The following is a 143632-nucleotide window of genomic DNA, read 5'->3' on the forward strand; positions in this document are numbered from 1 at the left end:
TCTCTTCTGCCAAAGAAACAAATCCCTCTTCCTTCCTGAACAAGTGTATGGAAAAGATAGAATTAAGCAACAAGTTCTGTGTTTTGTCCTCCAGTTATAAAGTGTTGTGTTTATTCTCTTTGACTCCCGATAGATCAATACCTTGGAGTACAAAAGAGGACACACAAACCCTTTTCCCCTGCACAGCTTCTGTCTCTCAGTGATGCTGTCATCAAACAGGCCTCTGAGACATGTGGGAGCAACAGCCCAGGAAAGGTTGGCTGTAGCATAAGCTGGAGGGCCCAGTCCAGCCCTGTTTAATTTAATGACAGTGTCATTTCGTGGCAGGGCTGCTGCCCAGCACCCCATGTTAGTGCCTCACTTGTACATCCCAGGCAATGCTCATGGAGTGAGGAATGCACTGTGGGAGTGTAAGAGAGCCCAGCACAGGGAATAGCTAAAAAGGAGATGCTAAAAAAGAGATGGGCTGAAGGAAAAGGAGACTGAGGTGTGTTGGTGGGAGGATGGAGAGGCTGCAGCACAGCACTTTGTGGCTTCAAGTAATGTTTTGGGAAGCCCTCCCTTATTCAGACAGAGCGCCTGGTGCCTCTACAATTTGGAAGCAGACAAAGGGGTAAGCAGGAGGAGAGATTTCAGGGCATTCCTGGAAATTCCTACATTGTGGAGTAGTACCGACGCTATGTCCTGACAGGAAACCAAATCATGGGTGAAAAGCCACCTTGTCTTCATGCGTGGCTACCAAAGGCAGTGTCCGCACCACCGCCCAACACGTGTCAGGAACTGGGCTGTTCTCGACAAACCGTCTCAGCTACTGCCACCCATCTCCCCTGGCGTAGCTCGGGACCGGGCTCAGTCTCTCAGCGGGCTCTTGGTCTGAGGGATGTTCCTGTTGCAGAGCCGAACACCGCGCCTTGGGCGGGCATCGGGAAAGCCAGGTTGCGTTTCTGGGACGTTGTGTGCTGGGGGATGTACTCTCCACCCCCACGTCTCCCCGCTCCCTTTAACAACCCCACACACATCCACCTAACGCCCCCCCCCCCCCCCCCGATACAGCGCGGGGGGTTCTGGCGGCAGCGACCGGCCGCGGCGGAGCGGGAAGAGCCGCCTCGCGCCGCGCCGCCCCGCAGCGCCGCCTGCCGGCCCCGCGCTGGCCCGTCCCGTCTCGGCCGCGGCGCTGCGAGCGGGGACGGGGGGGGTGGGTTAAGGCGGGCGGCGGTCCCGGCAGCCGGCGGGAAGGCTCGGAATAGGCCCCTCGCTCCGCCGCCGGGCTCGGCTCAAGCGAGGGGAGAGGGCGTGTTTCCGGGGGGAACCGCTGCCACCCTCCCGCCCCGCCAACAGCCGGTTCGGCGGCAAGGAGAGCTTGCGGCACGGGCGCTGACGGCGAGGAGAAGCGGTTCGGCCGCCCTGAAGGGACGGCGCTGAGGGGCAGAGCCACCGCCACGGGAACTGTCAGTGGCAGCTGTAATACCCAGTTCCTGCAAAGAGAGCCCGGCCGCGTAAAGTGCGCTGCTTGGGTGCCTAACAAGTGCCAGGCTGCTTATTGACATGCACGGGGCTGTAGGGCGAGCCGAGCAGACAGAGCGGGTAGCACAGACGCCCTCCTCCGCTCCGAAGCGGATTCCCTGCTCCCAGGGGCCAAAGACACACGTCCCCCTGTGCCAGGGTGAGAGCTGCTCCTCCTCTGCCGGCACCCTGCACCCATGCACCCGCCCAATTACACAAATTAACGTCATGGTGCATGTCTTAAGTGCCGGCATAGACTCTGTCTGCATTGATCCATGGTGGGGGGCGGGTGGGCGGGGGTGTGGGGGTGTGAATATAAAGAAAATAATAAAGAAATACCCGTCCTATCAAAATATAACAGAGATGAAAAGCTGGGGTGACCTTTTCTTGCCATCGCGGGTGTCTGGGTTAAAACCATATCAGTTCTCCAGGTAGTAACTGCAAGGTGCAGAACTGCACCGTTCAGCTGCAGATGCCATAACCCGTAATTCTTCTTGTCCAGCCAGAGCACACTCAGAAACCAGAGAGCAAAAAGCATGATGTGCGAGAAGAGCCAGAGATCCACCGAAACCCCTCTGTTCCCTGCAGGTGTTACTTGTCGGAAATGGCGGGGAGCACTTGGCAGACTGTGTTTTCACCCAGACCTGCCCTTGCTGGCTTTGCCAAACAGTTTTGCCAAATGTTTTGTTTCGGTGGCCCTCCAGCTTGCTGCAGCAATGCTTCTTGCTACAGCAGAAAAATCCCAGGCTTTGTTTATCTGTCCCTACACTTGTGGCCTCAGCTCTCAGGCCCATCAGGGCTGGGTCCAGAGCAACCCACTGGTGCTGGCAGCGCAAAACTTGGTGTGCTCAGCCTGCTTTTTACTTCAAGTTTAGCCTGAACTCCTGAGGAAAAGGGATGCCATAACCAGGATTTGTCAGCCCAAGCGGCCTTTGGAGCCGTCGACCAATTTCAGCTGAATGTGTCCCTGGCACTACGCACAGATTCTATGTTTTTGTGAGTTTTTGTGAAGACGAGGAGCAGGCAGCCCTCTCGACAGGCTGAGGGAGGCAGAAGCTAGCCCCCTGCCCATCCCAGGAGGTACGAGCTAGGCAGCGCCTCCCAAATTCCACCATGTCTTGCCTGTGGGCAAGAGCAGAGCACATGGGTGCCGGTGCCCACCATAACTAGCAAGGACCACTGCTCATTTCCCTTCCCCAGCTTCCTTGGCCCACAGCAACTAGAAAGAAAGGAATTGTGTAATTCTGTTTTCTCCTTCAATAAAGCGTGGGACAAGTTAAAAGTTTGCAGGGTGCTTTTCCAGATCCCCCTGTCAAACTTCACCGAAAGGTTTTACGACTACAAACATTCCTCAGAGACAGTTGATATACCACCGCTGTGGACTTAAGCACTGTTCTTGCCAGGACAAGCCAGGAGCCTAAACAGCTTAAATGCTTTTATTGCACCTAATTTTATCTGTGTGTGTGTGTGTGCATGTGTGTGTGTGCGCCTCGTTACTGTGTGGCAACTTGTTTCACTCGAGCGATAGCTGGTTTCCAGAAAAACAAGAGGACCTGTGGTGTCTGCACCGAAGCTATTCCTCAGAGGATGAGAAATCTCCAGTGGAGAGAGAGGTGGGTTCTTGTTAAGCACTGGAAATTGGCTGAAATGTAAATGTGTATTCCTTTCTGCAACGAGCCTAATTGCCCATAAATGTCATTAAGTCGAGAAATGTTTTCCACCAAATTAACTTTGACTCGTGATGTCTAATTAGCTGGAGATGCTGAAAGATAACAACTTATCAGTCACTGTTTAAGAAAACATGCTTAATGGCTGACTTTTTTGTTAGCAGCCATGTTGAGCCAGGTATTGCAGCTGTCAAAACGGAGCATTATCAGAGCAATTAAGGACAATACCTCGGTGCAGCTTCCTACCAGGATAATTTGACAGCTCGTTCACAGGCAAGTGCAGTTGAGCCTAAACTTTCTGTGAATTGATTTTTCATCGCACAGAAGCAACCATAAATTTTACCTTTTTTTTTTTTTTTTTTTTTTAACCTCCCCACAGAAAACTTCACTCATGTAGCTCTCTTTTCCTACTCACCAGTGGTAAGACTTCCAAAAGCAGAGGCTTTACCCTCAGAGTTTTCACCAGGGGGTGTTCAGCTCTAAAAAAGAAAGGAAGCGACGGGGAAGGGATGGTTAGATGGTTAGATCCTCGTCCTTTACTGCTTAAATCTATAGATCCTCGTCCTTTACTGCTTAAATCTATAGTTGTGTGCATCCTTTGATCTCTTACAGAAGGTAAGTTTAACCACTGACACAGAGGATGGAAAGCCTTAGCTCCTGGTACGTCGCCTAGAATATATTTAGCAAGGTTATACTGCAAAAAGAAAACCTCTCAGCCGAGTTTTTGCAAGGAAAAATATGACATCAGACTCTCAGAATTGCCTTCCCCTTAGATGCAATCTCTGCGAAGAGCTTCTGGGTTTCCCCCTGCTAGTGCTCTTGCACATAGCTATTTACTCGAATTCTTCACTGTAATAAGTGCCCCCTCCCATTCACTGCTGGTTTGTTATTTTTTCTTGCCAAATAACTTTCAAGCTTTCTGACGTATTGCTCAGACTTGGTGTAACTCAGCAGAGCTCCACTGCAGCCAATATATCTGCAATTATTTATGCACAATGAGCACCACCTTCTTACAGCATAGCGGTACTCTGAAGTGTCAATGAGATTATCATCTTTACAGTCTATTGGATTATTATCCATCAGGAGATTTTAACACTAAATTCTATCACTGGCTTTTCAGCCCATCATGCTGGTGGTACACACTTTGCTACTTGCCTTCCCTCTCTTTCCCTAAAACATGTTGGAGCCCATGCAGGTGCTAACAGCTCTACAGTAAAAAGAACTATCTAAATTTCCCTCCAAAAAGCTTTTTTACCCAAACCCCTGCTTTTCTCTTTAAATTGTGTGTGGCCTTGTTCTGTTTAATACTCTCAGCTAACAGGATGTGTTGGAGAAAGAATAGGAATAAAATCTATGCAAGCAGAGAGGGGAATGTGTTAATAATCTCCACAGTTAGGTAATAAATTAGAATTATATTTCTTCTAGCCTGGGAGGTTATTTTAATCTCAACACTATGAACATTTCTCATGGCCCATTGCACATATGCCACCCACCAAGGACATTGAATCTGTGTTGTAAAGAAGATGCTGACCTCCAGAAAAGGTTCCATAGTTCAAGCTTGGGATGTCAAAATAGGAACAGACCCTATCCGACAGAGGCAGGGCTATGACTTCCGACTATTCTTGTTTTATCCCAGTGGGTTGTACTGTAGGATATCAAAGGCCTGGGAATTGCAAAGTGGTCTATGGGATACAGATACTGGTCTGTTTGTGCAAACGGAAGGTGTGCAGCTAAAACCTCATAGGGGTGATTTGTAAACTCTGAATTGTTTGGGATGAAATTAAGCACAGGCATAGGCTCTTCAGTATATGATACTGTGTGTTATATTGCAATGTATTGCAATTATATGCTCCCTATTACCCGTTACAGGCTCCTTTACAGTGCTGGCATATGACATTACTTCATCCTGCATCAACTACTTGTGCCTGGCAAAGGATGTTGTTTAGTGGGTCATCTCCCTCTGGTCTTTTTTTCCTTGAGGAGAGGAGCTGGACTATGTGTCATGGCATGCCCTACACCCCCCTCCATGCAGCAAGCTTTTCCTCTGGGCAGCCTTCAGCAGAGCAGCCACCAGGCTTCATCAGCACCAAGTCGATGTCCCCAAGCTCCCGTGACAGCCCAGCACTGCTGCTCACATGGCACCTTTCAGGGCTTTCTTTCCCCACCTTTTTTTCTCCTTGCTTGACACCTGCTCACTCTGGAACCTGTTCTTTCTGTGTTACGGTATTTTTTAGCCTTTTTTTCCCCTTCCAGAGTCTTTCCCTTGCCCTGGTGCCTGTCCATATGTAACGCCCCCTGTTCTGCCAGCTGAGCGAGCTTTGTTCGAAGCCAGACAAAAGCCCTCCATCGCTGTCCTTGTTATGTGGGGGCCTACACAGTAGGTAGCTGCCACGCCACGTACGAACGTGTGATGAAGTTTCCATGGGGGAGTTTTCCCTTTCAGGGCCTTTTTCGTCTATTTCTCAAAAGCAACGGTCAGCAATGTGCTTTCCCACAGTTACTTCATTATTTTAATTTCACATTAAACCAAAATACTCTCTTTGGTCTTGGCTGAAAGGTAAGACAGGGCATATTGATTGATGAGCGTCGTTTTCTCCTAGAGTTACAGCCAAAGACGTTACTTTATATTGGCATAAACCTAAAACCTAGGAAGTCTTGAACCAGCTTTTTTATTTCAAATTCATTCTAAGTAACTTCATTGTCCAGAGAAAAAGCAAAATCTCTTATGATCTTTTGGCAACAGGTCCTACGGGTGGGTTGGAGAAATTAGCACTTCACCGTTTTTTTGTCCGCAGAAAGTAAAAAGCCTTTAAAGTGTTTCTCTCTCATGTCCTCATAGTAAGTTATCATTTACAAACCAGCTGCATATTCATATAGTTTTTACTGCACACAAGGTCCTCAGGTGTCCTGTGTTTTGTTTTAAGCAGGCACATGTTTACCCTACTGCTCGTACCACCCTGTGCAGAAGCAGGTCCAACAGAGCAGCTGCTCTGTCCAAAACCCACAGAACGGAAAAAAACCGAGGTACAATCAGTCTACTTCTCCAGTTCCATTTAGAATTATTAAATTCCATTAAAGTAAGTTGGTTACTTTAAAGACTACCCGGGACACTAACATCCCTATGAAACCCTCACACAAACAGTAGTGCTGAAGGACTTTTCAGCTTTTTCAGTGCAGAATCCCTTCAAGTCGTGAGGAAACACTTGGGTTTATAGCGAGTCAGCTCGCTACACAAGATGATTTAATGGCATGCCATGTCAAGAGTAACAGCTATTGACCCAGGGACATATGAGCTTTAACCATTCATCTCCCAGTAAGAAACTCCACATGCCGCTTGTCAGAGGACTGATTGAAGAAGCTGTTTGGCTCTCTGTAGCTCAACAAGCGTGAAGTATCTACATGGAGGCTGGGGAGATGGAAGTCAGAAACAAAGCATGGAAAATTTTGTTCGAAGCAACTTAACAGGCACTTACAACACTGATTCTTCCAGTGGTATGATGATAATAATCCCAACTTTCTTCTAGGGCTGGACGCTGTAGAAACCTGTGCAATATTTCCAAGGGGATACCCTTGCAATTGAGGCAAAACATACACTAGGAAAACTGGTGCACATTGTACCAACATGCAGTGTAAAATGTAGCCAAAATCAAGGCAGACCACCTGAGGAAAGTAAGGGTTTTTTAATTTTTATTTTTTTTTTTTACAAGTACTTGAAATGTGTAGAATTTTGTTACAACTTCCAGCATGGGAGCAACTTTTTCCCTTTTTTTTTTTCCTTGCTTTAGTGAAAGAGTTTAAAGAGAGGCTTTCTTCAAGCCTCCTCACATGGTGTCCTTTGAAGGCATGAAGTTAGAGAAACAGGTAACAACCTCCCACCTACTGAAGTACTGCCAAGGACTGCAGGGACATTCACAGTCTGGGCTGGGCTTCACCTCTTTGCTTCTGAGTATGGACTGCTACATTTTCCTGGGACTTCTGATCAGTCCATCACACTGGATCTGAAATGTCTGTGTGTTTGTCCTTGAGTTCATTCACATTACAGATACATTTTGAAAGCAAGTCGCTACACACTGCCCGTGGCACTCAAATGACAAAAGATGCCCTCTGCTTTTAAGCCATTTCTGGGGAAATCAAAAGCTTAGCAGAAAACTCTGTATTGCAGAATTACAGACATCATACAAAACATACATAATAATAGATCCCTTTGCAAACTGTCTTAAAATGAACAGTGATAAAGGAGGTGGAATTTGGAGACTTGGATTAGAAGGGGCGTCACGGTCACTCTTGACAGCTTCAGTCCAAAGAAAAATGCTGACTTATGACTTACTAAAATGAAAACTCCCACATGGGGATCAACTCTGCGTGACTCTTCTCTATCTGCAAACTGCTGCTTAACACAGAAAGATTAAAAAAAAAAAAAAAAGAAATATCTTGTAAAATGGCCAGGGGCTGGAGTAACACATCCCAAACACAACCTTTACTTTTAAAATTTTTTAATTTTAAATTATCTAACTTGAAAGCCAAGCAAACTATTTCTTTGACCTCCAAAGCTTTTCATATCAGTACCATGGCAGTGCAGGCAGGTGATATTTCAGCTCACATTGTACTGTAATCCTCGCCTCAGCTTTCGCAAGAGAGCAGGTTAATAGGAAGGACAGAGGGAAGAGAAAAGGCATCAGACAGTTATGAGATGGGGAAAATGAAATTCTTCCCAGCTCCCCAGCAAACAGCTCTCCCCTTCGCTGTCTTCCAGTGCGTGGAGTTAAGGGCATCACTTAATCTGACCACGGCAAGCCGGAAAGGCTCCTTTGCTGGGCGATGATACCTGTTGACCAGTTTGTCTCCCTCTCAGTTTCAAATCCTCTGTTGCTGTCAGCGACACATGCTTTCCTGCTCATCTGGGGTGGCCCAGCCTCATTAGCAAAGGATTTTGTGCATGTTAGTTAATTGAGCCCCATTCCCGCCACCTGCCACTCGCGAGCCTCATCTGCGCACTAACTGCTTCTAATTGTCATCATACGGCCGGCGCGCCGCAACAACTTGAGAACAGACCCGGAGCAGCACGCGCCGGGCAGGGCTCTCCCGTGATCTAGGGAGCGGCGGTGCGGCGAGAGGTGGCGAGTGTAACAATTTATCAGGGGATCAGATGTTTCGAGAGGAAAGGCACCTTGTGCTAACGTCAGGTGCTACAGCTTTCATGCTTATTATCACATCAGGCGCTAAGTCGAGCCGCGTCTCGCTGGTGAGGCGGCTTGGTAACCGGCCTGGCCCTAGCCTCTCCGCCGCCTTTACTGACAACGGAGATGTAAACGGGTAGGGGGAGCAAGTACGATGATTTAAACATATGTGAAGTTTTGCAGCTCATTAATCTGCGGCATAAATCCCACAGCAGAAGTACCATCACTTGCTAGGACTAGACAGGACAAAGGTATTCTGCAGGGACGAGGCTGTGGGAGGGAGAGGACAAATTGACCTGCTACGTTTTTGACATCTCCAACGTCTATGCATAAACTGGTGCCACTGGGCATTTCGTTCTGAGCAAGTACAAAACGGGTGCAGTCTTTAGTCTTGGAGCATCCGACAGCGTAAGAGGGAAATTCCCGGCTTCCGCAGACCTCTGAAGCATGCTGGCTGTCCACACCGTGGCAAAACAGGTCCCTGTCCTGAGGAGTGGTGGTCTTAAAAAAGCAGATAAATTACAATAGCAAGTAATGTCAAAAAATAAAAACAGGGCAAAATTAATCAGTTTTTCTGTGCATGGCTCACTAGTGTTCTCCTATACCACTTGGTGAGACATTTACAGATATACTCTGAATGTGTTCTGAGATTTATTTTTTTAAGAATACACAGATATTGTAAAACCCAGGCTATTTCTGAGCTATGTCTATAGATGCAAGGGACCATCTTCCAATGGTGTGAAAACCTGATTTAAACATCAATAAACTTTGCTGCCTAATACTCAGTTGAAGCCCAGCATCAGGCCTTGAGATCCATTCTGAATGTGCTGAAACTGGGACCACCCCACAAGGATTATGCAATGTCCCCCCCACCCGTCGAGATGGATTTCTTTCCACCAGCATCCTCTGGTGATTGGGCTCAGGGGTCTCCCTGGATCCACAGAGACCCTGCAGCTCAGAAAACAAGGGATTTCTCCTGCAAAACAGACATTACAGCAACAGTGAGACAATTGCTCTCTCAGGAATAACCTTCCCATGGCACCATACCCTGCGATACAATTTCCTCCTTCAAGCTCCTTCTCTCAAGCCTCTGCTCCCTATTGCTGACAGCTTCCAGGTGCTGCCCACAGACTTCAGGGCACACCATACACACACACCACCCCATCCATCCATCTTTGGATGGGTTCAGCCATTGGCCATTGAGGTTACGCATGGTCCATCCTTGGTTTTGAAGACCTACCAGACCAAAGCCCTGAGCAGCCCGGTCTGTCCCAGAGCTGGTCCTTGTTGGGGCAGGGGTTGGACCAGAGACCACTTGAAATCCTTCCAACCTAAGCTAAACCCTCTGATAACCTCATCCTCACCCCCGGGGCGTTACAAGCCAGGCAGGCCCCTGTATGCAAAATTTGGTGAAGGACTGAGGACAAAAAGCTATTGTAAGCCACCGATCTTCAGGGGGGCTTGGCAGTCCAGGAGATGGGGCATGTCACCATACTTAAGCCTCCTGAAGGTGCAGCATCAACACTGACTGCAGTTGTCCTCTACAGTCAGTGGAAGAACTGGGCACTACCAGAGCATGAACAGCCCCGTGTGGCTCAAGACCCTGCTTTAAGACAGGACAAATCCCTCTCTGGTAGAGCAGGCCTTTTCCCAAGAATGCATCAAGCCATCGATGCGAGCAGCTCGGGGTCAAATACAGCGGGGCAAAACTGCAAGGGGTCTTAGAAACGGTACTTGGGCGCTCTCACAAGTTTTACTTCTCGTCTTTTGCAGTGGAGAAGTGTAGACAAATTCTAAAAATCAATTCTGCTGGCTCATTTTACTAACGACCCCCCTCATTTCTTGGGTGATAATCTGGGACAGAGACAGCAATAGTCAGAGATATGACCTGCAGAGGAGGATGATGCTCTTAAGCCGTAACTCCAGTTGATGTGGTAGCTTAAAACACAGGAGTTAAGTGCGCATGAACTGTGCTGGTGATCTCAAACACTATCCCGATTTCCAGATGTGCTACATTAAGACACACCCACACACTCCCTGCACCTTGAAAAATCAGAGAGTTTTTATTTAGGCAGCAAAACATAAGCAACTTCAGTGCTTTGTTTTGCGTACCCAGAATTAAGAAGTAATCCCCATGACAGACCCCAGTTGTGCAGTCACAGCACCGGTTTCCCTGGCTCACACAAGCCCAAGTTTTCAGAAAAGGTCAGGGCTGAACGAGAACATCTCTTGCTGGACAGTCAATGAACATCATACCATATTAGCTTTTTTCTTTTCCCCCTTTTTCTTTTTTACATCTGTTTCTATAGACACCCACACCAGCAATGAAGCAATGCTGCTTCAAGCTTCAATTCATAGGGATTCACAAATGCCGGGCACTGATCCCTCGGTAAATAGAACCGCAGTCCCTTGAATGCAGAAGATCTAAAGAAATTGCCTTTTAAGTTGCAGACTTAAAGCTGGCCCATCACAATGCTTTTCCTTGATGCCTTGCCTAGGATTTCTCTTTATTTTCCTTTTGTGGTTTTGTTTACTCAGTTAAAGATTATCCTGACAAAGGAAAAGAAAGAGATTTTATTTTTAGAAACATTTTAATTTATTTTTTTTTTTGTAGGATCGGAATGGATGTGTCATCTTGTTCCTGAAGAGTGTACGCACAGTGTACTATCCTCTGGTGCAAATGCAGTGTCCAAAAGCCTCTACCAGGGTGTCTTTAAGCCTCTTGATTAACTTCTACAGAAGAAAATTTTGAAATGGTGAAGTCAAAACCTGTTTCTATAATTCCAAGACCTTCCTAAAATGTTTAACTCTTTGCAGTGTGGTGCTTAAGTACAGCAGTAAGCAACTAAAACATCGGAGTGTGTAATCTATATATCCTGCATGTCGCAACAGGAGAAGTATTGTGTCATAACAAATCCGAATTTTGCCGTGTTTCACTGCTAGCCACAAAGAGTTTTGGCTCAGTTCATCTTCTGCAGGCAACACCAATGTGAGAAAGGAATTTAACACCCTGAAGTGTCTTGCAGACTTGAGAGGGGTGCCGCTGGTTATCAGCATCACTCCACTGCTGAAATTCTGACAGGTTTTCCAGAACACTACCAGCTCTCTCTAAAATATTTTGACCGCCTTACAGAGTATAATCTTTTCAGAGAAATCAATAAACTGACGCACCAGGAGAGAGTGCTAGATGTAGAGGGCTTTAGTTCTCTCTGGTTTCTTTTCCGCTACATCGCAGAGCTCGTATCAGCAGTACTAAAAAGCTGTGCTTTGCATGCACTCACGCTGCAGTGGAATTTAAAAAAAAAAGAAAGATCTTTGAGGGAAGTCTTAAACTCCAAAAGCAGAACTCTCCTGTAACTGCAGAGCTTAGTGTAAATGCATAATCCTTGATATACGTGATCTTTTTGTCCCCTGGCCTGTGAACTGGAGGCTGGGGCTTTGCTGCTCGGGAGATGTGGCAGACTTCAGAAGAAGAATGGCAGTTTGACACCGTACTGTCACAGTGAAAGCGGGTCCTTCATGTGACCCAGGCTTGGAGGCTGATGCTCTGTACCCAATAACAGCTGAAGCTGCATCTGCCACGTTTCGTGGGCCCGCCACACCATGCTGTGTGACCAGCTGCCTCTGTTTACGCTCGGCCCCTCGCAGCCTTCTGGCCGGGCTGCAGCCAGCCACAGCCCCATGCTCCGGCGCGGGGCTTCAGATGTCGACGTGCTCCAGTCGCGGCACCGCAGGACGCCCAGCGCATCGGGAAGGCTGGGAAAAGGTCTGCCGGCTCCACGGGCTGCAAAGTGAAGCCGGTGAAGCATCTTAGTGAGCCAGCCTCTGCACGGGGGAGGCTCAGGCTGAAAACTCCCTAGCAGGTGAAAGGAGGGAGGCTCTGGGAGAGCCGCTGAAGACAACCACCTTAAAGCCTCTCTTTATTAAAAAATGAATCACCTGTGCTGCTCTGCAATGGCAGGCTTAATCAGATCAGGTGGGCTTCTGCATATCCTACAAACAGCAATAGCTAATGCCCCTTTCCTCGGGCCAGCTTGCCGCATAGCAGGTGCACACACAAGATGACACAGAAACCCTGGGGCAGTAAGTCTTTATCAAGAGCACGGCAATCACCTCCTCCCCGCCTTTTTGGAGAGGACAGGAAAGGGCCTGATCCTCCAGTTTCAATATTGCAAGAAGAATTTGTGGGATCAGGCCCAGGTATCTGTCCATCTACCAAGAAAACAAAGCGATCGCACCTCATCGATCCCCCTGACGATTGCTGCCATGACACAAGGCTGCCCACTCATCCCACAAAGACAGCACTGGGAACACAGGCAGGAATCCCTCCAACAGAAAAGATTTTCATCTTCAGCAAGGAGAGTTTCAAATAATTATAATAAAATCGGCACTGTAATAAGAGGGTGATAGACCTAAAGGCACGGGATGAGCCTCTCAGGAGGCAGGTCCCAGCACTGCCCAGCTCAGTGTGCTCTGAGTGCTCCCGGAGCATCAGTCAAAGAGCATCAGTCAGTGTGCAACTGGCACAGCTCTCCTGTGAGTGAACCACTGCTGCGCTTGTGTAACGCGCTCCCTGCAGCTTGGGTGCAGGCAGCGCTGACTCCTGAGCCTCTTTCTTTGAGAAAGATTTGATTAATCTTGATTACAGATTTTATCTAGATGGAAGCCAGGAAGAAAAAAAAATGAAAAAGAAGCACAAAACATAGCAGAGGTTCCTTCAGATCTTCCTGCACGCATGACAGCAAAATGCCTGTCCTCGTCACAGGTAGCTCTCTGAGTAAAACAGCATAGACAATTTGCAGATTCTTTCTCTGATAGTGATCTGAAAAGACTTCTTCACAATAAAAATACTACTTTCAGTATAAAGTAACTACTCCTGCAGACTTAGCTTCTCCTACTCCTTTAACTTCTTAGTCTAAAAATGATTCTGATGCTGAAGAACTATGGTTGAGAGAAGGCAGAATCAAGTATGCTGGTCATTTTTGCTCCTTTCTCCTGCTAGATTATTGAGGACGGCAGTCTAAGAATGATTCAGAGACACAGGACACTGAGCTAAATTCTCCATGGCTAGGGAAAGCGTATAAAGAAAAGGAAGCTTGGTAACTGCAGGCATAACAGATGTTATACAGCGTAACAGATGTTTAAGGTAAATGCAGCCACTCCTGCGCTGAAGATGCAATTAAGTAGGCTGTCAATAAGAGTGCAAACAGCAGTCAAGCACCTGAACAGTTTCAAACACGTTATGGAAAGACTTGTGTCTAGAAATCCTGTTCACAGCTCTAGAGTCAGCGAGTAGGACATCCTAAGGGAAGGCCTGGGATGTTAGCTCTGCTTCTCCCAGGCTGAGCGGTACCCACTGCCAGTCTGGAGAGAGGACAACTGCACCTCACAGAATCAGAGTTGCCTAAATTACAGCCCACCATTTCAGTTTAACCTGTCTGGCAGCTAAATCAACCACACAGACATTTCCTCACTTCCCACCCCCAGTGGGATGGGGGAGAGAATCAGAAATAAAAAAGGTAAAACTCATGGGTTGAGGTAGAGACAGTTTAACAGGACAGACTAAGAAGAAGAGAATAATAACAATAATGGTCAAAGATTATACAAAGCAAGTGATGCACAGCACAATTGCTCATCACCTGCAGGCCCCTGATGCCCACATAGATCCCAAGCCACAATCTAAATCCCTGGCTATCTTGTCCCAAGCTATATACTGACCGTGACATCACATGGTATGGAGTATCCCTTGGACCAGTTTGGGTCATCTGTCCTGTCTGTGTCCTATCCCAGCTTCTTGTGCACCCCCAGCCTCCTTGCTGGTGGGGCAGCATGAGAAGCTGAATAGTCCTTGACTTTGTGTAAAACCTGCCTAGTAACAGCAAGAACATCAGTGTGTTATCAATGTTATTCTCATCCTAAATCCAAAACACAGCACCATACCTGCTATTAGGAAGAAAGCTAACCCTATCCCAGCTGAAACCAGAACACCCACATGCGGATAAAGCCAAGGACAGCAGTGATGGTCCCTTATCCAGAACATCCTTCCGACCCAGGAAACCCCAAGACAGTTCCCTTTGCAAGTGAAAGATATAGGGACACACCACTTCTTTCTGCACTCAGTGTGGCAGGTGATGGCCTGCTCTGGGCAACACACACACTTACACATTGGCAGGGGGAAGAAAGGGTGTTTTCTCAAGGCAGTTATGACATTTGGGACAGAAGAAACTAGAATAACTCTGCCTTCTCTATTTTATCTTTAAATAGTTTGCATTCTTTATTTTACTCTCCAGAGTGCCTAACTCTGGTCTTTTAGAAGGTGCTGTAGATGCTATTATGCACCCGGGACCCCAGGTTACTGGATTCCCACTGAGAGGAATATACTCATGATGCTCATGCACAACTTGTCACAATATGAAACAGGGATTCAGGTATTTGTTTCCACCAGAATACAAATACATTAATGGCTACTTTTCCTTTCACAGCCTCAGAAGGCCTTAGAGTATAGCTCTGGAGCATTCATCACAGTGGTGGAAGACCCAGGTTCAAATTCCTTTGGGCACAAGTGGAAGTTAAACCAAATCGCTGGCCATTAGAAAAACAGCATTTGTGAGGAAAACAGTGGCTATGTTCTGAGGAAGCTGGGTGAATCATGGCTAGGAAGCAAGCCTGGTAGTGAATGGTGGATTCATGAGTCTCAGCTCAGCATGTAAGATTAAGCACAGAGATTTGGGGACAGCACCATCCGGATCAGAGATGTGCTAGGCATGCTTCTACGCAGACATCTAGGTAGCTCCAAGGTTAGGCGACACCATGATCATCTAAGCCTGTAAGTTTGGGAGCCTATGGGAGCAAAGGATGCCCAAGTCTTCAGGTGGCACTGACTGCCCATTCAGACTGGTCTCTAGCCTATTTAGTGAGACACTTCGGTGAGAATGGCAGGTACCCACAGTTATCTTATGTGGGTATGCTTATGTGCTTGTGGAAACAGAGAATCACAGAGAGACCTTGTGATGAAGAAAGCAGGCTGGATATATTAACAGGTTAATTAAAGACCTTGCCTCGCTTTCACCATTAACACCTCCTGAGAGAAAAATGTATCCAAGCTTTCTTCTAAGGGATGTGGTTTACCATTGGACTTGGCAGTGTTACGTTTACAGTTGCACTTGATGATCTTAAGGGCCTTTCCCAATCTAAATGATTCTGTGATTCTATAACTAAACACAGATGAAAGTTTTGATTGCGTTCTTTGCCTGATTACTGCAAAGTGTGATTCAAAAGTCTCCCCAAGGATAAACCCTCCAGTGGTGTAAGCTGGCACTATTCCCTCAAGAATATGGTTATGAGTATTAAAAAAATATGTAAAACTTTAAAAATATTTGCAAACTCTTGAAGTCATCCACTCATAATTGTAGCACTAAAGCCAAGCAGCGGCTTCTGACTGGAAGAAGTCAGACATTACTGTAGAGGTTGCTAGTATTTTCTTGACACCAATCCACATTTTCCAGGGACGCTACAGCTTCCAGATGGTGAGGGAAGGCTGAACTTTGGCAATTAAATTCAGCGCTCATTTCAAACACAGAAGGTCACCTTCAACCTTTCCTCCACCTAACCTTAAACTCTAATGAAGAAAAAGAATGGGGAAAGCAGTTCTGTCTGCTCAAATGCTTTGTTGGGGAAAAAGAAAATTATTCACTGCCTAAAATCCCAGCGAGGGCAGAGACGGTAGCTGCAGCACTGAAACTAGCAGAGATCCAGCTGGAGATTCACGTCCTACAGATGCAGGGACAGCAGGAGCGGAAAATCCTGAACACTTCCGCGGATCAGAGCTTAAACACGGCACGCTGGCAGAGCCTGCTTCTCTCTCACCATGTTTCTGACAACTGCTTTTTTTCCAGAGTCATATTCCACGTAGAGCAAAGAAGCATCAGGCCAAATGAGCCCATGCAGAGGTTTGCGTTTCCGGTGACTGCTGCTCGCCAGCCGTACGGCGCGAGGCAGCCTGAAGTTACCCATTATTCCCCTGTGAGAGTGGAAGCTGGGTCATACGGTATAGGCCATGAAGGAGTTTCCTAGAAGCAAATGCGCAGATGAACGGGTCTCTTGAAAACTGTGCCAGTAATTTGTAGGTGAGAGCTAAGTTTTAATATGCAAATTGGTTTTAGTACTTCTTTTCCACCTAACCGGGAAGTGGATCTTCTGTTCAGAGCGAGCACCGTTACGGGTGACGCGGCGTCACGGCTGTTCAGTCAGTTTATGCACCTTTTGGAGGACTTATGCTGATGGGTGCCTGGGCACCAAAGTCCCGCTTTACAGGAGTCAGGACACTGTTTGCTCTCAGACCAGCAGCTCGTTCATCCTCAGTAGTCACGTCATTCACACTTCCAGTGGAAAACCCACCTGAGCTTTCGGAGCAGTTGCTTTATGCTCTGTGCTGGGCTGATGCTTCCAGCCCCCCGCCAGCAGTTGGGATCATCTTGCTGGAGTTCATGCAGCTGTTGGCAACATGATTTGCAACACACAAAGCTTCCTGTGGGTCTGGTTTTCACAAATCAAATGTCTTTTGACCTCATATTGCTCCCTTTCAGATATTTTGTATTCAAACCATTCACACTCTGAGTTTCACTCCAGCCTTGCTGAACCCTTCCAGTTAGCACACTGTAATTCAGTGGCCTCTGTCTGTGGGTGGCAATGGTTGTCTGCCTGGTTTGTTTGGGATGGGTCTTCCATTTTCATTTCTTTGACCAAATCTCTACCTGGATTCTGAGCACCGATTTAGCATCTGAAGGCAACACTGTAGCATTATAGCAACAAAAACATTTTCGCTTTCTCTTTGCAATCAGATTTAACTTATGTTACAATTCACATTTAGATGGTGTGCAGAGCTCCTCTGACATGTCAAGCATTTCACAGTTGCTTCATTTCTCTCAAGTACCCATGGTTTGTAGATACAGAAGGAAGCACTATTATTTCAAACACTTCCTGTCAGATGTTTTGAAAAAATCTTCAGGTCTAAGAGGATTTTTAATTGCTCCAGCCTGCTGTTCCAGGTATTTCCTTATTTCATTTTCATATCTGACACCCTGCATTGAAAAAGAAAAATCTCACCCCTAAGGTCTGAGGGATGTGCACCATTCAGTGCTCAGACCATTGCAGAGCTCAAGAGCCATTCCAAACCACTAACACAACAACCTATTCAAAGCTGCAGTTTCCCATAGCAAGACTGGAATCCAACATCATCTAATCTCTCTTTTCTAAAAACAAGCTGGCACATCATCCACAAGAAAATACTGCTACAGAGAGGGTTTTTTTGAGAATGAAGCTTGTTTGTTTGCAGGAGGAAGGGAAGGATTGGATGCCCCATCCCTGGAGGTGTTCAAGGCCAGGTTGGATGGGACCCTGGGCAACCTTGTGTAGATCCAGGCCTGGAGGTTGGTGGCCCTGCCTGTGGCAGGGGGGTTGGAGCTCTATGATCCTTGGGGTCCCTTCCAACCCATGCCATTCTATGGTTCTATGATGATTCTATGATTATTTGTGGTGCAAGGTAACTTTCCATAGGAGTGGTTCCAACGTCTTCAAATTTGCACCTGCCAATGCCTGAGCACCCAGACAAAAATGAAAGCACTGAATTTCATCTGTAAGACCTTTTGTGGATCAGGACATTCCTCTTTTGAAGGACGGTATGTTTTACCTGGGCTGTGCTGGCCCACCAGCAGCAGGGCACGGCATTGTTTACATTGCAGCTACCAGGAAAGCGTAAGGGGCTCTCAGCTTTGCTGCCTGCTTCTCACGGGATCAGCCCCACAGCTTTCGATTCCGCATGTGGCAGATCCTATCTCAGTAAACTCAACTATAAGGAGAGAGGAACTAAGGCCTGCTGATGGTATGTTCTTCTGGAGGGTTAGCTGAAGGGCTGTGCTATGTTTTCTATGCACTCGTCGTTTCAGTTTTGCTTTCTTAATGGTGCGTAACTGTAATAAGCTGCCACGGAACTGGCATACCCAGAATCATTGCATACTATTTACTCTCCTGTCAGATTTATCCTGACAAGTGAGGTGTCCTGGTTTTGGCTGGAATAGAGTTCATTTTCTTCATAGTAACAAGTATGGGACTGGACTCTGGATTTGTGCTGAAAACAGTGTTGATAATACAGAGATGCTTTCGTTCTATAGAGATGTTTTTGTTGTTGTTGAGCAGGGCTTACACAGAGCCAAGGTCTTTTCTGCTTCTTACCCTGCCCCCCATCAGTGGGATGGCTGGGGGGGGCACAAGGATGGGACACAGCCAGGGCAGCTGACCCCAACTGACCAGAAGGATGTTCCATACCACATGATGTCATACTCAGCTTATAAGGGGCTGGGGGAAGAGGAAGGATGGGGGTAAGGGGCAGTGTTGGGAGTGATAGTGTTTGCCTTCCCAAGTCATCGTTGGGCATGCTGGATCCCTGCTTTCCTGGGGATGGCTGAACACCTGCCTGCCCATGAGCAGTGGGGAATGAATTCCTTGTCCTGCTTTGCTTGTGTGAGCAGCTTTTGCTTTCCCCGTTAACCTGCCTTTATCTCAGCCCATGAGTTTTCTCACTTTTACTCCTCTGATTCTCTCCCCCATCCCGTCAGGGGGGAGCGAGATAGCGGCTGTGTGGGGCTTGGCTGCCAGACAGGGTTAAACCACCACAGGAGGAAATGTCAAAAGGGACAGTAAAAACATATGTATCTCTTCAATCACTCTGCAAAATCCCAGCCCCATTGAATCCAGTAGCAAAATTACCTGTCTTCTTACTAACCAGCCACACGTCAGTAAATGAAAGTCTCCACGTGCTATATTCTATTTTAATTAATCAGAGATTTTAGGAATGACCTCTAAACTTCCTGAAAAATCAACCATGCTGTCCTCCAGTCCAGCAATGACTTTCATATGATGCTTCTCATCTCCTGTAATAAATTCACAGATGGACCATCCTTGTCCTTCCAACGCCTAAGAATAACTCCTAAGTACTGTTCCCAGGGGATTTGATTTAGTTTACACACATCTGCTGAGATACGTGTCTTTGAGCCCAGATTAAGTCTTTGTTTGACTATATTCGAGCATTTGTGAAACTACTTGGCAAGCATGTCCTTATTTTATTCATTCAAAACATGTGCTGATTGTTGCCAGTGTGATCTGAAAACCTCTGACAGAATTGTTGTCTTTCATTTCTAACCTATTCACAGGGGAAACGAAACCAACTACAGAAAATGGTGAACTACATTACCCCTAAAGCTGTGCTCCCCAAAACTCTCTCTACTTCAAAAAAAAAAAAACAACAACTGAAATGAAAAAATCCTACTGTTGAGAAAATGTATTTCAGACTCAAGTCTTTTCTTAACTGTAGGAGAAGTGTTCTGCTTTAGTAGGCCCCTGTCTGAGTGAAGTGAGGATGCCGAGACCATGGATGCAGCTCACAACAGCAAAACATGCCTTACAAAGAGAACACGATGCTGAGTGTAAACCACCCAGTCTGTTACACAGCAAGACCACAAAGCTGATGCCACCGAGCATTTGTGGTGAGAATTTGTGCAACTCAGCACCCTAGGAGGTACAGAAGCTCTCCACTTCATGTTACTTCCATAGATACTGTTTCAACACCATCAACCAGGACCACATTGCCCAGGAGAAGCAATACCTGCATCTTTCTACAGGAAATGCGGCACAAGGTACGTCACTGCCTTCTCCTGGTTGCTGATCAAGTTACCACAGGTCAGTCCCATTGACCTTCCTCATCCTTGGTTTGCAAATGGCAAGCCAGTCCTCACTACGACATAAAATGTGCCATTTCAGATTTCTCCTAGTGAGATTATTATTATTACTATTTTCACAAAGAAAAGGGGAGGAGACAAGGAGCCAGTTATTACCCACTCCTTCAGGAGCCAAATGTTGCATAGGCGGATACAAAAGGGTAATTTTGGGAAAGACAGAACCATATTCCTCCTCCCTGCTGTGCCCCAACCCACTCTTAAGGCAGGTGGCACGACAGATATGAGGCTGTAACAGCATTGGCGGGGTCAGCCTCAAAGCAGTGGCTCCACAGCTGTCCTGACAGGGCAGGGACAACCCTGGGGGCCAGGGCAGTAATCTCCACACTGATCCCTGCACTCTCCTACTGCGGCAACGAGCCTGCTTTGGGCGGATTTATCCCATAACTAAGGGGCTCCCCATCACACAAGTTTTATCAGCACCTCCAAGCACAGGCACAGACCTGCAGCACGCTGCACACAGTGCTGCAGGCTGCCTCTCCTCCCCACAGCGAGCAGAAGATACAAGGAAATGCAACCAGGGGTAGTTGCAGACCTTCTAGAAAGCTGCTGGATGTTTTGCTGAAACAAATAGCTTATGGTTTATAAGTCACGCTTTAAAATCCAGTGTAGCTGATGCCACAGGAAGCTCAGCCAAGGGAAGTATAAAGCCTTACGACCTACGTAATGTCTCACGCTTAACCACAAAGAGCAAGCCCGGGCTAGCTAGAGCTTGTTTCACCAGACACACTCTGCTTGCCACAACTGTGGAAATGCAGCTTTGTTCACTTTGTGAGAAGAGCTCTGCTTGGAGACAGAGTTATTCTGACACTTGGCCTGATGCTTCTAAATTCATGTGCAAAAAGACCTGCCCTGTTGAGGGCACAGTTCCAGAAGTTTTGGGAAACACTACCTATACAGGGATGGTTTCTTCTCAATGTTACTTGAAATTTTAGAATGGAGATGTTTTCTCTCTTTTGGCTATACAAGTGCAAATCTGCGTATTTTTACCTTCCATGCAATATCTGTGTTGCAATTTCCTCTGTTCACAGCACTCCCTACTTAGGAGTGTTAGTAAAGTTCTTCCAAATTTGCTCCTTTGATGTACTCAGTTTCTGAGAGGAACTTCTTATCTCCAGCTCAATCTGGGAACCAGCACATATTACCCCACCTTTTACTCAAAAGGAAAATCAATTCTAAAAATGAAAAATTACTAAAAGCTCTCCCGTTTCAGCAAATTCTTAAGCACTTTGGCCAGGAGCTGCTTTGCCAGTGGTAGGTTGAGTCCCAAGCAAGTCAGGGGATGAAATAAAGCTCACTTCTTTCAAAATGTTAAAACTTCTTTTATTTTGCTTACTCATTTCCTGGGGTGGCCATGCTCCCCTAGCACAGGGTAGCCATGCTGCAGCCATCCTCATCCTGGCACTCCCACCGTGCACTGGCGGAGAGAAGAGCAGCCAGTCCCCACAACTCCTGTCCAATTTCTGTATGACTTAGATTCCTCTTCTTAGTTCCTCCTTATTATTTTAGCTTAATTACTGCTGGAAAAAGCCCAAATATCTGGGTATGTATCATAAAGTCAATTTCTAAATAAGAACTTGTTGCACTGAAATAATTATTCAGCATCACCAAGTCCCTAAGCTGTTTCCCCATAACACCCCTCTTCTTCCCTGGGAAGTGCCACTAACAGTGGTCACAGCTGGGAGAGAAGGGGAAACATGGACATGCTGTGACCTTGCCAAGGCTCTCTTACAGTGCAGCTGACAAGTGCTTAGTTGTCTGTGGTGGTTACAATCTCCTCTGGTGTCCCCATCATGTGGGCAGAGCAACAGCAAAAGCATCTGGGGACCCAGGCATTTTTGAGGCTTTGGGAAGACTGGGGTCCCACACCACAGATTTGGGGTGAGCTGTAGGCTTGGTCCTCAGTTCCCAGCTCCTGGAGCAGAGGAAAGAGCAGTTCTTGACAAACCAGAGCGGATGCTGCAAAGATAAACCTGTAGTTCTTGTGTCAGCAGCGACCCATGCGTGAGTTTGTGTGACACTGAGCTCACTGTCGCACTTGCACACCAGGTAAATGTTTCCCTTCCCAAGTCCCTCTCTGCAGCACTAAACGAGACCTACAGCAGATGAGACACCAGGGTTATAATAAGGAGGTGCCCGCATAGCTGCAGCCAGATGAGACATCAAAGCAAGCAAAGGACACGGGAGCTTCCAGAAGCAGAGCAAGAGGAGCGGATGTTCTGCAAGCGTTCAGCGTGCAGCCATAGGGGAGGGTGTTACTCTGTCTTTTATACCAACACATGGCAGTCTCAGTGTGACTCCATGTTGGCTGTTGTGCCTCCAGGAAAGCAGAGAAGGAATGCAAACTCTGGCAACACGAGACTGCCCGTCCATCCTTTGGAAGAACTGATGGGGGAGCTTTTTGTACGCCTGCCAAAGGGAAAAAATAGCGACACAATTTACCTGGGAACAGATGGGCCTTCCTAGGCAGCCAGCCTTAATTAACCAACAAGACAACTTAACAGCCTCGGGCCGCGGCGCATCGCAGAGACCTCGCTGGAGAGGCGCAGGGCAGCAGCCCAGCCAGCGAAGAAGCACAGAGCCAGGCAAAGCCCCGGACTCGGCACAGCAGCGCAGGGGCAGCCGGCGAGTCAAAGATGTCACTTGTTCTCTGCTCTCCCCACCGCTTCCCCATATCACGCTGCTGACACTGCAGCCTGGGGCCAGCGCTCAGGAGGAGAGGCAGCAACCCAAAAAGCCAAGGACGTTTCCCTTTCAGGACAGGGAGGGGAGGAGGCACATCATGGCGCCGAACCTGAAAGCTTGCCAGGAAAATGCCCCCTCCTTGGCTGCTCGAAAGGGGTCACCTGCGGTGCTTTGTGCCATCTATTTTGTCAGTTTTATCAGAAGTTAAGCGCTGCAAAGTTAATTTGGAAGCGCTCAAAGGGGAGGGGTGAAGGAGCACAAAGGGACTACATTCACCACGCTGGAGGAAGGTTTCTCACTCAATGAATTAGCAGATTTCTCTTCATTTTCCAGCCCATACATGGCTCTTCCTCAGCAGCTGTTCCCACCGGGCACAAGAACTGCTAGTGAGTCCCCATGGGCCCCTTTCCTAATAGTACATCTTGCCAGCTATCAGACACGGCTGATACAGCACCTCTATTTCTGACAGTGCATCCGCTGGCTTTCCAACTCACACATCCACTTTCTTAATTTCCTCCTTAACCTTTTCCTCAGCTTAAAAAACAAATAAATAATTTTGAGGAGTCTCAAAAAATATCCCTTACACATCCGAATTCCTAGACAAGAAAACCAGCGTATTTTCACCTTTAAAATGATGGTACATACTCCTTTTCAACACACAACTTGAACCAGCTAGATTTAAATCTTTAAAGCTATATAAGTAAAGAAATATATGTGTGGGACCTGTTGACAGTTACACAGGGTTTTGTCGAATCCGCTGTTGGGAACTGCAGCCCAAGAGCAACTGTAGCTTAGGGATGCAAGACCATCAGTGGCTCCCAAATAAGACAGTTTGATCATTCATATGTATTTCTGTATATAGATGTGTCTATCTAGCCCTATATACCAAAACACAGAAGGAGGGTGAGGATCCTACTTTTTTCCCTTTATTTCCTTCCCCAAAAATTTCCATCTTTAAAGGCTGTCAGAAATATGCTGCAGATCAGACCTGGATTATTCTATATCTTCAGCCAGTGAATTGGTGACTGTGCAGCACAGGGCTATTGATAATTTAATTTATAGAAATGTAGAAAGCAAGTGCAGTTCTCCATCTCTCCCCTACCATGTGTTGCCATCCTGCTGGTGCCGTACACTTTTCTCAGTGGAGGCTATTTCTCTGCACCACGTCTGGTTATGTTTGAGGGGTCACGTTCCCTTCGATGTGGAACCTTTAAAAGCAGCAGGAAACCATTGTTTCCAGCACAGTAATTGTCAGAGTACATCTTTTCCTATAGACTCTGCTCAACAATACAAAATGCTCGCATCCATGCAGCCAAAGCAAAACCAAGTAGGCTAATTTCTGTGATTAGTCTCCATGATGTGTGAGTACAGAAATTTCAGACTCTCTTCCGTGTGGATGTCTCAGTTACAGCCACTTGCACAGTCATAAATTGGCAGCCATCTAGCCAAAGATTTTTTTTTTTCCCTACAGAACTCAGACTATTGGGTTTTGAGCTAATCCTTGTTTTGAAGAGAGTGTCCACTGCCTTCGAATGTCCGGGATTTTCTCTTAAGGAAAATGAGAAAATTTCGAATATGCTGAGTAAAAGTTCATTAGCTTCTAAGTTTTTATATCATTTAAAATATGATAAATATTTCCTCCTCTGTTAAAGGTAGCTGAGCAGAGCTCTCTTTTTACATGATGACCAGACAGCAGCACAACATGAAGATAGTCTCCCTCCAAATCTAAACAAGCCAAGCGCAGTACTTGTAGGCCAGACACATTCTGGTAGGTTGCAGTCAGCAAAAAACACAAAGAAAACATCATTAAAAGAGAACATATAATTTCTGTAACTCTTTCTTTTCCTCAGATATCTATTTTCGGACTTGCATTTCAAATAAGCTCATAGCTGAAGACTATGTTTGGAGCCTTTGGGCAGAGAGCTCTGGGTCTGGCAATGTCGCAGAGGAGTTTTAGGCCTCCCACTTACCTCCCTCAGGCAACTCTTAAAAAGCAACACACAACTCCTGATCATTAATGATTCATTATCTGTACCCCTCTCTTTCTTTCTTTTGTTCTAACTGTCACAGTGTAATTCTTTGTCTATTTACTGTGTATTATTGGCCAATAACACTTTGTAGAGTCTTTAAAAAGAACTGTTTACTCAGAGTCAATAACACATTCATCCACGAGGAGTTAATGCCCTCACATACACTAGGGGGGACAGTTCCAGAGGCCTGCACAAATCCCACAGCATTGTTCGTGGGGATTTGTGCACAAACTTCTGCTTACGCCTCCTTGGAAATCTACATTTAATTCCGTTGTGTATGGTAATGACAGTGCAGTGTGCTAACATTTCCATGGCTGGTAACCCAAACAACTTGACAGAATATACTTTTTATGTCATTGTCAGTCATTGGTCGGGTAGTTGGTTGGCTTTAGTCAATGGGACAAAGGTGAAAGTCTGTCTGCAGCTGAAGAATTCCTGATCAGAAGTACTGGGGGAGATATAATCCAGCTAGAACAATGTGCTGCAAACAGCCAAAGAACATGTGCAGCAACAGCAGCAGTCCCGTGCCCAGTAGGAAAGAGAAGCCCACAGGACTACTTGCACGCTACTTCTGCAAAGAATTCAAGACTTGCAATCTAATCACTGTGAATCTCCATCAAAATAGATCCTGCACAACAGCAAACCTGTAAAGTTTGGAAGGATTTTCAAGAACCACATCAAACAGCACAATACAAACCTGTATATCCTGGGCATGTGACATCTTCAAAGCACCGTGCAAATTTTACACCCACTGCAAAGCCCAGTACTTTTACTGCCCCTACTCAGTCATGAAGCAGTGGTGTTTTGCCTACTCACTTAACACTTCGTGAAGAACTGGACTGACTGAAGTTGCTCTCCCCCTTCAGTATCGTTACCACACAATGCATAAACCTACAAACTCACAAAAGGCTTCACAGGATAGGAGGGCAGATAAAGCTCAGTTACAGTTTGTCAGAATACAAAATCATTGAAATTGGGAGTGATAATTTTATTCAGCTCCCTCTTTTGTCAGACAGCATGTTTAAAACAGAATGACTTAATAAGTTCTCTCTAGCTCAGTATGTCCTTGCCCATTTTCGAATTTTTTTCCCCAAGTCCTTGCCACTAGCTGGTGGTCTCTGGGTTTGGATGAACCCATTTTACACAGCCTAGAAAAAGAACCCCAGAATCTTGCCCCTTTTGTGTATTCATGGACTTTCTCACAGTCCCTAATGACAGCTGAGACGGTTAGTGCTAACTGACCAAATGGACAAGAGGACAGCTGTTTGTTCTGCTGCTTTCTCAACCCCCTAGGTTGAACACCAAACCTGAGGCAGATCACATCACACTGGCTGAGTCAGTCAACAACGATTTTTCCACCTGCATAATCATCAGTTCTCTCTTATTCATAGAATCACAGGCTGGTTTGTGTTGGAAGGGACCTCAAAGACCACCTAGTTCCAACTTCACTTCCATGGGCAGAGACACCTTCTGCTAGACCAGGTTGCCCAAAGCCCCATCCAACCTGGTCTTGAACATTGCCGGGGAGGGGGCAGCCACAGCTTCTCTGGGCAGCCTGTGCCAGGGCCTCACTGCCCTTGCAGGGAAGAACTTTTTCATTATATATAATCTAAATCTACCCTCTTTTAGTTTAAAGCCATTACCCATTGTCCTGTCACTACTTGGCCTTGTAACCAGTCCCTCTCCAGCTTTCCTGTAGGCCCCTTCATGTACTTGGAGGCTGCTATAAGGTCTCCCTGGAGACCTAATTCTACCAACTTCATCATCACACACAAGCACTGTGAGCACAGCCAGCACCACCTTTGGGTTTTTTTCTTCCTACTTCTCTGCATTCCAGGTGATTGTAAAAGTTTGTAGGAGCATTCATGTGTGCCTGGGGCCAATGCTTGAGACACACTATGACCAGATTTCTTCTGACCCTGTACAAACCAGCCTAAATACATTATATATGTTATAGCAATGACATTTGCAATATCCCAGCTGAGCAAATAGGCATGTTCAATTTATATAACATGATTTGGAGGATGCTCCCCTTCTCTCTGTGTGTCTACAGATTCTCACATAGTCAGCTTACAAGAAGCTGCTCTTGCTGTCTCATTTCCTGGGTCTTCCTTTGTGTTCCAGCCTGTTTAAGAAACTAGAAGCTGCCAGTTCATTTAACAATTACTGAGTTCTTCCATGTTTCTCAAGATGACTCATTGAAACCTGTTTCAGATTAAAGCTACTGGATTTTTTTCATGAGTGACCTATATCCCGCTCATGCATGAAAGTCTTTCTTTCCACCTCAAAGATGCCTAGGAAAAAAAAGCCAATGTCACATGTCTATTTTCAGTGGCATAGAGAAATGTATTTAGTGAAGAAATACCCTGAAAGTCAAAATGTGGTGAACTTTGAGAAAACAACAAAAAAATTGTTTCAATCAAATTATTTCTAGCACAGTAAGGAAATCAGTATTTAATTTCCAACTTACAGTATAACATCCAATAAGTACCTCAATAAACTGTCATTTCACTTGAAAAGATGTCTATTTCCTATCTTCTACCTTGATCCAAGGAAGGCTAATATTAGAAATCTGGACTTCACCATGGGCAAGCTGGAGGCAGATTTTAGCAAAGGCTGTATAGGGGTTACTGTAAGATGATTTAGGACTTTTAGCCATAGTTTGCACCAGCAGTTTAGGTAGATCCCATTGGAAAGGTTTGCTAAAAAGGAAAACCAAGGAGAAATACATTCTCCGAAGAGATGTATCCTCAGAATCATATCCTCAGAATCAAATGTATCTAATATAAAGCATCATACACATAGATTGTCCTAACCACAGTCCCTAATGCCACAGTTAAATTAAACTAGTCAAGCCAAAAGCTTGAAATGAATGCTGTAGGAAAGAACTGCTAGAGGACTCAAGGTTAAATCGCAAATATGGGAGATTTATCATTAGGCATTTGAGATCAATCGCATCAAGTACCTCTGATAAATTCAGTGGATTAAAGTCAACTAAGAACTATTAGATTTGTTGATGGAAAACACAATGAAGGAACTGATAAGGGTTATTTCTAAAGAGTAGCCACATTTTAACATATCCCCAAGCTAAAGCCAGTGGTCCTTTTCAAGAAAACATAGATGTTGGGCATGATTTGTTCAGGTAGTTACAGCACAACAAGAGATAATAAAATTATTTCTTCCCGTACCTTCTGAATTAAAGTATATTTTTCTCCAGAAAAGAAACATAATCTCATAACAAAGAGCCACGAAAACAAAATGCAACTATTAAAATTAATATTTTCTTCCCCCACAAGAGCTTTTTCTCTTGAATCCTATGAAGTACCACAAGTAAAAAGACTGTAGCACATACATGTTCTCAAAAAAAAACCACATAGTTTTGAAACTACTATTTCACAACATGCAGCAATATTTTTTACTTTTGTTGTGGTTTTGCGTGCCGGGTTTTGGGGGGGACATGGAGTGCTGCAGGGTGGCTTCTGCAAGCAGCAGCCAGAAGCTCTCTGCAGGCCCCACAGAGCAAACACGAGCCGACTCAAAGCCAGACCCACCACTGACCAAGGCCGAGCCCATCAGTGACGGTCACAGCACCTCTGGGAATCACATTTAGGAGAAAAAAACCTGCAAGCAGCTGCTTTTTGCCACCAGAGAAGGGAGTGAGATGTAAGAAACTGTGCAGACACCAAGGCCAGGGAAAGGGGCATGGCAGGGGAGGTTGGGGAGCAGCAAGGAGGCACTTCAGGCATTGGAGAAATTCCCCTGTGGTGGAAGATGACAGGGAGCGGAGATCCCACCTGCAGCCTATGGAGAGGCCCCATGATGGTCCATCTGGAGACACTTGAAGGATACCGTAACCTAGTGGGAAGCCCATGTTGGAACAAGCCCCTGGCAGGACCTGCAGCCCATGGAGAAAGGGACCCACGCTGGAGCAAGTTTGCTAGGGGGGCTTGTGACTCCGTGGGGGACCAGGCTGGAGCAGTCTGGGCCTGAGGGACTGGATCCCATGGAAGGGACCCACACTGAAGCAGTTGGTGAAGAGCTAAGTCCTGTGGGGAAGGACATTGGAGAAGTTCATGGAGGATTGTCTCCAGTGGATGAGACCCCACACTGGAGAAGGGGAAGGGTGTGAGGAATGCTCCCTCAGCTAAGAAGAAAAACAATTTGTGAGGAACTGACCAAAACCCCCATTCCCATCCATCCCTGTGACACCCGAGGAATGAGAAGGGAGAGAAATCATGAATAATGTTAAATTTGCTAAGAAAGGAGGAGTGGGGGGAAATGTTTTAAGATTTGGTTGCACTTCTCATTATCTGACTCTGGTTTGAGTCTCTGTGTGTGTGTAATAAACTAGATGGTTATTTTTTTTATTCTGTGTTGAGTCTGTTGTCCCCATGAGGCTAATTGTGGGATGATCTCTCCCTGTCCTTATCTGACTCCTAAGCCTCTCAATATATATTTTCTCCCCTGTCCAGCTGAAAAGGGGAGTTATAGAGTGGCTTTGGTAGGCACCTGGCCTCCAGCCAGGCCCAAACCATCACAATATTCGATTATCAATAACCTACTAAATAATATGAGGTAAAGTTTCTTTGTTTTGAGCAACACAAGAGGACACATTTATGTGAACCACTTATGTTATGGATACAGAGAGGAGTAAAAGAAAATAGATCATAAAAAGAATGCCTCGATAATAAATACATAATTATGAGACAGGGTAACTCTCACACAGACATTGAGAAATACTTTTATCCTAAAGATATTTTGGTGGTGTTAACATATTTCTACCAAATTTTACCTTTTACAGGAGAACCTCATCTGACAGAATATTAGTAAAAATTACCTACAAATTATAAATGGGATCAAGCAGAGTTAAAGATAGAAAACTTATTTTTTGAAATTCGATATAATTATTTTCATTCCACAGAGATGCAACCGAGGCACATATAAGTGTAGATCAGTGACCAAGTTCAGAGAAAGGAACAGACCCAAGGGCTCCCAAGTCCAAGGACACAACACTGGGCTTATCATTACTATAGAAATTCAGCAAATACTGAATAACCACCTCACCTGTCTCTGAACCCTTTTACAACTTCAGGTTTTCAACAACTGTAATGCAAGGATAATTTGGACAACTTTACAAAGGGATTATCAGCACTCACTGCTTTGTGCTATCCAGCACCATGTTTGCAAATATAAATATAGATTAGGGTAAAAATGATTTTCAAAGCAAATAGCTGCTAAGGTTTCTCTAAAATAAAGTTTAAGAAATGTGGATAGTTCATTTTTTTTAACTCCAGGAGCTGTAAATCTTTAGCCTTTGAAAACGATCTGTTCATTTATTTTAATCTCCTCTGGATTTCCATCTATTATTTAGAAGTATAAGGTGAGTTGTTTATGCAAACAAGAAAAATGATAGTATTCTGATTTTATTTACAGGATAGTGACATTTGACTACAATGCATTATTAACATGATAATACTTTGCACTTTTATAGTGGCTTCCGTAGAAGGAATTCAAAATTCTCTGAAGAAATTGGCACTTTGGCTATTCAGGTTTACATTGCCAAAATGTCTAGGAAAACATGTTTCTGCCATCTTTTGACTGCTCCCAATTAAATAAACTGTATTTAACATAATGTGAAACTGGTTCAAAACTGTTGCTTTTGAGTAAATGCTACATGCAAATCAACATTTAATTACATAGTAGTCCCCTGCAGTTCCCTGCATGCTGCAACTTTACAGATGTTCTCAGTAGCTCAGTGGAGCATACAAAGAAAGATCCTGATTGAGGCTTGTCTTGCTAAAGCTCTAAATGCACCAGTGGGTCCTGCTAGCTTCCTGTGCACCTTTGGTCAAGTAGCAACTTGATAGACACCTGCTTCTACCGAGCCATCAATACACACACACACAAGCCCAACAGGACACTTACTTGTTTTTCTTGTTAGAATTAAGAAATACTAGGGAGGGGTTTTATACTCTTGACACTGTCCCATACTTGGGAACTAGCAGTTAACTGCAGCCTGTCTACACATGGGAGACAAATCTTCCGAGTTAGGTGACTGTGGGAAGCCGCATGGGAGCACTTCAGTTAGACTGCAGCTACCTGTCACTTGTCTGTGTGCTGTGGTTGGATGCTATTTTATTGGCAAGTTGCTGGCCATAGAGTTATTGTTGTTGTCTTTATGAAGTACCATGTACTTCATAAGGAAACAACAAAGCATTGTCAGTCATGATTATGTAGCCTTCCATCCCATATTTTAGAACAGAAGGAAGAAACAATGAGATTTTAAAATACGGTTGGGATTAATAGGTACCTGACTCCTATCTGACTATCACTGACTTCCACTGGGATCTGAATGCCCTCTGAGATCTACCCCATACAAAACACGTGAGAGTTACTTCAAAAAGGATTGTAACATTGACCCAAAGCTGATCACTTTGACACTGAAAAAAACCCCAGAACGAACAATGGTGACCCCAACTGACCACCACAAAAAGTAATGCTAGTACAAAGACTGACCAACTGTCATCCCAGTGATGTGGGTCTGCAGGTAATGGTCTGGCAAAGGAATACATTTCTTGAGAAAGTTTCCTCTGCATTCCTTCAGGTCCTGTATATATATGTGTGTGTGTGTGTATGCATGTGTATATACAAAGACCCATGATTTTATTAATTTTTAACCTGGGCTAATGAAGAAAAAAAAAAAAAAGCAGATGATGATTCCTCAGCCTTGCTAGCAGCAGCTTACTCTTGAGAAAAAGATGTGAAGGATGCCATGGTTTTGAGCAGCAAGATGCTACTCTGGGTACTTCTCTTAACAGCCTGTTTCTGCTGCTTTAGAAATCAGACAGCAACAAATCTCACCACTATAAAACTAAAATCCTTTGCCTTCCCTCCTATATATCCATCAGCTCTTCAGTCACTGCCACATGCCATCATTAATACTCTTCGGAGTCTTCTCAAATTCTTCCTGTCTTTTTGTGCTACAGTCCTCTCTCCATCCCTCTCTCTATCCATTATTGACATCTGTGACCCTTCTCTGTCCTTACCAACACACATAGAACTCAGCTACATTTATTTTCCTTTGTGTGTGTGTGTGTGTGTGGGGGGTGTTTTTTGTTTGTTTCTTTAAGACGAGAATATGACCCATACTCCAGATATGGGGGTCCCAGGTTTTTTTCCAATTTAGATAATGAGCTCTTTCAGTCTTATTTTCTTCTACAAGTGGAGTGGGATGCTTACTTTGAGATTCAGTCTATGGGACACTGCCTGCATTGCACAGGTTCAGTCCCAGCTAGATCTTCAAAGTACAGTTTACGAAGCTAATGAGAGACCTACCTCTGGTTCAAAAGTCTTCTGTTCTGAAAAGCTTCTGGGATTCAGGACTAGAGATTGATAGATGGAGTTTGTTAGCTTGTTTCTATTTTCAGTAAAGGCCAGACAGCCAGAACTATAACCATCCACAGGGAGAATGTGGAGATAAAGGACAGCACCTCAAATCCTGTCAGCAAGTACAAGAGTGACAGGAATTGCACACAACCCATCCCACAGGAGAGTGAGGGAGCACAGAGCCACATAGGAGCTTGTGACAGCCAGATCCTCACAAATAGAGCATTTGCTTTTGTCAGGTCTCCCAGGCAGATGTTGCTGTCATGTTCAGGTGGATTTGGGCAGCTCCTTCAGGAAGGAGGCCAGGAGAGGTGCAGCTGAGGGACAGCAGGCTGTTTTCCTGAAGATGATCCTTTTCCTCCCTCTGAGGTGTCCTGGGAGCCCATTGCCCAATGAGCTGCTTCCTCACACACTCACTGAGAATAAAGTAGGGAGTTTTCAAATATATACATCAAGCAGATTCTATGAAGCCCTTAAACGTATTTGAGTGGCTACTTCTAAAAGCAACACAAGTTTTTTGCCCCTGAGCTGATTTAAGGATCTGGGTTGCACAGTTACCTTTCCTTCTCTCCTGTTTTGTTTCCTCCTTCCTGAGCCCTGTGTCAGAAGTAGAATGATCAGTTCTCACACATATAAATCAAGGAAATTACCAGCAGGAAATGACTCACGCCCACCGTGCTGCTCACATGTATCTTGATGTTTCCTGTACCGTGATCGAAAGAGACAGAACTACCTCTGTTTAGTGCAAAGCAGATACCAAAAGTTAAAATAATTACCTACAAAGAGAGTACATGTTTCTTTCATCTAATTAGATAATATGCCCAGGTGTTTAGCACCAAGGCATCTACTCCCTAATTGGAAAAAGCCAAGGACAGAAACTAATTAGCAGCATTAATCAAAAGCACAGGTCTAATGATAATTAACAACACATCCCCACTATAAACCCAATGCCTTTATTATAAGATGTACCAAAGTGTAAAATTAAACCAATGCAGTTTTACAATAAGCATTTCCCATGGCCATCTTCTGGCAAAACTATACAATATTTCCCCAAAATAAATAACACTAATCAGGCTAAACAGTGTAATTTTTCACACAATGGCTGTAAATAGTTTGTCCTGTAGTTTGGAAGAAAAAAAAAGGAAAAAGAAAAATCAAATTCCTCAGTGTGTTGGATTTGACTGGAATAGAGTTAATTCCCTTTGTAGTCGCAAGTGCAGGGCTGTGGTTTGGGTCTGTGCTGAAACCAGTGCTGATAACTCAGGGATGATTTCATTACTGCTGAGCAGGGCTTACACACAGAGCCAAGGCCTTTGCTGCTCCTCACACCACCCCACCAGGGCTGGGCTTCACAAGAAGCTGAGAGGACCCAGCCAGGACAGTTAATACAGACCAGCCAAGTGGATATTCCATGACATACAATGTCATCCTTGGTGTATAACTTGGGGCAAGCTGGCTAGGGATTTAGACTGTGGCTTGGGATCAGAAGAACTTTTTCACAGTGAGGGTGACAGAGCACTGGGACAGGCTGCCCAGGGAGGTGGTGGAGTCTCCTTCACTGGACATACTCAAGACCCATCTGGACGCCTATCTGAGTGATATGTCCTAGGGAGCTGCTTTGGCAGGGGGGTTGGACCCGATGATCTCTCGAGGTCCCTTCCAACCCCTACGATTCTATGATTCTGTGATCAGGATATAAGGGGCTGGGGGAAGAAGCTTGCATGCACAGCTTATGCTTTCCCTGTTAAACTGTCTTAATCTCAACTCACAAGTTTTCTCACTTTTACTCTGTCAATTCTCTCCTCTCTCTCCTCAGGAGAGAGTGAGCAAGTGGCTGTGTGAGGCTTAGGTGCCAGCTGGGGTTAAACTACGACACTAGGTAACTCTCCACAGTATTGCAGACACGGAATGCCCAGGGCCCAGGCTGGCCTGTGCTCTGGCTGCGACAAAATCAAGGAAGTGCTCACACTAGCAAGAAAAGCCATATGAGGTGAAAGGAAACACGGAGTCTGGCTAAGATGATATTTTTCCTGCTCTCCACAAGCATGGGAGGCTGCAGGTCTTAAAGGTGTTGGCAAAGACCTCAAACTTGTGTGAAGTGAAGGACTAGTCAGCTGCAACCAGACCCACTGGAGAAGGTGGGGCCAGAGAGGAATTTCCCCCACTGGAGCTCTCCCATCCCCAGCCCTGACATTTAGGAAACCCTGCAGTTTTCCAAGAATGCTGACACATCTCAGCACACAATTTAAATTTGACTGCTCAGGGTTTTAAGTTCACTGGTGTTCAGTAAGCTGAGGCTGCACTGGACTTACAAGAGGGAGAAACCGTTGGGTCGTCACCTTAACTACCCTCCTCTCTTCTCTGCGACTCTTGAGGGTCACCTCTTCCAGCCTCCCTACACATTTCTGCCCAAACTCCTATTTTAACTCTGTTCTTGTCTGGGCTTTCCATTACAGAACTAATAGAAATGCATCTTCACGGTGAGCTAAAAATTATCATCCCACATAGAAGGGTAGTCTGCAGTTGGTTGCTGCCAGCTGAGCTGCAAATTATGTTATTATAATATTAACAATGATTTTCCTAGGCTCTGACATGCCATTAAGTGATTACTTACAAGAAGGAAAGCATCGAGGGAGGGGAAGCATTAAAACGGCGAGGCTCAATGGCTGAGACCTCAGGAGTTGTGTTCTCAAGAACAAGATGCGCACAGAAAGAGAACTCTGCCCCCATCTGTGAAGCCTGCTTCCCGCCACAGCATGCTTCACACATGGGGCCCTCAGCCTTTCAGTAGCTGGGTAATTCCTAACGCCATTCACTTGCTCTTTTCCCATCTACTCAAACATTCCTGCGAGGAACAAGTGAATTCTTCTCTGGTTTGAAACTTCAGAGGACTAAGTCAAAAACCAGGGGGAACTGAAGAAATCTTTGTGCCAGACTAACACGTAGGCCACTCATTTGCAAATGAAATGTTCAGATCCTGACTGCCAAAAATCCCACTGCTAGAAAAGGAAGATCTTACACTCTTTCTCTACACTTTTAAGGCTCTTTACTCACGTGCACTCCTGTAAGGATTTAATAATTTTATTTATTTCACTGAGCCAATTTGTATAAGACCAAGGACGTAGGTAAATGCTTGCAGGGCCACAGTAACACCAAAGTTTTGTCACCTCTTCTTTGAACCCTGCTGTGGTTTGTGTGCATTTCATGTTACATACAGTGCCTGCCAAGTACTGAGAAAAACTTTCCAGGGATCTAAGCCCCCAGCAATCCAGGTGAAGTTTACAGAAGGAAAACCAGAAATTAAACCCCAGAGGTACAATCTTCACCCGTCCCTCTGATCAAGGTTCTTGGGATTTTTCATTCTTTGCACCGAAGAGAGCTGCTGAACATCATCTTTCTCCCAAAGGACTAAGGCCACAGAGACTGTCACTGAACAACACCCGATGCAAAGTAAATCTCACTCCTCTGCCAGCCTGCTCCAGCTTCATAGCAAGCTTTTTTTATTATTTTGGTATTTCCATGTTACATTTCAGTGAAGGGACAGAGCAAAACCAGAAAAACATAAATGTTCGTTTCATTTGCTGTGTGGACTAAGAATAATTGCCAACAATATTGATTAACCCTTGGGGACACCACTGAATTTAAAACTTGCAGACAGTGAAATCCCAGCTGACGCATGCTCTGCTTTGAGTAACACTTATTACATGTTTCTATGTTTATATTTATCTGCGAAAACTGTGAAACTAATGGTCTCACACTGGGAATAATATGTTATCATATGCTCCGGGATTGTGCAGTTTCTGCAGCTCTCTACCCCTCCCAGGTGCTAATCAATGACAGATTGATTGCAGTTCTTCCAAAGATGAGTATTCTGGGGAAAAATACATAATTAAAAAAAACCCCGATATAAAATCAAAGCGTTTCTGAGTGTTTAGCAGCTCCAGAAAGCATTTGATAGTCTCCTAACTCAGTGCTGGTTTTTAATGAATATAAATCACCGAGACCAGATCCTGCACCACTCTACTGCAAGCCCTGCTAGGTTAACTGACTTCATTGAGGTGGCATGAGTTCATGCAGAATTTGGCTTAACAAGTCATACCTATATTGTTTTAGCTATTGCACTACAGGCAGGGAAAACTATGGGCCAGGTACCAAACTCCCTGTTAGCATGATACCAGATCAGATCCCAACTGTTATGACATACACCAAGGCATCAAAGGCTAGCAGAATAACTAAAAAAAAAAAAAGATAACAAGTTGTTAGTAATATTAGCCAGTCAAATTAATTCTCTGTAATCTGTCTTCCAATTAGTAAGAATCAAACCAGACTCTTTCTCACATGTCTTTTAGGTTTAAACTGCACAACAATTTCTTCCATGCTGTTTTCATTACACTCGGTGCCGTTATGTGATCACACAGTATTGTGTTAAGTTATTGGAAATACTTGTTATAGTAGATACTTTAAATGCAAGAAAATATTCAGTAAATGTCCTGATTTAGTTTTGTTTGGGTTTGTGGTTCATTTTGTTTGGGGTTTTTTTACTTAAGACTCTTTTGTATTATAACTACCTCACATACTAGAGAAAATATTTAATTGCTAGGGTGGGAAAGGGCAAGCTGTATTTGACCAAGTACAAAAGACTAACATGATTTTAAACTAAAGCTTCCACCATTGAAAAAGAAGAGATGTAAAGTACTGATCTGTGCACCTGGCTTGCAAACAGCCCCGTCCAAAGCACATGGAAAAGAGTTCATATCCAAACTTGTTTGTACAAAAACTGTCTAGTATTAGTAGAAGTACTAAAATAGATTTGGATTTGTTCTACACAATGCGCTCTGAGAAACTTGTAAAATATGCAGTAAGAGGTGAAAAAGACCTTTGTCATTACCCATAAGTAAAAGTGGCAACTTTTGGATTTTTTTTCCAAGTTTTGGACCTCAGAGAACCACCATCTTTAGGAAAAGAGCCATTTGCAAGGTGCTGGAGTATTACCAGAAACCTGCTTTGTTTCTCAGCTTTGCACAGTGAAATCTTTCAGAACAAATAAGCACATGCATCTTTCATGGGGATTTCCACAGAAACCACACCTCTCTCCCATCAATAAATGTGAAACGGTGTCAAAGCATATGACCAATGCAAGAAGACAGATTAAAGATACACTTGAATAATAGTTTATTTTTTTAAAGGTTACAATTTTTAGTGTGCTGGTCCATGATATGCTGAAAGGTTTAATAAAGTACATCTGAAAGTACAAGTTCTGCTATGAGAGGTCTCAGTCATCCAAAGTGTTGATGAAACCTTATTAACACAACGTCGTAGAGCATAAATAGGTTTATATCTAATTTTAATACAAATACTTTCTACAAGACTTCCGAAGTACTCCGATGTCTTTTCCAATACTTTTTCCTAGAGAAACAGCATCACCTTCAGGCCAAAAAGATCACATTCCCGTTTCTTCTGGCAGGAAAAACTAAAAAATTACTTCTCAAAAATCTTGCATGTCTTTTATTACTTTTTGATCCTAGATTGCAAAGCGTGATCATATAAGAATAAAATAATTATAGGGTTTTACACAAATAAAAAAAGTGGAGGGGGGGGAGGCAGTCTCTCCTAGTTTTGCATCCATTAAAGTTTTAGTACAGTCCACATAGTTGAGCTCAGAACAACATAAAGATAACAAAAACAGAAATAAGATTTAATATAAATCAGTGTGTCAAGAGTCAATAATCAGGGAAAATTATGTAAAGATCCCTACCCATTGAAACTGTAAATCAGTGTTCTCCTTAATACTATTGCTATATCAGGTGCACCTGTTCTAATGTTGACAGTAAGCATGGCAACTGGAAGACAGGCTCACAGTGCTTTCTACTACTTTTTCCTCATTCCCAGCATTTATACTCAGGGAAGCCCTGCCTGGAGAGGTTGTAAAGACAAGAAATGAAATAACACAGGACACAGAAAAGTTGATGACATCTCAATTGGACATGTGAGTTGAAATGTGTGCCCTGTGAATTGACAGAAAATAAGAGGACCTCAGTCCTTCCTGTCTTTCTACTTTCTTTTCTCATTCTTTGCAATGGGCCAGTTTTACCAACAAACATATCAGTAACCGAGTCCTATAGCACTTATTTTGCAAACTGAAATCCTCATGAACAATAATATAATCAGAAAGATCAACATGGTGTAGGAATGGCAGAAAACAGGATGTTTCAGGGTGTACAAGCAGAAGAAGCTACCAGCAGAAAGAAGGTCAAGCCAAACAAGATGTCCACGCTAGAAATTTCCTTCATACCAGGGAAAAAAAAAAAAAAAAAAAAAAAAAAAGATGTACTAGAACTTAACTTCAGGATAAATACCAGCTTGTTGAGATATTTTGAAACAATAATTTAAATTATTTTCTTGTTAATACTGCCTGTCCTGGGGTATGGCATACATTCATGATCATCTTTAGTACTAAAAACAACTGGAAGGAATTATTCCTGAGGAATAATTTTTACCATTAATTAAATCTGATTAATTGTAGATGAAGTGAATTCTCCAGGTTATGTTATGTAAATTTAAATTGCAACAAGAGAAAATGAGAAATAGAGGGCAGATGCCTTCATCAAACAGCAAATTTAATATCCCCATTACTTCCTCAAAATGTCTTCCTTTCTACCTTTCCTTCTCCCTCTCTCCCTCCTTGGCATGCTTCACGTGAAACAAGCTGCTCTTCATCCAGCACTGACCTTGTCTAAGTAAAGCATCAGAAGATCGCTCAGAGCAACTGGTAGACCACTTACATACACACAAATAGGTGTGCATGTATAAACATGCACATATTACAGCTAAGAAAATAATTTTCTGTAATAATCAGTTTATTTAGTCTGTACAATTGCCAGTTTTCTTTGAAGAGTAATGTCAGTGTTCACAATGCCAGAGCCAAGGCCAGGCTCCCCATTTCTAGAGGCAATTTTTCACGTGAAGTGCAACAGATGGAGCCATTCTCTACATTAAAAAACTCAAAACCAAACACACACTCTCCCCTGCCACCCCCAAAACAAAACAAAAACCCCAAACAATGACAACAACAATAATAATAGTAATAAGAAGAATTGTAATAATTACAACAACAACAATAACAGTACGACAAATACAGCTGCTGGAAGTGTCATTACAGGACCTTTTTCCTCATATAGCTGAGCACCCCTGTGGCTTCAGTGCAATTTTTCTTTCACAGGAAATGAAACTATCTGAACTGCCAAAACTTCATATTTTGCACTAGCCAAATCTTCATTATCCCTTGCTTGTACCCCTACTTTCCTTCCTATCTGCATTGGGTGGGTACCAGAGTGAGAATACTTTGCTGAGTGCTCCAGAATCAGGAACAGCTGGGAGTAGATATAATATTTCAGCGCCCAAGGCTGCATTTACTGCTAAGTCACAGGCCATCCCACCCCCCACAAGGGGCTTGGAAGCCCACAGAAGGACAACCCTACTTAAAAAGAAATAACAAGTATGATACTATGAAAAAAAAAAAAGTCTAAATAAGGAAAGAGTTCCCTTATTTAAAAAATAAACAAATGTGGGAAAGGAATAGTTTCCAGGAACAGAAAACAAAATGGAAGAAATACTCTGTGGCTAGTTAGAAAGAAAACATTGTGCATGGAGGAAGAAAGTAGAACATGAACAAATACCACATGTAAGCAAGAGGGATTTAAACTTAAGAAAAGGATCAAGTGCTCTTCAGGTAATTCAGTGACCTTGTAGCTCAAGGCTATGCTTGGGAATGACTTATGTAAAGATAAGCCAAAGGAAGGACTCAGCTCTGGGTACTCCCTGTTACTCTGAGCAAAAGGAATGAGCCAGCAGCCATGTAAAGCAAAAAGCAAAGGCAAAAAGAGACATATCCCAAAGTTAAAATATCCAGTGACACCAGAGATTGTGAAGCCGGGCTTTGAGCACAGGTAAAGGGTAACACAAATAATTCTCAATACTCCCAGCAAAATTCTTCTCCCTTTACCCCTGTAAATATTGGCAAATAGCACTCTCCCATAACACGGTCTCTTTTTTTGCTGGCTTCCTCATCACAAAGTGGGTAGGTAGGCAAGTAGGTGAAGGAGTCCCTGCAGCTGAAGAGTCCAAGTAGCTGATTCCTGCATGAGCCACAGTCACTGAAGTCTTTCCCCTCTTGCTGTCACTCACTTAAGCTCTTTTCCCCTCACCATCCTCTCTCCCTCATGCAAAGGAGACTGTGACTTTCATCCATCCTGTACTTAGGCCAAACAGTAGATTCACTGGATGACCAAGCACCAGCATTATCACTGAAGAAAATAAGGAAGGCTGGCAAGAAAGCTGAAGACCTCACTATTTGCTCTATAGTCTAAAGAAGTGGAGAAGCAAGGAAAGGTCAGGAAAAAGGGAGAAGGAAATGTAAAGAGAAAGAAGTGCAACTAAATTTCAGTGTCTTCAGCATGAAATGCAGAGAGATCACAAGAGCCAGTGTGATTCATCTGGCAGACAGGAAAGAACAGCTGAATGTGGAGAAACTTCTGCTGAGATGGCAGGAAACTAGAAAGAGGTTTCACGAAAGATAGCACTGGAAAAGCAGTTAAGAAGAAATAGAAAGGCTCACAGGTAAAACAATGTGTGCTCAAGCAAGTAAAGGAACAACAACAAAATAAAAATTAGAGTTCAGGAGGTCTTTATGTTTGGACAGGCAGAAAAACTGAGTGGGCCATGAGAAGGTAGTGTCAGAGGTATAAAGCAGAAGTAGGCATGCCAAAAGGCACAGTACTATCATGGCAAAACAGATCAAGGCAGTGTACCATTAAAATTTTGATTGTTGCTGCTGATTTTCATTCCTGTCTCTGCTTCCAGGTAAATTTTCTGCCCTTCAAAAAGTTAATTTGGTGCTGGAATCAAGAAACACAAATAAAGGTGCCACATAGAATACTCACTTATGAGACAAACTCATGCAAAGACATAAAGTGAATTTAGCTGGTTTGGAGCTTCTAATCAGAACTGTGAGTTCCTCCGATGGCATCTCAGGTCCAAGGTTATGTATGTCTTCATGAAGTAAAATGGAGAAAAACTATACTCACTGCTGCTGATCTATTAATAGGTTAAAGCAATACATGTTGCTTCTACAAACTTTCTGGTTAAATATATATACGGGTTAAAGCAACATATGTATAGATACGGATATTTAACCAGAAAGTTTGTAGAAGCCTAGAAGATGGTAACTGGAAATCTCAGGTTTTGCTTTGCCTTGTATGGCTTAATGAGATGCAGCATAACCAACCTCATGTCCGACCGAAAAACAAGTCCCAAAGGTACACGTCTGCATCAGTGAAGAAACAGAGGCCGACAGACGGGGAGGTTTAGTCAGCGAGGGCGCAGGTGCAGTGGGACCCAGCTACAAACCTGACCTAGTTTCTTAGCCCCTTCTCACCTCAGGTAGGTACCAAGACCTTCTCGTGAAGAGCCCTCACATGGCCTTACATGGGCTATATTTAATACTGCGCTATTGCCGTTTCCATCAGAAAATACTCGCAGCAAGCATTTGTGTGCCCCTAAGGGTAAATATTTATGACAAACCTATCAGCTGCACCAGGCTTCCTCTACACCGATTGAAAAAGGAGACCACCTGCGAGGAAGAGGATCAGCAAGCGCTTTCCAGGCTTCCCGCTGAGATTCCCTTCGGGACAGGGATCAGAGCCCCGAGAGGAAGGGAGGGACGGGGCTGGCGAGGCAGGTAAAAGAAAGCGAAACTAAGTGCGGAGGGAGGTCGTGCTCCGCCAGAGGAGCCTGAAGCCGCGGGCGAGGCGCAGACCCCGCTCCAGATAAAGCGGCGCCATAAGGCCGGGGCCCAACGGCCCTAACGGACACCGCTCCCCCACCCTCCTCCGAAAGGTAATATACCCCCCATCCCACCCCGCACCGGACCGGGCGGCGGGGGCGGGGCTAGCCGCGTCCCGCAGCGCCCCCTCCGCCATTTCCCGTTGGGCGCCGGTGCCTTGGTCTGACAGAGGAGCTATGGGGACCCGGCAGGGAGCGGAGCTCTCGGGAATGCCGTTCGCTTCGAGGTACGGCTGGGAAGGCGTCGTTGGCGTGTGTTTCCCCTCTCCCTTTCCCTCAGGGGGTCGTCGCTGTTGTGGGGCGGGCGCGGGAGCCGTTCCGTTAGCGCAGTCGGAGCGAGGGCTGTGGCGGCCCCCTCACCGCCTCAGGGCCCGGAGCCGGGCGGTGTGCTCTCCCCCACCTCCCTCTCGTCGGGGGAAGGCGCCGGGCCTGGCTTCCCGAGCTGCGGTCGGCTGCCGGCGTTTCCTGGCAATGTCGCCGTGTTCTGTTAGCGCTTTGCTGGGCGAGCTGTGGAGGCCACGGCTGGCCGAACGCCGAGTCCTTGCAGCGCGGTTTGGCGTAATACCCGTTGAATCGCACACAGAACCAGCGGTTTATTGGGGTTGTTCCCTCGGCAGTATGACCGAATGCAAAATTAGCCCTAGTGATAGTCTGTGGGATGCACTGTAGCTGGTTTTGATGCAGGTAAAACGTATAGCTCAAGGCCAGAAATTCGTAAGGAAACCTGCCTCTGACAGGCGTTGTTGTCTCAAGTGCTGTTTTGTTGCCCCCTCCCGCTATGCTGGGCAGGCCTGGGGCAGTGAAGGAGTCGACGTTTTAATACTACGTTCCCCACACTGGTTCCCCCAGGGCCATGTCCAGCTTGCCAGGAGTACTGCAGGCACTGTATGGAAAATGGACTTCCGGTTGATGGATTTTTAAGGTTGAGTGATTTCAGTATCATTGGAAGCAACTGTCACCCTCACAAAGCCAGGAATAGTGTGTGAATGTAACATCACAATCCACTGCATGATTCCCTGGTAGTTTGCATGTTTTCAGCAGTATAGCTGATCCATACATTGTATGATACTTGCGTAGATTTAGAACACTCCCTGACTTCTCTGTCTGAAACATCTCCTGTGGTATCTCAGTATGCAGATAAGTATGCCATCTGCTTGTTTCAAAGAGCAAGGTGTGTGGTCTACTTGATGTGGAGCTTTCCTGAAATACAAACCAGTGACTTTCAAAACTTAAAAGCCTATTTTTCTTTTTTTCCTGATTGGAAGAAAATACAAAACAAACCAGCCTGAACTCCAGTTCAAAATGAGCTGTCAAGTGAAGATGAGATGGAATTGTGAAGCTGAGTTTTCAATGTGCTGGGTTCTTCAGGCAGGAGAATTGTGAGTCTAGGCTGATGAGTTGAGGGCTAGATTGACTGGTGTTTCTGTGGCTTCTCTCCAGGGATTGCTGAGGCTCTGGTAAGGAAGAGTAATAAAAGCCAATCAGTCTTGACAGAAATGGTTTTCCCCTAGAATTTCATTGGCTTTCATAAATCTGCAGAGAAGATCTAAATTCAGACAACTGTACAAACTGTTTTTGTCATGGTTTTTTTTACACACTCTAAGGTGCTAAACACATAACTTGACTTTGAATACGTATCATGCAAGATACATGGTTTGTTCAGCTTACAGTGCCATACACAAGTCACTTCAGGTTCCAAGAGAGACGTAGTTGTTTGCAGCCTGATGTACAGCAAGGATCAAAGGTACGCAAATACATCTGTTGTATAATACAATATACACAGTGTTTTTAACATGCTTTGTGATTAATTACAAGGATTAAGACATAAAGGAAATATTTTGCTACATGAATTCAGGATCCTCCAAGTTTTCCCCTTAGGATAAAATCCTGAACAGCCTGAAGAATTGGATCCTGCAGGTGTAACTTGTTTAAAGTGACTGTGAAAGTAACATTGTTTGGCTTTAGGTTTCTGTGTGACTTCTGGGGTGGTGGGGCGGAAAGAAGCTAGTAACTTTGTTGAAGTAGAAAGATCAGAGGTTTTTTCCACTTGTGTAATATGTAAGCTTGATCTGAATACAGAAGTGTGTGGTGGGGTCACACTTCTGTATTTCTGTCACATTCAGTAGTGCCAAAACTAAATGGATTCTATAAATATGTGTGACTTAATTGCTTCTAGTTTGCTATCAGTGATGGACTTAAAGATTTTGTAACTAGTAAACCATATCTTCTTACCCATAATTTTTAATTTTGATTGAAAAGAGGAAGACTAGTATTATATCTCCTAACTATTCCTCATGTTTGCATGAGTCAAACCAAAATGAAAAGAGCATTTTCTTTGCCTGTGGAATTACAATTATCAGTTGCACAGGTAGAGGTTCTCAACATTTATGTGGTTACTTCCTGTCATCATGCTACAACTTTTGACATCTCAGATAAGGAGAGGGTTTTTTTAATTAATCTGATTTTAACATTGTATTGTTTTACCTTTGTATGCTTTGTCATTATTTTAAATTTTAAGATTTTGTTTTGTTTTGCAGAGAAAATAAGTTGTATTTTTAAACTAATTTAAAATGAAAGCCCAATATATTCGTATTAAACCTGAGGAGTAGATTCTTTGGAAATAGCTACATCCTTGCCCAGCCTTCTGTAGATTCACAGTTGTTACTTAGTACTTTGCCTGTAATTCAAAACCAGATCCTGTACATATTAATGCTATGCAGCAAAAAAATAACACTAAGAAGGATTATTTTAATATATTTTATGTATTAAAAATAGTATCAAACTTTCTTATCATTAATAATTTTATATTTTTTTCCCTAACCTTCCTCTCAATTTACCATTTTTCTGGAAACCTTTTTCACAGTAGCATTGAGTTCTTGTGATATTTCAAATAAAACCAGACAATGTTTATTTTCATTGTATTTCATAAGTTGGAGTGAGTGGCATAGAATTTTTAGATGCAATCTTCATGCAAAAATAGTACAAGTAATCATGCAGTACTTCCTGTATTTCTTTGAAATGGTAAGATCCTATGCTGGCTTTGGCTGGGTTAGAGTTTAAGTTCTTCATGGTAGCTGGTATGGGACTGTGTTTTGTTTTCAGCACAAATACAGTGTTGATAATACAAAGATATTTCTGTTCTCTCTGAGCAGGGGCTTACACAGAGCCAAAGCCTTTTCTGCTCCTCACACTGCCCCACCAGGAAGTAAGCTGGGGGTGCACAAGAAATTGAGGGGGGGGGAGGGGGCACAACAGCTGACCCCAACTGACCAAAGGGATATTCCATACTATATGATGTCATGCTCAACATGTAAAGCTGGGGGGGGGGGGGGGAGCTGACTGGGGGGATGCTTTCTGGGTACAGGCTGGGCATCAGTGGTGTTGAGCAATGTTTTTTCATTTTGCACTAGTACAGGTTAAGGGCTGACATACTGGAAAGCAGCTTTGTGGAAAAAAGACCTGGGAATAGACAACAGGTTTTGTTCTCACCTCTGGTGGTCTGGAACTTCACTTCCAAACAACTACAGGATCCTGATGAAGTGATAGAATGCATGTGCGTGTGTGTGTGTGTGTGTGTGTGTGTGAACAACAACAAAAATAGCCATAGCTACCCCATAGAGACACAATTTACCACACTGTCCTGGGCCCTACCAAACACTGCTCAGTACAGCACCTGCAGGGAAAAGAGGGAAACCAAACCAACAGGCAATCTGGCTAAATCAGACACTACGTCAGTCACCTCTCTAACTAGAAAGAAACAATGGAAGTGGAAGTCAGCTCATTTCATAAGGGATGGAGAAGCGTCTCCAAAGAGGGACCAGGCCAAAGAATCAGAAGAGACAGCCTGTTTTACAGCAAAGCTGTCACAAGAAAAGGAACAGACTGAAATCGTAAATGAGACAGAAACAAAACCACCCTATGCCTAAGTGAGATGTACAGAAAGACAAAATGCCCAGCACACAACTAGACAAAGCCGTAATGCGTTGGGTGCGCAGTTGGCTGAAGGGTTGGGCCCGGAAGGTGATAGTAAATGGGGTTACATCTGGCTGGTGGACAGTCACTAGTGGGGGTGCCCAGAGTTCCATTTTAGGTCCAGTGCTTTTTAACGTTTTCTTAAACGACCTGGAGATGTGGCTAGAGGGTGTCTTAAGTAAGTTTGCAGATGACACTAAATTTGGAGGAGCTGTAGATTCTGCTTAGGGTGGAGAAGCCTTGCAGAGAGACCTGGGCAGATGAGAGAGAGCTGGGCAGTCACCAACAGCATGAAGTTTAACAAGGGCAAGTGCTGGATTCTGCACCTGGGAAGGGAGAACCCTGGCTGCAGATACAGACTGGAGGATCAGATGCTGGAGGCCAGCCATGCTGAGAGGGATTTGGGGGTCTTGATTGACAGCAAGTTAAAGATGAGCCAGCAGCGTGCCCAGGCAGCCAGGAGAGCCAACCATGTCCTGGGGTGCATCAAGCACGGCATGGCCAGCCGGCCCAGGGAGGGGATTGTTCCGCTCTACACTGTGCTGGTGCAGCCTCACCTCGAGTGAACATAAAAATATTGGAGAGTGTCCAGAGGATGGCAGCAAGGATGGTGAAGGGTCTGGAGGGGAAGACTTACAAGGAGAGGCTGAAGTCCCTTGATTTGTACAGCCTGGAGAAGAGGAGGCTGAGGGGAGACCTCATCACGGTCTGTGGCTTCCTGATGAGGGGGAGCGAAGGGGCAGGTGCCGATCTCCTCTCTTTGGTGACCAGTAATGGAACCTGAGGGAACAGCGTGAAGCTGTGACAGGGGAGGTTTAGGCTGGACATTAGGAAGAGGCTCTGTACTGAGGGGATGGTTGGGCATTGGAACAGCCTCCCCAGGGAAGGGGTCACAGCACCCAGATTGACTGAGTTTAAGATGCATCTGGATGATGCACTCAGTCACGTGCTCTGATTTGGCTGGTCCTGTGTGGAGCCAGGAGTTGGACTCAATGATCCTGATGGGTCCTTCCAACTCTATGATTCTGTCTTCCAATTCTATGATTTTTAGCTGTCAGCCAGGTGAGCTAATTCTACACTTGTTATTCTCATGCTGGGATACTTGGGCCACTAGGCAGGAATTAGCAGGAAAGGAAGCCCAGCAGCTGGGATCCCTTGCTAAGGATAAGGCCATTGACAAAAGGATTGGAAAAAGGGTAGGAGTCCTCAGTCTTTGCTGGTGACAGCTGCCAAATGTGAAGGACAGGTATCCCTTCAAGGAAAAACTTGTAAATTCCTGAAGGAAATGTACCAACATTGAGGAAGGTATCCTACATCTGACTGAATTATCCGTGTTGGAGGTGATCTCTAATGACTTGGTATCCAAAGACTGGTAAAATCTGGATCATGCAGTTCATGCAGTGAGTTTGTACGAAATGCACCAACTTCATACACCCATATCCTTGTGATAATAAGCTGGACAGAGATGGAGGCACTGACTGTAGATGACACTTCCAAGAATACCAAGATAATCTTGCTCCTTCCATGGTGCCTGTGTCTTTGCTGTGGACAGAATGGTCTCATGCACTACAATGAAACTCTCAGCTATTAGGAGTCAGCCTGATTTGGTTCAAGGGAAAGGTTACTGGTGGCAGACATTGCATGCAATCCTGTGGCTCTTTCTGCATGACCAGGGGAGGACATGAGGATTTTGGATGGTGAACCTACCTGAAGACTAGAAGTTTGAGTACAGGAGTTGCAAGGAAAGACAACAGCCAAAAAGCACCCATCCAGGAAAATTACTGCTACAGTGTCTGTCAGGCAGAGTAGAAGAGCTGATTGTACTTTTGGCCCTGATGGAGGGACTTCTGTTTTGCAGTTACAAAAGTCAAGAAATGAAGACTCCAACCAGGAGTCCTCCTTTGGTCTTCCTTTGGTCAGGTGAAGGAAAGGGACCACTGGATTGACTGGACTCTGTGGATTCAATGGCCTTTTACTAAAGCTCTAGTGGGCACTGATGCAAAGTGTACCTTAGTACTATCAGATTACAAAGGGGCAGAATCCATCTGTATTTCTGGAGTGATGGAAGGATCCTGTTTTTGTCAGAGACTGAGGTATGTCTAAACTGGGAATGAGTGGCAAAATCATCCTGTTGTGACTGGTACAGAGGCTCCATGTATCCTCAGCATAAATTATCTCAGGAGAGGGTACTTCAAAGACCCCCCAAGGGTACTCAGCTTTGAGTACAGAGAAGATTAAACAGCTGTCAAGCTTGCAAGGTCTCTCGGAGCATCTGTCTTTGGTGGAGTTACTGTAGATTAAAGAACATCAGGTGCCAGTTGCTACCATGACAGTGCACCAGCAACAATACCACACCAGTTGACTACCTGGTTCCCATCCATAAGTTGGTCTGTCAATTGGAGGGTTAAGGGATTGATCAGTAAAACTCACTGACCCTTTAAAGGTCCCATATGGTTGGTGCAAAAATCTAACAGAGAGGAGGTTCACAGTGGTCTACCAAAGCCATGCCATGGCTGAGTGCTGCTGTGCCAGACATGCTAGAACTCCCAGTATGAACTGGAGTCAAAGGCCACCAAATGATACGACACAATTGAAATCACCAACATGTTTTTCTCAATCCCTCCGGCAGCAGAGTGCAGGCCATGGTTTGCTGTCTCTTGAAGGGATGTCCAGTACACCTGGAATTGACCACCCTGGGGGTGAAAACACAGCCCCACCATTTGCCATGGGCTGATCCAGACTGCACTGGGACAAGGTCCCATACATTTGCAGTATATTGATGGTGTCATTGTGTGGAGCGACACAGCAGAGGAAGTGCTTGAGAAGGGAAGAAGAATAAACCAGATTCTTTAAAAGTTGGTTTTGCTATAAAACAAAGTCAAGGGATTTGTATAGGAAATACTTCCTTTTTTTTCCAGAATAAAACAGTGAGAGGGATGCCACATCCATCACGTGATCAATAAAGTGACGACTGTGTCTCCACTACCGAAGAAAAAAGCACCACAAGCTTTTGTAGGTGTTGTGAGTTTTTAGAGGATGCGTATTCCAGATTATAGGCTGATTGCAAGCCCTCCCTATTAAGTGACCCAGAAGAAGCTTGTCAATGGGGTCCTGAGCAGCAGCAAGCCTTTGGACAAAATAAATGGAAGATACTTTGTGTAGTTGCACTTGGGCCAATCCAGACATGATAAGATGTGAAAAACATGCTTTACACTTAAGCTAGGGATGACCAACTCAAAGTCAGCCCTTAGGGTTTTGGAGCCACGGATACAGAGGACCTCAAGCAGTTACACTGCAACTGAAAAAGAAATATTAGCAGCATATGAGGGAGTTTGAGTCACTTCAGAAGTAGCTGGTACTGAAGCAAAGCTCCTTTTGGCAACTCAATTGCCTGTGCCGGGTTGGATGTTCAAAGGGAGGGTCCTCTCTATGCATCAAGCAACTGATGCTACATGGAGTAAGTGGGTTGTACTGGTAATGCAATGGGCTTGAATAGGAAACTCACTGCCCTGGAATCCTGGAGTTGATCACGGACTGACTAGAGTACAGGAACTTCAGACTGTTGCCAGAGGAGGTGATGCATGCTGATGTATTAGAAATTACCAGAAAATAAGAAACAATATGCTCTGTTTTGGAGGGATCCTATCACACTGTGGGAAAATATCTTGGGTAGAAAGCTGCTGTGTGGAGTCATACCCGGCAAGCTGCAGAAACTGCTGAAGGAGAGGTGTGAAAGCCATCCAGCTGGCTTTAGCTTCTCCTGAATGAGATAAATGGCTGATACTTTATACTGATTTGAGGATGGTGGCAAATGCTCTGCAGGGGTGGCTACAGCAGTGGAAGCAGAGAAGCTGGGAGCACAGAAGTAAACCCATCTGCGCTGCTGAATTATGGCAAGATGTTGCTACTCTGGTAGAGAACTTTGTTGTGAAGTATATCACGTAGATTCTTACCCAGGAGCCAGGCCACTGAAGAACAAGGAAACAATAAGCAGGTGGAGTGGGCTGCTAGAATTGAAGTGGTTTTGGTAGATAGGAACTGGGAACATAAGGGTGAGCTGTTTATAACGCAATGGGGCCATGACACATCAGGACATTTAGAAAGGGATGCAACATACAAATAGGCTCTTGATCAAGGGGTGGACTTGACTATTGATTCCATTGCACAGATTATCTGTGAACATCAAAAGATTGGCATAATCAAACAAGCTAAGTGGCTAAAGCCTTTTTGGTATAGAGGATGATGGCTGAAATACCAATGTGGGACACCTGGCAGATTAATTATATCAGCTGGTTGGTGGTGAGCAATACTTTTTTAACTTGTATTGCTTGTCCTCCTTGGATTGTATTTCCCTGCTATTATTTTCCTCTTTGTTTCATTATTATTGTTGTTGCTGTGATATTTCAATTATTAAACTGTTCTTATCTCAACCCTGGAGTTTTCTCACTTTTCTGATTCTCTCCCCCACACCACAGGGGGACAAGTGACCAAGCATCTGTATGGTGCTTAGTTGCTGGCTGGTGTTAAACCAAGACAGAGCCTTTGTGGTGTTAAAAAAGGAAAGTGCTATTGGCATAAAATTGTCTGCCTAATCTGAGGATCCTTGCCCCACACCACCAACCCCTCCTCAGTAGCAGTAACTGGTTCAGTACTATGCCCTCCTGCACCAAACATTGAAGAGGTTAAAATAACTCTTTGTATGTAGACCTCATTTTACTTGCAAATAATTTACTAAGTTGCTTTGTTGACTGTGATTGTTTTCAATGTATTTGCAGGTACAGAAGCAAAATGTTTATTTTACAATCGGTAGCTTATATTTCTTAACCACTATGGAAACACTGATGGGTGGAACAAGGCATTTCTATCAACTTGGTAAGTTGCCTGTACTTTCATATTGTAAATGGAGTACTGCTAATAATTTTCCACTAACTGTTCTTCTGAGTTACTGAAGTAAGATACCATCATGCTATTACAGAGCTCTCCCTGGAAGAATTTACAAAATCAAGAATTTAGTGTATTATGGCCTACATCCTCCATTCTATACAAAATCCATGATTTTCCCATAAGAAAGAAATTCTTTGAAACGGCCTCTTTAAATGTCCAGTGAACTCTTAGTTGCACGTGTTTGTTTTCTTCTCTTGTTCTTTTTTTTTTCAGGAGGATTGTCAGGCATAACAAACATATTTAGTTGGCTGGGCTGTAATTGTAGTGGGAAACTGTTCTAATAGGATCATTTAATTCAGTAAAAATGTAAGAAAAAGCTTGCAAAGAAGATTCCCCATGCTTTTTATAGACTGTCTTTTATTTCTCCCATCCTAATATTCCAAGTCATTTGGTCTAAGATTTTTTTTGGTCTTGTCTGTGTCTCTTACGTAAGAATGCAACCTACAAAATGTTGCAACTCTTTAACTATCTTTGCTCAGCATGTTTGTTGAAACAAAGTTCTGATGCAGTCTGAACTCTAGATGAATGGAATTTGATTTTGGTAGGGGAGAGGCATCATAACTGTACACAGAGTAGAAAAACATTTATGTCAGGAGGAAATACATCACCAAGACATCTGACACGTGAGGGGGCTGGCATTAAAGAGAAAGGCAAAAGATTATTTGCATTTCCTAATCTGAAGGGTTTGCTCCAAGGAAGTGTGTCATTACTAGAATCTGCATGTTTGAAATTAAATAATAAGTTATTTGGCCAACAGCATGGGAGTTGGCATCTCATCAGTAGTAGGATAAGTGACAAAATGCCATTAGAATGAGGACAGGAAGTTTGCATCTGTTTGTCCTGGTTGTGGCTAGGAGAGAGTTAATTTCCTTTCTCGCAGCGGGTGGAATGCCATGTTTGGGAGTTGGGATGGGAGCAGTGCTGGTAACACACTGGTGGTTGCCCAGCAGTCAGGGACTTTTCAGCCCTTCATATTGCCCTGCTACCGAGAACGCAGGGGGCACCCAGGAAGCTGGGAGGGGGCACAGCCAGGACAGATGACCCAAACTGGCCAAAGAGGGTATTACATGCCAATTACGTCATGCTCAGCATAAAGCGGGGAGGAGCACTCAGCTCCAGGATGCGTGGTTTTGGGGATGGCCTGGTTTCAGCACAGCTCTGAGCTGTACCCCCTGATTGTGCGGTTTGGTGAGAAGCTGCGTTGGGTATCACCAGTCTCTTATAGCGTGATATAAAGTCCTGTTATTATTATATCTATATTTCTGCCATCTCAGGAAACTATCCTTATCCCAAGCCACAAGGTTTTGGTTTCTCTGGTTTTCTTCTCCCTCCCTTTCCCCCTTCCTCAATTCTCCCCTCTACTCCCTCTTAAAGAGCGAGTGGCGGCGTGGTGCCCGGCTCGCGACTGGGGCAAAACCACAACATTGTTGCACTTAGAAAGTGGAAGGGAGCTAGAGGATCTTGAGAAAAAAAATTGGAAGGGTCAAAACAATAATTTCAAGAATATCTTGAATCACTGTGCTTGAAAAGATATGGATCTAAGACTAGGATGGCCAAGGAAAAGAATTCTTGATATGGTGACAATCTGGATGAACAGTCTCCTAAAGAGGTTATACAAGAAGATGTGCAAACCTCTAAATTATCAGGGTCTGCATGAAGGATGAGTTCAAGAGATTACTTGGACAGTAGGCCTGGCTGACAGGTTAAATGTGGCCTGTCCTGTGACAGGAGAAATTTTGCAGCATCTGTTGGTGGGGTTTTTCCTTCACTTTTGCAGGCACAGAATAGCATGTTGTAAACACCCACAGGGAAATGTTACAGAAATAGGCCACACAATAGAGAGGGAGTTAGGAAATAAAGACTGAAATAGGGACTTACAGGACTAAAGACAGTGAATTCTATACCAAAATTGTTAAACTACAGCCTTGAGAACTCCTCACATTTAGCAAAGGGCATCTGTGGAGATGATTCAGTAATGTTCTTCAAGTATCTTTTATCAGACCCATTTTAAGATGACTTAAAATGACTCTTGTGACTGCAAATGGTGTTTAAGAGAGTGAGCTACATGAAATATAGTCAGAATCCTCTAAGACAGTATTTGATAAGAAGACCTTAAGTACATTTATTCACACTGAGTTTTAAACCTCATCTGGCAAGAATCAGCATAAGCCTGAACCAGTGTAGTTACCAAAGAGCTAGCTCCTAGGAGCCTCAGATTAATGATGGGGGTTGGAATGTGACATCCCATACTCTCAGGAAGGAGGGAAGTACAGAGGAAAGGAGTAGGAAGATGTGGAGGGAATACTGAGTAGTGTCACTGTTGCAAATGAATATTGCCAACAGTTAGCTAATAATCATAGATATTGTAGGCATAAAAATGCATTAATACATGATTTCATTTTTCCAGTGTACATCAGCATTCTGTCTACAGCTTGTTGCAGCTTGTCTGGTAAGAGTTTTCTTGTCTCTTAATTGCTTTTCCTAACACACTTCAAAAAAACATGCTTATTCTCACCAAGCAGCATTTTACAACTTCATGCTTTTTGAGGAAAGAATTTAATAGAAATATAATAGAGAACAGTCCTTTACATTGTTTCTATTGTGCTGAACTCTGTCCTGTGGTTGGTTTATTTGGGGGCAAATATCAGACTGCTCTAATTTGGTTTGTTGATTAGAATTGTTGCAATCTCACATTTTTGCCATTTGCATTGGTGGATTGTTTTGGTTTTCTGCTTTCTAGAAAGAATTCTGGGAGGGCCACCTCAGAACCTACGTATAGAATCTTGCAATTTTCAGCACATTTTGTCCTGGCAGGCAAAACCTGATCCAACTGTGCCAACGTACTACCGTGTGCTATACACTGACCGCAGACAAGTCTTGTAAGACACAAATATTATTTTTAATATTTATGGACTCAAAATACTAAGTTTGGGGTTTTCTTGTTTGTCTTTTTTTTTTTTTTTCCTCCCAGAGATGCTTCCACCTCCTATGCTTTCTTGTATCAAAGAATCCAGATAGATTCTTTTGATCTTTTTTTAACTTGTTTTGACCTACAGGAACTGGCAGACTGCTAAGCAATGTTCAAATATTACACAACTCTCCTGTAATCTGACAGATGATTTTAAGGACATTTTCATTGAGTATTTCGTATTGATTCAGAGCTTCGTAGGAACTGAAGTTCAATTCAATTCTTCTGTATTACAGTTTGAGCCGTTTACTGACAGTAAGTTCCTGGTCTGTATTCACTTTAGTAGTCTTTACTCCTACCTGATGTTTAAATGACATTCTGCTAGCTTTGCAGCAACACACTCCAAACTAACTTGGTCAATAGCTTGTTCCTTTATGTAAGAGAATATGAATTTGTATGTAATCTATCGTGTACCAGTTGCTAAAGATAGCTTTCAAAAATCTGTGGCTACTGTGCTTCTGATAAATTAACAAGGCTCTGGTTTTGAATAAAATACATGTATGTAAATATAGAGGAAATAGCATCACATCAAGCATTGCCAAGCACAAAGTAAAAATCTCTTAAGTTATTAAGATAAATAACTTAAAAAACTCCAACATTGCTTTCATATCTTCAAGTAGTCACTGTTAAGAGTTAAAAGAAATACCATGTCTGCACTAGGTATAGGGAGAGAGATTTACTTGTTTCTTCATCAACCTGCTCTTTTCCCTTTCTTTGGTGAAAGATGATGTTTACTAGCTGTGACATCTTCTAATGCCAGAGGTGGTCTTCACCATTAGTTGTGCATAGTATCCAGTTTTGAAGTAACAGAGACGGAAAAGCACCTGTTTAGAGAGCTCAGGTAATTAAGGTGATGTGCTGTGACTAAAGTTACTTGACAGCATGGGTTTTTGTAACTTGATAAGAAGCCAGCTCACTTGTTCTGAAAATCTTTCCTTCACTCTCCTCAAAGGTAGTGTACCCTCCAACTGGAGGAATGTGGAGGAGAAACGTGCCACGCTAGCTCTGAGTTTAGCACAGAGGCGGTCACTGCTGTGTCCGCTTACAGTCTCAGACACGAGGGAAAATTGGAAGGGGAGAATGACCAAAGGGCTTGAGGACATCTCTCAGAGGGGGAGGCCTTCGTTCTTTCAGCAGTTAGTTTAATAACAAGAAGGATCAGAAGGTGCATTGACTGCTAGTTAATATGATGACAGTCACACTCAGTCTTGTAAGCAAAGTGTAAGAGCGTGCCCTGACCAGAAGCTGACACTAGGCAACTTTTAACAAGGAATAAGTGGCGTATTTTAAACTGATCACTGGAGCCACCCGAAAGGTGCTCTGACTGATATCGCTGGCAACTTGTAAATTGAAATTGGATGTTTTGTTAGTAGTTTTCTAGTTCAAACCATAAGCAATTGAGTGAAGTTGTGTTTTCCAGGGTGTGGGACTTAGATGAACCCTGCAGTCCTCTTTTGTTTTACGGTGTATTAATAGGAAAGAATGAGTATTCTGAGATATTTCCGTACTGGGTGTAGTTGATATTTACCTTCAAATACTTAAAGTGGAATTCACTCCTGTTGACAAGACAGATTGGAGCAGAGACAGAAAGACTTCCTAACAAAAAGCCAGGAGAACAAACACATTTGACTGTGATCATACTTAAGTTAATGTCTGTTGGTAACTTAAAAGATGAGAAAGGAGTAAGTGTTCAGCCATTTGACTAGGACATGCTTTCCTGTTTGAAAGTAGATGAAAGCTCACATTTGTTACAAGTATTTAACTTTTCTTTTTGTTGTTTTCTACACTACCCTATTGCAGTAACAGAAGTAGTTAGCAAATGTCTATTGCTTTTTTGAGTTTTGCAGAAGTTGAAAAAGCAGTCACCACCTTGACATGCTTCTGGAAAAAACAGAACTCACTAATTTATCATGTTTCCCACCACCACTGTACTATATGGAAATGGAGGATCATGCGGATAGTTTGGTCTCACACCATTTTCAAACATTCCTACTTCTTTCCTGTGTTGGGGGAAAAATAGATCTTATGTTTGACATATTCCAGAAGTTCTTCTGATCTTGATGGCTGTGTAGTTTTGGAGAGAGGAGACAATTAGCATGCATGGCTCTTCCAGCACATACATTTTCTGAGGATCTGAACATCAGAGATTCCTTTGAACTCAATGGAAGTCTCACAAAAGTGTAACTATGTTTCAGCAGGTCCTCTGTCCTCCTGTCAGTAGAATTTTAATCTTTGGAGTCAGCTGTTAATTTTAGAACTATAGCCTTCCTTGCAACCAGTATGAATACATGCAGGGCTACATGGCACTGAATTTTATAGAGGTTCCATCCAGAGAGTGAGTAGAAGATGATGAGGAGCAAGAAAGTAGTCAGCTTTTCCTAAACATTAATCTCAGCTTTCCTCTTAAATAGATAAAAAAAGTCTGAGGAGCTGAAGCAAAGCCTCTGTCACCTTTCTGCCTCTTCCCTCCACTGCTTCCTGTTTTTAAAATCTAGTCCTGTAAGAAAAGGTTATTTGACTGTGGATCTTACATGTTGCAAGGCCTTGTGGACTTAACATAGCAACATACCTGATTAGTGAACTATATATCTGTCACTAAAATAGAATCAGTACTGAATTCATATCGTATATTTTTTCCATCTTTTTTTTCCTTTCTTTCTTTTTTTCAACAGCATCTCTGGGACCACCAGAAGTTAATATCAGTTCCTGTCTAAACTGCATAAATGTCACCATAAAGCTGCCAACCACTTACTTCAGAAAAGATGGAAAGCTACTGTCTTTAATTGATATATATGAAGAGCTTTACTATGTTATAACACTGAAAACGTTTGATAGAGAGCATAAGGTAAAGAAATCTTTGTTTTATCTGTGCTTTGGGGGAGAAATAAGAAAGCAGAAAACGGCTGTGATGTGAAAATGAAGATGCTTAGAAAAAAACAAAGAGACTGTCCAACATGATCGCAGCTTCCTTTTACTGCAGAGTAGCAGGCCCAGAAGAGAAACACTAGTTGTCCTGTATCCTTACCTGAAATAAAGCACAAGGCACTGGCTCAAGTGATTATTCTCTGGGAAGATAAGGGAAAGCTGAGTAGACACTACTGGCAGGTGTATGCATGGTTAATGGGAAAATAGGTTCAGAAAGCAGTTCAGTCGTCGTCTGTCGACCTACTGAAACCGGGATATGTATCCAGTTAGTTTCTGAGGTCCGGTACTACAGAGAGGCAGATGGGCATGATTAGAACTTAAAATGATCCTCGCAAAATGGAGAAATAATCTTCAAATTATAGGACATAATTCAGCAAGGACCAATACAAGAAATAACATTGAAGAATAACTGTGTAATAACTAGAGTGGTAACAGCTCCACAGGCAGCAGTTTTGCTGGAGAGGATGATAGCATTTTATAATATTACAAGATAAACATGACTTGCACATTGCTGAGAGAGGAAAAAAAATTACTGTACTCAGTACCTGTAAAGCCCACCTATCCCACACCAGTCTGAGGTTCAAAAGAGGCACAGACCAGCTGAGCAGGATCCAAAAAGGAACAGTGAGGACTGGGGGATCCTGACACATGACCTGTGAGGAAGTGCTGAAATAATAGGGCACTGCTTAATCTGAGCAAGCAAAGCACAGTTAGAGACCAGAGTCTCTGAATATGTAAACATTTACTACAGAAAAGGAGGAAATAAACCATTCACAGTGCTTCTGACCAGAACCAGTGAGGTGACATTGGTAGTTGCGCAGATTTTAGGCCAAACATCAAGAGATACATTGATACCAGGGTTGGCAAAACAATGGGATGAGATGCCTAGGTAGAGCATGGGCTGCCTGTACTGGAAGCTCTGAACAGCATGTTAGACAGGTACATGTTGGGACTTTAAGCTAACTCATTCTGCTATGAGTCACAGAAGGACCACCATTTGCCTGCTTTTTTTCCTGACTTCTGAACTGGACCTTATCACTTGTAATTTCAAATCTGTAGTATCTATGTGAGGCCACTTCAAGGGAACATATAGTGACCAACAGTTGGAGATAAAAGGCAATTTATCTTTGATAACATGGTACTTCCCAAGCAGGTATAAGATAAGCATCCTGACATCAGCTAGAACTAAAGCTGAAGCAGTTAGGTAGATAAGCCACTGAGTTACTCTGCAGTTTTTGCAGTTTCACATGCTACTGCATTTCTCTGAAATAGCCATTATGTTTTATCAGTGGCCCAGGGTGACTTTTTAGGCAAACAACTAATTTTAAAACATGTCTTTCATGACAGAGGCCACAGGAGAGAAACACTGCAGAAATTTTTTCTACTGTCATTGAAGACTTGTATCCAAATAGGAATTACTGTGTGTCTGTTATGGTCACTGCATCTCTAAACAAACATTTCATCCCATCAGCCTGGAAATGTGTAACTGCAGAGTCTATAGCTCAACAAGGTAACTGTGCTGTGGTGCAGGAATGGATTGTCTGCCTTGATTATGTGCAAATGTTTTCTTTTTGCATAGGAGGGTTTACAAGTCAATCCTAAAACTAACGGGAGAAAGTACCTTCCAAGTCATAAACTTTATGGGGATTTACTAGTGAAATATAAAACCCCATTTATAGTTTGGGGCTACAAATCTATTGTTAACCCTGTAAGACATACAAATCCCCACAAACTGCACAAATAGTTATCAAAGGTGGTGTAATTTATTTTTTAATGCGTTGTCATATCACAGCCAAAAAAGAAGGGATGGTTGACTCAGATTTAACAATCCACTTCATTGAAATCAAAGTGAGACAACACTTAAGGTCTGTACACAAATGTTAACTTTATTCCTTCTGTGGAGATTTCTGATTATCCTTAGAATACTATCCTCTTGAAAATTACAATTAGCCAAGCAATAATGCTTTTGGTAAGAAGCAAGGTAAGCCTTGGATCGCCAGTCTTGGATCTAGTGTTGGTCTTGCCAACTAGGGTGTTTGGTGTGAAGGGCCCACCCCTAAGTCTGTGCCTTGTTCTTTTATGCTTCTTATACCTTTCTTCATTTCCACAAGCTCTGTTTCTTATGTAAATTAAGCAACACTTTGTATGTAAGTTGGCACACGTGCCACATCAAAAAAGGAAGTTTCAAATTGGTGGGTTTCTTGAGTCAGTGGTCCGTGAGCTGGTAGTCTTGTTCTTCCCCTGCTGCCTTTACATTTCACCCAAGTATCATGGGACTTGCTGAGGTAATGCTTAGGCAGTAACTTTTCTTCCAGTTTGCAGGTATTTAAAGCCATTTAATTCATTTTGGGGACCTTCATTTCCGTAAGCATGACTAAGTTCCTCTTTTAGCTTCTGCATATTTCGGGAATGCCTACCTAGTCAAGAATGAAGGCAGCAAAACAGACAAAAGGGAATAGGGGTCCAAACCACCTTGTCAGTTACCCATATGCCTTACTCTAATTTGAGATTTGGTCTTGTTTTGACTTTGGACCAGATGACCTCCAGAGGCCCCTTCTAACCAAAATTATTGTGTGATTCTAAATAGCTGTTCTGAATGTGAGATGTGGTCATTGGAAACTTCATTCATGTATGTTTGTTTGGTTTTTTCACTTGCAGATTATCATATGGCTACAGTTGCAGGTGCTGTATGTTTTTCACTGATCTTAGCTGGTATCCTGAAGTGTATGCATGCAGGAGGTTATCGTTTTCCAGAAAAATCATTTCCACGTACCTTGGTATGTAATAATTCTCCTGTTTAACCTTCCTGGTTGGGAGTAGGAAATTTACTATCTGAAATTTCTAATTCTGTGCATTAGGTACAAGTTATCTAAGTACACAATTTTTTTAGTTTGCGGTTTACCCAGGTGGAAAATAATCTATAGGCTGGTAAATATATTTTGTTCTGGAGGACCAATATTCAGCCTTTCTTGCTACTTCTGTTACAAGTTACTAACAGAGATAGAGATGTGATCATCCTGCCCTACTCAGCACTTGTCAGGCTGCATCTGAAGTACTGTGTCCAGCTCTGGTCCCCACAGTACAAGAACGATGCGGACTGAGTGGGGAGGGTCCAGAGGAGGGCCACAAAGATGAGCAAAAGGATGGAGAACCCACCCTGGAAGGAAAGACTGAAGGAATTAGGTCTTTTCTCTGTGGAGAAGGGAAGGCTCAAGACGTACCTCATCACACTATGCCGGTACTTGGAGACTGTCTACAAACCAGCCAGAGGCTATCAAGACAAAGGGGCCATGGGTACAAGTTGCACCATGAGAGGTTTCATATTGATATAAGAAGGACTTTAACAGTGAGAACAATTTGTCACTGGCACAGCCTCCTCCCCAGGGAAGGGGTAGAGTCCTCATCACTGGAGGTTTTCAGTATGTGATTGGACAGGGTGCTAAGGCTTGTGAGCTCTATCTCCCATGAAAGGTTGGACCAGACTGGTTTTTGAGGTCCCTTCTGGTTTGGGCTGTTCTGTGATTCTGTGAAGTTAGAGAGGGCAAGCATGCTCACCTTGCCCCCAAATTAACTTTAAATGAACTCAGAGCACCCAACCTAGGACAACCGCTTGCCCCTTGAAAGTTACCTTAGATGTAAATCCTTCCTGCAGCAGACAAATTTCTTTACTCTCTGAGCCAGGACAGTAACTTGAAAACATAGAAAACTACTCTAGTTCTGAGGTGAAGTGCAGAGGGAGAAGACCTGTTCTCCAAGAAGAAGGATACTCTGAAAACATTGAGGAGCAACATGTATCCATTGGTTCTTAGCAAAGCAGTTTCTGGCACATTTTGTCTGCATCATTCCACCCTGCAGCATTGGACTCCTCTCTAAGAACCAAAGCAATTACCTCATAATATTTTTCCACTTATTACACCAAAAATCAGAGCATTCCCTGAAGATCTGAGGAGAGAAAACAAAGGGCAACACGCAATTCAGTATGAACCAAGGTGAAGCCATTCATTGAGAAAAATCACCTGGATTTTGTAGGCTTTCTTATGGCAAAGATGGCATTTAGGTGATTGTTAATTGGTTACACACGCTGATCGCGCAGTACACACACTGTGTTCAGTAAGTGGATTGGTTAGTAAATATAGCAGGTTCTGGTAAACATATTATGTTATTCTATATATAACATATTATGTTATACTATATTTCTTTATTTGGTGCTTGCCTAAGCAGTATTGGTTCCTCTGTGATACCTAAAAATACCTGCATACGTGCTGTGCCGACCATTCATCAAGGCTGGTTCACATCATGTTCCTTTACTCCCCAGTACCTTCCTACAGCTCCTTCCTGGGCCAGGGTGGTCAGCACCCCCTGTCTTGAAGGCCACCGTGTTCTTTCAGCTTGAGTAACTTTCCTATGTGAGGATGTTGTCAAGGCCAATCTCTTCTGTGATGAGAGAGTCTGGCTGCTGGCAGGCCCGCTGCCTTCCCTGACAACTTTTGTCAGGTCCCTGGTTGCTAGAGTTTAAAGGCATTGTGAGAGATTCTACAACTGCAAGTAAATATTTTAAACTTGCCTTCAAGGTCTTTACCATGTTTCCATAAGAAAGTGATACAAAAAGACAAAATGCAGCTTTAACTCCCAGCTGGGTATAGGATTATTGTTCCTGTATTAATGCATAAAAATGGCCTAGAGTTGGGAGTCTTGGTTTCATTATCCCCCCAAAATGGGCCAGTTATTTACAGACACATCTGGAGAAGAAAAGAGTTGCCGTTGTTGGTCTCAGACTCTTTTTTTTCCCTAAAGTTATGCATCATGATTATTGCCAGCAAAGAGTCAAGGACAGCATGTGAGAAGTGCTAAAAGTAAAAATTCAGCAGCCTGGTAAGAGCAAGATCTGAATGGTTGTTGGAAATGATCTCACACACTACAAGTAAGAACTTAGTCTCAATTCACCTCAACAAGGAGACGAAGGACAGGCAATCAAAGCTCTTGCTAGAGACAAGACACTGCTTTGAGAAAGCAGTCTTTAAGGCATGTTGTTTCTCAGGAAACAACACAGGAGTCTGCTTTGTAACATCAGCAGTACCTTTTCAGTCAAAGGAAAAAACCTCTTTCCTGAAATCAGGTAATACTTGCAGGTTCTCAGCCTTCCAGTTTCACATGTATCTCATCCCATAGATGGGGATGCAATTGTGTGCAGAAAAGTATCCTAGTTGTTCCAGAACGGTTACTAGCAAGTTCAGGATCACTTCTCTAGATAGTTCGATGCCTCCCTTCCTTCTCCAGTCTCAGTAATGATTTATTACTGTATTCTGTTGTAAAAAAGGATAACTGAAAAGGATACTTGATAGTGGAACAGTTAGGAGGGAAAAAAGGATATTTATATGCAAGTTATAGTATCTTAAAAACCTAACTCCTGGAGCAGGCTTTCATAAATCTACCTAAAGAAGACTGGAGTTGAATGAAAACAAAAGGGACTAGAAAATAAACAATATGGCTCTGGAAGAAAACTTACTTGGGATGGGGTTAGGTGGGAGGATGGGCATGTTCACATGACAAGCAATACCTGCATCACCTTCCAAATGCTAAACTAGGCTCAGTTGGCACATACAGTGATTGGTAAAAATGTCCGTGTTTAAGGAAGAGTACTTAAGAAAGGAAGGTAATGATATATCATCACTCAAACTGTTCCACTATTTTGAATTAAAAAAATGTTTGACTTTTTCTGTGTCATGTTTTAGCTGAGTTCAGCCACTTTTTATTTTAATAGAAGAGACAGAACTGCCACTGAATTCCACGAAAAAGAAACAAGATTCCTGGACTTGATTCTATCCATCTTTGCTTGGGTTGGGGCAGTTAATAGTCTCTGACTTCTTGTACATGTTCTATGGGGTTTTCAGCATAAATATTTTCTATCTTCTACAAACATATCCAGAACACATTTGTGTCAGGAAAAACATCTTGGAAAACTTTGCTGTTTCTGTCCTTTGTTATGTCATTACCTCCATAACCCTAAGACTGCCAAACATGACTGTGCCAAGCCGTGGCTAAGGTGTTTTTCTTTAATTGTCAACATTTTCCCCCCACTGCTTCAAATATTCAGTAATCCTCAAAAATCCGAAATAAAATTGAGAAAATGGGACTTAGGATCTTATATAGTTCATAGCTTGATTATCCAAATAAGGCTGCTCTTTTGCATGGTAACTTACAGAGTTGCAAGACTCGCCTCAGGTTTAAGATGTATTTCTGAAATGATCTTTTAGTCTTAGCAAGAGATCGCAAAAATTAGACTTAAAACAATTTGTGCCTGACACTGCTTGGCACTAGTGTAATTTCTTTGAGGCCATCCAAGCTGTGTTTGTAGTGACAGCTGTCATATTTACAGGAATGGAGAAGAGGGAACAATCTCAGATGCTCTGAACTCTGCAGAAAGTGCCAATATGGTGGTGCAGAAATAATTGTTTGTTTGACAACCTCATAATTGTGGGTATTTATCTATGTATTTATTTATGTGTGTGTGCCCAAATTTGGCTGATTTTTTTTTTTTTTAATTCACTTTGTTCTTTCAGATATTTGTCAAGATGTTAACCTACCCATCTTGGACACTTGAACCAGAAGACATAGACTCTGTTGAGGTAATTTACAGAGAGGTGAAAAAAAGGGCAAATGAATCCGTTGGTGGTGTCGGTGACGAAGATGACAGTGACGCCAGTGACAGCGATGCTATAAGTAACCACGACTATACGAGGCGTGATATCATAAGTAGAGTACCTCATTCCCCTGACACACCAAGCGTATTCAAGCAGTACTCCCCAAATGATACATGTGATGACACAAGAAGTCAGGCAAGTGAAGATCCAGACACTGACCCAGAAGAGTCTGAAGAGCACAAGATGGACATTGAAGAAGACCAAGACACGAGTAGTGAGTTACTTAATCCTTTCTCTGAGGTAAATTGTAACTATTCTTCTAGGCGAAGGAACAGTGCTTGCTTTACCATCAACTTAAAAACTGTGCTGTTGGGAACCTCTGAAGAGAACAGGGTTAGTTCTGCAGCTCTTCTTTCTTCCCAAGAAGATGCAGTTGACTGCCATGCTTTTGAATCAGAACTCCTGGATGACACAGAAAGTGTGCAGAAGCCACTCTGTCATAGCGGCTCTTGTGAATGGCAAAATTCCTCTTGTTCTTCTGAAAGCGATGACTCAGATTCAGAGATGGACCAAAAAACTGAATACATTAGAAGATGAATAAGTGAGAATGACTATTATTTTCTAACATGCAAATCAATATTATCCAACTTTATTTCTAGACTCAACATACAGATCTTATCTTTTCTCTTTGTAACTTTCAGTGAGTATATACCTGAATACTGAAAATATGCATCGCTCATTAACAAATATTTCTCTCATCTCTCCAGATTGCTCTGAGCATGGGTTCAAGCTGGATCATTCACAGAGAAACAAAAATTACTGTTCAGATACAGCAGAAAGAGTAGTTAATTAATTTTGTGGTTTGGTAGTGAGTTATGTTCCCTACAGGGAGCTGTGAGTGGCTCCTTCCTGACCTCTGCTGAATTACTGTGAAATCTGTTTTACAGGAGGGATCGATGTGTTCAAGTCAGTGAACTGACATCTACATTTGTGCAGCAAAAGCTGGTAAAGTGAAATAATGGGGACAAAGATAAGAAAATTCAGCTTACAAAAAGAATTCTCCTTACTGTGAATCAAGGCATTAAATATACCTTTTTATAATTTTTATATCATTTTTTTCAGTTATACCACTTTTTTAAAAAAATAATGTTTAAAGATTACTGCAGTGTACAGTTATACTTTAACACTTGTGCTTCATAAAAAGAACACTTTTCATATCCCTGTCTGCATTTTTACTGTGTGTGGCTCCCACGTGCCTTCGAAAAGCTACAGGAATTTGCCTGCAAAGAACTTACTCCTTATGGGAAAGCTTTTGGGTATGGCATAGCTGAAAAAAACCCACCTTCTTTCACCCTGCAGAGATCCTAAGTACTACTTTCTGCCCATGAGCAGTTTCTGGCTGTTATGGCTGGCTGTTGTTCTTTTGGCCAGGATAATTTCTAAGGGTCTGGAATACATTCTGCAATTGCAGAAGGTATAAATGCCTGACAGCCTGGATCTTGACAACTTAATTATTTGCAGATTTACGCATCCCTAGAGCTAGCAGCTGAAACTTCCACTTACAGTGATGCTGCAACACTGCTATTTGTACAGTGCAGTTGATCTGGATCTCGAGCCAGTGAAGGCAGTGGGACTGTGCTGTCCCAGGGAAGGTCAAACCTGACTTGTAGCTTCATTTAATAACAGGACGTGACAAATGGGCCAGAAACAAACATATTAAACCCCCACAAAGAACTGTTCTGTTTGGGGGGTTTGTACTTGACAACAGTAATAGTTTGAGAAATTTATATGGGAAAAGGGTTCTGACAAAGCTGCTTCCCCTCCCTCCCTGCTTTTTTCCATCCCATGTTTATACTGGCTTTGATCAGGGACACTGAATGTTCTGGTACAAGTGGTGACATTGGCATCTTTAGTGCAGGTCAGATCCTGAAGTCAGAATGTAAACCTTTCCTGAGGTAACATTCCTATTGCCTGCAGTGGGAATTGCACTCAAGATCAGGTTTGATACTGTGCACCATCTGACATCTGTTTGTGTTACTGATTTATCCACCTTACATTGACCTCCCATACCGTCTTCCCAGCTGCCAGGCTCTATGCTGAAAGCGTGCTTTATGCTATGATTATCTTACCAGTATCCAAGCAGCCAGTTATCACTGGTATCATCAGGACTGCCTCTCAAGGAACATTGCCAACCAGGCTCCTAGACAGGCCAAAGTCTGCCCTCTGGAAGTCCAAGGTAACAGTTCTGATGACCAATCTCCTTCTCTGAGAATTAAAGACTGTAGTTTCATAATTGCTATGCCCAAAATGGCCTCTAACCATGACATTATCCACAGGTCCTTCCCTGTTTGCAAGTAACAGGTCCAGCAGAGCCCCTTCCCTAACTGGCTCACTCACCAGCCGTGTCAGGAAGTTACCTTCCCCACGCTCCAGGAATCTCATTCACTGTTTCCTCTTTGTTGTACTGCATTTCCAGCAAACATCTGTTAAACTGAAGTTTCCCACAAGAATGCGAACTAGCAATTTTGAGACTTCTCCCAGTTGCCTACAGGATATTTCATCTACCTCTTCATCCTGCTTGAGGGGTCTGTATCAAGTGCACCCTCAGCAAGTTTGCCAATGACACCAAGCTGTGGGGTGCAGTCGACACACTGGAGGGAAGGGATGCATCCAGAGGGACCTTGCCAGGCTTGAGAAGTGGGCTCATGAAAACCACATGAAGTTTAACAAGGCCAAATACAAGGTCCTGCGTGTGGGTTGGCACAATCCCAAGCACAACTACAGGCTGGGCAGAGAATGGATTGAGAGCAGTCCTGAGGAGAAGGACTTGGGGTGTTGATGGACAAGAAGATCAATATGAGCAGGCAACATGTGCTTGCAGCCCAGAAAGCCAGTAGGGTGACCAGCAGGTTGAGGGATGTGATTCTGCCCCTCTATGCTACTCTGATTAGACCCCACCTGGAGTGCTGCGTCCAGCTCAGAGGTCCCCAGTACAAGAAAGATATAGAGCTGTTGGAACAAGTCCAGAGGAGGGCCACAAAGATGATCTGGAAAAATCCAGGCTGGCGCACCTCTCCTGTGAAGACAGGCTGAGAGAGTTGGGCTTGTTCAGTTTGGGGAAGAGAAGGCTCTGGGAAGACCTAATTGTAACCTTCCAATACCTGAAGGGGCCTACAGGAAAGGTGAAGAGGGACTGGTTACAAGGCCAAGTAGTGACAGGACAATTGGTAATGGCTTTAAACTAAAAGAGGGTAGATTTAGATTATATATAAGGAAAAAGTTCTTCCCTGTAAGGGCGGTGAGGCGCTGGCACAGGCTGCCCAGAAAAGCTGTGGCTGGCCCCCCATCCCCTCAGCAGTGCTCAAGGCCAGGTTGGATGGGACTTTGAGCAACCTGGTCTAGTGGAGAGTGTCCCTGCCCATGGCAGGGGGTGGAACTAGATGGGCTTTGAGGTCCCTTCCAACCTTAACCCTTCTGTGATTCTATGATAACAGGCTGCTGCCATGATATCTTCCTTCTTGGCCTTCCCTCTGAATCTTGCCCATAAACAGTCAGCCTTATTGTCACCATCAAACTCCAGACAGTCAAAACACCTCCTAACACAAAGGGCTACCCCATCACCTTTCCTTCCTTGCCTCTTTCTCTAATGAAGAGCTTGCAGCCCTCCACTGCAGCCCTCCAGTTGTGCAAGTCATCCTGCCATGTTTCTGCGATGGCAACTATATCATCATTTTCTTGCTGCCCAGTGGCTTCCAGCTCCTCCTGTTTGTTGCCCGTGCTGCATGCATTGGTGTACATGCACTTCAGCTTGGCTACTGATCCCACCACTTTTTTGAGGTGAGAAGCCCAAATTCTTACCTGCCCATTCTCTGGCACTTCTGTGGTTTGTAACTGTCCTGGCTTCGGTCAGGATGGAGTTAACTTCTTTTGTAGCAGCGGATGGAATGCTGTGTTTGAGAGTTAAAATGGGAACAGTGTCTATAACACCCTGATGTATTTAGTTGTGGTCAAGCAGTCAAGGACTTTCTCAGTTCTTTATATTTCTCTATTAATGAGAAAGGAGTGGCGAAGCCAGGACAGGTGACCCAAACTGGCCAAAGAGAGTATTCCATGCCAATTACATCATGCTCAGTATAAAGGGGGGCTGATGGCAGGAGGAGCAGGCGGCTCCAGGATGCGTGGTTTTTGGGGGTCAGTTGGGTTCCAGGACAGCTCTGGGTGGCACGGCCTGAGTTGTGTGGTTCTGTGAGAAACCGCATTGTGTATCAACAGCTTCATATATTTTTGCTCTGAAGTCCTGTTAGCATTGTAATATTTTATCTTTCTGCTATTTTAGTAAACTATCCTTATCCCAACCCACGGGCCTTTGGTTTCCTGGTTTGGGGTTGTTATTTGCCCCTTCCTTTTCCCTTCCTTTGCCTCACACCCCCCACACTTCTCCCCCTCCTCTTTTCCTTTGAAGAGCAGGCAGCTGCGTGGATCTCGGCTCTCAGCCGGGGTAGAACCACGACAGTAACCCATCACTACCCTTGTGTCGGCTGCCTACCTCCACTGAGATGGAAGACTGAAGGGCCTTGCGAGCACATTGTCCCTCAAACATTGGCGTGCTGCCTCCAGGCTTACCTCTGTCCAATCTACTTTAAAGCTCTTTGGGCGAGCCCTGCTGACTCCTGTGCAGATTGCCTTTTCCCGCCTTGAGCCAGGCGCGCACCCTGTCTGCCATGGGCAGACGTCGCGCCGACTAACCCGTGACTGAAAACCCCCAAATCCTGCCGGTGACGTGTACGCTCCCCAACGCGGCCACCGGCGGCCGAACAGCTCTCCAGACCTGCGGGGAAGGTACGGTGCTGGGTTTGCCCCGACTGGAAAGGGGAAGGCAGCCGTGCGAAACGGGGGGAGCTCTGGAAAAGCTGGGGCGAGCCGACGGAGGCGCGGGTGACGTCCCGCCAGCGCTGGGCGGCTGCCGGCCGCCTCGGCAGCAGGTGAGCCCCCGGAACTCGGGGCGGCCGCCGCGCCCGCACGCCGCCGAGTCACGCCCCGCCCTGCCTCGCCCCGGGAAAGCGGAAGGGTTTGGGCGCCGCCTGCGAAGGTAGCGACCGGTGTCATGGCGCGACGGCGACGCCGGTACCCCCGCTGGTGAAGGAGAACCGAGCCGCCATGTCCGCCGCCCCCCGGTGCGCCCTCTGTAGCTGCCTCCTGCTCTGCGGTGAGTCCGCCCCGGGCCCGGCGGGGGTGGCGGGAGGGCGCGGGCAAGGGATCGTCCTCTCGGCGGGAAGAGGATAGGAGGGGGGGCGCTGCGGCAGCGGGAGTAAAGATCGCTGGAGGCGGCCGGCTTCTCTCTCCAGGGCTGCCCCGAGAGTCCGGCAGTGGCGGGATCGCGGGGAGCGGCCGGTGGAGTGGCCCCCGCGGTGCCGAACGGGGAGCGAGGAGAGGCCGGCGGCCGCCCGCCCTTGGTAGGGGGCCTTGGCGCTCCGGTGGTGGGGGCCCGGCTCCCGCTGCTCACGGGTAGAGTTGGGGTTTTTTTCCTTGCGTCTGTGCCGAGTAACTGGAAGTTGCCGCCTCGGGTTTGGGCGCTTGTGCGTGAAATGTGATGTGATGTGATGAAATGGGCGTGTGGGACCGAAACCACGTTCTTTCGGGCAGAGCAGCCGCGGGAGCGTGGGCCGCCCGAGCCGGCGGGCAGCCCGCCTGCGTGGGTCCCGGCTTTCCCCGAACGGGCTGTGCCCGCGGTGGGAGTCCCGCACGAGCCTGGCAGTTCGGAAACACAGCGCCACAGAAACCGTTCGCTCAGCGCTCCGGGTCCCGGCGCGGAGTGAAGAGCTACTGGGAGGCTCCTGAAGTTAGATCGAAAACCCCGTCTGGGAAGCGAGCCTTCAGAGGCGTGGTCACGCCTTTTGCCGGGAACTCACAGGCCTCCCTCGGGCCTCGGGGGGAGCTTCCTCACCGGGCCTACAGAGGCTCCTCCGTAGCCAGGGCAGCGTCGTGCGGGAGAGGAGAAATCGGGAGCCGTGTAGCAGCAGCCAGATACCTGGCTTTCAGCCGCGTTGTTCACGCGTCGCGGTCGTGTTACCCGCACCCCAGCTCTTCCTTCGCCTTCTGCCTGCCTGGGGGTTTTGTGGGAGGGAGGAGGTGTGGGAGCAGGAGGGCAGAGGTGCCCGCACCGGGCGCAGGCAGAGGCCTCTGAAGGCACCTGCCCGGGGTGGGTGCCGGTGAGGGCACCTGTGCGCGGGGATGGCCTCTCTCGGGGCGCGGGGTGGGGGGGTGTCTGGGTGCAGGGGAGCAACCAAGTTCTGCTTGGGTAATCCCAAGTGCTTTTGGGTTGATTTGCTGGGTGCGGGGGTGACGCACCCAGACTCTGGCGGACTCTGGGAGCAGAGTCCACAAAATCGCTTTTATTTAAGCAGGGTTTAGGTTTAAAGCTCTTGCCTGCTAAAGGTGGGTGACACTCACTTCGTGTATCCATGCCTCAACTATAGGCATGTAAAGCAGGGTGTTTCGTTTTTTCCTTAGATAAATGCCACAGGAGTAAAACCTATAGTAAGGTATGAAGTGCTAATCTGACCTGGCAGAGTCTGTTTGCATCAATCAGGCGTGTTTCAGTCATGGGCTAAAATCACTTCTGTTTTAGTTTCACTGCCAAAATTATTTTGAAATAATTAAACCATAATTGTAATGACCTGTTCATCAATATTACTTTAGGTTTCCTTTAATTCATTTTCAGTAAAGCAAAGCAATTGTGTTTCCTTCACTTGTGAGGAGTGCCAATAATGATTCGTTTACAGTGCGTTCAATAGCACACTCGCCTTCAGAGGTACTTCTTGTTTATCTCTGCTTTTCAAAAGGCTGATTTAGTAACTAGTGAAGCATTTAAAATGTTTTAAACAAGCTTATAGTGGATGGTTTTTTTCTTAATTATTTCAGCCTTGTGCCCAGGTCTATGTAGAAAGACTTCTCATGTTCCCCTTCAGAAAACAGAGCAACAAATCAATCCCATGTTGTTTCCAAGTGTTGCTGGAGCACTACTTTAAAAAAAAAAATCATTTTGATGATCCCAGTGAGAGTTTGTGCATGTAGCCTGATGGGCCCCAAGTCTTGACAAATCAGTCATGCGTGATAAATAAGGCTTGAGAAGTCAGTCATGCATAATACATGATGATATCATAAAGACTGTACTTACTGGAAATTGATGCTGGCTAATTTGGTTTTGTTGCATAAGCTCAGAAGGAACAGTAGGCGTCAGGATTTAAATTAATTATGTTAGAATGTGTTAAACAAAAAAAAGCCAGGTGAGAAAGAAGGCTGCATTAAGTTTTGGGTGACTGAGAAGTCACCTGAGGAACACATACTTAAATGTTTGTTTGTTTTTGATTGCTCCCACAGTGTCTGCAATAGTACCAAGACCCCAGAACGCAAGAATTTTTTCAGTTAACCTTCGTAGCATTTTACAGTGGGATGCACCTAGGTTTCACAAAGGGAACATAAGTTACACTGTCCGATCTAAGAGGTAAGTCTGGGCAAGTTCCGCTTTCTTTAATTCACATCTAACAGCTGCCTGTGTTTGTGATTTGTTTCCCCTTCTGTAGGAAGATCAGTAGCCACCCCTTTATTTTAGCCTAGGAGAGTCTTATCTTCTGAGTTTAGTAACAGGGCAGAGGCATTTTTCACATACTTGACACCCAGAGCAGCTTTGCCTGTTCTTTTTTTTTCTTTGAACTGGGCTTTTTTGGCTGTTACGAGCTACGTCTCTGTTTTGTAGCTGTTACCTGTGATTCAAGAGACTCAGCCCTGCTGAACACCAGAACTTTACCTGGTCTTTCACTTCAGCAGCATTTTGTGCTTGGCCACCAGTGCCCGCACCCTTAGCAGAAACGCCCCATGAGCTGCAGGCAGGTGGCATGTCTGTTCAGTGCTTTAAACTTAGGACATGTTTTCCAAGGTATTTTCTCAGTTTGTGTGGGTTGGTTCAGCTTCAGTTTGGTTTTGCCACCGTGTCCTCCTGGGTTGGTCTTTCCTGTTGGGAAAAGTGGAGGTGATGGCACCCACTCCTCAGCAGGTGCCCACTGAGGGAGGAGAAATCCCCAAACCGAAGGTACGGGGCCATCTTAGTCGAAAGAACATTTTTCTGGTTTCACTGCATTCCTAGCTGGGGTTTTGGTGCAAAACAGAAAGAATGTGGTATGTGAAATGGTTCCCAGTCAGTTGTCAGGCTCTGGTTCTCCTGACCTTTCTTTATGTGCCTCTCTTAAAGACAGCTCTAAACAAGGGCTGAGTTAGACAGCAAAGCTGCACGTAGCAACGTGGTGTGGTATTTGCAGATTTATCTGGTAGCTGCTGACTGTTGAATCAAGTCCTGTAAGTCAAGAAAAGGACATTTACTTAGCAATTAAAATTACCTATCAGTAACTTTATCGCAGATCTGTAGATGCACAGAAAATGCTTCATGTGTGTGTACACACTCCTAACGATGGTTCTTACACACTCGATCTAGTTTATTCTTGTTTGTGAGCCGGAATCGACCGGATTAACAAACAGATACGTCACTTTTCCAGTTAATTGAGAGGAAGGGCATTTAGTCACTTATAATTTACTCCTCATAGGCTTTTTCTTTCTCTTCCTTACAGCACCAATCTCCCTAGAGACACATACAAAAATATCAGCACAAACTTGACCGGCACAGAGTGTGATGTCTCTTTTCTGTCCGTGTACGGAGAGTACCTTTTACAGGTCAGAGCAGAGGCAGAAAATAACCACTCAGACTGGGTGACCATCAGATTTAAGCCAATGGATGACAGTAAGCCTTTTTTCTAACCTTCTGCAAACAAATATTGTCTACTATTTATGCACCTTTACAATGTGGCTTTGTAAAAACAAAAGGAAAAAAAAGCTATAGCATGTGGGTCATTTTAAAATTTAATTACATTGGACTGTAAAATCTTAGTTGTAACCCTTTCATTTTCTGAAGGCAGAAGTTGCTGTCAGAAAGCATAGTAGGTTTGCTGTTAGAGCTAGGTAGGTGATTGTATTGATAATTGAAACCTCTTTTTGAGGAGGTTTTAAAAACTATATTTTTCCCTTAAAATAAGGTTTGTTTATATTTTTCAGCCAGGGAGAGCTTTCCTATAAGGTTTCAGACTTCCTGTATACCTAAATAAGTTCAGTTGCTTTCTTCTTCGTTGCTATGGCAGGCAAAAAGCTTTTCTTTTTTCTTCCTTTTTTTTTATTTCCTTTTTTTTTTTCTCCTTATTTTCTTTCTTCTTTCATTCAAAACCAAAACAATTTCATGGAGAATAATTTTTAGTCAAGAAATCTCCATTGCATTATGTCTTGTGGTCCATTGTGAGATAAAGACATTGCCTTGCATTGGCTTGTACAGTAGAGGTGTTAATTATGTTGCTGACACCAGAGCCTGGGAATGAGGGAGTGGTTTTTTTCAACCAAAGAGCGTCCTTTATTTTGTATGTTCTTACACTAATCCTAAGCAAAAATGAAATTATTTTAGATCATGTTAACAAGACTGTGGTTTTTTTTTCTCCTCCAGTTGTTAATACAAAACCATGCAGGAAGTTTCTGTTACACCCCATTTTTAAGAAAAAACTTTTTTTTTTTTTTTCTTATTTTTACATTCATTTGCTAGAGTTTCACCACTCTCTTCCTTGGAGTGTAAATTTACAATCTACAGCCTTATTTTTCAAAATGCTTTTATTGGTTACCTCTCTTCAAATGCATGGTGATGATACAATTTGATCTGCCTAGAATAGAAGCACTCAAACATAGCATGGTAAAAAAAAATACAACGTTGCAAGTATAAATTACAGTGAAAGTAAACTGTAAAACAAAAAAATGGATGTATTTTTCAGAGAAGAGAAGAGAACAAACTTGTAAATCATTAAGAGTTGTAGTTTGACATATATTTGAAAGAGCATGTGGCCTACACGGCAGGCTTGGCTTTGGAAAGCTCACTCCAGCTTATTACTGGACACAGAAAATCTGAGTGTCAAACTACCTGGAAAGAAAGACAGACTTGGGAATACTGGCCAACCACCCAAATCTCTGAGGAGATTTTTGCAAGTACACCACTATGTTCATCAGCATTACGTGAATGCATGACCCAGCAAACAGATTTTTAACTACTATTTTTAATTTAACATTTAATTTACGTGAATGCATGGCCCAGCAAACAGATTTTTAATTACTATTTTTAATTTAACAAAACATGTAGTTCTAGAGGAACGTGAAGTCGTCTGTGTGTTGAGCTCTGCCTTTCTCAGGCGCTTGGTAGTGGAACAGTAGAGACAGGCACAGCCACAGGCCAGGCAGCCACGGCAGAGTCGTTTGCTGCAATTACAGGATGCTGTAATGGAGAGCTGGTTGCCAACACGACCTGGTTGATAATGAAGCTGCTCATGAAATCATGTAGGCAGTTGGCACAGAGGAGTAATAAGGAGAAGGCATTTTCAGCATACGAGAACATGACCCTCGGTCTGAGCCCCTCGGCCTTTCGGACGCGCAGGAAGAATTCACGTTTCCGTTTTCCAAAGTGACCACAATCAAAGCCAGGCTGAAGCACTGCCTGAGGTGGTCTCCTCAGAAAAGACAGGTGTTGCAAAGGGTTGGCCCAGAAAGAGAAGCGAGTAAGAATCTATAGAAATAGTCCTTCCTCTCCCTAGTGTCGCCACAGCTGGCGAAAGAGGACCGAGTTAGTTCAGACTGGGAGATGTGGTCCGCAAGGGTATCTGCTATTTAACGGCAAAAATAAATCCCTCTCAAGTCCCAATCTATGAGGAGAGGATTTATATATGCTGGGCCCATGAAAGGAAATCACTCTCTTCTAACAGATAAAATTACTTAAAGAGTGAATTGTTGTAGGTTGTGTAAAAATGTCAGCTTAAAAACAATCTGAATTCCGTTCTTCCTTCTCTTCAACCATTCTAATACACAGCAGTCATTGGGCCGCCTGATGTGAGAGTGAAGTCAGAGTCTGGGTCCCTGCATGTGGATTTCTCAGGCCCATTGGCTGAACAAGATCAGGACAAGTGGGCTCTCAAGCAGTACTACGGCTCGTGGAATTACCGAATACTGTACTGGAAGAAAGGCAGCAGCACAGAGGTAACTTCTGCTCCCTGCATGTTGTGACTCCGTGACTCTGATAGATGTTTTTCTTGGTAACGTACCCTACTGATGAAGTTCTGAAAGCTAACAGTACTGAAATAGAAATATGTCTCTACTAATTACAGTATAATAAAGCCTAGCCATTACAACTGGCATTCAGAGCAAATGCCAGATGGCTGTGTAGTTAAGCACTAGCACAGAGGTAGCTTACACTTTCCACAATTAGAAATGTCTCTGACGTTATGAGGCTTCATTCCCACATTTTAGTGACACATTTATTTGTGGTGCAGTCTTCCACACCAAATCTCTGTATTTCACACATACGAGCAAGGGTAGAATTGGAAGCTGTGACAGCCTCTTCCACAGACAGACATGTTACTTGGCTCAAAAGACTTTTCTGTACAGAATGCATGGTGAAAGAGCATAAATCATATGTTAATTACAGGGTGATGAGTTCTGTTACAGGAAAAAAGGAAGCCCTTTACTGGAACATAACCAGTCACAGTACAATTACTGTGCTGTACATCAGTACAATTTTCATATAATAGGATTTCTCTGCATATAATCCTGATTTGTATTTGTTACCCTGGAAAACTCTTTGGCATTCAGTTCCAGAAAATGAGAGACTTATCACTTCCCAAAAAACAGATTAGTTTTCAATTCCCGACTGCAGGTATTTTTATTGGGAACAGTGTGGCCATCAGGACTAGGGAAGGGATCATCACTTTGTACTCAGCACTGGTGAGACCACACCTTGAATATTGTGCTTAGTTTTGGGCCCCTCCCTACAAGAAGGACAATGAGGTTCTGGAGCATGTCCAGAGAAAGGCAGCAAAGCTGGGGAAGGGTCTAGAGCACAAGTCTTATGAGGAGTGGCTGAGGGAGCCAAGTTTATTTAGGCCAGGGAAGAAGAGGCTGAGGGGAGACCTTTGCTCTCTACAACTACCTCAGAGGAGGTCCTAATGGGGTGGGTGTCAGTCTCCTCTCCCAAGTAGCTAGTGATAGGACAAGAGGAAATGGCCTCAAGTTGCACCAGGGGAGGTTTAGATTGGTATTAGAAAATTTTTCACTCTAAGAGGTATGAGGCACTGGAACAGACTATCTGGGGAAGTGGTGGAATCACCATCCCTGGAGGTATTTGAAAGACATGTAGATGTGGCACTTAGGGACATGGTTTAGTGGTAGACTTGACAGTGACTCAATGATCTTAAGTCTTTTCCAACCTAAATTATTCTGTGATCTCGTTTCTGCATATGGCATGCAAATTTAGGCAGATTACCAGAGAAAGTGGGAACTTGAGATAGAATCTGTGGTTGTAATGCTTCAGATCAGAAGTCTGGGATCAAAGAAGCAAAAGGCTTAGATAGTGGAACTTCACAGGTTGTATTTTGAAGTGGATGCTTGTTCAGAACATTGAAACCCAGCTGTAGAGTCTTCTCACCCCTGAGAAAGAATGTTACCACATAATGGGGTGTTGTAGGGATTGCTGTACTCTGCAGAGACTGTATGGTTACAGGAATGTAACCAGCCATGCCTCTTAACAGGGTGTGTTGCATCCTATGCCAATCACCTATTGGTTTCCACAAGCCTCTTTCTTTCTCTTTTTCTTTCTTCTCTCTGGATTATTCACCCTAATTGCTCCATCTCAGATTAAATTCTGTTTGACTGTGTCAGCGCTTGTAGCTGATCTCATTTGGCCAGGCAAGAGTTTCTCTCTGCAAGCAGATCTCATTTGTCAGGTCTCTGTAGGGCTGCCTGTTGAGGCTGCTGGAAGCAGCCTGTGAGTCAGTTGTGTGAGTGGTCTCACACTCTCACCATAGGTGAGATCAGGGTAGCATTACCAGTTACATGACAGAGGCAGGGCACTTCATTCTGCCTTTAAAACCCACGTCCGCGTTGCGGCCGTAGTTGGTAGGATTTGTCCTACCCGCTGTAATCCGAATTACTTAGCGAGGCCACTCCCTGGGCTACCGCTTTTCACATTTATTTTGTCTTCTCTCTGTGATTAGGTAACTCACATAGATACTAAACACAACTCCGAAATACTGTCTCAGTTGGAGCCATGGACCACATACTGTGTTCAGGTGCAAGCAGTTATCCCCGAGTGGCACAAAGCAGGGCAGCTGAGCGAGGAGCTCTGTGAGCAGACAACCCACAACGGTAAGACCTGGTGCAGCACAACGGGACACCTGCTGTAGGGAACTAGGCAATGTGAAAAGCAATTAAACATGAAGATTGGCCTGAAGTGCATAAACCTTCCCCAAACGGGTGTGTTTTGTTACTTCAGTGTCATTTGGTGGCTAATACCTGCGTGCTTTTGGAGCAGAGGAGTCTGAAACTAAGTGAAAGTACAAGCAGTGTAGAACTGATGGCACCTGGCTGTCCATGGCAGAGGTGTGAAAATCAGAGATAAATGGAGCACAGGCTCCACTCTTCACCCTGCGTGCCTGAATTTCCTTTACCCTTAGCTGTAGTCACTATCCTGTGAAAGCCTGAGTCCCCTGTGTGTGCAGCTGAGAAAGGAATTGGGTTTTCTGCTGCTGTCTGCTTTGTCTGTGGAGATATTGGTGGTGTCTGTCACGAAGCTAGGTTGTGATGTGCTTTTTCTGTGACACACAGCAACTATTTTGTCTCATCTGCCCTCAGAATGAAAAGGAAAACATCAAGTACCACAAGGGTTTTCCTTTCCAGCCCAGCCACCTGAGCCGCTGCCTGCGGGCTCCAGGCATCACCACCATAACCACTATGTGGTCTGACCCTGTCATCTTAGCAGGGAGCTTGATGCCCCTAGTTAAAAGAAAGGATAAGGTCCTAGATACATGGTATGCCCACGAAAAGGGCAGTATTTCAGGTAACTTAAACTCTCGGTTAACTTGTGGAAAATCAGAGACAAGCAGCTGATGAGGAAGCCATTTGAGGGAAGGCTGGGGAAGCTAAGGGGATAACCTGTTTCTCTTAAGTTTTTCATTATCAAATGTTTCCTCATATGTTTTTCTTACATGTATGTTGTCTGCATGAACCGCAGTTAAATTGCAGGTGGGTTTTGGTGGTGGTGTTGCTTGTTAGTTTGTGACTAGAACAGTGCTTGGCAAGTGTAGGTTGGTTTAAAACATTTACAGTGGTGTGTGGATACATCTTCATTCCCACTGCTTGTTGTGAAATCCCCATGCATGATATAATTTTTTTTAAAGGCTCAGTAGTTTAGAATTCTACAGACTTTTAATTTAGCTGTCTTTACTTTGCTGCCATTTTTCCAGATGTCTGGAAGACAAAAAATGGAAGCCTATACTCTGGTAGGGCTATGGGTCAGCTTCTACGCTCCCGAAATCCCAAAGGGTGTGCAGTAGCTTTTCAGATGGTATCGCCTTGTGGGTGGGGTGGTTCTGATGGGTCTTTTTTTTTCCTTAATCATTTGCCTGGTATTGCATGTAGAATCATCAGTATGTGTAACTATAGGTGGCTAAATACAATGGCTTGTAAGCTTACGTTATTGAGAACTTCTTCAGTCTATCCAGACTAGAAATTTAAGAGCTAAGAGGTATTTTGCACCTGGAAACAGAGAGTTATGTTTGCAGTTACAGTTTTGTACATTGTTGGGGGGTTTGGTTTGGTTGCTTTTTTTTAAAATTCCATGGGGAAAGCGATCATTTGAAAATAATATATTCAGAAATTAATAATCACAGTTGTTTGGGTTGTTTTTTTTCCCCTTGTCTCTTGCAGGTGTACCTCCCGTGTGGATGATTGTGACCATTCTTATAGGATCAATGTTGGTCGTTGTAATAACAGTTCCTGTTTGTTTCTTCTCCATGTTGTATCTGTACCGACTCACCAGACACGTTTTCTGCCCTTCATATGTTTTCCCGCAACACTTGAAAGAGGTTTGTTGTCTACCTGACACAACTTTTCAAAGCCTCTCTGTGCCAAGACCTTTAGGGTTTCTTCTATTTTGCCTTCTTCCACCTGACTGTGAGCCACCTGTAAAGCACACACTCTTCTGAGGGGGATTCTAGGCTATACGGAGCGATGCAGGTTATCTCTTCTTAGGTAGTTGGGGGGTGGGGGGTGTGGATGTGTAAAACACACGCTTCTACCAGGTGTAAACAGCCACTGAAATAAAGTGGAAATGAAGTTGTGAACTTTGGGAAAAAGCTGACAGAGGAAAGTCTTTTTCAAGGTGGTAATGGTAGTGGGAGTGAGTTTGTTTGGTATTTATTTCCTGGCATTGTAAAGTCATAAATCAGGCATGAAAAACGCAAAAGTTTATCATCAAGTCCTGTGGCACTGCACTGCCATAAGGAAGGAGCAGTGAAATTAGATAGGACCTCCTTTAGAAGTACACCGATGTGCAGTTAACTCTGAAATACTGTCATTCTGACTTGTTCTGCACAGAATGGTCCAAAATATTTAAAAGCAGAACAACTTAAAGACTTGGCATGGATTCTGATGCGAAAAGCAACTGCCTCAGTTGTAATAAGAAGCTTTAGCTTAGAAACTGGATGTTTTCTTTTAATTTGAAGTGAAGGAAAAACAGGTGTTAACTTTCAATTCCTCTTCATAGATAGTGAACAACTGACCCTTCTGTCCTCACTACCTCATTTTAGACTTAGAATTTCTCATTTGTTCTCCTGAAAGAAAGTTCTTTCCCAAGCACAATGAGCTTGGGCCGAAGTACGGAAGGTAGCGAGGCCTGAAAATTCAAGCTGAGATGAGAGCAGTGGCTGCCAGCCATTACTCCTGGGGAGCGCCACCGGCCCTGTTGCATAAAAAGGCTGTATCAGAATCTTCTCCCAGAAACAAAGCCATGCAGAGCACTACATACACTACAGTTAGCAACCTCTGCTCCTCACAGCTTCCTGCAGCTTCTCTCGGGTCTCTCATTCTGACTGATTTCGAGATCAGCAGAGGAAGGCTTTGCAGCTGAGTTAGCAGTCTTGGCCTCCTGCTTTAGGCAGAGCGCGTGCTCGGCACGCAGGAGTTTGTTGCACCTGGAGCTCAGGCGCTGGGAAGGGAGCGGTGCTTTGATCCATACAGGACGTGGCCAAGGTTTCCTTTGGCTCACAGGTTGTGTGTGAGAGGGGGAGAGTTTTCTGTTTGTGATGGGGTACAGTGCTGCGTCACAGCAACCAAAGGTCAGGCGGCATTTATCAACGGCAGTGGTTTCACTACCTGAGCATTCGAGACTGCAGGTTGTGGGCAGAACATTTCAAAACACAGGTTCCTAGGAAAAGGTCAAATAGCAATAGTATTAGTGTATATTTTTGTAATTGCAGGGAACAGGACTCTGGATAGAACAGCTTGTTTCTTACATCACGTGCATTGAAAACAAAGGCAGTAGACAGAGCAAGATGCAGTTGTGCTCCTCTGGGCACTGCCAGTGAAATTAACTGCCACTTCAGCTGCCAAAACGAGCGGTTGACATGTTGTTACAGTGTTGAGTAGGTGTGCTGTTCTTGTGTTGACCTTCAAAACGCAGTCATGACATCCTGTGAAGCTCGTGGTGGTTCCTGAGGCAGGTTCCATCTTATCAATAGAACAGGGAGTGGGAGGAAGTTGTGATATTTAAGTCATCTTTCTCACTGTGCTGCATAGCCCCAGAAACCTCCCTCCCTCTCCTTTATTGGCCTAAATGGTTATGGTTTATGTTGACATTTAAAGCGTTGCTATTTGGTGTCTCAACAGACAGCTCTCTGAGATGGCAGGAACAATTCCCATCTCTGGCAGCTGTTCAACAAACCTCTCTGTGACCACTTTCACCTGCAGCCAAGTCACTGTTTTAGCTTTTGTTTCCAAACAAACACTAGGGGATTTTCTTTTGGGGGGGTGGGGTGTTGTTGGTGGTTTGGGTTGTTTTTTTAAAGAAAGCTCATCTCCCAGAGAAGTCATTAACCCCTGGGCCATCCTTGTGCAAATAAAGGCACTTCCGACATGCTTCCAAGCCTTGCACAGGATGTCAAAGCCAAGAGAGAGGTTATTAGATTGTCACCACTCTGGGACTTCTAAGGATTGAGCAAGCCAACCGATGGGTGGAGAACACTAGAAATCGTATTTCTAAGCAAACAGGGTGGTACAGCTGGCTCAGCCTAACTCTTGTTTCCTCTTTCCTGCACAGTTTTTGAGCAAGCCTCCCAGTGGTTCGCAGTTTTTTAATCCGCTCCCACAAGAAGAGCATCTTTGTTACGACAAGCTCACTGTTGTTTCAGAAGAGTCCCAAGATCACTGTGGTAAGACTGGGCGTGAGGCCAGCGAGGCACCAGAGCACCTGCAGGACTCTGGACAAGAAGATTCTGATTCAATAACAGCTCCAGCTTCCGAAAAGGTCTAAGAGCACTCCTTATGCTTCACTCAGACCAAAAGCAGAGCACGTGGGCTGTTGTTGAGTTTATTTTCTTACTGCCACATTCTTAGGACAGTAAAAAGTCACGTGGGAAGACGTGTGCACGGACTCCTGACAGGATCGTTTTATTTTCTTAAAGTACAAGAAACTTGATTATGAACGAGGAATCAAATAACACATATTTTTTGCCACTGTAGTGGCTCACTCTGAAGTTGTAGCAATGTCTAGGACTGTAGTATGACATTAATTTAAAAAGCAAGTATATATATATATATATAAAAAACTAGTTAATTTAACTTTCATGAAGTATTTATTGCAAAAGCTAATCAGAATGGTGTATTTTGTAAGGTTCATAAAAGATAATAATATTTTGGAAAGAAAGGCCTGATCTCACATTTTGTTTTTAATGAGGAAATAATTGTGTTTCTTAAGGACATCCCTGGTGGTATATGATTTCTAGTGAATATTTTTTTACCTGATGCAAAATTCAGAAGTTATGATGATGGTATGAATTTGGTATGAATAAACCACACACAAGCACTCAGTGTGTTTTGCATTGCAAGGTGTTACTCACACTTTGTCACTTTAAGATAACAGGACCATGCCAGTACACTGCCAGTTAGCTTTCTGTGTTCAGGTGTTGCTCAGTCCCCTGAGCCTCTGCCCTGCAGTTTCTGTGGCTAATTAAATTTTGCCTACTAAATCCAGGGTTTACCAAAGCCTGGATTACTTTGAAGCTGAAGTGGGAGTTAAAAGGTAGCTTCATTTTATTTATCTACTGATACATACCCTTAACTCAAAAAGAAAGAAGAAGGATAGATGCAGGTTGGTGTGACTCCCATGCTGCACAATACAGCCTCACCCTCTTCACCGAGTGATGCAATTTGTGTGGGGGTGGTTGGTTTTTTTTACATCAGAATGAGAGTAATAAAACTACATTCCATCAGCAAGAGTAACTTGCCAGGAGTGAAGTTGTGCATGAATCAGAACTTGGTTTGGGAATTGCAAAATTTGTTGCTCTGGCTTTGAGGTTTGTTAATTAATACTGAATGTTCACTTCGTGGGAACTGCTGGAGGAAGGAAAAAGAACCAGCGCTGATTCTTTGTACCCCACAGCTGTCTGCAATTCACATGGCTTTTCCTGCACTTTAAAAAATGTTCATCATATTTTGGTTTAATGAGGAACACAGAAAATAGGGGGAAGCTTTTTTTTTTTTTTTTAAGGCCTTTTGTTTCACTGGTGCTTTTTGCACCTCTCAGCAAAGCTGCTTGGTGAGTGCTCATCCTAAGGAAGGCTGATGTCCCGTGTCTGGCACATGCCTTTGCTGTAAAAATTGAGCTCCCTGTGTGTTCCTTACCCTCCTTCCACAGCAGCAGCTGCTTCTGTACTTTTTTTTTCCTATTTCTTTCTTTTTTAAAATTTGGCTTTCAGACAGATAAGAACCACAGAGCATTGCTCGTATCACCAGTGCGTGGTGCTAGTTGGCTGGACAGCTGCTCTCAGAAAAGGCTTGAGACTTCCTTGCCTTTTCTTCACTCTTTTAGTAGAGCTGCTTTCATCTATCCGGCGGATGATTTTCATGGAAGAGCAGGAAGGTACTGGCCATAAACCGTGCCTGAAATGAATCAGCTGGCTCAAAGGTTGTGATGAGGACAGGCACAGATAAAGCAGTCCCATGCGCTGTGCTGCTTCACTACAGGTTCATCGGTAAGCCAAACCTGGGGAGAGGAAATCTTGGCTGTTCAGAGACAGAGGCTGTTTTAGATTAAAGCAGGAAGAACATGTGGAGTAACATTGTCTGCAATGTTTTGAGAGGTTGGCTTCTCCCCCTTTTAAAAAGAGGAAGCGTTGCCCTTCATGTCTTTGCCAACACCAATTCTCGTACAGTCACATGAGGGGACAGGGAAAGAATCTGTTCTCAGAATACTGCTTCCTCTTTCAGTGCATCGAGACATGGGGGGAAAGGAAGGATTTGTCCTGGCTGCATTGTTTAACTTTTTTTTTTTAAAATACGGAACGTGGTGTCTTTAGAGAAACAGCTGGTTTAAGTTCATGTGAGCACATCTTTAACCTACTATCTGTATCATTGTCAAAAAGCCTTTGTATAGTGAATTCCATAATGAAAAACATACTGAGATTCCAGCCGTGCCATGACTAGCATGAAACAAATGCATTCCCCAACTCAGCATCTCAGTGGGTCACCAAAATTTCCAGAAAGTCCATGGGCCTGTATGATCCTAGCAAAGGTCAGCCCTCAGTCATACCGTGCTCCAGTTGCCTGAGGACACCAAGCTGACAGAGCTGTTAGATTATACCAGCACTAGATAACCCGGTGAGTAAAAGTTAGATTATTATGCCACACAGACCAGAAATGAAGGCTCCAGTGCAGAGAGCGTTTAACACCATGGAAGGGCCGAGAGACGTTCTGTGAAATCCTGGATCGATGACTGTTCAATTACTCGATTCATGCAGAGCTAACCCTGTACTCAGGGTGTCTTCTAACACCAGTGCCTGCTCTCCCTGCAGTCAGGTAAGCGTCCAGCATGTGCATTTGTGCAGCGTAGCAGCACATCGCTGGTATTCCCGTTTGTAAAGGAAGCTGAGGGTAATGCTGATGAATGCCCGGACCTTTGCAGAGGGCAGTGATTAATCCTTCATTGCTGACTTCTCACCTGAGGCTAAATGGCTTAGCTGCATTGTCCTTTCAACTCCCTCAGCTCTAAAATGAGGCCTGTGGTAGGCAGACAGTGCAGCGGTGGGAGAGACAGAAGCCCCCTTACTTAGGTAAGTGGAGGGCCACGGTGTGGGTAATGACAGAGCAGGCAGGGGAGGGGTACGGGCTGTGGCCAACGCGCACAGCGCCTGGGAAACCTCAGCAAGGCAGCCCAGCGCACCGTGAGCACAGGGGCAGCTGTCTGCTCAGTGACTGTCAGCAGACAGACTGAGCTCGCTGAACCAGACAAGGCATTTCTCAGATGACTCACGTTTTCTTAGCTGAATCTCACTCTTCTGACTTCAGGAGAGGGTTTACGACCAAGAAGAACTGCGATAAACTGTACTTCTGAGCTCCTACACGTGGTGTTGAGACCTGGCTTGTGGTACACAGGGAGTGTGTTCACCTCTGGGCTCCGTGACCCACAGACAAATGAAGTTCTGCCTCCACACACGGAAGGAGCTTCACATAACGTTTCAGGCACACGATGCCAAGTGCAAACACAGAGCAGTGTAACAAGGACAGGAAGAATTCACAGCGCTACGGAAAGGGAAAGCCCAGCTCATTTTTCACCGCTGACTTCTCACCTCTGACATGCTTTGTTCACTTGATTTCATATTAACCTGACTAAAACCCAGCTGAGCCATTAATGCCTACAGCTTTTACTCCTAAACAGCTATTCTTGGGGATTTTGGGGGGTTTCCAGTGTTTTGTTATATAATAGGCTAAGACCCAGTAAATCAGTTACTGTGAGGTAAAAGGACTAAGTGAGAAGGGATGATGCATTCAGAAATTCTAATTCTAGGCCTGTGAGGCCAATCCCTTAGGGTCTCCCAAGACAGTTGCTCTTTCAGAAGGCAACTGCCTGGGATCCTTCTCTGGCAGAGCATCTCTTGCCTTGATGACTACAGAAAGAAAAGTAGGCTGTGTTCTCTTCTTAGGCCAGCTTAGTCCATACAAAAACCTCTCAGACACCTTGTATTCCTTCTTTCTGCTCTGCATGGAAGTACCACTTGAGAAAAATTAAAGCTGCCTTCTACTTTAAAAGGTCAACTTTTCCTAAGAGTGTCTGCTAGCAGTCTAGATCTTTTTTCTTCAGACTGATCTGTGTTTTGGTTTCCTTCAGAAGTCTTCCTGTTTCAAACTGAGTCCTCACAGGAAAGCATTTGTAGGTGAGAGCCTTCTTTTTCAGCCACAAAAGCCACAGCTTCACTGGGATGCCCAAAATGAGCCAAGAAGCCCAAGACAAGGTTCAGCCTCTGGCTAACCCCAGGTGGGCTGCATGGCCTCACAGGAACCCCAGGCAGTACATGGCATCTAGTGAACCACTGATCTTGAGCAAAGCTTCTGGACAGTACAATGAAAATTAATCAATAGAACAGGTGAAATTCAGTGCTGGATTTGGCTGGGGTAGAGTTAAAGTTTTTCACAGGAGCTGGTATGGGGCTGTGGTTTGGGTTTGTGCTGAAACCAGTGCAGATAACACAGGGATGGTTTCGTTACTGCTGAGCAGGGGCTTACACAGAGCCAAGGGCTTTGCTGCTCCTCACACCACCCCACCAGTGAGCAGGCTGAAGGTGCACAAGGAGTTGGGAGGGCACACAGATGGGACAGCTGACCCCAACTGACCAAAGGGATGCTCCATACCACATGATATCATACTCAGCTTCTAAAGGGCTGGGGGAAAAGGAAGGATGGGGGTGGGGGGCAGTGTTGGGAGTGATGGAGTTTGCCTTCCCAAGTCATCGTTGGGCATGCTGGATCCCTGCTTTCCTGGGGATGGCTGAACACCTGCCTGCCCATGAGCAGTGGGGAATGAATTCCTTGTCCTGCTTTGCTTGCATGGGCAGCTTTTGCTTTCCCCGTTAACCCGCCTTTATCTCAGCCCATGAGTTTTCTCACTTTTACTCCTCTGATTCTCTCCCCCATCCCGTCAGGGGGGAGCGAGATAGCGGCTGTGTGGGGCTTGGCTGCCAGACAGGGTTAAACCACAATGATTTCGAACTGTTCTAATTCAAGCTGCAAAGTACAGGAGCGTGCTGCTAACTCTGGCACTGCATGCCGGGGATTTTGGCAAAGTGATGAGTAAACCAGACTACTCTGAAGGCCTGGGAGTTATTGAAAAAATATTTTAGACATGAAATGCAAAGCAGAGGAGAATGATTATGGAATGGAGAAGCGGGGACAACTGAGAGACAACAGTCTAGGCTTGTGGTGAACAAAATTTAAAGAATATGGAAGAGGTCAGTAAGACAGTAAGAGAAGGAAGAAGCGTTTAGCAGGTTCCCGTCAAGGGAATGAGCATTTTGGGGAGAAAAGGAACCCTGAAGCCTATGGCCAACCAAGGGACTGGGGATGTAATTACCCACCAGCTCCATGTTTTACTTTACCTCTCCATATCAGAAGCTTCTTCCCTCCCTGGCCCGTTGTGGAGGCATCAGGGAAGGCTGGCTGGCTGCAGAGTGCAAATTCACATCTTCTGGCTGGCCAGAAAGAGTCCCATTGGACAGCACACCCAGAGGGGCTTTCAGAAACTTTAATTCTACACCCATGACAAGCTATAGAAAAAGCTTGTAAAGAGATTCTTAACCAGAAATACAGCATAAAAAATTGTGAAACCATTACCATTTTTTTCTGGTGCAAACTGGGAAGTGGTAGGGAGTGTCTGTGCAAATCAAGGCTCCTTCCCTTCATAGTGCACTGTCATGAAAAAGAAAGGTGAAAATAGTCATTTTACGGAATGTCCTGTGAGTAACGAACAGGCTCAGCTCTCTGCACACAACACACTGGGAATTGCTCATCCCTGCTCCCTAATACAGAGTCCTTTCTTACTCCTACCTTCCAGATTGCATTTCCTTGAATTAACTGTGCATGCTTTCTAGCAATCGCTGTAAAAGCCAGAAGGCACAGAATGATTATAATGTCACACAGACAAATGAGAAACCACTGGGGCAATTTCCCAGAGTAAATCCTGACTCCAACAGGACTGATGGGCATTCACTCACGCTAGGATTTCACCATGGAAAACTCAACAGACCAAAGAATCGCTTGAATAACTTTCAGCTCGTCCTTTTTCCCAACAACTTTGACATGAACAAATACCATCTTTCATTTCTACTCCTTTGCTCTCGGTTCCTGTGGTTTACATCACACTTTTTATAACTAGATTGCCAGGTCCTCAGAGCAGGGACTTTTCTAATCTGTGTGAGTAACAGTCACAAAGATGATGTCAATTACAACTGGAGCTTTTCACGTGGGTTAGGTTTTCAGACATACTGACTGTAACTGTACAACCACACTGATACTCAGCTAAGCACAACTAGCTGATCATTATGAAATATTATCTACAAAGACAAAAGTTACGTATATATTATAGTTCAGCACTTTGATGGTACCAGATAGGTCTTCACGGGCTGTAAAAAGACAGGTTGACAGCAGGCTGTCCACATTCTTCCAGCCTGGATGATGCAAATTATGATCCCTCTGTCCTTCGAAACCTACTGCACTGTTCTGACCAGATCCCTGCATCTTATTTATCTGAGTAAAAGTGCTGGAAATACTCAGCTATCTCATGGCTGAAAGTATTTCTGAGATGCAGAATTACACCTGTCACAAACCCAACTTTGTCACTGCAGACCTTAGAGTTGGAAGGCCAAAAGAGCAAGAGCTGAACACAAGAGTCTTTCTAGAACTTCATGAATGTGAGGATAAAATACTAATGCAGAAAGTATCCTTTGAAATACAGTTAATAATAAAGCTCTGAGGTGTGGCACTACCACTTTTATCATTGCAGCTCTGAGCCTGGCTTCACTCCTTGTACCTTGCTCCTTTGGGGAACATGATAAACTGGTGCCTGCCGCACGTCCAGCATACAGCGAGTCAAGCCCAGAAGGGAGCATGGAGCAGGCAAAGGGTGTGTCATCCTGACATCAGTATGGGAGCAGCTCTGAGGAACAAACAACTTCAGCTCTTGTCTTTGCACTGGAACCTCTGCAGAAGCTGGCACTGAGGACTTTCAACTCCCAAGCAGCAAGAGCCGCTCTCAGAGCTCTGGAGTCTCTCCTAGAAGCAAGACCTTGCTCACAGTTTTCATAACGAGAAAGGGCAGTTTGCTAGACCAACTAATAACAAAGATTAAGACTGGTGTTAGGCATTGTCCTCCTTACCCTAGGGGACTCCTTTGTTTCTCTGCTGGGTGGCTGAAGCCTTTAACAGGAAATCTGGACCACATGGACAGGAAGTAGGGATTGCAGGGTAGAGGAGAAGCACCACATATAAGGCTTAAATTAGCTGATCATTTCTCATCTCAAATTACAGCCATGTCCTGGACAATACCAGCAAAAGTCAGGGCGAAATTCCCACTATGGCACAAACCTGCAAAGATGTGGAAGCCAGGAATGTAACACCCCATCACTGCACCTTTGGCACAATAAAAGCCACGGAGCAGCTGATCAGATTGAAGTGCAAGTTAGAATAAGAAGCTGCATTGAAATATTTTGGAAAGCTTGAATTGCTGTTATATTGGCTGCTGTTAAATCTCAAAAGCACATTGCATGCAACCCATGAAGAACTTGCTTCACACAGTGACGTGCCTGTTTACATTGACAAAAGAGTTTACTTGTGTGAGATTCCTCAACTGTAGCCTTGCTATTTGGAAGGGGTGGGGGAAGGCACACATCTACTTTTTTGAAGTGGTGTTTCACTTGAGCACAGCAGTCCAACCACACTTTGTCCAAGAAATGCAGGAATAGAGCCCAAATGTCCAAACGCAGTGCTGGGAAAGAAGCAGGCGAGTCTTATTTTTTGGTTTATGTTTTTAGCTTCCAAATCCTGTAGAAAAATGGTCATTCAGGTGCAGAATGAATGAAACATCAATGAACTTTCTATACAAGGCAGAAGTGGTTGCTTATAGTTTGACTTTAGTAAGACTTCACACTGTCACAGACAAGGAAAAATGGTCTAAGCAAAAGGAGAGAAATGTGGGGCTCACAGGGGGTCACAAACTGCGAGTCAGTGTCTCACTGTTGTGAAAGAGGCAAATGCCAGACAGAATACACAAACAGCACTGTAGTCCACAAAACACAAAAAATAATCCCTCCCACTATGTAGCACTAGTAAGGTCATGTAGAGAGCTATATCCCATGCTGGGAAAAGTCAGGAGGAGGACTAAAAGCATGCTTTGTGAAGGAAGATGTGGTCTGGTAATAGGAAATCTGATGGTAACATAATGACTGTCATCAAAAATGTGAAATGCAGCTGAAAACAGACCATGGCAGGCAAGAAAGCCGATACAAGACTGCAACAAGACAGACACAGAGTTTTCCAATGGTGAAAAAGTCTGGGCAATGTTACCTGAGAAGTAGCATATTTTTTAAAAACAAAACAAAACAAAACAAAACAAAACAAAACAAAACAAAACAAAACACAATCCCCACCCCCCCCCACCCCCCAAAAAAAAAAACCAAAAACCAACAAACCAAAAAAGACCCCACCAAACAAAAGTCAAACCCAGAAAACTCAGCACCAATCAGATACAACTGATCCTGCCTTGGGGCTGCACAATGCACCCCTGGACTCCCTGCAGTCCTTCCTTCCTGAACTTGTTTCTATGCTTTTCAAACAAAAGGAAATACTGCATTTGATTCTTTTATTCTGTTCCAGAGGTGACTTGAGAAGAAACAAGCAAATGATTTCTCCTTTGTCTGTCCGCCAACTGAAATAAATTCAGCGGAGCCTGCACGGCTTCGTTTCCTCCACCATACATACGTATGGCCTAGCACTGGCATCCATGACCTCAGGAGCAGGCATTGTCTTGCCTTCTGTTTGGCTGCCTGTGCACTGGAGATAGAGCTTCTCTTCTCACAGACTGTAGCAACACTGGGTTCTGTTCCTTTCTTCAGCAAGGAGATGGCATTCAAACTTACATTAGGTTTCTAAATATTTCTAACAACAATAAACAAGCAAGCTAGTGTTAGTTCACTATCTAGACTGCCATATGGCTGCTGTGAAGTGTGGTTTACACCAGTAACTTGCCATAAAAATGTTTCCCAATAAATTGTCCGAGCACAAGAGAGTAAATTACTATAGAGAAAGCAGGATTCGCGGTCGGAAGTGCCCTGCAGCAATGTAAGCCCCCTACGCATCATGTTACATCCATGCATTTGTCTTCTCCAGGCTCAGTGTAATGCATGGCTTCCCTCACTAACAGCTCACTCTTGACGTGCAGAATGGATTTTCATATTTTTTCCTGGCAAGGCTTTCAGAGCTGAGCAGAATTTACCATGATCGGCTCCGCCTTACAGAAGTTTTTAACCAAAGCCATCATTTTAGTATCACAGTACTCTATGTAGGGTGCAGGACACGAGGAGACGGTCGCAAGTTGTGTTTAGATTGGACATTAGGGAAAATTTCTTCACTGAAAGGGTGGTCAGGCATTGGAATGGGCTTCCCAAGGAAGTGGTGGAGTCACCATCCCTGGAGGTGTTCAAAAAACATGTAGCCGTGGCACTCCAAGACATGGTTTATTAGACATGGTGGTATTGGACAGAGGGTTGGACTTGATGATTTTCGAGGTCTTTTCCAACCTTAAAGATTCTACGATCCTATTCTCTACCTTGCAAAGTTGCATTCTGCATAATTCCTGCAGCCAACACCTCACTCTAAAGGGCATGCTTTTCCTCCCACTAAGACTGGAAAAAAACATACCAAGTAGATCTCTCAGCTTTTAGCACTTCATGACGGTGCAGGCCAAGAGCTGGCAGTCACATACTCTCAGTCACTGAAATTTTCACTTGTCCAAAACCTTCCCCTCCTCACATAGCTGTGTCACTGCCACAGTCTATAGCTGTGGGCTCCCTACCTTGGCTTCAAGAGTGCGTGGGAAGCTGAGAGAGGCCATGCAAACTGCTCTGGCAGCAGCAGTCTGCTCCTACTCACCCTCCTCCCAGGCGTTGCCCAGGTCTCTGCAGCAACAGGCTGCAAGCACAAGAAGCAGCATGCTTCTTCAAGGTGTCGGCGTGAGTGTGTTCCTGTAAGCGCGCCTGTGCCACGAGACAGGATGCTTCCAGGAAGCAATGAACCTCGTGTGAACATGTAGCACAGGTGCTCTGCACACGTACAGCAAACCCGGCTCTCTTGGGAAAGGGTGGAGCCACCCTTGTGGGAAAGCCTGCTGCTTCCAGGCAAGAATGCCCATCTGGGCAATGGGAAGGAGCTGCCTCCTATTGGCTCCACTCATCTGCTGGGGAAGGCAGCGGGCCTGCCAGCAGCCAGACTCTCTCATCACAGAAGAGATTGGCCTTGACAACATCCTCACATAGGAAAGTTACTCAAGCTGAAGGAACACGGTGGCCTTCAAGACAGGGGGTGCTGACCACCCTGGCCCAGGAAGGAGCTGTAGGAAGGTACTGGGGAGTAAAGGAACATGATGTGAACCAGCCTTGATGAATGGTCGGCACAGCACGTATGCAGGTATTTTTAGGTATCACAGAGGAACCAATACTGCTTAGGCAAGCACCAAATAAGGAAATATAGTAAAGAATAACACGATATGTTTACCAGAACCTGCTATATTTACTAACCAATCCACTTACTGAACACAGTGTGTGTACTGCGCGTGATCAGCGTGTGTAACCAATTAACAATCACCTAAATGCCACCTTTGCCGTAAGAAAGCCTACAAAATCCAGGTGATTTTTCTCAGTGAATGGCTTCACCTTGGTTCATATTGAATTGCGTGTTGCCCATTGTCTTCTCTCCTCACTCAGCGCTGTAGGATGTAGGGTCTCTTCCTCAGCTGGAGAAGCATGGCATCAGCAATGCAGAAAGCAAAGGACTGTTTGGTGTCCACACTGTGGACATATTGTTATGTCATTTGGGTTCCTTCTCAAGGAGGATGCCAACCTGGAGAGCCCCAGTTGCTGTTAGGAGTGTGGCCAGTCAAGATCAGTGTTAGACAATTCCCAAAGAACTCTTCAAGGCAGACTAGCAGGAACATGACTGCCATGTAAAGGCGTGTCAGCTACAAATGACCTTCCTAATATTTATCTGCTAATAAAAAACTGTCACTTCATTCCATTTATCAGGGAGCATAGACACTACAACAGCTGCGCTGGATGTGGCTCTGAAATCCTCTGGGTGAGACTTCACAGGTACTGCAGCAGTACTGATACACTGACTTGTTCGGGGGGTTTTACAGGTTCAGGAAAAGGATAAGCAACAGGCTTTGTCTTAAAGAGCAACCAGTTTACACAAAATCACACAGGAAGTTGTGGTGAAGCTGACAATATTTCACCGATTATGTCCTACTTTGTTACTTTGATCACAATACCCTTCCTCCTGGCTACTGACTACGTCATAGGATGATCATGACAGATAACACCCACACCAGGTGGTACTCAATACCCTATTATTCACTCTTTCCTGTTACACAATAGATGTACTATAAATAAATAAACAAACAGAAAACTGAAACTAAATTTACACTGATTCTTTAAATGCTCCATAAAGTATTTTTTCTCTGAAGAAACTGCCCTAGGTACAGGCACCTGGATTATACCAGATAGCATCAGCCACCTTGTGTTTCAAAGAACGTGGTTATCCACAACCCCTTGTCACCCAGCCTTCCCTGTAATGGCATCAGCCTCTTCTCAACCATCAGGCTTTCTATAGCTCTTATATTGTCACTGAGCTGACTAATGCTACATGTACATTCATTCATTTACAGGAAAAAACAGCATCTGCATTTCCTAAGCAGGGTTAGATACCAATGGTACTGGCTTTTAACAAGCAAAACTGACGTTGTGGCTACCTGTTAATGACCACCTCAGAAAAGGAAATAACTGAAATGTTACCACATAAACGAAGACGGTGCAAACCATAGAAATATTCTGTCTGCACCACATTTTGCCATGGAGTGGTACCATTTTGGTATGAGTGATTTGTCTGCCTCGTGAACTGGAGGATCCCTGCACTTCTAATAATGTTGATTTGTTATCTTGCCCTTCAGCAATTCTCAAACATTTCTTAAAACCTACAGGCTGAAAGAATTAAGGCTCCATTTACACATCTCAAAGAGAGCCCATGCTTAGTAGACATAGTCCAAGTATGTGTAGCACCTCATAGCAAAAGAGGCATCAAGCAGCTAGGAACATTTTTATCCAGAACTATGTCTGGAAGAATTGTCATGTCCTTAATCAATGAAAATGTAACATTTATAGCATCATCTCAGATGCTGAGGGCACAGACCTTTGTCTACTAGAGTTTCAAATCCTCATCTATGGATACATTGCTACAATCACTTCAGAGTTTGTTGCTTTGAGAGGGCAGGAACTGAAAGGTAAACCCTGACTTCTACCTTCCCCACCATTGCAGCTGGGTAATCTCATGAAAAACACGAAACAGAAAAAGAGAAGATAAGCTCTTCAGTCACAAACCCAGGATTTCTGCCTGCAAAATTAAGCTGGGTCCAAACCCCACTTTGAGGACTGCAGCATGCATGCTGCATTCAATCCTCACAGTCACATTCAAACATTGAAGAACTAGAGCAGACTGCGCCAGCACACAGATTTGCCCCTCTCCAGACAAGTGCCTTAACCACTGAATGAGAGCAATTTCGCTCCCACTCCCTCACTCCGTGGTTTTCTTACCTTCTGTTTTTTTAAACTTTGTTTTTCATTAAACTGAAAAGTGCACAGAGTTGGGGTCTTTTTTGCGTGCAGTGGGCGAATGGGCTCTATTGACATTTATTGGTGGGGATGGAGTAACAGCAATCATGTAACAAGAAGAGGCTCTGTACTGTGGGGATGGTGAGGCACTGGCACAGGCTCCCCAGGGAAAGGGGTCACAGCACCCAGCTTGGCTGAGGTCAAGAGGCGTCTGGACGATGCGCTCAGTCCCGTGCTCTGACCTGCCCGGCCCTGTGTGGAGCCAGGAGCTGGACTCCATGATCCTTACGGGTCCTTCCAACTCGGGATGTTCTGTGATGCTGTGAGCAAGGGGAGGAGGGGTGAGCGCTGGGAAAGCAGCAGGCCAGAGCCGTGTGACCACCACCCCGGCCCCGCAGGGCAGGGGTCCCGCTGGGCCTGCGAGAGCCGTGCCACCACGGCGCCCGCCAGCCCGTACGGACGGCAAAATTCACCCTGCGCTACTTGCTCCGCATCCGGCGGCGGGACGCGACGCGACGCGGCGGGCGCTGCGTGCGGTAAGAACGAGGAGTCACCCCGGCACCCGGTAAGGCCCCTTCGCGCCCGCTCGTGGGGGTGGGGCACCGGCTCGTCAGGCGCAGCCGGCGGCTCCCGCCCGCGCACCGGGGGGCTCGGCCGCCGCGCCGCCTCAGCTCCAGCCGGGCGCGAGGGGCGGGCTGCCCGCGTCGGGCGCGCGGCTAACGGCCGGGCGCCCCGCGACAGGCGGCGGGGCGAGCGCAGCCCCGGGGGCACGCGCAACAGGCGGGGCTTCCCGCACACTGGGCGGGGCGCGCCCGGCCGGCCCCTTTTCTCCTTCAGCCGCACCGCCCGGTGGTGCCGCCGCCGCTGGAGCGTGAGGCGCCTGCCGAGCGGCACGGGCCTCCCGCAGCAGAGCCGCTCCCCAGCCCTTCGGCACGCAGCGCGCCCACGCCGTGTGCCCGGCCCCGCCCTCGGCAGCGCCACGCGAAGGGGGCCTGCGCATGCGCAGCGGCCCGGGGTTTCCGGTAACGGTGCAGGACGGCGGCAAAGATCCCCGGGCGGGATGGACGGCGGAGAGGCGGCTGGCGCCGGGCGGGCGGCTCTGGCGGCGTTTCTGTCTTGCCTTCTGGCCGCCTTGTCTCTGCGCTGCGCAGGTGGGGCCCGGTGAGCGGGCATGGCGCTGCGCCGCGCCGTTCCGGGGTGGCGGCTGGGGTCGGGTGCGGTGCCCGCCGCTCTCAGCGGCGAGCGTGGGAAGCGGGTCGCGGCCTGTGCCGTTGCTGCCGCCGCTTTGCTGCCGGGGCCACGGCACGGCTGTCCCCGGCGGGTCCCGTGCACACAACCCCACCCCTGCCGGGGACGTGCGGCTGCGGGCGCTTCCACTTGGGTCCTGCGGCGGCTGCCCGGTGCCTCGGGCTGCGGCGCTGTGAGGCGGGGGGGGGGGGGGGGGGCAGGGTCCCGGAGCGGCTGCGGGGGTGCGAAAGCATCCCGGCCTGGGGTCTGGGGACAGGCTGTGTCGGCGTGGGTAAGCGGGATCGGTTTCCGCCGGGTGCCTGGGCTTAATTTTACTCCGTAGTTGCGGAGCCGTGTTCATCAGGTCGGCTTCAGGGCGGGTTGCTGCCTGCGGGATGCAGTGGCTGTAGTTTAAACGTGGGGCAAACTGGTTCGGAATCGTATTGATTTGCTTGAGAGACAACCCGGCGTAGCCTGATAGAGCCTGAAGTACAAACGAAGGAAGCAAGAGCGGTGAGATTGCAGCATGAGCGATTTATTTCCCGTGCCTGTCACCTTACAACCTTAAGCAGCAAGAAACGGTTATCGCGTGGAACGCTTTTCAAGGGGGAGGCATTATGCAGCCCAGACAAGCTGTAAATGACTTCCCTTCGTATTTACAGAATGTTGTGAGTTGTGACAGTTGTGATAAAGAGTGTATTAGCAGAGCCGGTTTGAATAACGGAGCTATTGTAGCTGTGGGCTAGTGTGCACATGCTGCTTCTGATGGCACCTAAAGCCTTCGTCTTGAATTCTGTATGGGATTGTATTGCTCTAGTTTGGCATATCCCAAAGAAGACTGGAGAGCAGAACTTTTCAGGGACACTTTGCATCCGTGGTAGGACTCAGACAGGGAAGCAGCTCTGGGACTTGTTGTCTAACTTTGTTTACTTTCAGCCGTTTGGTTTGTAGGTGAATTCTTTGTGCATCAGCCTCAAATTCCATCCCAAAACTGAAAGGGTTGCCATACATGCAGCTACTTTGATTAATCAAGACATATAGCAAATAACAAGAATGCTGCAAACTGCTTCTAGAGTTAGAAGTAATCGCTCTGCTGCCATGACCCCTCTTGTCTTCAACCTTGTCAAAACCAGCAGTTGTTCTCTGATGATAATGTATAAAAGCTCTTGCAGTAAGAGTTCTCCCTGGCTCTCTAGAGCCCATGGATCTAATAACAGTTGGGTCATTTTTGGTGTGTGGCTTTTTTTTTTTAAATATATATGTCACATAATAGGCCTCCTTTCCTTTCTGTGTTGAAAGGTTGAGTTGGTGTTTCCATTAGTTCTGCCACATTCTTAATATGATAAGCAGTGAGCCATTGTGTATGCTTAATGGGACTTCCACGCAGCTGTTTCCTGAGGGGCTGTATTTCTGTCTTGCTAAAACTGCGTTCTTAAATTGCTGAATGGCTTTTGTTACTCCATAATGTTACATAATCTGCATTGTTTTCAATTACTGTTTTTTGAAAATGTTAATTAAATTACTATAAATTAAGTAGTGATGTTTGTTTATTAGAATAGTTTTGTGTTTATTTAGCTTCTTAAAATTCGACAAGGGAAGGAAGGAAGGCAATTGTGCTGGAAGCATTTCCGGTTTTTGTCTTCCCATGACAGTAATCTCTTCTAATGTTGTCCACAGCACCAAAGTGTCATCATGCTCGAAGTGAAGGAAAACAAATTAATTTTAAGTGCTTTTAATCATTATTAAAATAAGCTGGGAAGAAGTGTTGATTTTTAGATACTACTTTGCGTATCTGGTTTCTAGCTAAATCACAAAATTTCTCTGGTAATTAAATGTTACCAAGTTTACTCTTTCATTCCTGCATTGCTGTTCAGTGACATCTAAGGATTAATTTAAGAAAGCAAACACAAAGCCTGTATTGGAAATAGGGGGCATTATGAGTGGATCACCTATGTGTGTCTGTATTATAAAGGACAAATCTCAAAATAAAAGGCTACGTGGCTAGAGGAGCTCCAAGTGCATGTATCTTCATTTAGTATTGTTTATTAATCTTATTTTGTGTACTAATCTCTTAAGCGAGTGTGCTAAACTGCTTCAGTGTGACTTTTCCAGCTTAGCCATTCTGTGATTCTATTGTGTAGATCCAGGCCTGGAGGTTGGTGTCCCTGCCTGTGGCAAGAGGTTGGAACTCTGTGGTCCTTGAGGTTCCTTCCAACCCAGACCATTCTATGGTTCTATGATTATCAGAATTACAGTTCCTTGCCAGGTGGGAAGGATGTGTTAAGTGGGGACCCGCTCTGTATGACAGTACAGTGTAAGCTTATTAAATCTGTATATAAATGAACGGGGGAGCTAACAGTTGTTTTGAAAACGAGCCGTAGAATCAAGAAATGTCCCAAGAGAATGGAAAAATACTTCAGAGAAAAGTACAGTGGTATTGAAACAGGATGTGGTGAGGACTCTGTGCATAGGCGAACGAAGGATGACACCTGATGGTCTAAATAGCAGTTCTGGAGGGGGAAAAAAAGAAGTTGCAGTGCCTTGTAATTTGTGTGCAGAAGTTTGTGCTGTGCTGTAGAAAGCCCCAAAAGTACTGGGGCTTAGCAGTGCTAAATAGAATGAAAAGGTGAATTCTCGTATGTTGTAAGGTAGATTTCCATTTATTAATCTCAGCTGGAGTATTGTGTTTTTCTGAAGCATACTGATTGGAGAGGATGGAAAAGTGTACAACTGAAAGTCATTCAGAAAGCCAGAAAATTTGGTTTAAAAACAAATCATTGCTGCCATTCAGTTTTCTCTTCATCGTTAGTCATGTTTAATTTAGTTTTCAAATAAGTAAGTGTGATGTAAAAAAAAGCCTGCTATGATATCTATAGACAAAAAGTACATGGGCTAGATGTGCTGAGAGGAGATGTAGGTTAAGGCTCTGGGGGTTGCAGTCTGTAAACCCTTTGTTGTCCATAGATCGTGAATGACAACTAAGCCCTTGCTGTAAGGAAACTTGGATCTGTTCTGCAAAGATCCCCACCTCCAGTAGACTCTACTAGGAAATCCAGTTTAAGAGCTCTTTACTTTTGGTTTGCAGAGAGCTTTCCCTAGTGCTTAATGGTAAGGATAGTGAAATATCAGGAGCTTGGTGGCCTGTAAAAATAGGCTGTGCAGTGGTGGAAACCACGGGACTTCTCTATGCAAACATCAGATGATGTATGAGGAATTGGCCACCTGCTTTCTCCAATGTGGAGTATCAGTGACTGCCCAAGGTTTTTTCCAGCTCAGATTCTGTGCTTCCCTTGTATGAATGGGTGATTAGTAAATGTTAAAATATAAACTGGTGATGGTTAACTTTTAACAAATTTCAAGTAAAGACATTCCTCAGAAAATTATAAAATTATAGTTGTCTCTCTGACCACATCCCTCTTTTTACCTGCAACAGGAGATGGAGTGAGCAAATGAGAGTGTCGTTGTGACCCAGAACCTTTAATAAGTAGTTATTTGAATTTGGATAAGAAATGTTGCTGCTTTGGTGAAGGAGGATAATTTGAATTATCAAGGCTGTCTCTCAGGACTAGGAGATCATTCTGAAGCAATAATTTGGTTTTTCTGGCCAGTGTCCAGGAGGAAGGTACCTAATGAAGCTCAAGATAGATCTATGAAGCATGTCACAGTTTTTCTTGGCGTTTTTGCAGTTGTGTTTTGTACTGGATGAAGGCAAAAAACCATCTAGTCCAGTGCTCATCTACATCAACGCTGGCAGTGGGGTAGGGAAGAATAAAAAAGCAAGTCTATGTTGACACTTCACAATGTAGCGTTACAGCAATCTATAGTGTCGAGACTTTGTACTTCTTCACTCTTGAATTAGTAAGCCGGGTAAGAGTTGAGCATTCAGAGAATTCTGGGGGAAGGAATTATACAGATTGAAACTGCTGCTTCATGAAATGATTAGTCATTTGTTTGCTTAGAGCCTGGTGGTGCTTGTTCTGATGTGTTTGGCTTTATGTTAAAGAGAAAATAATCTTTTGCCACTTGCATTTCCCGTGCCGCTTACTAGGTGTCTGTAGATCTGTCATATCCTCCCCTCAGGTCTCCTTTTCAAGTCATAGTCTGATTCCTCCCAGGACAGAAGCTGCCTCATACCTTGGATTGTACTTGTCATCCTTCTTAATCCCATATCAATTTCTAACTCTTTTCCCTTTTTGACTGCCGCTGAGTGCTGACTGCAAAGTGCTCAGAGTTGTGCATTGTTGTTGAACATGACATTGAACAACTTTCTCAAAAGTATAGGGTCTTCCTTGAGTAATTGGTACAAATTACTTTTAACTCGGTAGTGGATTTTAATTTTACAGGTGATATCTCTGAATAGCATGTTTCTGTTTATTAAAGTTCTGTAAAGGCCATGGTGAGCCGCTGAAAACCACTCTTGAATGCCTAGTTCCAGCAGTTTGTGGGGAGGATTAAAGATGGACAGATGTTAAGATGGAGTGGAGTCTGACCTTGTTCAAACTTGCATGAGGAAGTTCTCGGAGAAATAGGTAGTCATGTCTGAGGCTTGTGAGGGTCATCTTCTGGGCCTTTATCCAAAGCTGTTGTGGAATAAATTCCTTCTAATTCACTGTGCGCACTCTGACTTCAGGACTGGAATACTGTATCTCCTGCCAAATGTCAAAATTCAGAGCTGTATATTTTTGATAATTTTTTTATACAGAGGGAGGAAATGATTATTTGCTGTGGTATTTAGAAAAAAAAAATGGCCCAGATTAAAACATTAGTTGGATCACTTCCCTGAGCATGTATTTTTCTAACTTTAGGGAGAAAAAGTATGTCTGATTAGAACATGATTTTTCAACCAATTGTGTTTCTGCTTCCAGGCTTCCTATTTGCTCTGTGACCTCAGGGAAGCTCTAATAAGAATTATTCTAAAGCTTCATGCTATGTGTAAGATAAGGATTTGAAAGTGTGGGAAAGATACACTGGAATTACAGTGAATATCTGATTTTTATACCCAAGGTAAACAAAAGTAATAGTCTGAACATATGGTAGTTTTTGGTTTTGTTTTTTTTTTTAGTGTTGGAGCTCTATAGGTGCTATGTGGTCCTCGGCTAATGCTGTGTTATCTAATCTACCTTCTTAGGGTTTGCTTCAAGGTCCCATGTTATTCAGGGTAAAGAATCTACCTCGGGAATCTCCTGATGTAAAGACTTCTGTGTGTGCTGCTCGAGAGTTGAGGGAACTGTCTCACTCTGCTTTAGTAGGTTATTCAAATGTCAGCAGTTGAATTACATTCCAAAAAGATAGTTTAAAAGAGAACTTCTGTCATGCTGTGTATTAAGTTCTTTTACAAATAAATATTTACACTGAGATTGGGCGTATGAATTACAGTTTTAAAGTCTCTGTGTGTAAATACATGTGAGTACACATCTTTACAGGGCAAAGCACTACCCTGTGCTTTAAATGTGAAAGATGTGGATCTGTTAATGTTTCTTTAGAACTGAAATGTGAAGTGTCATGCTGTATCACAATGCTCAAATAATTTCCCACCAAGTCATAAAGCAATAAATGTTACTAAGCAAGATTATAACATTCAGTCTATCAGTAACCATAGATGATGGTACTCTTCAAACAAATTACTACTTACTTTTTTTTTTAATGTGGCTCTGACAGGCTTATACTTTTAATGTTAATAGCAGAGATGTGTGGGGTTTGTTTTGCAGTTGTTATTATTAGAAGCTAGTGGAACTTCTTTGTTCCTGGCTTTTTGATTCCTAAATTGAATGCAGACGTTCTCAAATAAAGTGGAAATAATGTTTTCCCATGAAGTGAGTGTTTTCTTTGTGAAGGGATGTAAGTGTTCAAAGTTGCTATTATTTACTGAAACCTGAAATGGCTGCTTTTGTTGTCATAAGCTTTTTGGCTGAACTGTAGCCATCTGTTGGACAAATAACTTACACACACACACACATATTTCCTTTGTTTTCTTATGTTCTGATGATCAAATGTAGTTTGGCATCTGCTGGGCTTATCTTAGTCCGTTGGTTTAGAAGAGTAACATTTATGCTTTGTAGAAATAAATTCTGTAGTGGGATCCATGAGTTTTTATTGAATTATTTTCTTCTCAAGTTTTGTGCTTTCAGGAGTTATTTCCAGGAGTTGGTAGTCTTTGAGTACCACTTGAACTCTATTCTCTAAAAGGACTTTGCAGACTTTGGTTTATAGATTGTTTTTCCACACCCGTTTCCTTTTCATAGAGAGAACTTGGTTGTTGTGTAAAAGATTAAATAATGTTTTGCAATGAAGAGTGAGCCGAAAATCAAACTGAGGGTAAGCTAGTTAGATGGGCAAACGGACTTGGATTGCTCGGGGACATAGGATGTATTTATTCTGATTTCTTCCTAATATAGTCAAAAGCAATTTCAGCAATTTTATTGTTATTGTGGTGATTTTATTCCTCCTCCCCCCCCGCCCCACCCTGCACCCATTGTCCCATTGTGTTAGAAGTGCATTCTTAGTCAGAGATCGAAGGTATGCACTGCCTCAATTGCAGGAGGTCTGGGTTGTCAAAGATACCTAGTTTAGGATACCAGACAGATGGACTAAAAATAAGGCTTAAATTCTGTGTAAATCTGGATATGGCTGCTTAGTTTACAGTTTTAGTGTAAGTTTAGTGACTTCTACTAGAGGTTTCTTCATTTCACACATATTCCCTGTGTCTTCACACGGTTTCCCTTTGCTCTGAAGCCACAGTCTGGCGTAGTTTCTAATAATAGAAAACTTTCAGAGCAAGCTGTCAACCGTGCCTGTCACTTTTTAGCCTAACTGGTTTGAAGCAGTGCCACAAGACTGGTATGAAATAATTCAAGGCAAAATGTACTTTATAAATAGCCAGATGAATTTAATTTTTCCTGTCAGAACAATTCCTTCTCCCACCGCATTGTTACTCTCGTTTATCCTCTGATACCTGAATTGCATGCCAAATGGGACACCTGGGACTCTGCGTTTCTCAAAGTTAGTGGTGAAGAAATCTTCTTTTTGAAGTGTAGTGTAGGGTAATTATGAGGCAGTTGAGTTTGGGTTTGGTTGGGGTATTATTTTTAGGTTTTAATAATTACTTTTGAAAGGTGGAAAATGCGTCCTGAGACTTAGGCCTTGCCCTCCGCGAGTGGTGTCATGCACTGCTCTGTGTGTGAAAGAAAGTGTGGGGTTAGCATGAGCAAGCAGCAAGATCCTGCTCTGTGGCGAAGTGTCACTGAAAGGGATTTGTGTTCAGTATGTTGAATTTGTGGTGGTAAGGCATGACACAAAACAAATCTGCTCTACTCTCTGTCCCGCAGCCGTGAAATGGCATCATTAGTTCAGCCTAGCACTTGGCAGCTGTGATCCAGATGCTGGATCCAACCAATAAAATACTGGTTTAAATGCATTCATTACACTGTTAATTCCAGTGATGGAGCTGGCATAAAGCTAATAGCCTGGCTGCTAAATGCAAGCAAACACTTCCCATTTGTATTGCATAAGCAACAAATGATATTGAGTCGTCTGTAGTGTCACAAACCCTTGGCAGTGAACACGGGCCTTGAATGTTATGACTGTGTATTTTTTTTTTTGAGAGGTGTGTGGGGAAAAAGACTAAGCACAGAGGAAAGAGAAGAGTTTGGGTAGTCAAATAGGCAAAGGAGCTACCTGAGGTACAGTTCTGAGCTGTATATTGAAGTGCTGTGTGAGTAGCATGGCGTTTTCTTAATTCCTATGTTTACTGTCATTATGTTTTGTTACACCTCTCTGCTACTTTAACAAAAGTTCTTCTGAAGTTATGTGCAAAATACTTATTTTTCATTTGTTATTTCCTTGTAGGTCAGACGAATCTGAAGAGTCCACAGGATCTTCAGGTCTATATTGTAAATACAAATTTCACTCTAAGGTGGAACTACACTGGGAACGATACCAATGTGACATTTTCAGCACAATACCAGTTGTAAGTAGCAACTTCTATCCTGAGCCAGAAATGTCTGATGCTTATTTGTGTAGAAGAGCGTATCAGTTAATAATTATGCTTTTTGGTACTGCCATGTAAAACTTGTAGAGACTTTCTGAAATCTAGAAAGGAGAGGCTGGGAGGATTAAATCTTGAAACAAAATGAAATCCTAGCATTGTCCTTTGTTTACCTGCTTCATATGTAAAATTAGAATGTTCACGGGTACCGATGTGCTACAAATGCAGAATGAAGTTAGTAGCAATGTGTACAACCAGAGTGGTTCTTTGAGAACATTAACTGGTGTGCTTAGAAGTGTAGTATTTTGATTTATTTATTCACAGTTTTGTTTTTTTAATGAAGCTATGTTGTGACTACATGCACAATTTTCAGCATAGCTTTTGAATAATTTGTCAGTGTTCATGAATCTAGATTGCAGATCTTAATTGCCAAATGAAACAATTTGATTTTTGTTCTTAAATGCGTAGTTTTCTTCAGTTGCTTCATATACCAATATTTATGCGTGCATATACACATATATTTGGTATTTTGTGTCACTTTCCTGACAATTTAATATTAAAAAACACTTTTAAGATAAAATCACTTAGGTTCTTGATTTTTAGAATTAACTAGTATAAGCATTTTGATTAAAAAAAAACCAAAGCTTGCCCCACCTTCAATGTATAGATTAGAGACAGCTGTTTTGAAAATAGTTTTATTTTTAAAATATAATACTGGCCTGAAAGGTAAGGTCTGTGCCTTTTTTGGTCAGCACAGTCTTAATCTTTGTAGTAAACATCATTCTGAAATAAGGTATGGATGACTCTTAACTCAAGAGGGAAACAGCCTCTGCAAAGCTCATTATTGCAACACTTACTGCTGAACTTCAGTTTTCTCCTTTGTGGTTTTCTTTAACCTTAATCAACATTCCTCATTACCATTAATTAATAGGAATTAATTAATTTATTAAATTGAGATATCCCAAGGTAACTAAGTAGATAACACTGATTACACTGGTGCTGGTGATAAAACAGCAGTAAATTGTGTGACATTTATTAGCGTAATGAAGAAAAAAGAATCTCAAGACTTAAGTTGCATATTGGGTTTTGTTTTGGGGACTTTTCTTCCAGGCTTGGAGATTTTGAGAGAAACAAAGCACAGTGGAAGGAGTTGACTGGGTGTCAAAATGTTACTGGCACAGAATGTGACTTTTCCTCAGCAATAACAGAATACTACGATAGACATAATGTGCGCATAAGGGCTGAAAGAAGGGAAGAAGTGTCTCCGTGGTCTAGCATTTTTGAAATGACTCCATATCTAATAGGTATGATGTAAAATTTTTAGTTAAATATCCTTCATCATGTTAGTGTGGAAAAAAAACCTGTGTGGATTTTGTTGCTCGTAACACGAGCTAGTTACTTCATATTATATTAAGGTTGAGAAAATATTTGCATACTATATGCATAATACATTCCTTCTTTTCTGGACAGGGAAAAGTGTTCTAAGTGATGCTTTGTTTTTCTGACAGAATCTTTTGTCACTCTAATTCTCTAGATTTCAAAGAACTGCTTATTGACTTTGTGACTTTCTGGTTATAGTATAAGACGCTACAGAAGCCTTTCCTCAGCGTTGGATTGATATGTTTGAGCTAGGTTTCTTGCTTTGTACGTCTTAGGGTAATGACACCAATTTTCACAGCAGATTCTGTAAAGCATTCACTAGTAATACTGCATTTTAATTCTACTGTTTTCAGAGCCAGGTAACAGTGGTTGGTTGTTAGATTAGATGGCTGTTAGATACTGCCCAAGATTCATGAAAAGTAAGATCTGATTGGCAGCTACTGTGATCTTGCTACTGCCTCAAAAGAATTAAAAATAAGATACTGTAGGTGGTTACTGTAGATTTATTAATGAAAATTGCATTTTGGTGCTTTTTCTTTAAATAGTCATGCTTGGCTTTTGGCTTTTTCTAATATTTGCAGCTCAGATTGGTCCCCCAGGAATAGAATTGCAGTCTACAAATGGTGTCATAAAAATTAAGGTTTCCCCTCCAGAAGCAAATCAGGTCCGAAAAATGTGGATAGCTCATCTGTGTTTTAAATACAATCTCGTTATCTGGGAAAATTCAACAAATGCAGAGGTATGATCACTATTTTTGTACTGTGGGGTTTTTTTTACTTTTTAACCTTAACATAACTTTAGTTGCTTAATGCTCTAAAATGGAATGAGGAAGAAGGTGAAACCATCTCAGCTAAAAAGAATGGGGAAAGGAAGGAGTTCATGGTGTTGGGAAGAAGCATTTATATTATAGTAAGGTATGGATATAGGAGAAGGGAGAGGTAAGAGGCTAACTTGACCTTGCTGAGACTGTACAGCATGAATAAAGCTGTCAGTATCCTGTCCTGTTATCATTAGCTAAGTTCTTTGGTTTTATATTGTAGGTCGGGGTGGTTTTTTTAGGGATACTTTTGAGGTCTTGTAATTGTGAACTGCTCACAAGCCATAATGTCTCGCACTGCAGGTACAGCTATTCTGTAAAGACCAAGGTAGAAACAGACTTGAACTTTTTACCCTTTGAGGGGAGCAGGTACCAGCTAGGTAAGGGTAGGAATTGAAGAGATACCTGTGTTCGATTGGAACACCTAATTGTAATCATTACACATCAAAGGGGGGATAAAGAACTTTAAGTACAAGCTGTGTACAAAGGTCAATCACTGCAAAGTCTGGTAAACCAGATGTGGGGAGGTAGCAGGAGGGGGAGGGTTCACACAGATAATTGTGGGACAGAAGTGTACTATTTCCCTTCTGAGCGTGTGCCCGAATATTTTTGTGGAGAGCTGTGGGTAGTGCAGAGCTGGACTGCAACCCCTCCCTGCTTTCATGGGTTAAAGGAGCAGGCGTGTTCCTTCCTCTCAATCACACGCCTACGCTGGAACGTTCCCTTTAGCACTTATTCAGCCTTCAGTATGTTGTCCCTCTTCCCCTACTTTAGCATTTTGGATGGCACGTTTTATAAATGGACTGAAACTTGAAGGAGAAAGATAATTAAAATCAGCTTATCAGGAAGAACTGTCATCTTCATATGCTGTTTGCATTTGTTTCTTGTAGTTCAGAAGTCAGAGTATTTTTCCTGTTGACATAATTGATGATCTTGCACCAGAAACTACTTATTGTTTGAAAGTTCAAGCCGTTCTTCCTTTGGATTTGCAAGAAGGCTTGTTCAGTCCCATTCATTGTGTAAAAACTACCCGTAAAGGTATGGAATAAAACTGTTTTACCTTAAAATGATTAGTTAAGTTTAAACTGTTGGAAAGTAAATTGTTCTAAAATAATATGCATTTGCAGAAACGCCAAGTTCCTGTTCACTTTGGTACCGTGGCAGTCTTGACAGTTATGGACACTTAAAGTGATAGAAAACATGTCACCTATCTAATATTAGAGTTGTAATAGTAGAAAAAGGGTTTTTGCAAATTCTGTTAATTACTTTGGATTGCAAAAACTACTTTCTGTATTTTTGAAAACTGGATATTTTTTAATTTCTGACTTCCAATCAGGAGGAAAAGGATGTGTATATAGGCAAAACAAAAGCCTTTTATGTGTTTGGCACTAAAGGAATGCATAAAAAGCAGAGCCAGGATAAAAAAAAATACTAGGTTTCTGCAATACTTGGTGAATTTATTATTGTAGCTTCTAAAGAACGACTTAGTGGCAGCTTGCCACCAGTTGCTTGTTTTGTGTGTCTAAATTTAAATTCTTTTGTGTGCTGTTCGGATGTCAGTTTAAGTACTCTTAAATGTTTATTTTGGGGGGAAGAAGACCCAGTTTGTAAATGTAGAATGTCAAACATTAGATTGAATGGATGGTACATCAAAATTACTTCATGCATGCATATTTTACTCATTTTTTTACATTTTTCTAATTGAGTTATTGCTGAAGGAGTTTATATCTACTAATACTATCTTTCTGTACTTACATTTTTCTGAACCGATTTTTAACTGTTTTGGGTTTTTTACTAAAGTTTTAATACGGTGTTTGTATCACTGATTTTTATTTGGCTGCTTTCTGATGAAAAAAAGACAATTTTTATTAACTATCGAAAGTGCACGGTGACCGTTTACACGAGAGATGCCCATTCAGTGAGAAATTGCTGTACATAACATAGAGTTCTACAGTAACTGTTGGTCTCCTTTTCATTTTGAGCAGTGAAAGACCTACTCTGTGCAACAAATGTGAGCGTTTTTGCGTTGAATATGGAATTTTATCTGCATTGGAGTAATCGGTATAAACAACACGTGAGCTATAATGTACAGTATCTCTTGTGAGTTAAACAATTTCCATCTCTTTGTTTAAACAGGTTATGTCATGCTAAATGTCATCCGTTGTATTTTACAAATATTTATTAGATGTTGAAGTGAAACATTTAGCAAAAGTGGCTTAATGCATTCATTGAAACATTAGGTACCTTATTTGGACATGGGGTGGGTTTAAAAAGGATTGCATTTAACATCATATCCTAGAATTTCAGGATACTAGACTTCTTTTAAGAATGTTAAATACCTGATGGAATCAACTGCTAAATATATGCTAAGTAACATTTTTAAAGATGTGAAGTTTGTGTTGCTTAGTATCTTTTTGAATATAAAGAAATTAGAGGACTAGAGGTAAGCAAAAATGCAGGTGCTCAGGGTGTAAATTGTCAGCATATTTGATTACTTCTGTCAGGTCAGAACATGGGGGAAAAAAACCCCATCATGTCTACAAGTCTGTATCTTAATAGCTAGTTGTCACACAAATATTGTGGCCAGCATCTAAAGGAAGAGGAGAGATAGTGCTAGCCTTCTTTTGGAATTCCTTTGGCGTGACTGAAAAATAATCAGTCTCACAGAGCTGTATGAAAAAATTTGTGTTTCCTGATGTTGTCAACTTCACTGTTTCAGTTAAGTTTAGAACACTTTCTTCATTTATGAAAAAATTCTGAGAGTCCCGTTCTTCCAAAAATAGAAAAGAACTATGTAGCACAAGTGAATGTGGGAGGTTTTTTGGGGGGGTTGGGGTTTTTTTGTTGGGTTGGTTTGGTTTGGTTTTTTGCATTCAAGGATCTCACATCAAAAACTGTTAAAATATTTCTTGCAGTGGGTATCAAAAGAAGCATGATGATTACTCGTCGAAGTGGCTGAACGTACCTGGGTGTGAAAACATCACCGATACCAAATGCAATTTCTCATCTTTCATCAGGGGTAGATACGGTTTTTATTACCTCCGTGTGGAGGCCATGAATGAATATAATAAATCATGTTTCTCTAATGATGTGAAAATCGATCCTCTGGTAACAAGTAAGCAAATTTATTTTCGTAGATTTTTATTTCTCAATGAACCTGTTTCTAATGCTACTATTTGCAAGAAAAAAATTCATAGTTTAGTGAAACTGAATACGCAGTTACTCTACAGAAACTGTTGAGAGTTCTAGTCTCATCAAGTTAAACAAGAGTTTTTCCATTCTTCCAGTACAGCCAGTATTTCACTATATTTAAAATCACATTATTTGCTTTAGAAACTGAAATCACAAAGTACTAAAGGGCATTTTAGATTCTTGCTGTATATTACATTAGTCACTATATGAGGTAGTACTAGAAATATCCTCAGTCTGACTTGCTATTAACAGGAAGCACTTCTTGATATCTCAGAAAAATTATGCCAAAGTAAAATATTTTTGGAATCCTCTCCCTCTATTTTCTTGTGTATCTACTCTCATCTCCTTCTCTTTAGCCATACACAGTGCACCTCTGAATTTTGTGCTGAAGCAGTAGTACATTGGCATACAGCCCTGAAGAACATCATGAAAGTGCAGTCTTAAATGATAGTGAATTCCAAGTCAAGAATATGTAACGCTCTCCAGAGTGAAATTGTAGTTATTTTTATCTTTACTTTTTTTTATTTGTGAGAAATGCGAGGTTATTAAAATATTAAAAAAAACCCCAAACCAGTCATAAACATCAAGAAATGTTGGCTTAATATGTAGGGTAATATTCCATTGCTGTTCATACTGAAGATGGAATAATTAGCTATTTTATATGTCATCTTTCCCTTGTCTGAGCTGTTGGTAATTAGATAATTCTCTAATATAGTAACGGTGACCTAGGTGAATAATTCAACAAAAGAATACAAAAACTGTAATGCTTCTCACTTCTCAAATATTTTGTAACTGTGAAAGAGGGCATATGTGAAAAAGAGGGCCTGTAACCTGATGACATCACTAAGCATTCAGTAGCTTCACTTTGACTTGCACAAAGTTAATCCAGCTGTTTAGATCACGTCACTGAACTTGCAGAAGCCAAATATGAATGTGTAAAGGGTAATAGTTGAAATATTTTTCTGGACTCAGGGTTCAGAGTAAAACTATTAGTCAAGTTAGACCTTTAAATGTATGTTTCTTTAAAATTGTCATAGATCTAAATTACAGAATTTTATGCAATATTTGTATTCTTTCGGTCTAACTTTTTTTTTTTTATGCCTTCAGATGAAATTGGGCCCCCTGGTATAAAGTTGGACATCAGTGATGTTTTGCTCCATATTCAGATTTTTCCTCCAGGAGGATCTGAAAGTGAAGTCATGAAGAGCAAGTATGGTTTGTCTTACCGGGTTGTATATTGGAGGAATTCAACGAATAACAAGGTATGAACTGGTTAAGTACTTGAAACTATATACAAAATTTATAGTGACTTACATATTGAGTTGGACTTCTCAAGCAGCTTGTTTTCAGGAGGCATGTGTATAGTGTATCAATCATGCAATCAATTTGTTGTGCTTTTTTTTTTTCTGAAGGGTTCTTTAAAAAAAAATCTGGTCAAGAAGACTTTTGTCATTGAGATTTTCTTCTTTTTCCTTGATGTGGCTCTGTGTAATGTTTTGCAGAATTACACTGAGTTTTGTACGAGCTGCTAAACAGCTTACTCTTCAGTAGAGATTGTATGGCTCCTATGAAGCCATCTTTCTTACAGTGTGACTGTATACTGTCTTCATTAATGTAACTTCAGCCCTTCAAATTCTTTTATTTCTGTATTTACAGTTCTATAGCTATATGAATCATCAAACAATGCAGTCTGGTATGCTTTTAGCTCACCTTTTAATGTGTCTTTCTATATTCTTTAAAGTAAAATATTTTATAGTAATCTGTAAATGTGCATGTGTAAATGTGTGGAAGAAGAGAAGAAAACTAACTGCAAGAGAGAGAAATTTAATTTGCACACAGCTTTGAATCGTAAAATTTCAGTGTAGTGAAAGCAGTTGGGTCTTGCAAAAAGTTTCCTGAACGCGCTTGCTTAGAAGAGTGTTGTGTGATTTCTTGTATTTTATTTAATCCAAGCAGAGAATGGTGTCTAACTTCTTACAGAATTACCTTCTCAGCAGAGGCCAAAATTCTGATCTGGCCATGTGACTCTTGTACTATTTATCTTATTCTTCCAATTTTTGTTTTCAGGAGGAAGTCAAAATGAAAGAGATAAAACAAACATTAGGGACCATCTCTGATCTAACACCCTCTACTTTGTATTGTGTAAAAGTACAAGCCTTCTCAGAAGCTTACAACAAAAGCAGTGATTTCAGCAAAGAGGAATGCATCAAAACACCTGGAGGTAGGACTTGGGAATTGTTACACCTGTGGAAGTAAAACCCTTAACCCTTTGTAGGGTTTTGTCTCACTAGTTAAAAAAATACTTGCAGCAGGACATAATGACCTGTTGTGAGAGTGGAATGTACCCGACTCAAAAGAGAGAAGCAGCAATATGCTTTATTGAAGTAAACCAGTAATTTGACAGAGTTCAGTAAATTTAATGGCATTCAACAAAGTTCAGATCACTTAAGGAACTGCTGTCAAAGGTATTAGTAAAAGTGGGTTTAATGTGGTGGTGTAAAACTGCAACTTGACAACATTTGAGGGCAAGGTTTGCTCAGTTACTGCATGGACGAAACATACCAAGAAGCATTGAGTCAGAGTTGAGTTAATGAGTCGCACAGAGACTGGAGACACAAAAGGGCAAGGAAGATCCTCTCTGAGTCATGAGGTTCAAAGTTGGACCCATTTATACAAAAGGAGAATACATTTGTCCCTTACTCAGGACATAAGAACAAGTTACCCGTTGAATTTAATTTGGTCAAGTAATTTCTTCTAACAGGCTGTAACACTAGAAAATTTACTAAATATCCAAACTGACTTAAAGCTAAGAAAATGTAATGATACTTTGCCACATCATGTGCTCTTAGGATTCATTTATCTTGTATGCCTTGCTGTTTTGTCTTTGTCAAGCCGAAAAAGAAGCAAATGTTAGGTTTTTTTAACTTCATAAGAAAAAAATGTTTAATCTATTTTGCTAGTTAGTGATTAGTCTTCTCATATCCTTCTATTACACTGAGCCTATTTAAGACCAAGCAGTACATTTAAGAGCCTATACTGAGAGGCACTGTTGTACAGATGACTTCCCTGTACTTCCCATACGTTGTTACAGTCCAGTAAGGAAACTTTTTGATCATTCATAATCACTGGAAATAGAGATATAAAGACTTGGTTGTCTCATCCTGGTTATTTTTAAAGTGTTTCCTGGCATATATTATTTTTAGTATGTTCAAACTCCCTTCGGCTTGCTAGAGATTGTGCCAGGAATATGTTGCAAGGGAGAAGAGAGGAGGAGGGGAGGAAGCTTGCAAGACTCTTGAACTTAAACACTGAAAAGCTTATGACTATACAGATAAAAAGGTTCTTTGACTACAATATTTTTACTATGAAAAGCTGGGTTCCATCCTGTAAACTTCTTCTAGCGTAAGGTCCCAACCTTAAGTTCTGGAACTGAGGTTGTTCACAGTTCCTGGGTTAATACAGGAATGCAGGACCATAGAATGGTTTGGGCTGGAAGAGACCTTCAAAGCTCATCTAGTCCAGACCCCTGCCATGGACAGGGACATCTTCCATTTGATCAGGTTGCCCAAAGCACCATCCAAACAGAACTTTTAACACTTTAAATGATGGGGCACCCACATTTTCTTTGGGCAGCCTGTTCCAGTGTCTCACCACCCTCATCATAAATAATTTCTTCCTTATGTCTAATCTAAACCGACCTTCCTTTAGCTTAAATCTGTTGCCCTTGTCCTGTCACTACAGATCTTGGTAAAAAATGTCTCTGCCTTTCTTATAAGACCCTTTTATATGTTTAAAGGCAGTAATAAGGCCTCCCCAGCATCTTCTCTTCTCCAGGGAAAACAGTGCCAACTGTCTCAGCCTTTCTTCCTAGTAGCAGCCTTTTTAAAGAGAATCCACCTCCCAGATCAACGCGAGACTCCTCCAGGAAAGATCCCAGAGTCTTTCTAGCAGGGACCTATATGCTGTGCATCAAGCATGGCATCACCAGCCAGCCCAGGGAGGTGATTGTCCCATGCTACACAGCACTGGAGTGGCCTCTCCTCGAGCACTGTGCCACAGTATAAGAGGGACATAAAAATACTGGAGAGTGTCCAGAGGAGGGCAACAAGGATGGCAAAGGGTCTGGAGGGGAAGACTTACAAGGAGAGGTCGAAGTCCCTTGGTCTGTTCAGCCTGGAGAAAAGGAGGGGGAGACCTCATCACGGTCTGTGGCTCCCTGATGAGGGGGAGCGAAGGGGCAGGTGCCGATCTCCTCTCTTTGGTGACCAGTAACGGAACCCGAGGGAACAGCATGAAGCTGTGACAGGGGAGGTTTAGGCTGGACATTAGGAAGAGGCTCTGTACTGAGTGAGTGGTTGGGCACTGGAACAGCCTCCCCAGGGAAGGGGTCACAGCACCCAGATTGGCTGAGATCAAGAAGTGTCTGGACGATGCGCTCAGTCCCGTGCTCTGACCTGGCTGGCCCCGTGCGGAGCCAGGAGTTCGGCTTGATGATCCTTATGGGTCCTTCCAACTCAGGAGACTCTGTGATTCTCTGATTTCTTGGGATTAGACCCTGTACACAAGCAGTAGCACAATAGATTCACAGGCATCAGGTGCTTCATGGTACTTGTCTATGTGCAACCTTTTTGTCCCACTGTCAAATAGTTGACATATAACTGGAATACAACTGGGAATAACTGCATCTTGGTTCTGATCTTGTCTGCAAATGCCCATATTTTTACATTGGCTAAACATTTTGTGCTGGTTTTTAGCTAAGATAGTGGAATGGCATAATTTTTGTAATTATCATTGTGCCTGTGCCTAGCATTATAGCAATGTGAAATTTATTATAAATACTGTAGCAGATTTGGAGGTAATCTGTTCTTTGATCTTTGTAGTTTATGAATATATAGACTGAATGGGTTTTGCTGCTTTTTTTTTTTAGATAAAATTTTACCTCTGATCATTTTAGCAACATTTGTAATTGCCCTGATCGCTGTCTTGCTTGTGGCTATGCCGCTCGTTTTCGCCCTGTATCAAGCCTACAGTAAAATCAAATACGTGTTCTTTCCATCATGCCAGCCTCCTTTGAACATAGAGGTAAGATGAGATTTATTTTTATCATTCATTAAGCAGATGTATTTTTAGAAAATAGAATATTTTTCCTGTAATATTTTATCTGTTATGCTTTGGTCTTAAGGAAATGCCAAGATTTAATTGCAAAGCTTTTAAAGAAATGCATTTCTCCTATGAAAAAAAAAAAAGTGGTATCAATTATGCAATTCTGCATTTAGCAAATATTTTAAGATTTTGGTTTTTCTTCTATCTGTGCAAAAGCCTTGTTAATGATGCTTCGTTTCGGAGAGTGCACTGTCTACCCAGTGTCATAATGTACTTTGCCCCACTTTGCAAGACTTGAAATGTTTCATGTTCTCTGGAAGAGCGTGCTCTTACCCTTTTTGCCAACCTTTAAAACTCAGGTCTGGTGAAAATACAAGCCCAGCCTTGAGAGGTAAATTTGGTGTAGCAGGCAGCAAATGCTTCTGTCACCTCCTGACCTAGTGGCCTGGCTGGTCTCCAAAAGGGCAGATGATGTCATATTTCCAGCCCAGCATGACACAAGTACTACTCAGTAGGGATCCTTTCTGGAACAAACAGGGCAACGTGTGTATGTGTGTGTGTGTGTCTGTGTATATACATGTATATACGCACCTGTAGATGTAACATATATATGTTTTTGGAAATGTAGCAAGAACTTATTTTTGTTGCACTTTCTGTGTCTCTCAGAACACAGGTTTTGAGCAGTGTATGGCCTTTCTGACACGTGTCCCCTCCTCACTGAAGCTTTTAGGATATGTAGCATACAAAGCTTTCTGAATAAAGTTGTAATTTAAAACCAGTCTCATAGTTCACAAGGGGTAATCTCAATCTGATTGGTTTGTAAGGCAGCATTTTAGCTGGTTTGTTCAGTAGCATGCTGGCAACATAATTAATGCAATGCACCTTTTGGGGTGGATTTGATATAAGTTTCCCATTCAGAGGAGAGACTCAAAGTGTGTAAGATGAACAGCAGCACACTTGAGAGCTGTTTAAGGCTTGATATCCTCCTGCAACAGCTCACTTTCTCTTTTATTTTGCACTTTGCTTTACAACAGACTATGATTTGTAGAATTTGCAAACACACACCTGTCATCTCTGTGCTACCACATGATCCTAGAAAGGGTTCTAAATTGGGGTTTTCTTTTAGCTCTTGCTCATGAGGCTATAATCAATGAAATATTGCAGTTAGTGATGACTGACAACTATGAGCATAGCAAAAGGGTTAATATTAATGTTAAGAGTCATTCTTTAGTGTTTTTATGATAGGAATGCAACTAAACTTCACCCTAACTTTGAGTTGTTGAATTTAGGGAAACAAATGGCCTGTTAGAGGTAGAAAACCTCATGGTGCTACTGCATACAATAACACCACAGCTGTACAAATCTGGTGTAAGTGGAATCATTATTTAGGTATTATGTATGAATGTTCATTGTCTTTTCTGCTTTGTTTTTCCTTGCAGGGTTTTGGAGAACAGCACTTCAGCAGCCCATATATATCAGCTACAGAAGAACTGATAGAAAACTGCTGTATACTTGAGTCTATCACCGCAGAAGAAGTAAATGAAACTGATTTTAAAGACTGTAAACAAAACAATCGAGATTCAGGGAACTATTCTAATGATGATGATACTTCAGGGAACAAAGCGTCTGAAGAAACACAAGAAAAGGAAATAGTGTAACTTCTAAGAAAAGCAAATCCATGTATGGGATTGGCAGCATAATAAGCACTTAAAACTTTCTATTATGAAAGTCGCAGCGTAAGGAAGACAGCATCATTTGGGGATCTACAGGTTTCCAAATCTGCACTTCTGTTAGTGGAAAGTTAGGTATTCTTTCTGCTGCAAGCTGACCAAAGTTACAACACATTTGGCTAACTGTACCTTACACTATTTCATCTCATTTCTTCACCATATTATAAAAAGAATACAGTATATGTGAAGAGGAGCAGATCTGTACAGTTTGTATACTTGAACCTGATAACCTCAGCAAAAGCCTACTCTGTTCCACAAGAACCTTTCTTGCTGTTGCTTAGAATGCCAGTGGGTACTGTGACAATAGCCTTAAATGTCAGTATTAAATCATGTGATGCTTACACGGGCAGAAGGAAATTGATGCTGGATACAGTTTGGAGATCTTTTCTGACATTCTGTTCCAGACCTCTCAGTGCTTTTTGGTTCAGCAGGTCCAGAGCAAAACTGCAGAGACACCAACAGTAGCCTCAGTGAGGTGACTCCTCTCAAAAGGAATCCTACAAGGAGGCTGGCCACGGCTGCTGGATGCTCCTAGTGCCTGCTTGCTTGTTCATGTAGCTGTGTCCTGCCTCAGGGTGCTCTCTTCCCACAACACTCGGCAATCCGAGCAAGTATGGGAAGGGGAAAAGGCAGGAAGGATATTCACTCACTCTATAGTAAAGAAAGCTCTTCTTTTTGAGTAGAGATTGGGTGAAATCGTTTTGCACTGCAGGTAGGATTAAAAGTAGTAACTGTCCAAGCCAAACATATATTGCAAGAAGGAACTAATTACAGCTGCTTCAGGCGTGCTGAGGGGCGGACTCCTGACTGCTGTGGCTAGAAGGCAACAAGCATAAAATGTTTACTTCTGTCGTGGTTTAACCTGGCCAGCAGCTAAAAGAGCCACTCTGCACCCCTTCCAGTGGGATGGGGGAGAGAATCAGAAAGCAAAAGGTAAAACTTGTGAGTTGAGGTACGGAGGGTTTAATAGGACAGAAAAGGAAGAGGAAGAGGGGGAAGATGATCATTCTAATACACAAAGCAAGTGAGGCACGGCACAGCTGCCTGCCACACAAAGCCGCCTCTCAGCCAGCTCCTGAGCCATGGTGCCTCCCAGCCAACCTCCTGTTACATACTGAGCATGACGTCCTATGGTATGGTATGTATGTCCCTGTGCCCAGCTGGGGTCAGCTGTCCCAGCTGTGTCCCCTCCCAGCTTCTCAGGCACCCCCAACCTCCTTGCTGGTGGGGTGAGAAGCTGAAAAGTCCTTGGCTTTTTGGCACGGTCTAAAATGTCCGTGTGTTATTGACATTGATGCAGAGCACAGCACTACACCAGCTGCTAGGAAGAAAACTAACTATCCCAGCTGAAATTAGGTAAACTTGTAATTAAATTGCATTTAGAAATGTGAAACTCTTTTAACAAGGAAGAAACTTATTTCTGTAATTAGAAGGACCCAGGAACTTAAAAAATGCCTTTCAACAGGAGGGTGAGGATGCTTGTAATTCAAAGCTTTTTCAGCTTAGTCTCTGCCAACAGACCTTTTCTGTGCACAAAAAAAGGATATGCTGCGATAATGTTTCAATTTGCATACCACTTTCTTGTTCCAGGGTAATTCTTAAAGGAGCTGATATCTTATGGAAAAAAAGAAAGTTTAGAGTAAACTGGTTTTGAGCTCCATGTGGACTGTTGCTTATTGTAACAAGCATCTGTTGGTGTTTACATACATATTTTTTTAATTTTGAAGACTTAATCTAGTTTGATACATTTTGTGTCCTCATGTTGATTGAAGTATGTAATAAATTTTGCACATTTTCTTTATTTCTTTCTTGGTTCTATATATTGGTGACATTGAAGCTATACTGTGGATACTTAAGCGGTGCCTACAAGTCCCCACTTACCATCCTTCCTAAAAAACTTGAAGTGTACCATGTAAATGTAATTAGGGTTTACATGGGAGTGTTGTGTGATTTAGACAAATTGGAAAGAGTGCTAATTCATTTTCTGTACTGGGGCTTAAAATGAGAATGCTGAACATGATCATTCCAGTCATTGTGGTCTTTGGTAAGTAGCTTCTGTCTGTAAGATGTCACAACATACTGAAAAGAAAGACAGTGTGACCTCTCCAGTATAATCTAACTTTGCTGTGACAATGCAGCTTGTTTATGTAGCTGTTCCTCTTAGTGGTTTATGCTGTAGCTGGCCTCCCTGGATGTTTTTGCTCCTAGACAACTTCAATTTCAGTCTGTTTTCCTTCTTTGTGATCTACTTCTACAGCAGGATTTGGGAAATATTTTGGGGATTTTCTAAACACGTTTACTGAAGTAATGCGTGGTGGGTTTTGCTTTTGTTTTGGTTTTCCCATCTGAGGAGAATGTTTAATCTGATATTTCAGCAGCTAACCGGGGGCTATTACATTAATAACCATTTCCTGTGACACAAGATTCTGTTTGCCTCTGAAGAGTTTCAGTACTCTGGAAGAAAGCCACTTCATGTGAAGGATTTCACTGACATTTCAAATGATGGGGAAAAAAAGTCTGTAGTGAACGTATCTGAAGAAGATCGGTTACAGAAAGCCTTGTATCAGTTCTTTTCAGTGTTGCCAGAAGCAGCAAACCCGGAACTGGAAGATGGAAATAATTCTGTTTATACAGTATCAAATACTTAAACTCGAAAAGTAAGTTCCTAAATGCCGAGGCCGTCCCATGCTCGTGTTTCTGATGTCTCCACAAATACCAGGAAATTAATTTGACAGAATTTCTACAGTTCACCTTCTAAGGGCAGTTTCTTACAGCACATAAAGGCGCTCTGTTTAAATGCCTCTCTTTAATATCCAAAGTCTGTCTGAAGAATAAGCCCCCTGAAGTGATTTTCTTTTTCCTTGTTCCAAATATTTCTAACAATAGAAAGCTGGCATGGAAGAAGTCTGAGGAAGAGCTATATAGGACTCTTCACGGAAGTTGCTCAGTGGGATGAGATACAGCTCCATTACTAATCAAATGCTTTCAGCTGGACAGTGAAGAATTGGATTTGTCAGTATTGATGGTAAAAACCACAAGCAAACTGATCAAACCCAGTGTTTCTGAAATTAGAAGCGCTTCACCAGTGTATTGTGCAATACATGTAATAGCTTTAAGGCTTGGTGTGGGGTGGAGCAATGAAGAAGTTTCCCATCAGGGGGCTGTTAGTGGAAAGGAAACCAGCATCTGGTAATGATTTTTGCATATTGGGTCACCCATGCTGTGATCTTCCCATGACTTCTGCTTTTGGAATGGATTTTGGTATTAGGATTGTCTTTTGTGTGCGCCATTTCAGAATCATACGCTTGATGTTGAAACCTGGGTAAGAAGGTACAGATAAAACCCCAGCCAGCAGAGAACAAACACCTTTGGTGATAGATGTTTATGGCGTATCAGATGGCTTTTGCAGGGATGCTCTCCTGAATGGTAACTGCACTGTGCTGTTACAAGCGCGTCACTGCACTTTGTGCTGAAGTAGTGGGCATGTCTGTAAGTGCTACACAGTGCTGGTTGGCACTGGGGCTTTAAACAGGACCTCTGAAGACGTGTGGCGGTAGGATTATTTCTCACCTTACTGGGATTTGGGCCTTTTGGGCAGGGGGAAACCGAGGAGATCTGCAGAGGAGGAATTGTGGTAGAGAACAGTGCCGTAGTACCTGCTCACAGAGCATTTGATGTAAATGATGTAGGTAAGTCTTGGGTCATGTATGTCTTTCATAGGGATCGATGTGCTGAGTACAGGTACATCATCAGGCTGCACCTGGAGCGCTGTGTCCAGTTTTGGGCTCCCCAGATATGGGCACACTGGAGCCCAACAAAGGGCTAAAATAGATTGCGAAGGGCCTGGAGCATCTCTCTTGTGAGGAAAGGCTGGGAGAGCTGGGACTCTTGGGCCTGGAGAAGAGAAGGCTCAGGGGGGATCCTATTCATATATAGGAATACCTGGAGGGAGGGTGCAAAGACAGAGCCAGGCTCTGTGCAGTGGCGCCCAGTGGCAGGACCAGAGGCGATGGGCACAAACTGAAACACCAGAGGCTCCCTCTGAACATCAGGAAACAGTTTCTCACTGTGAGGGTGGCTGAGCACTGGCACAGGTTGTCCAGAGAGCTTGCAGTCTCCATCCCTGCAGATAGCCAAAAGCCACCTGGGCAGCCAGCTCTGGGTGGCCCAGCTTCAGCCGCCAGTTGGACCAGATGGTAAATTTCTAAGGAAAAGATACTCTTGTTGCAGGCAGTTGGTCAGAATAAAATGAAATTTCTGACACTGGTAGTGGTCATCTTATTAAATTCTTCTTTTCATCACAGATGATCTTTATCCCGTTTAAAAAAAAAAAAAAAGGGTAACATCATTGGCAGTCAGGACAAATTATTTTATTTAGCTTCTTGGGAAATATTTTGGTGAGCTTTCCACTTGAAAAATTTGTATTGATTTCACAACAGAATCTGAAGGATGTTGAAATTGCTGACCAGCAGCTGTTGCCTTGCTTTCATTCCACAGGAAACAGCTGTTACCCTGGGAAACCCTGCTTTTAATATAGATAGGTGTGGACTGTGGGAATTTATTCAGTGCTGTTGAATTGTTAGTGCCCAAATGACCATCTAGGCACCTGTTGGCAAGTGCAAAATTACTGTAATTAGTAGAAGCTACCAATGGGATCCTGGGGTGCATCAAAAGGAATCTTGCCAGCAGGTCAAAGGAGGTGATCGTCCCCCTCTGCTCTGCCCTGGTCAGGCCCCACCTGGAGTATTATGTCCAGTTCTGGGCTCCCTGGTATAAAAAAGACAGGGATCTCCTGGAAAGAGTCCAGAGAAGGGCTATGAAGATGATTAAGGGCCTGGAGCATCTCCCCTATGAGGAAAGGCTGAGTGAGCTGGGGCTGTTCAGCCTTGAGAAAAGAAAGCTAAGAGGGGATATTATTAGTCTTTATAAATAGCTCAAGTGTGAGACGTGGGGAATTGGCCAGCCCCTTTTCAGTGGTCTGTGAGAACAGGACAAGGGGCAATGGCTGCAAATTGGAGCACAGGAAGTTCTACATCAACATGCGGAAGAACTTTTTCACAGTGAGGGTGACAGAGCCCTGGGACAGGCTGACCAGGGAGGTGGTGGAGTCTCTACCTCTGGCAATATTTAAGACCCGTCTGGACGCCTATCTGTGTGACCTGTCCTAGGGAGCTGCTTTGGCAGGGGGGTTGGACCTGATGATCTCTGGAGGTCCCTTCCAACCCCTATGATCCTGTGATTCTGTGATCTAGCTAAATGTCACAGTATTGAAGAAACGTCTGCTTGCCTGTGTGCCGGTGTTCTGTCGTGGGGGCACCAAACTTGAAAAATCCTGTTGTTTTAACTGGCTTTGTCGTTCTGTGCAGGTTCTGCCATCCTGGAAAGAATCTCATGATTAGTACCCAATCCAGTTCTGTTGCCTTGCTGGTGCCTTTTTCCTAAAACCAAAGGCAAAGCATATTCAAAAAGAAAGTGTTGTCAGCGGCAGTTTGGCCCAGCTTCCAGGAACCGCATTCCCTTTCCCTCGCCGAGCATCATTCCTTTACTAAACCCGCCAGGTAGCGTTACCCGCTCACGTGGAAAGTGAGATTTTCCCCCTGACGTACCTCGTGTTTGGAGCCCCCTCTGCTGGTTTTGCAACAGAGAATTAAGGATCCTCACCCAGGTGAGGTGAGGACAGGAGCAATATTCACACAGCCTTGTCAAAACATTTCTTTTGTGATTTTATTTCTTTTTTATCCCCCCCCCCCCGATTCATTAGACAGTCTCATCAGATGAGGTTGATTTCAAATTATAGCCAAACTATTTAGCCAGTAATCTGCCACTGTGACCTTATCTTTAGATACTCACCCGTGATCCATGTGTATTTGTAACTGTGTGGTAATGTGAAGCTGTTGATTTAAGGTATTATCAGAATACTGAATTCAGGTTTTTGATTGGGGTTTTTTTTTCCTCTTGTATTTTCAAATGAGATTCAAAGTCAGTGCATAAATGTACAGTTTTGTTTAAAATCTTTCTTTTTTTTTTTTAGCTGAAGACTTCTGAAAGCAACCTGTACTTTGTGTGGCAGTTGTCTCTCTGCTCTGCAGGTATGTATCAACAACAAAAAGGTTCTTATTTAATATATAATACTCAATGGAGAGAAGGTTGCAGCTGTTTGTCAATTGTTTGAGCATCATGGGGCTGCTTTAGGTGTGTGTTGCCAGTTTGTATACTGACTCATAAGGCTTCTGACTCATCAATGGCTCCTCCAGCATTGCTGCTTTGAAGATATCCACTGAGGACTCTGACATTAACTCTTCTGGAAATAAATGTCCAAACCCCATTCCTTCTAGTACAGAATCCTTGAGTCTTGCCCATTTAAGCTAGGTTAGACTGATATATATGGATATCCAGATTAGCTGATACTTACTTTCTGGCCCTTCTGTTTCAACATTGCCATGTCCTTGGGTTTGGGATGTGGGGCTGGGGATGTTCTGCTAAGCATTTCTACAGGAAACCTAGGGTAACGCTGTTTAATCCCTGCTGGCAACTAAGCCCCACACAGCAGCTCAATTACTTCCCCCACAGTGCAATGGGGAAGAGAATTGGAAGAGTAAAAATGAGAAAACTTGTGGGCTGAGATACTGGCAGGTTAATAGGGAAAGCAAAAGCTGCACATGCAAGCAAAGCAAGACAAGGAGTTTGTTCCTCACTGCCTGTGGGCAGGCAGGTGTTCAGCCATCCCCAGGAAAGCAGGGATCCAGCATGTGTAACCATGACTTGGGAAGGCAAACACCATCACTTGGCATGTCCCTTCCTCCTCCTCCTCCTCCCAGCTTTACATGCTGAGCATGACAACACGTGGTATGGAACATCCCTTTGGTCAGTTGGGGTCAGTTGTTCCAGCTGTGTGCCCTCCCAACTCCTTGTGCACCCCCAGCCTACTTACTGGTGGGGTGGTGTGAGGAGCAGCAAAGCCCTTGGCTCTGTGTAAGCCCCTGCTCAGCAGTAACAAAACCATCCCTGTGTTATCTGCGCTGGTTTCAGCACAAACCCAAACCACAGCCCCATACCAGCTCCTGTGAAGAACTGTACCCAAACCAGTGCAAGCATGTTCTAGTAATGCAGGAAAGCTTCAGAAAGATCATAGAATCATAGGGGCTGGCAGAGACCTCAAGAGATCATCGGGTCCAACCCCCCTGCCAAAGCAGGTTCCCTAGGATAGGTTGCACAAGTAAGTGTCCAGACAGGTCTTTATCTCCAGAGAAGGAGACTCCGCAACCCCCCTGGGCAGCCTGTGCCAGGGCTCTGTCACCCTCACTGTGAAAAAGTTCTTCTGCATGTTGGCGCAGAACTTCCTATGCTCCAACTTGCAGCCATTGCCCCTTGTCCTGTCTCCACAAACAGCTTTCAGGTATTGCTTGTGAAATGATTTGCAGCGTGCCACAAGGTGTATGGCAAAGAAAATAAGACTTCTATATTCAGTAATACTGTAACAGGTTTCCTGAGTGTGGTTCACTTGCCAATTTCTGTCTTTTTTTACCCTTTTCCAGCTGCTTCCCTCCTGCCCAACTGCTTGAGCCCAGCCCAAGCACCTGGGGTCCCTGCCCAGCTGAGGGATGGGGCCACCTCTCTCCTGTTTGAGGGTTCAACCCTCAAACATGTCAGGACGCTGATGTGGCCGGTCACACAGACTGCCAGGGCCAAGATGGACCTGTGGATACGATTCACATAAAGCACAGACAGCTACATCTTCTTTCTCCTCTCCAACCAGTAGAGCTAGCTCTCTAGCAAAAGCACACACACATTCATTGATCCCTAAGTACCAGCACAGCCCTTCTACCTTCTTTGTGTGCCCCTGTCCCCGTCCCAGGCCCTCTTACCTGCTTCGTGGTCCCTTGTTCCCTGCCCCGTCCAGCATGATGATCGCGAGCAAACGCACGCACTGACACGCTTGTTCCCCTGGTGCTCTGTGTTCACAGGTTCCCCTGCATACCAGCACAAACTCTTGTGCTTGCTGGCTAGTCCAGCTTGGAGTTGGCTGTGCATACATGTGTACCCCACGCACACCAGAGTTAGGGAAGATGCAGACACGTGTTGTTTCCCTACACCCATCAGCAGCCAGCACCAGGCACAGGGGCTGTGACCTGCTATCCCCCTCCAGCTGCCAGCACTGAGCCCCTCCCTCGCTTCACTCTGGCTGGTGCCCCCAAGGAGCTGGTTTTCAGGTCACACACCGTTTCCAACCCAGTGGCTGGAGGTTAGAGACTCTTAACACCAGTATGTGACACCAAATCCGCTGGCACACAATGCAGCTCTCGCCCATAGCTGGTGCTTGGTCCTTGCCATACATGGGCAGACAGGAAGGAGAATGAGATTACAGAGAAATAAGTTGTCAGGAAAAGATTTAACAATGAGATACATGGTGTCCTGGTTTTGGTCAGGATGGAGTTAATTTCATTTGTAACAGCAGATGAATGCTGTGTTTGAGAGTAAAATGGGAGTAGTGCTGATAACACCCTGATGTTTTTAGTTGCTGTCAGACAGTCAAGGACTTTCTCAGCTCTTCATGAGAAAGGAGGGGCGAAGCCAGGACAGGTGACCGAGCTGACCAAAGAGAGTATTCCACGCCAGTTACGTCCTGCCCAGGATATCGGGGGCTGACGGGAGGAAGGCCTGGGGCGGCTCCGGGACGCGCGGTTCTTGGGGGACGGTCGGGTTCTGGGACGGCTCTGGGTGGCACGGCCTGAGTTGTGTGGTTTGGTGAGAAACTGCCTTGTGTATCAACAGCTTCATATATTTTGCTTTGAAGTCCTGTTAGTATTGTTACATTGTATCTTTCTGTTATCTTAGTAAACTATCCTTATCCCAACCCACGGGCCTCTTAATTTCTTGATCTTGGGGTTATTTGCCCCTTTCTATTCCTTTTCCCTTCCCTTACTTCTCACCCCCCCTCCCCTTCCCTTTAACCTGCTCTTTTCCTTTAAGGAGCAGGCAGCTGCGTGGATCTTGGCCCTCAGCCGGGTGAAACCACGATACATGGAGATAGGACAGATCACACTGATCGGGCACGGCACTCAGCCACAGGCATACAGACCGACCCTGTTCTATATGCAGCCAGCCCTATTTCTATCTCTTTGTTCCTTCCTGCTTCCCCTTCCGTCTGCACATTCTCTTGTGGCTTTGTGCAGCTCCGTCGATTCCTGAACACCTCTCAGATGGATGTCTGGGATCTCCTTGATTTACAGTCTCAATCAGTTGCAAATTCAAGGTTGGGACTTTCCAGTCCTGGGCGTAGAGCCTGGAAAGCTTGTCTAGTATCATGAGTGTTGAGATCTGTTTTGTCAGGTCAGTGTCTCTGTGTACTTTGTTTTCCTGGAATTCTTCTTTTTTCCCCTTAGTTGGCAAGGGCCAATAACCCTGCTGGAATAGCTCCCAGATGAGATATCCTCAAAGGAGCAAACACTCTCTTTCCATATAACCTTACAGCTTTGAAGGTGATTAATGCCATATATACATATATATATTATATATATATGTCAATATACAAATCAAACATACCGAGCTCCCAAACATCTAGACATTTAAGGGAGATTGTCACGTCAGCAATCCTGGAAAAAGTCTAGCTGTGAAACCCTGTTTGATACCCCAGGGCAAGCCCCTGTTGGCATTTTGAACCAAAGGGTCTTTCACACTGCACTCAAAATATATGCATAAACTTCCCAAAGAAGTCCCTGCCAAGTGAACTGGTTTTGTCTGTGCCCTGGTAGGACCTCAGGTGTTACCCTCCAGTCATCCCCCCTATCAAACCTGTGCATCCCCAGCCCTGTCTCTTAGGTAACTTGAGAGTTTGTTTTGAAAGGCCACAAGGAAAAACAATGAGGGGGATTTTGTACCTCTGTACCATAGCGTGTCTCTTCCTTCCTGCACGTGATAAAGATCACAGCGAGCCCACAGTTTCTGAGCTCGTTTGGTGTTGAAGCAAAACACACACAAGAAAGCTTGGGGTTGGGAAGCTGAAAAATCTTAAAAGATGTTAGCAGCTTTGTGTCTTTTCCCCATGGGAATGATGATACCTCAAAACTGTTCAGTCTTTCCATGAGAGGCTCAGAAAGATTTTTATTAAATCGTCGCTTCTCAATAAATGCGCGTGACGCCCGCGCGCGCGTACGGCTGCGTCTGCCTCGCTGCGTCTGCCTTCCTCTTCGGCATGTTTTCCCCTGACAGGTTTTAGGAGTTAATCTCCTCCTTTGAGCTGACAGGCCCTATTCCTGCAGATGAAGCCCCAGAAAACATCCGTGTGTTTTTCACCACAGCCCTGTGTGCAGAACTGCGGCCCTGCCCCTTTCTGTCTTTCTGTCATTGTTCTGGCATGGAGGCTGTAAATGTGTACGTGGGATCCCATCTAAATTCCCTATCAAACACACGCCTAGGTGTGCAGTCACACTGAGCAACTGTCATGGTTTAACCTGGCAAGCAGCTAAAAGAGCCACACAGCTGTTTGCTCACTCCGCACCCACTTCGGTGGGATGGGGGAGAGAATCAGAAAGCAAAAGGTAAAACTTGTGAGTTGAGGTACGGAGGGTTTAATAGGACAGAAAAGGAAGAGGAAGAGGGGGAAGATGATCATTCTAATACACAAAGCAAGTGATGCACGGCACAGCTGCCTGCCACACAAAGCCGTCTCTCGGCCAGTTCCTGAGCCATGGTGCCTCCCAGCCAACCTCCTGTTACATACTGAGCATGACGTCCTATGGTATGGTATGGTATGTATGTCCCTGTGCCCAGCTGGGGTCAGCTGTCCCAGCTGTGTCCCCCCCCAGCTTCTCAGGCACCCCCAGCCTCCTTGCTGGTGGGGTGAGAAGCTGAAAAGTCCTTGGCTTTTTGGCACGGTCTAAAATGTCCGTGTGTTATCGACACTGATGCAGAGCACAGCGCTACACCAGCTGCTAGGAAGAAAACTAACTATCCCAGCTGAAACCAGGACAGCAGGGTATGTGCTGTACTGGCTTGACTACACACCGGCTGCATCAGTCATTCCTGTCTGTACATACAAGGAGCAGCATGCACCTCCTTTTACGTCTTGTGAGTCATAGCAAACTTCCTTTCATACCTTCCTAGCAATTTGCCTTTTCTTGGTTTGTTGGTTTGTTCTTTTTTTTTTGTAAGGCCCTTGTTGACCTCCCAAAAGCTTATTCACTTTTCTAGTATGACCCATTTTTCCTTATCCCCCCCTTTCTCTTCATACCAGTACTCCTTGTCCTGTGCCAGAGGCCATGGAGCTGTGCCATTGCCCATACACAAAGCAGAGACCTTTTTCTAGTCGCAGGATCAGTTTGTTTGCGCTTCAGAGAAACTACAAAGTCTGCACCAGATACTAGAGGTCTGGATGCGCCTTTGGTGGAAGCGTGGGTTCTTCCAGAGCCTTCAGCTTCCCTGCTAGATCAACTGCATTACCAGTTGTCCTCTAGAGACATTCTGGACCACAAATTTCTGGTTTTAAGTACTGAAGACTTACTATTTGCAGAAAATAACATCTATCAATTGGAATTAAGTGCTTAGTTCAACCAAGTTGGTTTGTTTTTTTTTTTTTTCTAGAAAACTATTAAGATTTTGAATCCTACCTCTAGGAAGAAAACCTCTTTCTGCCCATACTGCCTATCTGCTCTTTTGCAAAAGCCTTCTTCTACAGAAGCCTCTGGGAAGTGAGCAGAGTTTTGTTATTGCATCAAACTAGTTCAGCCATATTTGCACTGCAGCCCTTGACTCAAAAGAGCTTTTGAGAGTAACCTAAAGGACACAAATCAATACAGTTTTCCCAGCTTTAGTCACCAGTTCCCTTTTAGAGTCCCCAAAGTTACCATCCCCAAAGGATGTTGCAGTAAATGTCTAATCACATTTAGCAGAGTACAGATGGCATTTGAGTATGTTGCCTAGAAGTAACTTAAAGCGTTACCTTTTCCAAGCACATCATGCCTAGTTGTTTTTACAGGGACTCTACCCAATCTTCCGTTGAAGGAGATTCTCCTAAGTAATATTGCTCAGTCTGAGTGTGGTGGATTCAGTTCCTGTTAACCTTCAGAGATGGGTGTTGACAGTCACTGTCTCCTGGTCACATCCTGAAAGAGTGGTGGTTCCAGGCTTATTTTAGATCTCAGGAACCAAAGTGCTTTTTTTCTACACATTTTAAAATTTGGTGCAGTTATTCCAGCAGCTGCATTCAGTAAAAGGGACTAAGTCACATCTTGTGTTCTGCGCGCTGCATATTTTGACATCACACCCAAGTCTTGTATGAGCAGTATCTGATCTAGTTAAAAGTGTCCCTGCCTACTGCAGGGGGATTGGACTAGATGGCCTTCCAACCTAATGCACTCTATGATTCATCATGGTCTCAAACCATTCCTAATTTAGAGACTCATCCCTCTGTCTTTCCACAATGCACAGAGTCTTTGAGGACACAAAGTGCTCAGGCCAGGCAAAAGGGGAAGACCTGAACTGTGTGACTGGCTCACAGAGATTCCTCACTTCAGAAAATTATAAACTCTGTGTTATCTTGAAAGTCCTGGTCTCTATTTCGCTCCCCTCCCACTCCTTGCCTTGTTTTCTTGGGGAATGTGAGACTGCTTGAGCCCTCTAGACTTTAGATGACACGCTGCAACCAGCATGCCTGCAGGTAAAGCCTGCCCAATACTTCATCCCCGTATCACAGGGACATGGTACACAATGTCACCATGTTACACAGATGGCAAAGAGGAGCGTGATCCCTGTCCCCATGCAAAGGAGTACAGCAGCTGTCACTTTTAGATTTCAGCACCCAGGGTGTGAGTTGCATCGATGGACTTTGTGAGAGTTGCTCCTGCCAGGCTGGACATTCGAGGAGCGTTTGTTTTAAAGCACATTTCCCAGCTGTGGGCAACGAAGCACCAGGATCTCGGCCTCAGAGGTCAGTAAAAATTGAAAACTGGTATCTGCCTGTGTTCAGCTGTCCTGGTTTGGAGAAGCTGGGGTGTGACTTCTCTTCAGGTCTTTTGTTACCAAATGAGGTTATGCCAGGACAGGAGTGGGGTCTGGGGGCACCCATGGAGGCCATGAGGTTTTGGTATTGGGATTTCATTAGGGTCTCCATGTGAAAAACTGGGTCACGGTTTCCAGATCTTCTGTTAATTTGCCACGCCAAATTCTTTGCCTGAAATTTAGCTCACACCTCATCACTTGGATGCTGGAAGCCTTAGACTAATATAGTCACACAACTCTCCTCCTCTTCCTCCAAAACAAATTTACTTAACAGCAAGCAACTGCCCCCAGAGAAGCCTACAAAGGAAAATAGCTGACATTCATGGACTGAGTTCAATTATGTCACTACCAGCAGTGTTTTTTCTCTTCCCTTTGGGTTGCAACTTGGAGACTGGAGAAACCTTCATTTTTCTGTATGAAGTAAACAGAAGTCCTTTCCTAGCTTCTTTGACTTTTCATTCCCCTCTCTGATTAGCTCTATTCAACTACAAGGTGGTTTCTGCAAGGCCTATCTAGACTGTTCCTGTGAAGGACCCCGGGGGTTTAAACACGGGCTGTCATTTCATGGCACCCTAAGCCAATCTACCTGCTGCCTTCACAGCTCCCAACTGCAGTCTCACCCTTTGTCTTGTGTCAGAGCCAGTTTGACTAGTAAACTGGCAGGAAACGAACAAAACCAGCCAAACCTGACAGAAGCAGCCTTTCCTGTTACTTAACACAAGGCTAAAAGTGATGAAAATATGTAAGAAAAGAGAAGCAATGCAGTAACAGCCAGCAGCTGCCCAGCCTGAGTCTTGCTGCAAGAGGAAACACTTTGAGGAGCTTGTTTCCACCTTTGTTTACTTACGATGGCTGACTTTGGTAGCAGTTATTTCCATTAGATGGATGGAAGAGATTCAGGCCCTAAAGACAAATTTTGTTAATCTTTCCCCTCCCCTTTTTTTTTTGTTTAGAACTGAGATCACATTTCAAATGGAACCTAAGGTGGTGCCAGAATGTAATCATCTGTTTTGAATGAATCCATATATTTTCTTGTGAAGCCTTACAACAGTCAAAGCTCTGCTTGTGAGCTTTCTCTTACTTTAGGCATGGTTTGTCATAGTCTGAGGACAAGGTGGTTTAATCTTCCCAGAGGATGATGTCCCCATGGAAAGCTGCTTTTGAAAACTTTTGAGGGAGCCAAGGCAGACCTTCAAAGCCTGGGGTTTTTTTGTTCACTGAGAGCCTGAGGGGTGTTGGCAACATGCATTTGAAATTCCAGTAATAGGTGAGATTCAGAAAGACGTGTCATACATCTCCACTTGTGCTGCTTATTAAGCATTATGATCCAATTGAGGCATGAAGGAAGGATGTTGCTAAAGGCAAGGCAGGCCTGCAGGCTGAGATTTGACCTTGCAAAAAAGCTGATTGTACAGCTGTCAGACTGAATGAGTGTTCCCTCTCTTCTAACCCTAGCCTCAAGCCTTCATTTCCCAACTCCTCACTCCCTTGTGTTGAAGGTAGTAACTACACTGTGCCAAGATGCTTGGGTTCAACTAACCCTGAGAAGAGTTGGAGCAAATCAGCCACGCCAGCGGGCAGGACCAGTGCCGCAAGCCAGAGAGAGGACACAACCTCCTCTTTGCAGTGGGTTGCTGGCCTGGCAAGCCTGGCAACACCTGCTCTCCCAGGCATTTTAACATGGCCACTGCCGGTATTCGCCAACAATACAAATGTACATGTTAGATAAGAACTCAAAGTAGAAAGAGAAGTCATTTCATGCAGCTGTTTTGGGGCACATGTTTTCTAGAGGTGCTTTTGTAAGCCACCTTGCCGTGCTGGAAGTCTTCCTTTACCAGAAATAATACTTGATTGGGTAATGTGCCTCCTAAGCATGCACTCTTCAAAGAAGAATGGCTTATAGAGTTTTATGTGTTTTAAACTCCTACTCTGTCCCCTTGAAAATTCCCACACCAAAACCTGTATCTTCCAAACAAGTCTGCAGCTAAATGTCAGTATTTGAGGAACTTGGGTTTTTTCTGTCACTGTGATCTTTTTGTTAATACAACTACTTAGAACTATGAACAACATGCCCAGGCATGTTAAATTAATGATCAGTTTCAGGCATCAAAACCTGAGCTGTCTCAGAAATAAAGATCTGGAACACAAATTGATCTATAGCAGATAGGGGGTGTTTATCTACCCACATAAACGTATCTCTGTTCCTGCTCCTTATGTAAAGTGCTCTAAGTAGGCATGCCGTGACTGATTATACTTCCTCTCTAAAAGACTATTTCATCAGTTACTGTAAATGAATGACTAAAACTTCTTTTTTTTTTTTTTTTTTAATTAAACCTAAGCAGCAGAGCATGCTGAACTGCACACACCACAGTGGGCTCAAATCCATTGGCCTCCAGGAAAGCCTATTCTAGTTACTCAATTCACCAGTAAGCATCTAACTAATGCTCTAATTCAGAACATGCAATCAAGATCAAGGGAGGGAGATAGTTCTTTCCTTCTTCCTGATCTCTTCATCTCCTGTCCTTCTGCCACTAACAGTGTAACCTGAGCCTCGTACCAGCACAGCTTGCTGCCGTGCCTCTAAGTGCAGAGAATGTAGTAGGGCCAAGCTCCTGCTGTAATACATTTGTATTACATACTGAACAAAAAAAAATATATATTTCCTACCTTTTGCCAGGATATTAACTGCTAACTGATATGTTAAAAAACAACACTTCTCTGTGCGGTGTGACTGAAATGCAAAGCATGACAGCACCAACTTTCCAATGAAAACTCCAAAAACCAGCACAAAACAAATCTCTTTACCCACACCACTCTTTTTCACTTTACAAACTTAGCTCAGAACAGCTCAGAGAACTCAAGTAACGTTTTTCCCCCGAGGAGAAGGCTGATCTTTAAAACTCCACTTCACATGACTCAGGCATTTTCTGGTTTCATAAGGCTGTGGGAATCCCCGTCAGTCAACAGCCAAGCCTTGCTCCATGGCGACACAGAACTAATGAATTCCCAAACTAATGCCCATCTGTCTTACTGCTGAAGCTGCTGATTTCTGAGAGATTATGAATAATATCAGGCTCAGCAAGGAGCTCAGCAAGCCAGGCTCCTCAAGGTGCTGGCCTGGAAAACCTGCACCCATATGCCTACTTTATTGTGGGCCTTATCATGCCCGCACTACCAGTGTCACTAGAATCACAGGCTGCGTTGGGTTGGACAGGACCTCAGAGCCCATCTACTTCCAAACCCCTGCCATGGGCAGGGACACCCTCCACTAGCCCAGGTTGCCCAAAGCCCCATCCAGCCTGGCCTTGAACACTGCCAGGGAGGGGGCAGCCACAGCTTCTCTGGGCAGCCTGTGCCAGGGCCTCACCGCCCTCACAGGGAAGAATTTCTTCCTGATACCTGATCTAAATCTGCCTTCCTTCAGCTTAAGGCCATTGCCCCTTGTCCTGGAAGGGATATGGAGGTAATGTCCATGCCCTTGTAACTAGCCCCTCTCCAGCTTTCCTGTAGGCCCCTTCAGGTACTGAAAGGCTGCTAAAAGGTCTCCTCAGAGTCCTCTCTTCTCCAGGCTGAACAAGCTGAACTCTTGTAGCCTGTCTTCACAGGAGAGGTGCTCCAGCCTTCTCACATCATCTTTTGGCTCTACTCTTGACTCACTCCAATGGCTCCATGACTGTCTTGTGCTGGGGACCCCAGAGCTGGATGCAGTACTCCAGGTGATGTCTAACAAGAGCAGTATTGAGGGGCAGAATCACCTCCCTTGACCTGTTGATCACACTGTTTTTATGTAGCCCAGGCCACAGTTGGCTTTCTGGGCTGCAAGCATTCACTGCTGGCTCATGTTGAGCTTCTCGTCCATCAACACCCCAAGTCCTTCTCCTCAGGGCTGCTCTCAATTCATTCTCTGCCCAGCCTGTAGTTGTGCTTGGGATTGTGCTGACCCACTTGCAGGACCTTGCACTTGGCCTTGTTGAACTTCATGTGGTTTGCACGGGCCTATCTCTCCAGCCTGTCAAGGTCCCTCTGGACAGCATCCCTTACCTCCAGCATGTTGACTGCACCCCACAGCTTGGTGTCATCAGCAAACTTCCTGAGACTGTCAAATGCCAAAGTTTTAGGGACACACATGGACTCAAACATTCCTGATGCTCCCTGAGGCTGGAGCAGGGTCCAGGCACTGCCGGTAGCTGCAGGTGCTCATGTGTCTGCAGAGTGAAGTCCGTTCTGCTCAACGTTTCCTTCTGAGCACAGGCATCGCTGCAGCCCAACAGCCACAATGCCATCTGGCTATGCAGCAGCTCGGGGACACGTTTTCTCACAGTTGCTTTACTGGCTCCTCTTTCCCAGTTCTGGATTCTTTTCTTCTTTGCTCTCCCTGACCATGTTCAAGAAGTGTCAGAGATGGATCCTGCAGCAGCTTGGGAGAGCAAACAGATATGGGTGCTAAAGAACGACTGGCAGGGTGGAGAGTTGTCATGGGAGGGGGGGTGGGCACACCAAGACTTAGGTGGCTGTGTCAAGGGACAATAGAAGGCGAATAAGCAGATGTTTATCCACTCTTTAGCACCACCCCAAATCACCTCTTTCCACACATTTTTGAGCAGGTTTGATGTCTTCATCCATCTGCTATGCAGTGATGTTTCCCATTACAGCAGAAGGGAGCTGCAGAAGGCTTAGTCTGCCAGGTGCTGGGGACCACCACAATTTAGTGATTGAAAATCACAGAGGGAGTGGAACTTTCAAGAGAACCGAGATGTCTTGCTGAGTTGGAGATGCCCCTTTGCATGTGCAAATACCTTCACATCTGCCTCCAAAAGGACACAGTTTGCCAATGAGGGTCCAGCTCCTTCGAGCTTTCTCCCACACATTAGTAGAGCAGATTTTGCAGAGGTAGGTTTTATACCTGAACAGACCAGTACAGTTTTCCTGTAAGCTGTTTTTTTAATGGGGTTTTTGTTTTTCATGTTTGCCAGTATCATACAACTCCATTCCATTTCTCTTCCAGGAAGACTGAAAATCACAGCAGCAAACGCCATGAGTTGGGAGTAGAGTGCTAAGAGTTTGAAGAGTTAGCTTCTGTCAAAGTTTTATTTCATTTAAGGCTCACTGCAGCCCAGTTTGCACAGGAGTGGGCTTCCCTCTGTGTGCTTACTTTTGGTTCCCATTCTTACTACGTTTGTGTTGGGTCTTGCACATTAATGACACGCCTTGTAAGTATCTGTAGGTTCAGAGCGCTCGACATTGGCAGAGTAAATACCACAGATGAGTTCCATGATGTCTCCTAAAGCTTTGGCATTTACTAATTGTGGGGAGGGGAAAATTATTTCTCTTTCTTATTTTTTGGGGGGGGTTTCTTAAGTGAGTTAGCCATGTTTCTTTAGAGGAGATGCCTAGAAGAGGGGTAAGGAGGAACACAGGGAAGGTGGTTAATTTCCCTCTTAGGCTATTGTGGTCCCAAAACTGGCAAGAGGTGTGCCTGGGCCTTACAATAGATATATGGGACCTTTATCTATGTGTTATTTTGGGAAAAATTCCTTATCTTGTGTGGACTCAGATTATTATTTTTTTCAAGATTCTGTGCTGGTAATTTGGCTGCAGGGCAATTATTGCCTTCATATTGATAACTATGTTATTGGTGAGTTGGGTTTAGTTTTGCAAGGGTGAAGCCAAACATCCACATGTGATAACTGCCTGGGATTTTAGAGTAGAAAATTGTTTGCATTGGTGAAATACACCCAAAACAACTAATTCTGTCACTCTACTGCTGCAATGTGCCATGAACTGCTTTCTCTTTTTTTTTAACCCATAAAATTTCTCAGTGAATTTTCTTTTAAAAGCCTGTAACTTGAAATAATAGATGGAGCTATTTCTCCTCTGAAATGCATTTCCTTCTACCTTCACTCACTACCTTTAACTTTCTCGTGTTGATATGACTGTAGTGCAGGAAGGGGACCAGCAAGAAAAATGAATTTATCCCTCACTTTCTGATTTGACATTCTTTTTGTTCTCCCAAGCACAAAGCAAAGAAGACAAAGTACATATTTATCTCAAATTCCTGTGGGCTGTACAAATTTGTTGGTGTGGTTTTTTTTTTTCTTTTGGAGCTGACTGATAGGATCAGATGTTGCACTAATTCCAGTTCTCTCTTTCCTCCATCTTCATTAAATCACCATTTATTGTCAGTTCTCTCCTTAATCTGTTCAGCTCTCCTTAAGCTACCAGTTTTAAGATGTCATCCCTCATCCACTGATGGTGAAACCCAGGGATTTCATTAACCTTTTTACATGTCATTCTGACATCCCTTCTAATAGCCTGCTAGACTCTAAGAGAGTGATTTATTGGGCTTTGACTTAATAGGAAGCTTGATGTGAGAGAGATCAGCTGGAACAAAACCAAAACCCTGCAAAGTTTCCTGTCTGGTTTGGCAAAGGGAAAACACTCATGATGGGTTATGGGATTTCTCTAACAGTTACAGTAAATATGTTTCTTTCAGGGCAAGGGTAGAGGGAAACCCCGCTTCAGAATTCATGTTTTGAGTTGTTCTTTTATATACCTAAGTTTCCTCGGTGAATCAAAATCTTGCAAATGCATGAATTAGAGATGCCACCATCATGAATTAGAGATGCCACCATGTAACATGCCTTCTGGACATACCATTTTGCTAGTTAAGGTTCACAGTTAGAACTTGCCAGTGGCTCTCCCAACTACCTGCTTGGCTACCTGCCACTAGAAATGCTCCACTGGTCATGCTAACAGTGTGACTGAAATTCCTCTCCTGGCTCGCTCAGGCATTGTTGAAGGATCTGTCTCAGCACAGGCCTGGCACTGGGGAAATCCCAAAGCAGAGCTCGCAGAGCGGAGGGTTTCGGTAGAACTGTGCTGCTTGACTGAGAGAGTTTGAGTCACTCTTCCCAGAAGGGTTCAAAAAGAGGTCAGACATGCTGCTGCAGTGAAAACAGGTTCAATCTGTAATTGCATGTCTTTAATCGCTACCGTCCCCTTCTAGCCCTTACTTTTACAACCAACCAACGAACCAATCAGCTTTTCATATTATTTTTTTCTCCTTTGTTTTTAATCCTTTCTAGCTTATATCATTTGCATCACTGTGAAAAAGGCTTTGACTGAGATTCTGGCCCTTTTTATTACTGCACCTCACTGCAAAAGGAAGATCTTTGCCCTGACAACTTGCTGTCAACAAGAAGAGGCCATATGGGGCTAAGAGAAAGGGAGGGATCTCTCTTTTGTTTGAGGAAGAGCTGCACGACAGCAAAATAAAGTGATTCATCCAAGCTTATTTGGAAATCAAAGCTGTCCAGCCCTTACCTAGCACTCTGAAGGCAAGATACACTTGCTGTACTTGTTTACTTTACCTCTGTTGGAAATCTGGTGGCAGTGGTGTAAACTTTGCTTGGGGAGCCTTCACGCAGACAATCACCTTTGTTAATATTAATTAAAGATGTTTTAAGTACCCTAACTCTGCGGTTTCCTCTGCTGGCAGTCCTGCCAGTCATAGTTCTGCCGACTTCCCCATTAAATTAAAACATATTTTCTCTCTGACGTATTTAAGACAGAACCAGACTTTGTTCAGGGACATAGGAACTACTCCTCTGCTTTAGAGCGCTTTTAAATTAAGGCGGTGCTTAAGATCCTAAAAACAGCTGTTCCCTGTCCAGTAAATGATTTTTAAAGCAATTCTTGTATTAAAATAGTAATCGTTTGGGAGGAATGCGGCACCCTCCCCCGCACCCCCCACCCCGGCATCACCTCCAGATTCATTTAATCGCAATACTGTGTAATCGATAGCATCAGCCAAAGGTATGTGGTTAGGTGCAACCACGGCTCGGTGTTAGGCTAGATGCAGCCAGAGAAAGCTGGGGAACTTTAACCACTTAATGGCGAGATTTTCTCACATCAACCGCACACCCCGAGTGCACACGCAACGCTCCGCGCCTCAGAGGGCGGCCGCACCCCATGCGGCGGTGAGCGGGGACCTGCCGCCGGCCCGGGCCGGGCCGCGGGACTACATCTCGGGCCGCCCTAAGGCCGGGCCGGGGTCATCTCCGACCAGAGGGCGTTACCAGAGCCGCCCTGTCGGTTGCTGGGCCTCGGCTGCCCACAGCCCTCCCCCGGCCTCCCGCGGAAGTGCAAGGGCGGGCTTTGACTGCCGTAGGCGGGGCAGGAGATCGAGCGGTGTTGGGGAGGCGGCGGTCGCCCCGCTCCCCGCTAGCAGCCGGGGCCGGGCCCGGGCTGCGGGTGTGAGGCGGCCTCGCCGGGCCTGCCTGCGTGCCGCCGGCCCCGCTCCTCAGGAACCGGCGAGCGGCCTCTGCGGCGAGCGGGGCCGGGCGGCAGGGTGCTGCCGGCCGGGCCGGGCCGGGCCATGCCGTGTCGGGCGCAGCTCCTCTCCCTTCTCTTCTTCCTCCTCAGCTCGGTCCGGATCTTGGGCTCAGGTGGGTGCGGAGGGGCGCGGGTGTAGCTGCCACCGTGGCGGGCGACGCGGAGCTGGAGGCTGCCGCCCGGCCTGTGCTTCTCTACGCGCCTCCTCCCCAACGGGCTTTCGGCCTGGGAGGCAGCGGAAGCCTGTGGGGCCGAGGGCCGGGACTGTGGTGGCGTTTCGCGGGGGGGGGGTTGGCGAGGGACGGCGGGGCCGTGCCTCTTAGCCCGTTCCCTGGAGCGGGCCCGGCGGGTGCTGGAGCCGCAGCGGGGAAAGCGGTGCTGCGGCGGATTTCACCCTTTCCTCGCCCCGCTTGTGCCTGCCCCTCAGAAGGAGGACAAGGCCCCGTTTTTCCTGCCGCCACCGGGGCTGCTGCTCTTCGAAAACGTGCTGGCGGCTGGGCTGGTCCCAGCCTGAGGCGGGCTGCCGGGCACCGGGCGGCGAGGCCCCGCGCCGGCGAGTGGCTAAAAGCTGCGCGGGTTCAGCCTTGAGGGGTGTGGGGGGGGGGCGGGTGTTACGGTCTAAGCCATGGATGTGGCTGTAGCTTGTGGTGTGGCCAGACGTTCATCAGCTGTACATGAGCTGCCGCTATTTCGCTTTGGGAATTGACAGGTTCTGGTGTTGTGATTGTTATCACTGCCGAGGGGGGGGTGGTGGGGTGCGTTTGCCCTTCAGGTTAGTTCTGGACTGTACATACAGCTCATGAGCATGATCCTGGCTTCGGTATAAATACCAGCAAGTGTGGAAGGGCTGTGGTGACGTATCTGGGATGAGGTATGCGCACAGCATGGGCCTTACTCAGATGCACTGGCACTTCCATGAGTTTGAGTGTGTCTGCTGCCATGTTTCCTTGCGTTCGTCCAGGCCTGACTGGCCAGCCTGTGACTGGGGACAGCTGTTGTTCCAGGCCTGCGATCCCTGGCCACACTTGGCATTCCAGATGCCCATGGGTGGGTTGGGGCTGGCAGGGGGCAACCCACTGCAATTGGTGTTACGCAGTTGGTGTTACATCCCAGCAGCAACAGCGGGATTTCCCGGGGAGCCCGTTGTGGCGTTCGGCTTGTGCGCAGGGCCTCCCCCTCCATGTTCTCTTGCTCATAGGCACAGTGAGCTGCAAATGTGGATGCTACATGTTAAAATCTGAGCCAAAAGCATAGGCAGCTGTTGTCACCTGTCCCCAACTGGCCACGTGCTTCTGCTGTTCATCTTTTGCAGGCTTTGGTGCTTGTCAGACAATATGAGAAGCCAGTTTTGTACACCAGAACAGCACCAGTCCATCCAAAAAGCCCCTTAGACGTCTTTTTGGCCAGTTTAGCAAAATTATGTGTTCTCAGACTGATGCAGGGGAAGGTATCAGAAAACATCCAGGAGCAGAAACAGAGGCTGTGAAACAGATGACTAGGTCGAGCTGAGCTCCTTTCACCTGCTGTAACTTGTGGCTTCACACTCTGCTCTGTGAAAGCTTTGACTTGTGGCTTGAAGAGTCAGGAAGTCTGCATCAGAAAAAAATCAGAGCCTTGTGTGGCAGATGCTTTAAAAGAACCAGCTCTGTGAGATCACCATCAAGATGAAAAGAAAGGATGGCACGTTTCTCCTTTTTCTGACTAAGGGAGCTGAGCTGGGTTTTTCTAGGACACTTGCATAGGTAGGTGTGTTTTTCTGAAGGGTGAATTTGGTTACTTTAGGTCACACAGACTAATGATCATTAAGGAGTTCAAGTGTGTGACTGCAGAAATTCAAGTAACTTCCCTTGTCGCGTCGAGACACCTAACTGAAATAAGCTTGCATTCCTGTGGTGTGCTCAGGAACCAGCTCCTCAGTGCAGTAGTGAGCATCTTAATGTTCAACTGCAGAGCCACAGATTATTATTTTTTTCAGTGTTTTTGAAGCTGGTAGGGAGAAAGATCTGTTTCTGAATGCTAAATACAAAGTAAAACAATTAGTTTGTGGTCCTGACTGAGGAGAAGATGAACCAGTTGCCCTCACCATTTGTTGCATTTTCCTTTTTCTTTTTTTCAGGGGAAAGAAAAAAAAGGCTAATGCTTGTCTTTCATTCTGACAGCTTTCTTGAATTTTGTAAAACCAGTTTGTATCGGATGCCTGAGGGCAGAGATTACTGATGGTGTGAGATACCTTGCCACATGCCAGACCAACAGTGAGAGTGTAAGAAAGAATCTCACTGACTGGGAAGAGAAAACTTCTCTTGCCTGAAAAGGAAGTTATTTAGTGGCCTTTGGAATACATGAGAGATTAATATTTTGGGTAGGGTTTGTAATGTAAGGAATCTCAAAAAGATTTGGAATGCCGAACGATCCATCTGGAGCCTAAGGTAATGTGTGTTTTGCTTAAGAGCACTACTCCAAAGCTGAGGCTAAGAAACCAGTAACATACCTAATTAAAACTTTGAGGGCTTAACTAGTTATTTTGTTTTTTGTACTTTGGGTTTTAGGCAACTTTGTTGTGATTCATGGGTGTGGAGGATGTTACAAGCCTGGCATGACATCTCTTCTGAAGGATAGCACTGTCGGGATGGGTATTCTCTCTAGTGCTGTGTGACAATATCAGATGTAGAAAGCAAAAGGCAAAACCGGTGTTACATCTTCCCCGTATTCCCGAGGAAGGCTGTGGAGGCTCAGGTCTGGTGCCAGAGCTGGCCTGCTCCAGGCAGGAGCTTGGGCTAGAGACCTCCCCAGGGCCCTTCCTGCCTGAGTGACTGCAGTAACTGCAGTACTGCGGTTAAAAGTGTGAGACTCTTCTGGTTTCAAAGTGTTTTGTAACTGTTTTCCTGTGTTCCCCGCCTCAGGCTACTTGTGGTGGGTAATCATCCTCTCTCTTAGCTTTCCCAATTCCTTACCCTTAATCTCCTTGTTTTTCAGCGTTCTCTGGTTCTCCAGCCAGAAGGCAAACAGGTTTGCCCTGTTTAGTAGCTAGCATCTCCCTCCAGCTGCTCCCCTGCTTCTCATCTGCCTTGCTTGACTTCACCTGCCCCTATTTCCCCAGCCCTCAGTTCTCTGCTTTTTGCTCGGTTTCGGTCGCACTCCCTTCCACCCTCCACCCTTCCTATCCCCACCACCCTTCCACCCCTCCCTCCGCCCAACTTGTTTTCTGCTACCCCTCAGCCCTAGCCTGGGTGCCTGGCTTTTGGCTGTGCTCCAGTCCCAAACAGATGGCTTCCTCCTCCAACCCTGCTTGGGCCAGCAGGGAAGTGGCTCTTCTCCCATACTAGAGAAACAACTCGTTGCTCTCTGCTTCCATGTTGCTCACCTCCTGACAAGCTGCCCCTGAGGGCTTTTCTCCCCCTTCAGGAGTTTGTAGTGTGACCGAATTAGCGTGGCCGTTCCCGCTGGCCAGCAGACACACCTCTAACAGAGGTTTCTGTCCGTTAATACATTGTGAAATTGGTTTCAGAACTGACAAAGCTTCAGGCTTGTGAGTGGAACGGTGCACTGTGGCAGCGATCAAGTATGAGAAGGTGCTTTTGAGAGTTGCCTGGGCCTGGAACAGGCTGCCCAGGGAGGGGGTTGAGTCACCTTCCCTGAGTGTGTTTTAAAAAAGGATAGATCAGGTACTTAGGGATATGGTTTAGCATAGGATGGGATTGGTTGGACTTGATGGTCTTAAAGGTCTTTTCCAACCCTGTGGTTTTGTTGGTGTGTTGCATTAACCTGTTTCCTGGAAAGTTTCAGTGATGTGAACTCTGTTTTCAAACAAGTGAGCAGGGGGCCGGTTGATGGTCAGGAAAAACGAGTTCTGAGCTGTTACCACAGTAGAATGTGAGATGCAGACAGTTGAAATAGATGAGCTTTTGTGGTAGAGGAGTGGTTGTGGTCCTTGAATTTACAGCTTTGGGGGAGTTGGGTGGGGTTTATTGTTTTTGTGCTAGACTCTGTACTTCCAGTGTCATGTTCTGCATGGAATAAATAAAAGCAGTAAGTTGGAGCTCAGTGCTTTGTGGGTAGCAGTGTCTTCAGTGCACTGCGCCTAGCGCACCTGGACACGGTGGGGAGGAGGAATGGTCTCGCCTGCAAAGCAGTGAAAATGTGATGCATGGTGATTGAATTTAGCTATCTGAAGTTAGTTACTGAGTATTTGAATGTTTCAAAACTAATTTTTATTCCTCCTCTTACTTTAGAATCTTCTCCACCTTTACCAGCACCAAAGGATGTGATCATTTATTCCTATAACTTCCGTAGTTTGCTGAGGTGGTCTCCTGTTAAAGTGGACAGAGGATTGGTGTTATACACAGTCCATTTTAAAACGTAAGTAAATAGTTATAAAACCAACCGAACTGATGTTTTCTAATCCAGTAACACAGCAGGTTAAAAAAAAAAAAGCACAAAACCACAAACCAAACATCTATTACAGATGCTTTTAGGTGTATCTGAAAGCAGCTTCTGAAGACTGACAGTCTCTTGGCCTGAAAAATGTTTGAAGACCAGAAGAGCATCCAGAAACATGGCATAGTTTGCTGTATAATTTAGCCTTACCAAATTCTCTCTCGCTGATTTTTTTCCCCCCAGATACTGAGGAGAGGCAGGTGCTGAAGGGCTGTGGATTAAACCCACATCACAGTGGTGTTTTGTAATGCATTCTTTTGTTACCAGAATTGCCGAGGTGGGAGGGATTGTGTTTTAGGTAGCTGTACTGTTCTGCTGGTGCTTGATCTGCCCTTTGTTTCGCGTTGCAGAGGGGCCTTTAACCAGTGGGATGAGATGAACTGCACCCGTATCACCCGGACTGAGTGCAGTTTCCCCTGGTCGCTTAAGGAGCGGCGCTGGACTGTGGTTTTGCGGGTGAGGGCTGAGCTCGGGCAAGTGACTTCTGACTGGGTGGAAACAGATCCATTTGTGGCAGAGAGAAACAGTAAGTGCTGTTTATGAGTGGGTTTTTTTTCTCTCTCTAAGGAGATTTCTTTGGAAAAAATGTTTGTTCCAGATCGCTTTTGCACATAAGAGTAAAAACAAAGGAGGAGAATTGTAGGTGTTTGTCTCATGAAGCCTACAAGGCCTCAGTGTGTCCCTAGGAATTTAATGCTACCCCCTGCAGTGGGGTTAGCAGTGTGCTCTTTCAGCAGCTATCAAAAGAGAAACAGATGAGTTTCCTTGGGTGTTTAAGCCTTGTAAGAACTACATGGTCGATTTTGTTAAAAACTTTTCTGCTTTCTTATTTCCCCCCTTAGCACTGCTGTATGCACGCATACACCCCCCTGACTTGTGGTAGTCTGAGTACAAACTACCGGTTTCTGTTGAACAGATCCCTTTTCTGATAAACCCTCCTTCCTACAGTGTTGAAGGATCAAGGGCAGGCTTCAAATCCCCTGAAGTGCGCGAGCAAGCATGTTGTTCTTTACAAGATCAGCTCTTTGCCTTGCTGCAATTGGTTTCAGAATTAGCAAAGAGTAAATGTTGAGTCTTAAAATACCTCTGAAATGATAATGAAGCAGAGGAGTAACTCTTTAGTTCAAGTTCTCCTATACCTCCTGAGTAGCAGTTGTGGACCATGCTGCAAAATGTGTGATGCTTTCCCTGGTGACTTCAGTTGTACATCTTGGATTTTTCTCTGGCAGTAGCAAGTGTCAGGGTATGGAGTTCCCCAAATCCTGCATTGAAATTTACAGCTGATGTGCCTGTGGCTTGTGATGCAGGATTGTTTAGGAGGGGGATCCTTTGGAGTTTAGGAAAGCACCAGGCTCTTGGGAAGAAGACAAATGAGAAGGCTCCATGTGGAAGAGCGATTTGTGTGTCTGTTCCTTGATGGAGCAAGAGGAGCATTATGTGATCATTCTTGTGTGACTGCCCTCAAAATCAGTTCCTAGACACCAAGACTGTGGGCTACTCAGTTGGGGTGTCCTCCTCTGTTAATCTTTGGATCAGTCCCGCTCGAGAGGGGACCTTTGGAAATTTTGGAGGACACACAACAAGGTGTTTGCAGTTGCACAGCACCGGGAAGTAGAATGAAAGGGAAGTTTCTTTCCCCGCTACAAAGATCAGAGGAGCCAGTTTTCTCTAAGGCAAGAGTGGATGGAGCAGGTTTGGCTGGATTTTTTTGGAGGCACAATGAGCAATGGTAACACACAAGGATTGATTTGTTTTCACTGTTAATAGTTACCTCTCTTAGTATGCAAGCTGCTGGTAACTAATATTTACATGAGGGGATTTCTTGAGGTCCTGGGGTGCTTCACAAATGCCAATAACCTCAACTGGTGAAGGAAGCAAGATACAAAGGCTAAATGACTAATGACCATGTATTACACCAGTGATCACACAAGCCTCTTGTACTAGGACTGACAGTACTTTATGTAATATCGGTCATGATTCAGTCCTCAGGGTACTTCACAAAAGGAATTCATCATATTTTCCCCACAGGAGGGATGGAGACATGAAAGCACATAGAGGGAAAGGAGTTTCTCCTTTTCCAGTCTATTGACCCCAAACAGTGTGTTTTTTAGAGAACATGGTCTATGTTTGAAGGAAAGAAAAAAATTAATTATATTGCCATGAGCTGCAGGTAAATTCAGAGATATTCTAGGGGGTTTTTACTGAACTTCCAGGGAAAGTTAATAGGAAACATTTTATTTTTAAATGATCTAATTTCACGTATGCTCTTCAAGTCTTTTTCCTTAGATTTGTAATAAAGTATCTTAAGCTGTCAGTATTTAGCATGTTTGCTGAGAGTATTGATGTAAGGTGGAGACAGTGTGATGAGCTGTACTGCATTCCAGATGTTCACTGCTTTTGCTGTGTTTATTTTCAGCTACTATAGGCCCCCCTAAAGTGAACAGCGTGACTGCAAGCTCTGACTCACTTCTCATAAGTATCACACCCCCTTTTGTATTGGAAGTAGGTGACTTTCTTGAATACCATGTTTCCTACTGGGAGAACACAACAAGTACTACTAAAAAAGTAAGTATTCATTCCGTTTTGTTCAGCCTTGGTGACTAACAGATCAGGTCGGTTTCTCTTGGCAGAAATGGAGGAAGAAAACTAGTGTCTCTTTTTTTTTTTTTTTTTTTTTTTTTTTCCCTTTTTCAGTGAAGGGCACCGTTTGGTGAATTTTTGGAAGGAAAAAAAAGTTAATTTGGTCTTGTCAAGAATATTGCAAAACTTTCAAAATGCTCTTTTTTTTTTTTCTCCAGATGAAACAAAGACCAAATCACATTGCAGACCAACGGAGAGAATCCACAAAGTGTCAGAGGTGGCTTTAAAATGCCATTTAGATTTCAAATTTTGTAAAATTCTGAAATACCATTCCTCCCTTCCTGTGCTGGTCTAGTCTGTGCTGGCAGCTTCAGTCACAGGCTGCTTTGGCCTGACGTTGCCTGTTCCTACAGCAGAGAAAGAGGCAGTAGCAGCATGCTGGGATGAGCCCATATTGAGGCTCAGAGGTGTTGGTCTCAGTGTGTGCTTAATGCTGCCGTCTGGGG

The 143632-nt window shown here is 44.2% G+C and overlaps 4 protein-coding genes across 5 annotated transcripts in view; all 4 read left to right on the forward strand.

The window, feature by feature from the left end:
• Window positions 1-42270: 42270 nt before the first annotated feature.
• On the forward strand, window positions 42271-64746 carry IFNAR2 (interferon alpha and beta receptor subunit 2). Its single transcript, XM_084273807.1, has 9 exons — window positions 42271-42304; window positions 50825-50921; window positions 53401-53442; window positions 53734-53872; window positions 54050-54216; window positions 56634-56806; window positions 58234-58396; window positions 59545-59663; window positions 63447-64746. Exons 2-9 carry the CDS (start codon window positions 50879-50881, stop codon window positions 64122-64124), a joined length of 1524 nt encoding a protein of 507 aa, XP_084129933.1. The 5' UTR covers window positions 42271-42304; window positions 50825-50878; the 3' UTR covers window positions 64125-64746.
• Window positions 64747-68684: 3938 nt separating this feature from the next.
• IL10RB (interleukin 10 receptor subunit beta) lies at window positions 68685-80958 on the forward strand (the record flags this gene model as incomplete). Its single annotated transcript, XM_084279197.1, has 7 exons — window positions 68685-68733; window positions 70908-71031; window positions 72149-72318; window positions 74467-74633; window positions 76646-76796; window positions 78357-78514; window positions 80746-80958. The coding sequence occupies 7 exons, from the start codon at window positions 68685-68687 to the stop codon at window positions 80956-80958; spliced, it is 1032 nt and encodes a 343-aa protein (XP_084135323.1).
• A 13389-nt stretch (window positions 80959-94347) lies between these two features.
• IFNAR1 (interferon alpha and beta receptor subunit 1) lies at window positions 94348-114710 on the forward strand (the record flags this gene model as incomplete). Its single annotated transcript, XM_084279208.1, has 11 exons — window positions 94348-94510; window positions 102422-102542; window positions 103671-103864; window positions 104522-104679; window positions 105648-105795; window positions 106743-106857; window positions 107673-107872; window positions 109057-109211; window positions 110017-110170; window positions 112877-113031; window positions 114492-114710. The coding sequence occupies 11 exons, from the start codon at window positions 94348-94350 to the stop codon at window positions 114708-114710; spliced, it is 1782 nt and encodes a 593-aa protein (XP_084135334.1).
• A 21252-nt stretch (window positions 114711-135962) lies between these two features.
• Window positions 135963-143632, forward strand: part of IFNGR2 (interferon gamma receptor 2) — a 13260-nt gene continuing 5590 nt past the window's right edge. Inside the window, exons 1-5 of one of the 2 annotated variants that reach the window (XM_084280417.1) lie at window positions 135963-136225; window positions 139086-139118; window positions 140342-140468; window positions 140897-141072; window positions 142963-143111. In XM_084280417.1, coding sequence (XP_084136543.1) covers window positions 136156-136225; window positions 139086-139118; window positions 140342-140468; window positions 140897-141072; window positions 142963-143111 — 555 coding nt within the window. In that variant the 5' untranslated portion in view covers window positions 135963-136155. The remainder of the gene's footprint in view (window positions 136226-139085; window positions 139119-140341; window positions 140469-140896; window positions 141073-142962; window positions 143112-143632) is intronic. The other variant, XM_084280418.1, reaches the window with a different exon arrangement.

The sequence above is a fragment of the Gallinula chloropus genome, assembly GCF_964237585.1.
Source record: "Gallinula chloropus genome assembly, chromosome: 1".
Lineage (NCBI taxonomy): Eukaryota > Metazoa > Chordata > Aves > Gruiformes > Rallidae > Gallinula > Gallinula chloropus.

What these genes read in the sequence shown, in the direction of transcription:
- IFNAR2 (XM_084273807.1), top strand. Translation starts at nt 50,879, where the DNA reads ATGGAAACACTGATGGGTGGAACAAGGCATTTCTATCAACTTG. An exon ending in ACTGACCGCAGACAAGTCTT is followed by an intron (nt 53,873 to 54,049) that starts GTAAGACACAAA and finishes TTTGACCTACAG; the next exon opens with GAACTGGCAGACTGCTAAGC. An exon ending in AGAGTCTATAGCTCAACAAG is followed by an intron (nt 58,397 to 59,544) that starts GTAACTGTGCTG and finishes TTTCACTTGCAG; the next exon opens with ATTATCATATGGCTACAGTT.